Genomic DNA, 118,048 nt, shown 5'->3' on the forward strand with positions numbered 1-118,048 from the left:
CACATCAGTGTTGAGATAGTCAGGATTGGGCATGTGGTTAAAAAATAACTTGTTGGAGCAAAAATTCTGGTAGTGAGTTCTGACTACATAACATGGCTGCTAAAAAATGAGAAGAGGTTCACAGTTACACTTTTGGCTGCGTGAGATGGGTTTGATTTGCAGGCATGCATTCATCACAGCATCCAGCATCCACAGGGTAGTCAGGGATTGCTGGAAATCTCTGAAAGTGTTTGTGAATAGAGTCAGCTGAATATGTTTGTCCTTGAAATGCACTGTTTCTTATTTAGTATCCTGTGTTCATTTTTCCTCCCTTGCAAACATTTCAGTCATTCAGCCCAGGAACTGATTAAACCACCCAGTAAACACAGTACAGATGTCAAAGTGAAAAATTCACAAGCTATTCATAACAAGCCATCTGCTGAAAATAATTTGTCTAAACTATTTGGGGAAAATTTACAAAGTAATGAAAACGCTCAGAGATACTTGGGAAGATTTTAATTACCAAAAATCAAGAGAATGCCTAATGGTATGTTTTGGATACAACTGAAATCCTCGCAGCTTATTGCAGGATTTAGGATAATAAATGCTCTTTGGCCTGCTGTGCTAAGTGCTAGCTGCTCAGTTTTGCACCATGTAAACCTGTTTCGCCTTCATGATTACCCCACAAGAACAAGCGGTTTGGTGGTAGCCTGTGGTCTGATTTGCATTCCCAGGGTGATAAATGGCCTAACTCCCACTCAGGCTATGTTTGGACTATATCGGAAATCCAACCTTCAGAAACTCAAACCACCCAAACAACGGCATAGTTTTCCTCAAGAAAAGACATACCTAACCTTCAGTAATTTTTTATTTGGGTAAATGATTGTTTCTTTGGCCATTCAAACTGTTTTGCTGATGCTGTTTTCAGGGCTCCCGGAGACAAGCTTTTTCATCTGCCATGGCTCCAGAAACATGTTTCTCCATTCTCTGCCTCTCCTCTTTACCTTGGTTTACTCACTGGTGCTTTGACAAACACCTGAGCTGGCTAAAGTGTTTTTTTGTGCGTGAAATGCAGATTCAGGCCCCTGGGAGATGTATTTGCTGGTAGATCAGAGATCTCACCTTTAAATCACAAGCAATTTCCTGAGCAAGGCTTAAAGAGAAATAAGATAGAAGGCAGAGAGATTAGTATCTTCAGGGGACATTTTCCAGCACATCACTTAAATCCTCTTCCCCAGTATACAGGCTGAGTAAAGGTTAATCCTACAGCATATAAAATCCTTACCATCCACACTCCCTCAATATACACATTTCCAGGAGGAATTCCTCTCACTGAGCATAGTTGGCAGCCACACAGAAAGGTATCTCAGAGCTTAATAGCCACAAGTCAGTGGAGATCTAGGTCCATCAATCTCCAGTGGATATAAAAGTCACACAGGGACATTGCTGCTGTGTGCAGGTGGGATGGGGCCTTCCTTTGTGAGGGGTCCATGTGGACCAAGAAAAGGTCTTTTCGAAAGCCCACACCAAGAGGTAGTTGTCAAAGCTTTCACTCTGGGATGAATGGGCCTGGGGTCAAACAGATAGATAGATACTTAATTAATTTTTCAGTAGATGTTACATCTGAAGTCTGTACTTGCTGAGTCTCTCCCATGTCTTGTTACTTCTTTTCTTTGGAAACTGTCAGTGTAAATATTCTAACAGACTGAAATGTGCATGAGAACAGCTGAATTTCACCAGTGATGAACACAGGAAAATTTGTTTGATTTTGCAGTAAGAACTTGCTTCCCATTTTTAAGTGACTTCTGATACCCAAGTCTCATTTATGTACTTTTAAATAGAGATGAGCTAATGCACTGTCCAGCTGCTCTTGCCGCTATCCTGTGTTTGGTAGTTGCCCATCTGCTCTTTGCCAGCTTAAAAATAAACATCCCCAAGTAATATGAAAAGACGATAATTCAAATATTATCCTGATGCTACACAATTGTGTGTTTTCCCTCTAAAAGTTCACTCCATTCAATAAAAACATGAAAAAAACACAGTAGCTGTGGTTACCAGAGGGGCAATATGAACTCAGTAGAAGAAAATGTGCCTCAAAACATTGCTGCCAAATTAAGAGCTTAGAAACCTGTGTTAGCCTCCTTCTCTTGCTCTTTGGCCTTTTATTGATGTATTCTAACACTCGGATCCACAAAGACATTTGAGTGTCAAACTTTCACTGAATCCAACGGCAGTAAACCCCCTAAAAACTTTTATAAAAGCTTGGTCTGAGGGTCTCCAGCTTTGCATTGTGCATAACCCTGACGGGGCTTCAGCACTTGGTTTGGCTCTTAGGCCTGGTCCCCATTGCCTGGTGCCATCACCTGCATCTTCGATGGGGAAACGATGGGAAAACAGGGACCATCGCCGCAGGTCTTTGGGCAGAGCCGCCTGTATTCCCCTGTAGTGAGGCTGGGAGATCATGGTCAGTGCAGGTCAATGACTGCAAGTGTTCCGACTTGTTTGAGAGGAAGAAATCAAGAGAGGGAAACAGAAAGCACAGGGTGTGGACCCGGCGATGCTCTCGGGCAGCACGCCGATGCCCACAGCCTCGCCGGACGGCGGGCGGGAATACCGACCCGCGTGGCAAGCACCTCTCTGTCCACCTTCCCGAGGAGAGGGGCTGCTTTTGTCCCCATTTCGGCAGGTCTGAGCGGGAGGCAGCCGGGGAGCCGGAGGGCGGGCGGGCCCCGCTCCCGCGGCCCCGGCAGCGGCTGCCGGCGGCTCCTTCCCCCCCGCCTTCCTCGGCAGCAGGTTCGACGGGGTTTGGCAGGACAAGAGTGGCACCCAGCGGCTGGTGACTCCATCACAGGGATGTTTGCTCCCCTCGCCCCGTGCCCGGGCTGCCCGGAGGCGCCGGCGGCCGGCGCTGCCCGAGCTGGGCTCCGCGGGCAGCGGGACCCGCCGGGGACACGGCTGGGGGTGGCTGTGCAGCCGGGGGCTGCCGGCCTGGGGGAGGCATGGCGAACCGCTTGCTTTTTAGTAGAAACACACACACGCCACGGAGTGGCAGAGGAAGCCGGAGGAGAAGGACTGGGCTTGCTGCCGCTGTGCTGAGGTGGGAAGAAAGGGAGCTTTGGGGACCTTTCTCTTGTTAACTACAAAAAATCAGGGAAAGGGGTTTCTCCAGCTGCCAGTTTTGTGCTGAGGGAGTCCTCCCAGGATGGGGTCAGCAATGCTCCAGGGCTGGATTGCATGAGGCAACCTTCAGCTTTCTCTGCCAACACGAGAAACGGAAGAGGAGATGAAAATCTGTCAGACTTAACCCCGATCCCAACTGGTGGCATTTCTGTGGAGCTGCTGAGCCCACGCGAGTGCCTGGGTTGGACCACGCACTTAAGAACAGTTTTTTGGCAAAAATAATGTAATTCACTGCCTCAGAGTAACAAAGACCACAGTAATCGTGCCTAGGAAGTGATGTTCTGCTTGTTTGTGTGAACCAGACCCAGAGCCCACAGCAAGCACGGGTGGTGTCTGCTGCAGTGCAGCCGTGGGAGCCCACAGGCCACCAAACCCAGCCAGAAGTGAGTAAACTGGAGAGCAGGAGCCAGCCCAGTCACTCCCCTTCTTCCTCCAGGTCAGATCCAGGAGACAGCTCCAACAGAGATGGTGCCAGGTTCTGCTGGTTTTACTCTGGCTGAACTCCCAGGGTGAGCAGATCTTAACCCTACCCATTATTTAGGGCATTGAACATTACTGTCTTTGTAAGAAGAGACTATTGATAAGGACTATACAACTGTGGTTTTGGAAATGTAATAAATAAATGGTGCTCAAATGGCTGCGTTGCAATAGAAGTGGAGTTTGGTGGAAAAAATACTTCAAGGAAAAAAAAGGTATTTATTATTGCTTTTAATCTTTTTAGCATAATTACAGATGGGACAGATAATCTACTTTTCTTGTGGTGTAAAAGAATCCTCCTAAATGAATAAAATATGGGATATGTTAAAGCTCAGCTTAAAACCTAGAAAAAAGAGAAAAGAAAAAAGCAGAGAGAACACAGACAAGTCCCCATCTCAGCTCTCATAGCCATCCGAGAATTTGTGGTTGGGATCCTATGAAAGAACAGCCCCTGGTGGGATAAGAATTAAAATTAGAAGAAGAAAAAAAAAAAACAAAAAAACAAAGTGACCCATGAAACCTAGCCCAGAAAGAAGGAGGGCCACCAGAGGAAATGAAGTTAAGGATATGTTTGGAGGGAGTTTGTTTTCTCAAAGCCTTCCGTTTCACTGCAGCTGATTTGAAACGAGGGTTGTGTTTCAGCAGCAGCAGTTGTGGGAGTGCAGGAGGGGAGCCTGCTGCCTCAGGCTCTGCCAGCACGCTTTCCATGGAGTTGTTTCAGAAACGACACTCAGAAGCTACTCCTAGGACCAGATCTAGGAGGAAAATCTGCCCATTTGCTCCTATGGACCACATGATACTGAGTAGAGGAACAAAAGGTGTCCCTTAGCCTCTAGGCAAACATGTGAGTTTGTTGCCCAGCCATTTTCCCTGCTTGCAGAAGTGGTCAGCAGTGATGCAGGCCAGTGCCTACCAACAGTCATTTGAGCAGTGCAAGAACTGAACCAGGTTTCATGCGCTAAGGAGCCAGTGCCATGCCACTGAACCCTTTCACATGATAAATGCTTGCAGAATTGTTATTATCCCATCAGCTCAACTTCTTCTCACTTAGATGAATGGCCTCACAAATATGCCTATTTGCTTATTTTATTAACTTCTTGCCTTCTTTGTAAAGACAGCAAATCAAGAATGTGGGGTTTTTTTCAGAAGAATTTACATATTCTGCTCACTTACTGTCTTGAAAACATCTCTGGAGGACACCTGAGGAAACCATCACAGAGCAGAGCTGACCCTAAGGCCCTCTACCAAAAAATTAGCCCCAAGATGGTGTTTAATGCAGCAAATTCCCACAAGGAGATTGGGCATGGATGCAAGAGCAGGTAAAGGGTTTGATCTGGAGGACATGGGCTCCCAGGGCAAAAAGCCAAGCATGCTGCGTGGTGGTGACGGTGAGACAGCTCCACTCCTGGTAGTAACCTCAGTGTAGTTGAGATTTCCATGTCATGACTACAGTAGTTTTTTTCTTGTGGCCAGGTGTTTTTTAAGCAATGCCCTAGCTGCCTGTTGCCTGCCTCTCTGTCATGGTTTGGGCCCAACACGACAACAAAGAACAGCCACATGGCTGCTCACTCAACTCCCTCCCCTACACACACACTCTGGGATGAGGAGAACAAAGCTCATGGGTTGAGACAAAGGACAAGGAGGGTTCTTCACCGATTAAGGTCCTGGGCAAAACAGACTCAACTTGGGGAAAAAATAATAATTTAATTTCACACAAATCAAACACACCCAGGACACAGACACACACAGAGCAGGACGTGCATATGTTACCCCACCCCTCCCTTCTTCCCCGGCCCAAATCACTTTGTTCCCGGTTTCTCTCCCTCCTTCCCCCCAGTGGCACAGGGGGACAGGGGATGGGGTTTAGAGTCAGTTCACAGGCTGGTGGTTCCTGCTGCTCCTTCCTCCTCAGGAAGAAGGATTCCTTACAGTCCTTCCCTGCTTCCCCACGGGGTCCCTCCCATGGCAGAGAGTCCTCCACCAACCTCTCCTTCATGAGTCCTTCCCACGAGGTCCAGAGCTGCTCCAGCCTGGGCTTCCCACAGAGTCAGGGGCTGCTTCGGGAACAGCCACCTCCCCTGACGCCAGGGTCTTCCACAGCTGCATAATCAGAGTCCACTGGCATCAAATCCACTGGCCACAAAATCCAAGTCCACTGGCCAAGTTCACTCCTCCTGGCGCCTTCAGGGAATGTTCCACCACGTTCCCCCACGAGTGCAGGGGGACAGCTGCCATCCTGCCATGGGCTGCAGGGAGACTTCTGCTTGGTCACCTTCCTCCCCTTCTTCCTCACCAACCACCAGCACCGCTCTCCTACCCCAGCACAGCTCTTCTCCCTCAAGTGCCTCTCTGCTCAGGTGTTATGAGTCCGTTCGTATGTTAATCACTGAGGCGCATCTATTGTCCCTCTAATGGCTCCTTGGCTGGGTTTTGGAATCAGGGGGAGCTTCTCAGCTTCTTAAGAGCCACTCCCGGGGCCCTTCCCCTGCTACCAAAAAACCCACCAAACCACAACACTCTCCTAAACACACCAGGCAAAGAGAGGGGCAGGACATCAAGCCAGTCTAAAAAATCTTATTTTAGCAAATTTAGTGAAAATTTCACTCCTTCTGCAAGCATGCCTGGCCACGCAAATGCACTCCATTCCCCAGGCTGGCTGGCTTCCAGAGCCTGTGGAGTCACAAACTGCTAACAGCAGCACTTTTTATCTCAAAGTGCTTCTTCTCTAAGCTGGCCACATGTGGGCTGCCCTCCACCTCTAGGCACGGTATGGATGCCCATCACAGACCTGCTCTCCTCAGGGCAATCCCACTCCAGCCAGTGAAACCTTGCTCCCCCACACTCTCCCTTTTACCTTCTTAATCACAAAATATTTACCTTCCTACACTGAGAAACTCTATGGCGACCATGACAAAAAAATAAATAAAATAAAAATGACACCCAGGGATTTTGTAGCTCTTTGTTGGGTCAGGAGGCTTGGACTGAGAGATGGTACTGCAGCAGTGAGTGGATGAAGATGTGGTGGTGCCTGCTGCTCCATCTTTCCTGGGTGATGGCAGGAGCAGCCACCTTTGCTTCCTGGTGTCCCAGGCTCCAGCTCTCCTCAGGGGTGTGATGAGGGTCAACGATGTCCAGTGACGTCTGTTGCAGATTGCTGACACCATTAAGCAAATACATTTCAAGGGATGGTTTAAATAATAGATAAATTATGGGGAGGTTTCTGCTTAGCAAGGATCTTTACACTTGAAATACTAGTACTAACTGTGCCTGAAAAAGGGTGGTGTGGATGGGGAAAAATAAATTACACTGTCAGAAGCCGAGCAGAGTAAATGCTGCAACGGCGATGTTTCAAGTTCATTAGCTCTTTACAAAGCCATCCTTATACCAAATCAAACACAAAATATCTCCAGCGAAGGGGTGCAATCCTGCCATCATGGTCCAGGGACCGAAGAGCCTGGTTGTCCCTTGCTGCAGCACAGGTGCCTGGGTGCTGAGCCCCACTTCGGAGAACAACGTCTAACTGCACGTCATGGCTGAGGACATTTCATTGCTTTCTGTCAACACTCTGGCACCGAGCTAGAAAGTGATACGTGCTTCTAGTGATGCGATCCCTGAGATGGCATTTTAAATCAAGGTTCAGTCTGTGGGGAGGCATGAAAGATCCCATGACACCATTTTTATTTCAAGAAGAATAAAGGCATTCATCTCCGCAACATTGGCTAGATTCACTGCCTTATCCCAATAGGGCATCTTCACATAAACATCTGCATTAAACTGCAGTCTGGAATAGTCGTCAGGGGTAGGAAATTCGGGACAGCAACTCAGGAACTAATTTTACTTCTTCACTAAAACTATCCATGTTTTATCACGCTGGAGGAGGGTAGCTGGCAGTTTGTAGTACGGCTTCCAAATAACGGTACCATTTTTCCTCGGACTACAGAGTCATTTTTATCTGAATGCTGGTGGCTGGTATTAATGTTTTCAAGCCCAGTCATGGCCAGGAGTGTGAGAAGAAAAATCAAAAGCAAGCTCCAACCCCTCTTCTCAAGTAATATGGCCAAGCTGTGGAGGGCAAATTGCATTTCAAAGCTTCAAAATGCAGTTTTAGTTCTAAAAGGAGAAAGACTGCACCAAGAAAGCCAAAAGACGGACAGTCATAACAATCTTAATGCCAGTGGAGACAACTGATTTAAATTAAGCCTTTTCTCTCCAGTGAGAGACAGCAGCCTTTGTAAGGCCCACATCTCTGCCATAGTGGAGCTTCTCATGACCGCTAACAGTCATGACCCTCCTGAAACCCATGCAAGCTTTGAAAACATTATTCCCATTTTACAGATGTGGGATTGTGGCTCAGGACTCTGCCCAGGACCTCCCTGATGGCACTCAGCAATCCTGCAGCTGAGCAAGTACTGAAACTCGTGGGAGTCACTTCCATGCCCTACCCAAGTGTCCTCCAGGCTGGATCTCACCCCCTGCCCCTTTGACTGATGAGAGCCCCCAGGTGAATAGTCATGTCCTGGTGAAGACTGGCCCAGATGCCTTGTGTAAGGGCAGAGGAACCAAAAAGCTTCTCTGGCCAGGCTGATTTCATTCTCCAAGCAGCAGAAAATAAAGATAAGAAGAAAAAAATATCTGTAAGAAGGGTAGAAAGCAAAGTTAATGAAGTATATAGGTATGTATACTCACTGCAGTCTATGGTGTACTTAAATAATGTAGCAAGGATTTTAAAAATCCAGTCTTGATCCTTTTATTTTAAAAGTAAGCATCTCTTGTGCATATATATCTGGATGGGATGAGTTAATAATTTGGTGGTATTTTTAGTTCTTTGATTTGTTTATTCATTTTGAAAGTTGCTTCAGAATCAGTGGATCTCACAGCCCAAGAGGACAGGGAAATGCCAAACATTGTTATTGTATCTTTTCTCCTTTTTAGGTTTTGCATTAGTCTGTTTTTTTCCACTTTGGTTTGCATTACTGTTAGTTTGGATCTGGGTGTATGTATCATCACGTTATAAAGATCCCAAGTTGCAAAGCCACAATTCACAGGCCGTTGCTACTTTATAAGCTTACATTTTAAGAACTGCTTTTGAGCGTTTTCATCTCACCTGTTCGCAGACTCAACAATTTTCCTTGTTGTTGGCAGCAGCTGGGGATAAAATCTCCAGGTGAACTGCTTACAATATGACCTGCCCTTTCTCCCCATGGGTCTTCCCTGCTTTCTCTCTGCCTGCCCTTCTCCGAGTTTTCAGTAAAGCATCTCTGTTTCTCCTGGCTCCCTGCAGGTCAGACTGCTGGGGCAAGGGGAGAACTCTGCTCTGTGCAACCACTTCTCCCTCCTCCCAAGCAATGCTACTGGAGGGACACAGAGGTTCAGCATTTCCCACCTGGCACCACAGATGTTTATGTGACATATCCCCTCTCCTTTTGTCCAGAAAGCTGCATTCTTCTCTCTCCAGGCCTGGGGCAACTCCTGAGGAGTAGAAATCCAACCCTGGGGTGTCCATCCGGCAGAAATTGTGCCTTGCTGGAGACAACTACTGTGGATGGCTGCAGCTGCTCAAACCAACTGGGATGGCAGCCACTGGTCCCCATGCGCCAGCCCCACAGCTCAGGTGTCCTCAGGAAGGAGAGAATTAGTCAGGACTTTAATGCTGGATTAGACTGCCCAAAGTTTTCCCTTTTCCTCCTACCACCAGCTCAGCCTGTGGAAGCAGGCAGTCTCTGGCATGGGTTACAGCCTGGGACTGCCCTTTGGGGTGGCCACATCTTCTCCTTGATCTGCAGACTTGCTGCCTCTCTGAGCATCTCAGGGCAGTTGATGCCTGAGGGTGCACACTGGGATGCCCCGAGGGCATGGGAATGGGAGCTCCTTGAGGTTATGACTCACAACCCACCCTCTTCTCCACATTTCAGCCTGGGGCTGAAATGGAGCATTTTGCAAAGGGCTCTTTTCCGCTCTGTGTGTGGAGTGGGTGTTAACTGGCTCCCAAGAACCTGTCTTATTCAAAACCCACCCACCAGATCATGGGTAGAGCCCCCTGTGCACACAAAATGTTCTCCCCTGCATTTTTTTTAGGCATTTCGCTTCTCCACAAATCCTTCGGGATATTCCACCAGCAGACCTTCATGGCCCTTTAGCCCCAAAGAACTGAGCAACACAACACTGTGGCCTTGCTTTCATGCAGCAGAGGAATACACACCGTTCCCCCCTGTGGTCAGACTTGCAACCATTAATGTAACCACTAGGAAACTGGAGTTGACGTGGCTTGGTGAGTGGTATTTGGTAGACTTCCTGGCTGGATTTAGATAACCTGGCAGGCTGCCCTTCCACAGCAGTCATATGGAAAGCTGCGGAGAAGATCTGGCTATTGCGATAATGCCCTCTTTCTGAAAGCCTCTTCAGTGGCTGAATGAGCTCATGTGGGTTCAGGACAAAAATCCCATAGTTGTGCATTGCAGAAATAAGAATCAAAAAAGATCTCATGTATGATTTTTCCGTGGGAACTACAGAGTTGTCTAATCCATTGTGTGCCCAAAGCTGGGAGGTTGTATAAGGGGAAGATCACTTTCCATTTACCCTGTTTCTCATCTTTCCTTGAACATCTGCTGCTGATTGTTGCTAGAGGGAGGTTTGGGGTGAGGAGACACACCAGATCTGACCCGCTGTCTCCACTCTTTCACTTTCTGCTATGTAGTGTTCATTTTTTAACCCCAGTTCACTTTGAACAGCTCAGCAAGGCTCATCTGCCACCCTCCTTGGGAGCTGCTCTGCACCTTCTGAGAATGCCCAGCTGAGAAGTTTCCCTCCTGATAATTCATCAGCATGTCCTGAAGAGCAATTAAAAAGCTTTTATTAGAATATGTCAGGTCTGTCTTGCTGGATTGAACACACCTTGGAGGCATCTGTTTGCTGCATTGTGGGTTACAAACATTTCTGTGTTAAAATGTCAGAGCATGATAACCCTGCTTTGGCTCTCAATTTTATCAAAGGTGCCAGGTCCCGAGGAATAACACTTTGAAAGACCAGATTCCTCCACTGATAATGCACTCAGGGAACCCGTGATGTCCTCTGGGTGCCTGACATTAGCAGAAATAATCCCACTTCTGCAGACTGGAACAAAGTCCCCTCATTATAAGCCTAACAACGAAGCAGCAGAAAGAAACATGAGCTCCATGTTTCACAGGTATAACACTCCTCCTCCCATCAAGTGTTGTGAAGGGTTACCCATGCAAAATGGATATTTGTCCCTGGCTCCTCTCTTAAGCACAGTTCACTACCAGATATTTGCTATGGGTAAAACCAGGCATAGAGGGATTAGCAGCATGGTTGACAAGTCAGGAGGAATTCAACTGTCCAGTCTTTGTGTGGACACAGCCTCAGAAGACAAACCTCTGCCCCTGGAAACTTGCTTTTAATTTGCTGCTCTGCAAGTGCAAACCATTCCATAGGCAAACTACACACAGACTGATGCCTTCCTACTATTCTGCTCAAGGTGTGAGACAGCAGGAGACCAAAAATGATGGTTGTAACACACCAACTAATTGAACTCCATCTGCCTCATCAATGGCTGTGCTCTGTGCACCACCACTCAGCTGCTGGGATAGGAATTTTCTCAAGGGAAGCTGATGCAAAACTCATACTTTGGGAAGCTGGTGGAACTCAAGGAGATCCTGCCAAAATGGCAGGAGGAATCAGTGTTTTTCCCAATAAATATTTTGAAGTGAGCCAAATTCTCCTTTAGTCAGTGTGATTCATCCCCAGTATTTTCTGAGGCACAAATACAGGCTGGGGGAAGAATGGCTGGAGAACAGTCCTGAGGAGAAGGACTTGGGAGTGGTAGTAGATGAGAAGCTCGACGTGAGCCGCCAGTGTGTGCTGGAGCCCAGAGAGCCAAACACATCCTGGGCTGCATCAAAAGAAGTGTGGCCAGCAGGGCTAGGGATGGGATTCTGCCCCTCTGCTCTGCTCTGGTGAGACCCCACCTGGAATACTGTGTACAGTTCTGGGGCCCTCAGCACAAGAAAGACATGGAGCTGTTGGAGAGGGTCCAGAGAAGGGCCACCAAGATGATCAAAGGGCTGGAGCACCTCTGCTTTGAAGACAGGCTGAGAAAGTTGGGGCTGTTCAGCCTAGAAAAGAGAAGGCTCTGGGGAGACCTTATAGCATCTTCCAGTACCTGAAGGGGCTACAGGAAAGCTGGGGAGGGGCTTTTCATCAGAGAAGATAGTGATAGGACAAGGGGTAATGGTTTTAAACTGAGAGAGTGGAGATTTAGGTTAGATATTAGGAAGACATTCTTCACTGTAAGGGTGGTGAGGAACTGGAATGGGTTGCCCAGGGAGGCTGTTGATGCCCCATCCCTGGAGGTTTTTAAGGCCAGGTTGGATGAGGTTTTGTGCAACGTGGTCTAGTGGTACGGTTCCCTGCTCATGGCAGGGGGGTTGGAACTTGATGATCTTTAAGGTCCCTTCCAACCTTAATGATTCTATGATTCTAAGAGTAGATATTAACATTATTTTATTCTTAAAGGTAACACTTTCAAGGTTATTTAAGTACTTTCATCCCTTACACCAAAAACGGAGCTTCATAGGATTTTTATTTTTATATTTTTCCCTGTTACTTGGTGAACAAAAAAATGTCACGGTGCAGGTTTTCAGTGTTTCAGGTGCAGGCATGGTGGAGCATTAAACCTGCGTTCTCATAACACTGCCTTGCCTTTCCTCCACTAGCTCACAGAGCATGTTTCAGAGGTGATGGAACACACACACACATCCCTTTGGACCCAGAGAAGGGGTACCTGCTCCCTGAAGGCACCTTACAGGTCGAGGATGCCCATGGCCATGAACTTTCTTGTGCTTCACCGGGAGTTCACAGAGCTTGTGTAACACCCATGGTCTCCAGGTACCACTTGGCACCACCAGCCAGGCTGAGACAGTGTCCTTCATAAACTTTTTAATCAGTTTGCATGGTAAATCCCATCTGGGACAGGGAAACTGTCTGCTGTAAGGGCTTGGTCAGTTTTAGCACAATGGCAGGAGAGGATGGGGCCAGCTGTGTAGGATGGAAATGTGGAGCCAAGGCCTTAGCAGGGAGAAAGGGGTTTGAGCAGGGAGAGGAGCCTTGGCAGAAGGAAGCAGAGGGGAACTGTGTTGAGACCCCCATGCATCTGTCTGGGACACTAGCAGCTTGCAGACTGTGTGCACAGCTACTTGCTGATTCTGGAAAACACTTATTTACTGCACAACAGCCACCACCTCCCTGTGTGCCACGGTTATTTTTGGCAAGGTTGGGTGGACTGGTATGGAGACGACTGGCTTTGGAATCCTCTGCTGTGCTTTATCAGGCAGGATCCCAGGTATGCAGGATGCAGGAGGAGGGCTGAGGCACAGGCAAGCAAGAGGGAAGCACTGTGAACGTGGCAGCTGGAGCTTTTTAGGGTAAAAGTAGGGGACAAGGACAAAGTGAGAGGTCAGCAAAGCACTGAAGACAGAGTGCTACAGTGCTTGAATATTTCAAGTGGTTGGAATAGCTATTAGCACCTCAGAAATATCAAGGTTTAGTTAATATTATATTTTCCACCTCAACACGAGGAAGAACTTCACTGTGAGGGTTACAGAGCACTGGAACAGGCTCCCCAAAGAGGTTGTGGAGTCTCCTTCTCTGGAGACTTTCAAGACCCGTGCGGACACCTTTCTGAGTGATCTGCCCTAGTTGGTGTGGTTTTGGGGTTTTTATTGTTTGATTTGTTTTTTTGTGTTTTTTTTTTTTTTGTCCTGCCCTGGCAGGGGTGTTGGACTCAATGATCTTCGGAAGTCCCTTCCAACCCCTAATATTCTGTGATCCTGTGATTTTTCCTCTCTTGCTGCCACCTGTGGAGAGGAGGGAGCAGCAGCACTTTGCATGCCTGGCAGAGAGCAAGGGCCTCTTCTCCCACACCAATGCTGCGTGACATCCCCTGAAACCCAGAACCCCCATCTCCCCTCTGCAGAAGACAGGTTATTGGAGCTTTGTGTGCAGTGATCACTCTTCCCCAGCTCGTGCATCCACAGGCACCGGCCAGGACTGGGATGCACTGAGCTGAAAGCACCCAAGGATTCGGGTTGCTGCCCTATTACATTCTCCTGCCGCAAGAAAATTAAACCACTGAGTAAAATTATCCCAATAAGAAACATCGAGGTCTGGAAACGGAGAACACAGAGTGGATTTTTGTTACTATGCCAGTCTGGTACATGCTGATAAACAGTGCAATATGTGTCTTCTGCTGCAGCTTTCACAAATGCAGACTCCTGGGGCAGACTTTCTGCTGGCAGAGGATGTTTCTAAGGAGCTCTTTGGTTGGATCCAGAGAGCAAATGTGTACTCCTCACTGCACCAGAAGGGAAGACAAGGCAAAACATAAGTCCTGACTCATGCCTGCACAGAGCACATACACTTTAGAAACAATTATCCAACATTTTCAGAAGTTATTTGAGCAGGGGAAAAGCAAAGAAGGGCAGAGGGATTTCTCACCAGCTGGGAAAAACGAGACCATAATTGCAAAGACACCATATCCTCTGGCTTCCCCCACTCCAGGTCTTGAGCTCCCAGCATGGAACACACCACTTTGTTGTAGCATGATTTGAACAAAATCAGAGGGAACAGCACAGCCATGTGGAAATGGAAACCCAAGGCTTGTGGGCTCATGAAGGGAAGGTGCTGGCTGCCTCCCTGTGTGCTCACCTGGCATGGAGCAGGGCTCAAACACCCCAAAATTGATGTGACTCTGTCAGGAGCCTCATGCCCCATGAAGTGACCACAGCAAGGAACCAGGGATGGAGCCTCGGGCACCCGCTGGTGCTTTTCCCCAGGCAAGGAAGGAGCCGATTGCAGGCGGCAGGAAGGCTGACTGGGAGGAATAAAAAGGAAGAGCCCCCGACCAGAGGCCACAACTGATGGCCATGCCCAGGGCGTGCGCTCCAGCTGCTTCTAGTCCGGAAACGCCGATGGGAGGCCCAGCAAAGGCGAGCCATGAGGGGAGAAAAGCAGCCTCGGAGCAAGCCTGAGGTCACGACACTTGACCTTTTCATTTCTTTTCCTCTTTGAAACCCGATTACATCTATTTTTAGGCCCATGCTTGGGGAAGGAGGGGGCCAGGGGTGGCCTGACCTTGCTCGATAACAGGGCTTTGCTAGTTTCCCTTCCCTGCGCTTGCCTCTGTTTGCACGTCCCATCAACGGCCCCATGTGCCCAGGGACACTTTGAGTCACTGGGTTTGGTACCAGGGTGTTTTCACCACCCCAAATTCCCTGCAGACCCACACCCTCCTGTCCTCTCAGTGTGTGGAGGAGGTGAAGTACGTGAGGCAGCTGGTTGGTGTGGACAAGAAGCAGCTCTCGGCCGCCAGCAGCTTCCAAGTAGATTCACGCTGGGTGGTGAAGGGAAAGATGAGGTTTGGTGCAAAGGAGTGTGGCCACTGCCAGATGTCTGTTCCCTATTGAGATAACCCCCTGTGCACTGCTGGGGAGTGAGGGGCTGCCAGGAAGGTACCAGAGCAGAGGAGGGACTTGAGGGTGTAAGGGGCAGAACACAGAAATTGTCGATTTAGAAGGTGATTATTGCAAATCAGCTGGGGTTTTTTCATTGAAGATGGGCAAAACCACACTTGCGGAAACAAGGAAAAGGGAGTGAAATAATAATGGGTGGAGGCAGCAAAGCTGGCTCCCAAGCATAATTTTACCATTTAACTTAGCTGAAAGATAAGAAAATAAAAAAACCAAACTGCCCCATAACCTTCCGGCAGACTATTTTGCCAGGCAGACACTGGTTTTCTCCAACCCCAGCTACCTGATAGCCAGGAGCACAAAAGGGGAAAGCTGGGCAGGAGCTGCCAGCATAGGGGTGTCCTCAGGCAGGGCTGCTGGGACCCAAGCATGTCTTACTTCACCCAGTGAGTTTTGTATCCTGCCTTTCCTGCAGCTCTAGCCAAAAGCAAGCTGGGACCAGCACCAGTAGGAATTAGGGGTGGGGGCTCTCCAGTGCTTTGCCCTGGTTTTTACATAGGTGTTTTGAAAAAAAAACAACATGCTGAAGGCCACTTTAATTACTAGCTGGGCAAGGAGAAACTTGGATCCCTGGGAATTGTTTCCTGTGACTGTCAGCACACACCTTTTCAAGAGGATGCAAGATCATGCCCTAAAGAGACCCTTCAAAACCCAAGGAAGTGTTTGCTGACACGGCAGAATCACAGTATTTCTCACTCTCTTTCGTTTTATTTTAAAGCAAAGTTTATCCTGTCCACCCAAGGCCTGACTTGTTTCACATCACCCGTGCAGCAGCACCTCACAAACACATTCAGCAGAAAAAAACCTGAGGCTTTGTATGCTAATATGATATTTATACATTATTTCATATACCCCTAACACACATACACACAGAGCTTTCTGCTTTGGTTTGTTTTGTTTTGTTCCGGTTTTGTCTTTTTTTAAAAGGCCCAGGGTATGGTCAACCAATTCTCTCGGCTGCTTAGCAACAGACAATTGAGAATGCCTATCAATTCTCAGTTTATAATAACCTGAGGCAGAGCTAGATTTTTGTTTTCCCTTGAGCTTTTGTCTTCCCTTCCCTCTATAATAAGTACCAGAAATGTAGGGGCAGCATGTGTCAGAAATCCCCCAGCGGAATATCTTTCATCGCTCTGGCAGGGCTGCTCCTCCGGCAAGACAGAGCTCCAGGTCTCACATACCCTCCTTTCCTTTATCAAAACATTTTAAAGATTCATTCTGCATCAGACCATACCTTGCAGTAGATTTATCTTTAAGATAGGTAAGTTAAAAATAAGCATATTAAATTATGTCTTAAAAAGAAGACCTAGAGAGTTGACCTGGACAGACTGAATGCAACCCTTAGGGTATGAAAAAGCCCTGGATATTTCTGTCTTTGAATATGCTATTAAAAAAAGACAGAATATGATTCATCCTACTGGTAAATGGAGCTATAAGCAGCATGTCCTGAACTGTAACTTAGGGGGCTGGTGCCAAGGAGCCTGGCTGTGCTCCTGGTGGGATGCAGCAGTGGTGGATGAAGGCGCTGGAAGCACGGTGCTTTGTCTGGGGAGCTGCTGCCTTGCATCCAATGAAGGCAGGACGTGGGAATAACGGAGAGGTGGGTATCCAGCCTGTTCCAAGAGATGCCTGGTGGGCAGTGGAGGAGCGTGGCAGGGTCTCTGTGACTAGCTTTACTGCTACAGTGCCCTGTCTCTGAAACCCTTTTGCACTCCACTGGTAGTGGATGCTGCTTGCTGACTACCACTGCTCTTTTCATTTGTGACCCCTCTGTACCAGCATGACTGCACTTCTGGCTATCCCATAGCAAACCTAATAGCACTTCTGCTGTAAGAAGCATTTCCAGGAGATCCATCTGTGGTTTTTACAAGTGGTGAGGAGGAGCCCAGCCACCCTGCATGCCCTGGATCTCCCTAGTAGGGCACCAGCACCCCGGACACTGGTCCACAGCCCTCAGCTTCATCAGGGCTGCAGATTTCCTGCTCACAGGGCCCTCTGCAAAGCAGCTGCCTCCAGCCCTCCTGCTGGCAGCTGCCTGCAGCTGTGCTGTGCTCCCTGCCTGCAGCAGCCTTTGCCCCATCTCCAAGCAGACCTGGAGAGGCAGAGCCTCCAGCTCTCCTGGCTGTGCTCCCCACAGGGGACAAACATTTTGCCCCATGTGCAAGGCCTGGCTCCATGTGAGAGGTTTTGCACCAGGAAGCCCCCTTGCCCCACCGGCAGGTATCTGCTCTCTGCAGGTCCCCATGCTCACCAGGCATGGATGGCCTGTGACCCTCAGCAGCAGCAGGTATAACATCAGATGTAGCATCTGAACTGCAGATGACCAGTGTGACAAGCGCTGTCCCTCACAGCCAGGCTATCTGAAGGGGACCCACAAACAAACCTCTGCAGGGGTGACTGAAAACCCTCTCCTCTTGCTGAGGGCTCCACAAGTCCTGCAGACAGACTCTGATCCATACCTGGTCTCCACCGTATCTGTCAGAAGATGAAGCACTGTTCCTTGACAGAGTTCATGATTTGAATGATGGTCAGAAACTGCTGGCAATGCCTTTGCTTTCTTGATCTTTCTGTGAAGATCCATAGGTCCTTCAGATACTGGTTCCTACTGTTCCTGGAGAGAGATGATGGAGACTGGTAAAGCCAGTAACATGCATGAGCCTCCTCCCACAAGGAGCAAACTGAAGGATCATCAAAACTGTCCCCTTGCAGTAAGAAGGAAGGTGGTGCTACAGAAGGAGGAGTGAGGATCCCCACGGTCCCCAGTGCAGCCTGTGTACTCACAACCCTTCCCTCTGGCTCCAGGGCTGGAAGCTGCCAAATTCCTCTGAGCTGTCAGATCACATAACGCCATCACTCACCTTCAGCTTGCTGGAGGTTTAGCAGAGGATCCAGCTGTTTAACAACCAGGAGATCTGGAAATGAATCATAGGCAGGGTATGCACAGGGAACTGCTTAGATGCCCACTTAACCCAGCGGCTTTCCTCACCTGGAGTGCTAGAAGCATGTGGCTTTGGAAGCAAATAAACACACATATTCACACATGCCTGGAACATAAAGGCACATCTGGAAAATGTGTGTCTGGAAAAGCAATACTTTGGATTCTCCACTTGATCTAAAATTGACATTTTAATCTCAAAATTAATTAGTCACAAGTAAGGCAAGTATATGAAGTATCATTAGCAGGACATTACCATCCCAGGAGATGTTAAGTGCCCCTATACAAAGGGCAGGAGCATTTCTAAAGCTGGAAAGGACAGAGTCTGACCAAGGAGATTAAAAGCTCCTTCTCACTTTAAAAAGATGCACATGGGAGGTGGTGGTGGGGAGGTTGTCATCTTGTGTCATACCAATGTCAGATATGAATCTGGCTTATCAAAGATGGGTCCAGAAATTCCAGAGCTTCTCCCAGTGAATCCGCTTTAGCAAATTAACCAGGAACTACACCACTATTATACCTAGTGGCTCAAGGTTACCCTGGCTGCTGGGGGAGGCTGCACTCTGCCATCTACCTGGCCCTCCTGCCTTCATATCCATGAAGACAGAGGTTGATCAGCTCCCTTCAAGCCTGCAATAGTGTCACCAGTCACTCAGCCTCCAGATCACAAACATCCCACTGGGAAAGGAGCAGGTGCTGGTGTGTAATAGCAGGGCTACCAGGTATGGAGGTACCAGTGAGCAAAATGCCCAGAGCAACCACAAAGGGAAGAGGCTGATGACTAGGACCTTTCTTCAAGAATAATTCTGCAGGAAAGCCTCATCTCCCTATGATGAAAATGCAGAGCCAAGTGACTGCCAAGGTTTCCAACACCAGTGCCTGCCTTCAAAGAGGGAGTTTGTTAGTGTAAAGTTTGTGGTATGTTATTCTCTTCTGAGCCTTCTTACAGTGGGAGGGAAAAGTCACGTTGCTTTTGTGGAAAGTTCAGTAATGATTGTGCTGAAAATTGTACCAGTCTGTCTTCTCCCTATGTACCTCTCCCTGTGCTCTTCCCTCCTATGAGGACTGTAAAATCACAGGAGAAAGCAAGAAAGGAATTTTAATTTTTCCCCCCAAAATCTATGCATTTGACCTGTTCAATGCAGGAAATAAAAAATTAAAAAAATAAATCCAAGACACTTGATGCATTATTTTTTTAACAGATTTCTGGATGCAAAACATCCAAGAGGGAAGGTCCTTTCTAACCCAAATCCTTCTGTGGTTCTGTGTCTACAGAAACACTGAACTCCAGAGCAATCCTTCAGGAATAGGGAAATATTTTAGAACACATCAGCTATGGTGTAAATCAGAAATTGCTTCACTGAAGCCATGCACGTGCTTGTCATCACAAAAGCCACTGCATTATACGCATACACTTCACTTGCAGTAACTGGTGCAATTTTCCATTGGGAACTCACCTCTGGAACAGTTAATATACTTTTAGTTTAGTTACAGCTAGAGTGTGTGTTTAAGGAAATAAACAACAAAAAAGGAAATTAAATACTGGACATACTAAATCCACATAATAAGTTACACTGGTTTGACTACCCTGAATTCAACTCTGGCTCTCCAACTGGTGACAGTTCCCCAGAAACACTCTTCCCATAGGCCTGTAGGCATCTGTGCAACTGTACAGCCGGTGCACAAGGTGGAATAAGCATTTCCCAGAGTGAGGATGTAGCACTGGCAGATCCATAATAAAGCAATTTCTTTGAGGGAAACAGGTTTGCTTTAAAAAGAACCAGCAATAACTACAAAATTCAAATCAGAATAACATCAAACACAATGATGTTACAAAAATTACATAACATCCATGATTTGTGTACTAAACTATTCATTATGCTCACACACATGGTGATATATTAAAATCCTTGTTGACAAAAAGTCCATTCAAAATTAAATGCTGCTTTACTGTCACCACCAGGATATTTCTCATACCAAGTCATGTTTGTAATAAACTTTATTAAATGTGATAAAATATTGCACAGTTCAAACAGAGAAACCCTACGGGGAAATCACGTCCATTTCTGTTAAACTAAGTAGCAGAGCTTTGTCGCTGGCATTAGGAGAACAGCTTTGAGCTTTGCTAGAGATATATTCTAGAAAATCCCTATAGTTCTTAATGAATAATTGAAGACAATATATAACTGAGATGCTTGTTTGCTGCATCCAGAGTTGGATCCTGGAGGACCACTAAATTAATTTTTAATAACATATACTATGGTTAAAGTCAGAGGACACAAAATTTCACACTAAATATGCTCATCGTATAAAGAATAATCCCAAGGTTATAACCCGGGTGGCAGGAGGTTTACAACGATTTATAAAAGAGAAAGGGAAACATTAGGAGAGCTTACAGCTACTCCAATTTGTTTTTCACATATCCTTTGTCCATGCCTCTTCCCTAAAGACATATTTCATGACTTTAGCAGTGCACCGTGACGGTAACACTGAAATTCTCCAGTGCAATTCCTCTTGCTTTCATGGTCATTCCACCCACTCCCTACCCCCAGAAGGCAGAAATTGTGCAGCGTCTGTGCAAGATCCAAAGATCCCATCCATTTCAGTTATTTGTTGTATGTGGTCAGAGAGGAGGTAATTTCTGCTAGTGCCTCATCGTGATGCTGGAAATATTTCACAAATTTGTTATTCAAGAATAATTCAGTAAAATGAGTTGTCTGCAAAATAAATCTGTACAGAACAAAGTAATCATTAGGCAATCCAAGTAATTTTGAGTAATTGCTATCTGCATCTCAGCTTCCATTAATAAGTGTTGCATCAAATATTAACTCCATCCTCAAGAAAGGCAGATTTACCTTCAGAACAAACAAACATAATAAAACAGGGTGACTATGAAGAATGACAAAACAGCACAAACTTTAAACCAAAAAAAGAACAGAGCAGTTACCAAATATCCTGTGCCAGGGACAACTCAGTATTTCTACAGCAACCCTATGGACTACCACTGTGGTGAGCAGCACACTAGCACGTACTTAAATGCAAGTACAGCAGAGTACATTTTGTTACACTATGATGGCACGTGTGGGTTTAAGTCACAGAGTGACAGCCTGTACCCAGAGAAGCTTTTACGTCATCAGGTGTAGAAAGCAGTTTTGGAAACCCTGGTCTGTAATTTCTTAACAAACTCTTTGTCACCATCAGAGCCAATGGTCCACACTCACTTAAGATGGAGAAGCTTTTACCCAACGGCACTGGTGCTTGAGATGGCAAATGGAGAGGAGGGGAGGGAGTAAGACAGAGACATGCTCAGCACCCAATCCCTTCATACTCTCTGCTTCACCATTTTTTAACACAGACATTTAGAATAAGCTGGTCTATCATTTGTACCTACCAAGAATAACCTGATGAAGGAGGATTTTAGGACACACAAACCTAGGCACAAGAGCAGTCCTTTTCTCCAAAAGAAACTTCTAGTGCTGACCAGCTATGCAGATGTACTACACTCACTATACAGTCCTACACAGCTTTACTTGGATGAGAGAATGTATTTTCTCAAGTGATTTTTTTCAAATTGAGACATAAAGTTTCAAGACTTCTAAAAAAGAGCTGAGAAGGTCTGTTAAGACTTGTTGAAGACATCTAAAGATACCTACAAAGGTAGCAAGGTCTCCATGGCTTTCAAAGGGCTGTCACCCTGGTAGTGATATGCTATTACATTTTACCTAGAAATCCCAGCCAGAACCTGCTCTTAAGATCTGCCATTCAGTGTCGGCCATGACAAACTGCATTAGGAAGGAGCAGGGCAAAAAAACAGTGTGCCAAGCAGCAGTAGTGTTAAACTTGGCTATTCCTACTTTTCAGACCAGAGCATAAATTGTAGATGAAATGTGGCTCTTGCCAGAAGATTACAGTTATGGTTACCATACCCAGCAAAGATGGAAAGAATAAAACTGTAGTGAGAAATACATGTATACATACATGTTTTTTTTAAGTCCTGATCTTGCCCAGGGCCTCGGACCTCCATGGCCGTTTGTCCCACCTACTTTTTACCACCTCAAAATCAGGCTAGGGGATCTTAGGCTTCAGCACAGATTTCTGGCTAAAACGATAATGCATGTACATCCTCCAGTTTACAGCACAGCTTGTTTTTCCTCCCAAGTCTGCCATACCAGGACAGCAAAGATCTGAGCAGTGAAAACACATGTGCAGCTATACAGGCTTTTCAATTCTGATTCATTCATTTGATTTTTGGTGGTAATACAGAATGCAAGAGACCCAGCTATTCCAGGCATCATACAAATACTGAGCAAGACAAGATTCCTTATGGCTACAAGCTTTGTAACTGGTTATCACATTGAGATTAACGCTTTGTGACCTTTGGAGAAAGGTCTCACAGGCTCAAAGATTAAACAGACAGGAAAGTGCATCTGATCATGCAATACACCAATGGCCCTGTATTTAAGTATCACCTAGACAGAGGGATTGTCCATTCTGAAGACAGTACCATCATCGCTCAAGAATCTTCCCTTATTTGAAATGGGCAAAACTGCCCCAGAGAATAGGCTCCTAATACCATGATCTGTGACTCTTTCAACACTGCTGCAAAATGAGGCAGCAGTTACAGAAAGGCCATTTCTCACTTTTTGCTTTTGCAGAGGTCTTTTTTACTTCAGTTTGGGTGGGTTTTGGTTTTTTTTTTGTTTTTAAATGAGGAGGGCTCCTCAGGCCACCCCACCAGAGAGGCTGTGGTAATTGGATGTTCTCCCCTGGGGCTGGGTAGGCTGTCCTGATGAAGACAGCACTGACTCACCCTTGGTAACTCTGCTTCTCCAAGCCAACATCACCTTTGCAGATCCCTGCTAGCAGGTGAGCTCCAAATGACATGGATTCTGTAGCTCCGGCTAGAGATCGGTGAGAAAGAGCAAATTAAAGTTAGATGTGGTGCTCTTTGTAAAGTACCTTCTAGTAATTTGAACTAAGTGTGAAATAAGAGGGATTTGCCTTTCCTCTGAAATGTATTTCTTTTTTTGAGCATGGTGTGATTGTGTAGAAGTTACAGCTCTATCTTGATGGACTGTCTGAAATCAATGCAAGCTGAAAAACAGGAGTTCCCCATGCTCTCGGATTATAACACAAGCAGGATTACAAAACTCAGTCTACAACTATGATCCACTGACTCAATGAACTTGAAATATCCCATTAAAGAAAAAAACCAACCCAGAATGAAAGGTTCCCAGGAGCATGACAGACTGATGGGCAAAATAATGTGTGGGTGGGACAGAGCACTATCAAGGAAACACCTTGATCTTGAACTGTGGCCACCAGATCACAGAGCAGTCTTGAGGGAGGACATCAGGTTCTCATCCGATTGCTGCTTTTATAGCAAGTGGTCCCAGGATATCCATTACAGAGAGAGAATGAGAGGATGCACACAGCTACCGTAGGCATTAGCTGACTGCTCAGCTATGCTCCTGTAGCATATGAAAATCAAATAAAAAAGCAGATGATTGAAGAGAAACAAAAATAAAGTGGACTGGTTATCTTAGGCTACATCGAATTACCTTGGGTTCTGCTGGGCAGCTAAGAAGGGATGCCAAAAAGTAAACTAAGAATAAAATTATAACTCTGTTCTTTTTATCTAACCTTGATGTTAAACATGGTTTCATGTTGTCATTGCAGATGCTACATTTTGCACAAACTTTGGCCGCTCTAAATTTTCTGAAATCTTATTCCCTGTTAAAACCCCAGAGAAGATTAGAAGGAGGTTAAGCAGCTCCATTTCAGGCATGTTTGGGGGTTCTGTAGTTAACACAGCGCACAGCAGAGATGGGGCCCATTTAAACCTGTGTTCTTTTGCTAAACACGTTAGAAAAAGCAAAAGACTTAAAAAAAAAAAATTGCTAAAATATGGAGACACACAATAGCCAAAAGCTATGGAAATAGAACATAAGAGAAAAGACACTTTCAGAATGTAAAAGCTGGCAAGAAAATATTACATTCCAGCTCTACTAAATAAAATATCTTCAAAAGCTTTTTTTTGTTTTAAAAACATCACCAAGACCATTATCAATCAGTCTGGCTACTTAGACACAAAGTGCCCCTCTGGAGGATTTAGTAAAAATTAAGTACTAAATTATTCAGCATTTAAGCAATCGTGTAAGGAATACACAGCTGTAAAGGACAAACTGCAAAACCAGGATCATTTTTCTGTTACTTCAGCATATTGTAGTTTAAACAGGGCCTTCTGGTGAGAAACCTAAACATTTTTTCCATGCACAGAGTCAAGATCCCAGCTTTCAATTTCAAATTTTTAAGTAAATCTATTCTATTATTTATATGCACCAGAAAAGCACAATCTCCATCACTGAGATTTTTAAATTAACATTTTTACTGTTTACAGCTGTGTTTTCTCCTTCTCAGCTAGGCTGCTTTTTATTTACTTACCCTTTAAACTGCCCTGCTCTGTTACTAATCTGTATACTGTTAAAGCTTCTAAAGAAATATAAGTCTCATCATTGGACACATTCACTACACACATCCAGTACATGCACATACCCAAGGAATCACAGAGATAACCCTGTTCAAATACTATGTATTCTCAGAAAGCCAGCTTTAAATTAAGAAGTTCTAAAATTTCAGCTTCTTCATAGTTTTTTTCAGCTGTAATGTACACAAACTAGATGAGATTTGTGTATACTAACTTTTGAGTTAGCATCACAAAGATGATCCGAGGGCTGGAGCAGTTCTCTTACTAACACAGGCTGAGAGTTGGAGCTGTTCATCCTGGAGAAGAGAAGGCTCTGGTGAGACCTTATAGTGGCCTTCCAGTACCTGAAGGGGCTACAGGAAAGCTGGGGAGGGGCTTTTTACAAGGACATGTAGTGATAGGACAAGCGGTAATGGCTTCAAACTGGAAGAGGGGAGATTTAAGCCAGACGTTAGGAAGAAATTCCTCACTATGAGGGTGATGAGACACTGGAACAGGTTTCCCAGGGAAGCTGTGGATGCCCCACCCTGGAAGTGTTCAAGGCCAGGTGGGATGTGGCTTTGAGCAACGTGGTCTAGTTGGAGGTGTCCCTGTCCAAGGCAGGAGGATTGGAACTAGGTGATCTTTAAGGTCCCTTCCAAGCCAAACCATTCTATGAATCTATGATTCTGGTAAGTTTTGAATACATCAGCTTTGAAACACAAGCTTTAATCTCTAGATTTTCCCTTTTTTAAAGTATTTCTCAAGATTCATTATCAACATTTTGAATGTCTTATAAAACACGAATACAAGCCTATTAGTCTCTGAGACTGTATCGCAGCAGCTAATAGCCAGAAGAACAATGACAAAATTGGCATAGTTTCACACAATTTCATGCAATTTTCATATGCAGCTCTTATGAATAAATATCACAGATCAAGTTGTTAGAACACAGGCAGGAGCCTGTAACACTAGAATTCATACAGAACTGAAACTGTAAAACATTATGCCGACACCTGACAAAATGGAAATTGCTGTTTGACAATGCGCGCATCTCAAGGTCACAGTATTAAGCAGCATCAAAATAAGTTGCTAAGGTGGTAGATTTTATATTAAGACCCCATCTCTTTGATTCCAGCATAGAATCTAGCATTGAATTTCCTTCTGGCAGCTGCACTAAAATACTAAACCATTCTTAGAGGCTGAATGACACGATCTGGGCATCACGGTTTATTGACTCATGACAGATGACTAGTGCACATTTCAAGTCTTTGATCACTGGTGGAGGTTCTTATCTTTCAAATGTTTGCAGCAAATTTCTAAGCTGGAGGAGAAAGACTCAAACATAAACCAAAAATAATGATTAAAACAGCAAGACATCAACTCCACCTAGTTTAATATTAGGATTTGTTTTTAAAAAAAACACTTTTTGAAACCTTATAGCAAGCATGTTTTTGGTTGTTGGCCACAGAGCAAGCAGGAATTCTGTACCGAATAAAACTAAAGTAGATGTTAATATTACTAAAAACTATTTCCACAATGAGCTGACACCAGACTCTTTTCAACAGAATTTGAGGTGTCCTGAACAGCTTAAAAACAGACAAAAGTTTAAAGTCATTGTCTACTTCCACTCCATCATAAGGCTTTTCGAGTTCTATGCCTTTTTCTTGTCCCTACCTCATTAAAATGTCAGAAAGCAAAATATAATTGTGACAGATTTTAACCCCCACACACCTACCTGAATGGACAATTCTCTATTATTTTTGGGAGTCTTCCAAGATAAGTCAAACTTGTTAAAATAAATGCCTACAACACGTACATTAAATTGTACATGTAATACGGCCTTCCTGTTAAAAATTGTTGGGAGGCCTGTTATGTTTGTAAAGTTAACTTAACCATTCTGCAGTAAAACTGATCTACAGAAAGTGCACTACAACAGAACTCATCAAGACCCAGACCATACCATACTGAATTATGGACCTATATACAACCTTAATTTTTATATTGCTCAACTTCTCAGCAGTTTTAAACATTTTAACATGCATCATCTTCAAAACTCAGGAAAACAAACCCTAAAAAGGCAAGGGCCACCCCCATGGCACTTGGGCTGACCACCTCTGTGGTGGGATAGCAGCAGGACTGGAACTCTTCACCTTACCGCACAGACCCCAGGCTGGAGGTAGCTGTGCCACCCTTTGATGGCTGAAACATTTTACCAGAAGATTTTGGCTGCTTTCCCTTAGAAGGAACAGTGAGAATCTTCAGATCTATCCCAGACTAGAAATGCTCAACAGTTACTATTTTCACTGCTTCCACATTTAAGCTCACTCCCATTCCCTCTTGCCTGCCCTTGCCTACTCCAACCCCTGTTCCAAGTCATGTTCTCCACTGCCCTATTTTATTTGCAGAAGCATCCCATGGTCTTATTTCATAAAGGCTCTTTTCAGCTTGCATGTCCTCCTCCAGCCAGTTCTAGTCCTCTTCTCTACACTACAAAGAGAAGGTCCCTAAGCCTAGTCACTACTTTCTGTGACCCTAGCATCAGTCCTCACAGAAGTGCATCAGGCGCTTGACCAAGTCTACTCACCTTCCCTCAGACTTTGTTTTTCACCCTCCTCTACAGTCAAGCTGGACCGTTGCTTCTTGCCTGAAGACCTGTAAGGGCTCATTCAACGCAGGCAGGAGAACAATTACTACAGCCACCTTTTTTCCTGAAGACACTCTGCTTTCTAAGAGCTGTTACAGGGAACATTGCCGAGCTACAGGTGACAGGACCAGCTCATTCACCTATTACAAGTGGGACACAGACAGTATCATTGCTGCTAGATGGAGCGAGGGGAAGTAATGAGCAATGGAAATTAACTACTTAGAAGAAACTATTGACTTCTCTTCAGAACCTAGAGAGGAATTGCTAGCAAGCTGGCTGAATTAAAGGCCTGAGAAAGCTTCTGTCTCGATGTTTTAAAACAGACATATTTCAGATCACAGTAGGGGATTCGCTTGGCAACATAACAAACAATTTGATGCTGAGCCTTTTAACAAGACAAAACAGAGAACCACAACAATTTCTCTGCTCAATACAAATATAAATACAAGGCAAGTAAGCATATGACAATGCCTTATTTTTTTTTTACCAGTTTTCATAGGTGAATTAAAGTTCAGAAACATTAAACAAGTGGTTCTTTGCAAAAAAATATTTTGCAAAGTAGCAACCCAAATACAAAAGTGCTGACATACATTCACACTTTATTTCTTTTTTTTTTTTTCAAGGAATAAAGTACCACTAAGGATCCACACATTTGCCTTACTGCTCTCAGTGAGAAGTACTTTCTCTTGCAGATAATGCCACAGAGAGATCAATGCTTCCTTCACTTAGATGTCACATTAAACTACTCAGGTTGTAAGTGCTGTGAATGGGATTTGCAATCTGTTAGAGTGTATGTGAAGATGATTGTCTGCATTTATGGAGGGAGTGCCAGAAAACAAAGAGTAACATCTCCTTTAAAGTAATTGCAGACAGTACAACTAGCATATTTTGAAATTCTGAGGCAACAAACATTGGACCAGCATATGAAACTCTTCAGTAGAGACCAAGTTAATGTACTGCTTTCTTCTGGAAAGTAGAAATACTCTGATTTTTTTTCCCTTGTCTTTTTTTTTTTAAATTCAGCAATCGGTAGAAAAATGAAGTGCAATATTGCCACCAGATAACTTATGGACTCAATTTCTGCATTCAATGAATCCCTTAACATAACATGAAATGTCTAGTTTGAGTAGCACACTCTTTATTTAAGATGATTCATCTGGCAATATTCATGTATATTAAAAATACACACGTGCAGTTTCGCAGACTTGCAATTTAATGTATTTTTCATAATTCACTACAAAAATGCAGTTTCAAAACTGCTACCATACATTGGGACTCCTACAGTAGAGTATGGAGAATGTACGGGTGTCTTTCCCAGAACTGGCAATACTGTGCATTGTGCAAATTGTCTAGGATTTCAATCCTTTTTGAGCAGCAGTTAGAACAAAAATTTGTGGGTTGAATACTGATATCAAAATACAGATTTAAATAATTTACTCTTAAAAACATTCATATTCGTAGCCTCTTACAGAAAATAAGCAATTCATCTGATTATCAGATATGTCCTCAGTTTTTCCAGTTCCAAGGTATACACAGGTCTCCATCCTGCAGCACAGAGTAGAAATGGGAAATGCAAAGGTGCATGCCTTGTAGGTACGGCAACGATTCCTCCAGCAGTCGCTTACAACAATCTATCATCTGAGCACTGGAAACGCTGGGTTCCTTATAGAGCCGATCCAAAGAAAATTTCTCAGTGGAAGTATCAATTAGTTCTTTTTCTGTAACCATCATCCTAGCAAACGAAGACAACAAGCAGCAACAAAATAACAACTTAGCATCTCAAAGAAATGCTTGAAATAAGTCTATTTGTAGGTTATATTAAGGTAAACAAAGGTGTCACTTCATGTACAGCTGTGGTACAGCTGAGATTTTTGTGCAGGCTGATACCCATGTCTATCTCAGAGGCCAGACTGAACATGCTCCCATGACTGTGGGCAACAGCATGCATAGAGTCACATTTGAAAGCCTGCACCATGACTTTTTTTGTTTGCCAGATAACAGGGAAAAATACAAAAAATAAAAATCCTATGAGGCTCCATTTCTGGCATAAGGGATGAAAGTACTTAAATAACCTTGAAAGTGTTACCTTTAAGAATAAAATGTTAGTATCTACTCTTAACTAAGACCATTACTCTGCATGTTATCAAAAACAATTGATGACCGGTACAGTCACCTGATGCATGTTAACTATGTTAACAACTTACTAATTGCAAAAGTATATGGATTCAGTTGGACTCGATCTTAAAAGGTCTTTTCCAACCGAAATGATTCTATGAATATTGAATTCATAGCTCACAGATTATTTTTTAGTAGCTTGAGTTTGCCATGTGGTTTGGGCTGAACAGAAAAAAACAAAGTTTGTGCAGAATTAACAGTCCCTGGAACTGTGACTGATCATCTGATGCAGAGACAGGTCAGGTTCAGCAAGCCTTGCTAGCTCAGGCACTGTGCCATATTAACATAGCTGTATTTCTTCCAGAGCCAACTTAGCTACAGAAACAGCACCACTGCTGCCTGACAACGCAGAGCCTGTGCTAAACCGGGCAGGAGCTGCAGAGCAGCAGCACATTTGCAGAGCCACCGGGACATGAACCAGCCCAAGCTAAGCACAGACACAGCTATGAGACTATTTGACTTGTGCGAAAACATGCGTGTAGGGGCTCAACACCACTCTTTCCAGAGCTCAGTAAGGGATCTCTGCGTACTTGCGTGGCACTATATATGCTCTGCTGAGGCACTGCCCAGCTCTGGCAGCCAGGAATGACCTGGACCAGTGAGTTAACCAGGAGCAAGCCTGATCTCTCTAGTGACCATATCCATACCGCCTTTCTGAGCACATTCTCCAATACCTGAGCACCAAGCTCTCCTGCTCTGTGAAACCTCAGGCTCCCTTGAAGGATATAAAATTAGCTGCACAAAGGGAGAACTGCAGGTTCATTTTTAGTCACTTCTACAAGGAGGCTTGCACCTCTATCAATACAAAACTGATACTTTACAAAAGCAAGGGAAGAGGAAGAAGATTCATACTAAATCCTGCATTATTATAAGACTGACATTATCCACACAGATAAGACAATTTTCTAGAGCAGCAGGGTTTTAACTCCTCTGTGTATCAGGTCATACAGAATTCCAGCTATGCTACACTATTTACTGCATGTAAAACATTCATCTGCATGTGCAAAGTAAATCCAGTACATCCCAAAAAATCTTCCTTGATCTCAAGGCCCCTTTAACAACTACAGGAGGCTAAGGAAAATCAGAAGTACAGAATGGGTTCTGTTCAAGGAAGCATTAAAGTGGAAAAGGAATTTTCAGCTCCAATAACAAGTAACAGGAAATAGGACATATCCACAAAAAAAAGTAGAGGTGATAAATACAGAATGACTGTTTCTTATTTCCTACAGCACAAGAACAAGAGAATGACAAATTAAACCACCAACCCGTGGGTCTAAAAGACATGCTCTATACACATCCTATGTACAACTCAACTGTGCAATTTGCTGTTCTGGAATATTTTGAAGTGATAAAGAGTAAATCAGCTCAAAAAACATCTACACAATTAAGAGGGGAAAGAAAGATGATCTATTGAATGCTCTTAACATGAGATACTGTTTCCAGCTCCAAGTGCAGTCAGTCAGAAACTGGAAAGGAATACAGAGTTAAAAAAACCCACCATATTTTTGTCCTATTCATATGGCCTTCTTGTAAGCTAATGGATGATGGGCACAGATCTTCATTATAACCCAGTATAGTTGTTCTTTATTTCATATAAACCAGCAATCCTCCAACACACAACAGAAGAGCTATTAGCTTGGCTCTCACATTCTTACGACGCAGCTGCTTATACTCTTAAGGGGAGCCCCACATCTATCCTGGATTAGTGTCTTTATAATGTGGGGTAGTGTGAGAATTTTTTGGAGAGTGAGTTACCCAGATGCAAGAGTATTTGCTACAACATCCCTCCCAACCTCTACAGAGAGTACTTTCCCAGCTGTCACATATGGATAGCTACACAGAGATTATTTTTGCGATACAACTGTTGAATGGCTCTTAACTTCGAAGCTGTGCTAGGGTTATGGAGAAATTCCAACAAGCCTCCATGTTTTACTGAATTCCATCTCCAAAATACATCCTCTCAAGTAATCAGGTCTTAACACAGCCAAAACCATAAAGCCTTCGGTAAGACTCAGGCCTAAAATAACCTTCACTAAAAAAATCTGGATCTATACATCACATACATGCTCCTGATAGGGTGATATTTCAACAAGTCATTAGAAGCTTTCCAAAGCAGAAAAATAAACTTGCAGCAACAACCTTTAAAAGAGCAATAATGCCCAGTTACCTATCACACTACTTTATTCAAAACATAACCAGAATTTCTACTTCATACTCTTAATTCTCAAAGACACATAAAACAAGGTCAAGAACAAAAATTTACAGTTATGATTGATATTACAAGTAATGGACTTAATATCATGGTACTATATGACTCACTATTGTCACCTCTCTCATCTCACTCACATCTGTGAAAGAGTACCAATGTCGTATTTCTCTCAATTATATCCCAATTTTTTTTCTTCCCCTTGTGTCCTGGTTTGGGCAAAGATTAAGCTAACTTTCCTTTTACTGATTTTTTTAATTATTATTTTTTTTCTTCAGTGAACTCTCTAAACTAGCAGCAAGTTCCTACCTGGGTGGGAGAGGGAGGGAATTGAGAGCATTATTGTCGCTGATTTAATTGCCCATCCTGAGTCAAACCATGACAACAATTTATTGGCACCCAACGTGGGGCTGTATCTTAAGCCCAGGCTATAAATTCTGACTAACTGGTGAATGTTTAAAATTTCACTCCTGACGGGAGGACCCCCTCAGATAGCTATGGACAACACTTCTGCTGAACATGTTGACAGGTTGAAAACTGAACAGACACTTTCTGCAATGTTTTTGCTGGACCTTTTTCCCCAACATGCAATCATACGTGTACTATGCAGCCGGAATAACACCACTCTGTGTAGCTGCTCTTGTCATTCTTTTATGGTTTATCAACAAGACTATAGCCAAAGCCATAATCTATCATGTGATAAGCTATTTAGTGATAACAGGGGGTTTTATACTGATCTATAGGGTGGCACTGCATAGTAAAGATTTTTATGTAAACAGAAATGTCTGTGTTGGTAATGGCAGGTCCAGTTTTACTTCTCCATTTTCTCTTGGGCTGAATCTCCCAGGTTTTGATCTAAATAGCATTGCTTCAGTAGGGATGCTTCTGCTTAATGTTTATAACGTATTGCAGATGCGTACAGACAGCTGCTGTTCCACTCACTGCCACTCCCCCACAGGCAAGTCTGTCACCACCACTGCTGCTGCTGCGAAGACCGAGGCCACTTCCACTCAATCCAAACAAATAAAGGTTAATTGTGTGATCAAGGGTAAAGCAAAGACTAAAGGCCCCAGATCTTATCCCCATCCAAAAATCTCCACAGTTCCCACAAGACCAGGAAGAGAATGATAGTCTTCTCAAGCAGAAGAAGGAGCAGGCCCTTCTCAAGCAGATGACAACAACGATCTTGTCCAACCTCTCTATAGGAACAGTGCCTAATGAAAAGGACTTTACCCGCAATGAAGGTGAGCTGCTTCTTTGTTGGTTGCTCCAATGCTTTGATAGTGGGGCCTATGACGTAGATGAAAAAAAAACCAGGCAACTGGGATCCCTGGCCAGAGATGCAGATATTGATAGAGCAATTAGTATTAAGACAGTAACTATGACTCTATAGAGCTGACTTCTTTCAGATGGAAGGGAGATACCCCCATAAGAGTCACACTGACTGGTGCTGAAGTAGAATGCCTACTTGAGAGAGAGCCATCATGTATTTGAGAGAACTAGCTGTGTGAGGGGTGATCTATGATAATCAAGGGATTACAGATCCTGATAACATCCTGTGCGACACGCCCATGTTCTGGAGGTTTGCGCAGACTGTACCAGCAGCACATGCCCACATATTCTCCTTCATGCGATGTTTTGATGACTATGAAAGACCAACTGTGCACGAACAATTTGCTCTGTTCACTGATAGCTCCTGTCATCTTGCAAGAAACCACTGAAAATGGAAAGCTGCAGTGTGGAGTCCTACACAACTAGTTGCACAAGCAGCTGAAAGAGAAGGTGAATCAAGTAAATTTGCAGAGGTGAAACCCATCCAGCTGGCTTTGGACGTTGCCGAACGAGAAGGGTGGCCAAGACTCTCTCTCTACACTGACTCATGGATGGCAGCAAATGCCTTGTAGAGTTAGTTAAAGCAGTAGCAGCAGAACAACTAGCAGCAGAAAAGTAAACCTATTTGACTTGCCAAGCTCTAGAAAAACATCGCAGTTCAGATTGAAAAACTAGTTGTAAAAGTGTGTCATGTAGAGGCACACGTACCTCTGAGTTGAGCCACCATGTACAAGCCTCAGAAAATTGAAAAGTACATTAGTCAGTTGAAAGCTACCCTGAAGGCAATGAGCAGTAAAACTTTTAAAAATTAAAACAAACATTTAGCTCAAACCACCTGGTTAGTTAACATCAGGAGATCCATCAGTTGAGCTAGTCCGGCTACAGACAGACCTTCTACATGGAATAGATGGGGACAAAGTCCCTGTAGTATGTAAAAGAAACCCGTTAAAGAAAAGTGAGCTTTTTCTGCTTCGAGCAAAAGCAAACCTGTCCAGAGAGTTGCTTTTGCTCAGAGACCTAGACATACTTAGTATGTCATGATAGAAAACAGTGAAATGCAGTATGTACCTCAAGGCAATCTAACTCTGGGAGAGAATCCCTAACTTGACAATCTTGATAATGACATGGAGTGTATTATCAGTAAGTTTGCAGATGACACCAAGCTGGGCGGGAGTGTTGATCTGCATGAGGATAGGGAGGCTCTACAGAGAGGCTTGGATAGATTAGATCCTTGGGCTAATGTTCATGGTATGGGCTTCAACAAGGCCAACTGTCGAGCCCTGCACTTGGGCCACAACAACCCCATGCAACCCTACAGGCTTGGGAAGTGTGGCTGGAAAGCTGTCTGGCAGAAAAGGACCTAGGGATTCTAACTGGCAAGCAGCTGCATATGAGCCAGCAGTGTGCCCAGGAGGCCAAGAGAGCCAATGGCATCCTGGCTTGTATTAGAAATAGTGTGACCCACAGAAGTAGAGAGGTGATTGTCCCCCTGTACTCAGCACTGGTGAAGCCACACCTGGAGTACTGCATCCAGTTTTGGGCACCTCCATTCAAGAGAGATATTGAGGTGCTGGAGTGAGTACAGAGGAGGGCAACGAAGCTGGTGAAGGGCCTAGAGAATAAATCTTACAAGAACACTTGAAGGAGCTGGGAATGTTTAGTTTGAGGAAGAGAAGGCTGAGGGGAGACCTCATCAGTCTCTACAACTACCTGAAAGGCCATTGTAGAGAGGTTGGTGCTGGTCTCTTTTCACAGGTAATTAGCAACAGAACAAGAGGGAATGGCTTCAAGCTGCAACAGGGGAGGTTTAGACTGGACATTAGGAAATTTTTTTTCACAGAAAGAGTGGTTAGATACTGGAATAGGCTGCCCAGGGAGGCAGTTGAGTCATCATCCCTGGTTGTGTTTAAGGGTCGTTTGGATGTGGCATTGGTGGGTACGGTTTAGTGGAGAACTTTGTAGAGAAGGGATGATGGCTGGACTCAGTGATCCCAAGGGTCTTTTCCAGCCTGAATAGTTCTATGATTCTATAATTGTACATATTTTATTTTATCCTTAGTATTTAATTAAAACTGTTTAATTAAAACTGTTTAGTTTTTAATGCAGAAAGTCTCTCTCCTATTTTTCTCTCTCCTTAGGGAATCGATAGCTTTATTGTTGCTGGTTTAAATGTTAATCCAAAGTAAAATCGTGACACCCTTGTTGGGTGCTAACTAATCTTCACCTCAACTAACTGACACACAACTAAAAATAATAATTCTCTAGAAGGTCTCTGTTATTTTTCATTTAGATTTTACTCTTTCTTGTCACTATACAAGTTACATTAATAGTTTTTTGCTTTTTTTATTCAATAAAAAGGTGTCTGCCTTAAAAAAAAAATCTCTCCTTTGGGGAAGTAATTATAAAAAAATTACGTAACTTTTTCTTATAAGCTAAGACATTTTGTTTCTGAATAAAGTACAACTGTTTCTACAAGGTGAAGGATGGGTATTTTCTAACAACTGCATTCACTGCACAATGAAATTTTTGACTTAGTAAAGCCGACAGGCAAAGTCCTATTTTATAAACAGAAGGGTTTTTCCACTAAAAGAGCATGAATACATTATTCAAAATTGTCCCCTTCCAAATAAAACATATGACACACAAAGATTTTCATGAGCTAAATGTATCGAGACACGTGAACACTTACTCCTCCTTTCTTTTCAGATTCTCTCTTGCTTCCTGTGCTTTGGCAAAAATAAACCATTGAAGGGTTGCTGGATCACAGACCGTTGGGATCGTGAAGTGCCCATATTCATGTAATCTTGGTGCATATCTGTCACTAACGAAACATGATGGAAGTAAAAAACAAGGTATCTTTTTTATGCATTTAAATTAATTACTTTCAGAATGAATTCTGAAGATAAAAGAATATAATAATATAATCATAATCAGAATAATTGGTAAAAAAATAGTCAAGTTTGGTTCATGAGACTAGAGAAACATCATCCAAGCTTTTTAAAAACTACATTTAAAAAGCAACTGTCAACAATACTTGAAAAGTATAAATAGCAGCACCATCATACACAACTGAGTGTTGACCTGACAGCACAAAATCTTTGATTTAATCTTGCACCCTTTATAGACAGAACTTCCAACTTGAATGAAATTAAGCAGGATTTTCTTCAATCTGATTCCTTCTTAACCCATAAAGAGGCACTTAAAAACTTTAGAAACAAAGACTGATAATGAAAAAACCAAGACTGTAACAGTTTTCTTCTTAGTGAGAACGATAATCAGTGTAACAAAAAAAAAAAAAGTAAAAGCCTTAAAAGAAAGAAGCCTTCCCTGCAAATACCTACCTTTCCAGAATCATTTGCAAGCCTCGCAGACTGCGAGGATGAAAAGGTAGTCGACTGTCACGTAATCTGTTATAGAAAGAGTCCAGAGTCTCGTAGTACTCTTCTAGAGTCAACAGGGGTTGCAGTTCTTCAATATATATTACTTGTATGCCTCCCAGAAGCTGGCTTAGGCGATCTTCCAACAATAGCAGCCTTTTCTGAAGTTTATAATAATCAGGCAATCTCTCAAAAATCTGTGTACACACACAAACATTTCCTGTGTTACAAAGCATAAAACTTTATTTTAAGACATGAAAAAAATACCAAGAAACTACAAAAGAAGAGACATTTAACAATGCAAACATAGAACCCAGGGGGGAGTGGAATAAAACAATAAAAAAATAATCAGAAATGTCAAGCATATATGTTTTAGGGCAAGATATCAAGGAATAAGCTTATAAGTGTTTTCAGTATCTATACTATGAAGGCACCAAAATGTCATAGTAAGATTGATGGATGGCCTCTTTATACGTACAGAAATTAATAGTCTCAGATTAAAAAAAAAATAATTAAATTACAATGATGCCTATATGCAATGTTTATCACCACAGTTATAGTTGTGGAGTCAAAGTACTTTTGCCAGTCTAGTTTATACCCATTCTCAAAAAAGAAGTCCCTGTTGCTGAAACTAGTTCCTTCCAAAGGCTTGGATGATACCCTAACTTGTCTTGAGAGGAGAAAGAAGGAAGGTACCAGATCTCTTATCTACAAACCCTATACCAGAAGAAGGTTAAGAAGCGATCAGACCCGAGTCAAGACATAGAAAGTGTTATAGGGAGAAGGCTGAAAGAGGGCAACAAAAGTGAAAAGAGGAAGTCTGTAGTTGTAACCTTTACTTACCATCTACTCAGTTATACTGTAACATAGTTTTGCATTAAAAAAAAACCAAAACAAAATACTGCTGCTGGAACAAGTCAAGTGATTTCAGAATAATCCCTTTAGAAACCTGAGCCAATAGTAGGATCAGAACAGTTTTTGGCACAATACAATCCATTGGTTCAGCATTTGCATTTCTTATAGAGAAAAACTGCAGAAATCCCCTAAATATTGTACCTCTCACCAACCACTTTACAGACTGACTTGGATACTATTCTACTGCTTCATTTTTCTAATAATTAGCAACAAAAATAATAGCACTTAGGATTGCTTTTAAAAATGGGTTAGAACTGGATAAAAATTTCTGCTTTCTAAAAACCAAGCAGCTAACTAATCTCAAGAAGATTTTCACTGACTTTTTCTGTATATCAACATGATCATCAGTGCATTTTAAAATAAAAGCCTTTTTTGTCTTCCAAAGCAAATACCATCACCACAACTAACTACACATTGTCCCATCTGCACAACACCTTGTGCAGATATATGACCCCTTCAGAAAACCCCTCAGCAAAGAGAGAGGAAGCATTTCACTTTTCAAGGAAGAGTGTTTATTTTAGTATTAATCAGGACACTCTTAATCCAATGACAATTAACATGCTCGAACCTCAGTGTATTTATATCAAGTTTTGCATTAAAATCTAGTTGCTCAGTTTAAGTTCTGTGTAAATCATTCACACTAACAAACCATGGTTTGTTTTCTCCCTAGGTGAAATACACAGGAAAAAATTCAAACAGCCACCAGAAAAAGTGTTGGATTGACTGCTAGATGTTCACCTTACTCATTGACTGGAATACGAAATAGAATATTCTTATACCCTAGCAGGATGGAATTCTCACTTATGAAATTCTACCAATTATCTCATTCATAATTAAGTATTTTTTGATAGAACTATAAATAATATTTCAACAAAGAAGACTCAAGAAAACTGTCAGAAGTGACATGCGGATCCCACTATGTATTTTGTTTGCAGACCTTTGCATGTAATACTTTATAATTTAGGATGCCATAAAGCTTGTCAATTCTGAACTTTACACAAGCAGCAGCAGAATTCACAGTTACTAAAGATAGATTTGGGCAAAACGCACATTATCTGCCTAAAAGAACTAAGTGGAGTAAGAGGGTTGGTCAGGAGCCTCTGACTGAAACTGTCACTTCACAACTTCCTTAAGTCCCATTTAAAAAAACAAAATCTTAATAGAATTCCTAAATTCTTCATAGGGATGATCTTTGTGACTCATGATCAGTGCTCACTGCATAGCCTGGAACACTGTGTAGAAAATTAGTTTCCTTTATATCTCATCAGGGGTAGGGCTGCTTTGTTAGTGAAAGCAGAAGTAAAGAGGTGACAAAGATTTTTATTAGTAACAACATATCACAGGATTAAATTCAGAATACAACGTACACAGTCATGCTCAATAGAGTAGCTATGTGTTTGCTTTAAATTACTCATCGGTAATTAATCTGCACTAATTAATATTTAGGTTATTGTTTAAAAAACAGTCTCATTACAGGAGGCATCATGGTTTACTTTGACATCTTACTTTGGTCCAGTGATGGTGAACATCCATGGTCCCCAGCATTATGTGACCTGCCGCACTCATACCTGAACGATCTGTAAATACCACTGTGCGTCCTAAAGATTGAACAAAGTGCTTTACCAATGTGGGTTATAGCAATTATTCCTAAAATTATTTACATCTCAACTATGCTAGTAACATGTCACAAGCTACACATCTCTGCAGCACAAACACACATGTAGGTGCTTTTGTTATTCTCAAAATTTCAAAGAGTGGTTCTTGAAAACTCCAGTTCAATAATTCTTTTCATACAAAGCTTACCTAGTATTTGCCTTCTCCCTGTTTAAACTTGATAGATTTTCAGTTAATTGGACTTGTTTCTTACAAAGACTACTTTTAAAATACAAAAAAATCTCAGGAGACAGCATATTCAAATAACCTGTACAAATCACATATACAGTAGGAAATACACACTCTATACTTAAAGTATATCTAAATAAGGCAAAGGTTTGTCAAAGAACTATCAGCACAGCCATTCAACAGAACTTCCACAGAACTCTCTGCAACATGCAAGCTGTAAGAAATGCTTTAACATTCATTTTTTTTTCCTCTTTTTTAAAGAAAGAAGAGGGGCAACATAAAAGGATAATACTAGGTTTACTTTTGAGGGGACCAATCAGTTTTTAGCCCAAGTATATTTTTTTTAAGTCCAGCACAAAGACCCTCAAAAATTCTTTGGGGTAAAAAGCACAGGCAATTATTTATCAAAATAAGCTTCCACAGAAGTCCTCAGTGTCATGTGTTAATCTACAAAGCCTGGCTTAAATAGAAGCTCTTGCTCCCAGAAATAATTTTTCCAAAATCCTTAGGAAAGATGAACACTGACTTTAAGGAATCTCATCCATCCTTGTACCCCAAGGCAAGATCAACTGTATCTGTGTAATTACTGACAGGTATTTGGCCAGTATATTATTAAAAATCTTCAAAGATGGAGATTACAACAGGTTCACAAGACAGACTTCTCTAGCACTTTAAAACCTTAGCATGCTTAGGTAAAGAAACTAATTTGAAACCTGATACAATTTAAAACTACTACTACTTATCCTACCCACTCTGTCTTTTGACAAAGGATTAGGTGAACCCTCAAATGAAAGCCACTCAAAACTGAGTACCTGCAGACATGCATAAATGTGGTTACTATTAGAGGAAACATGTCCTGGCTGCCACAAACAGCTGTATGAGAGGAATGGCAAGTCAGGTTTACAGAATATTCTCATTTTGCCTGAGATAATACAGACTTTAATATCGGTATTCTATGGAACATGGGTGGTAAGAGAGGACAATACTATTTTAAAGGTATTCTAAGAAGTCTTCCTTTAGAGAGCTACTCACCTTTTTCTTTTGAATCTAACCACAGGTAACAAGCCATTGCAACCTTTCAGTGGTTCAGTCTGAATTTTTTACTTCCATTATTAGTATTAAGTCTAGTGCCTTCAACTCAGTTTGTATTTATTAAAGTAAAACAGAAGCTGAGTGTAGTGAATACACTATAAGGAAAGGCCACTTAAAAAAATACCTAATAGCTTAAAATATAAGTTCTTACCAGTTTTTCAGTAAGTCTGGCAGGTTTGCTTTTCCAGTTATCAAAAGCATTTGTGAAAAGAACTAGAACTCACTTGTCACACAAGATTCTTTCTCATCTTTGAACCAATACTATGCTAGGATATATGAAACAAGCAACAAGAAATACCTTTAACATTCTTTAATATTTCAGGTCTCTGTTGGACTAAGCGACCTAGACTGTGTAGTTGACTACAGCGGTGAGCAATACCCCAGCTTCTCTGCCACCTAAATACAAATAAAATTGAAAGCATTTCATTCTCAACATCATAAAAAAAGAGAAAATGACAGAATTTGAGATGCAGCTGAAAGCCTTTTAACACAAACAACTCCAACAAAATACCACTCCAACAGTAATAAAAGCAAAGGCCTACTAAAAAGCTGCCTGTGTCGTGTATCATTTGACTAGATAACAAGTCTAACTGAAATTTCAGTCTTTCTTACAGTGAGTGTCAAAAATAAAAAAGGAATAAACAGATACAGGAAAAACAGATACAAAACATGGGAGAGAAGACAGAACTTGCAGATCCCTCTGCCCAGTAAGAAGGGGGTTAGTATGTAAATAGTGACAGACAACCCAGTATTTGGTTCAGATGTGTAGCATCAGTTTCTGTTTGTACACTTTGCAATGTTTGCCTAGAGGAGCAGTCTTTTCCTTTGAATTCATAGCCCAAAATATTACTATGATTTCAGTGGCAAGTTGCTATATATATTAATATTTTATTTAGGAGTACTTTTTGTTAAACCATACAGGAACTAGGTGTTACATTGGTGACTTTACTATACAGTTTTGTTATCTCCTCCACCACAGACAGAATAAACTAAATTTCAAAAAGCACTTAAATTGTAAAGTTGTCCCAGTGTACTGAAAAATTATATCCTTTTGCAAACTTCTAGTTGATATAAAACTGTCTCAAAATGGGATGTTACCATTTGCTTATTATACTGGGTCTGTCTGGGATGAAGTTGTTTTTCTTCCCAGCCCCTCTGTGTTTTGTACAGAACAGTGTTGATAATCCACCACTGTTTTGGCTGTTGTGCAGTGCTGGCAGAGCATCCAGGTTTTTGCATTTTCTTCCCACTCTATCCCCCTCCACCAGCAAGTGAGCTGGGGTGAGCAAGAAGCTGGGAGGGGACACAGCCAGAACAGGTGACTCCAGCTGACCAAAGGGATATTCCATACCATACAATGCCATTCTCAGCAATCCGTGCTCAGGGAAAAAAGGAGGAAGGGGGACTCTTGTGGCTATGGCATTTGCCTTCCCGAGCAAGCACTACAAATGTTGAGGTCCTGCTTTTCCAGAAGGGGCTAAACATCTGCCTGCCAATGGGGAGGGGTGAATGAATTCCTCCTTTTTGCTTTATCTCAACACACAGTTTTGCTTCACTTCACTTTAATTAAACTTCTACCTTGATCCACAAGTTTTCTTGCTTTTGCTTTTCCTACTCTCGTCCTCCCACCCCACCAGGGATGTGTGAGTGAGCAGCTGTGTGGGTGCAGAGATGCTGCCTCAGGTCAACCCACACCACTTCATTTAGGGAAACCTGTCAAAAAACCACTCTGGGATGCAGAGGATGGCACTACACCACAGAGCTTATGAGGCAATCCAATCTATTACAATGCAAGTAATTTCAATTACCATTTACTGTTACCTAACAATATCACTTTGCTTTCAGTAGCACCAGACAGGAATGCAAAAAAGTGGCTTATAGATACTACTGTCTCTTCAGCTGTCCTAAACTTTTACATAGAATAGAGCAAATGACTCCCTTATTTTTTCATACCTCTGTAAACACACTAGCATTAGGCTGCAGGATCACAAGTAGTAATAGTAGCAGTCCTATTAAGATGCTTGTCAGATTTCTGACACTCACAGTCTTTTCTGAATTATGACAATACAACTCTTGGAAGGTTAGTAAGTCTTCATGGAACACAATAGCTCTAGTGTATTTTAAAAGCACAAACTATAAGAAAATTAAATACAAGCCATTAATAAAACCAAACCTGCGCATTTAATACTGAAGAGCATTTTAGAAACTTAAAAATCCCCACCACTGGCACAGCTGCAGAGGATTAGATATTGTGTTAAAAAAACCCCACTGGTCTCAACTTAAAGGAAGCCAGGGTCTTCTACAGAGTGAAAGGAACAAAAGTATAATTCAGAAGCTCCAGTTATATCTTTTCTGGTTAAAACAACTTCATAGACTAGCCCTTGAAATAATCCCCCAAAATTCATTTTTCCATTATTTAATACACTCTCTGCCATTTTCCCATCCCAAATATGCTGCTTTAGAACATCCTTGTTTGAAGGCACAAAATTTTAAAAAAAGAATAAGATATTGTTTCCTGGAAAACATTCTGAAGAATCAAGATCACCAACCATACTCAGCCCTTTCAAGCAAAAAAAAAATAATTAAAAAAAATCCTCCCCCTGCTCTAGAGTGTGGGAAGCAAGACACTAGAAAGAATAACATTTTTACTAAGCCTTCACAGAATGTCAGTGTGCACCATGTGCAAAGTTGCATTTCACCACCCACTCTAGTTACCTTTGTACACACCTGAATCCAGGAAAAACCCCTTTATCCAGCAAAACACCCAAACTAATGCATAAGCACAGGTCCTATTTCACATGCTTATGTGTTGCAACTGAAGCCTATGTTTTTAGTTAAAAATACTAGGTCTTTTTGAGCAGATTGTAATAGAAAACTTTTGCCCAACATAATTCTACAAAAAATATTATTCAGTGCAGTAACACTTTCACATATTTGAAATGTAGCTGTTCTGCTGGAATAAGCCTTTAAAGCTGATGGTGTAGCATTACACAACACCTTCTTGCTTTAACTGTCTTAATTTAAGCCCAACCAATCTAATTTATTACCTGATATCTGAGAGCTGAAGCTGATGAGAGAGTTCAAATTTTAAACGTTCTAGTTCTTTTCTAAGTGGCAAACTCTTTTTCAGCTTTTTTACTGCACTTGCTTCATTATCATCTAGCCAGGATCTGAAAGAAGAGGAGGAAAAAAAAAATCCAAGAGTAGAGGCATGCTGTGTTATCTTTCATGCAAGAAGTACAACTAACTGCATTTTTATTGTTACCATTAACATTTTATTCAAGCTACCAGGTGAAAGGATTTTTTAAAAGTAGAGGACAGAAACTGAAATTGCTAAATGCTTCACCACAGGATTTCTACAAAGAAAAACAAACAATTAGGGAATCAAACAGAGCCAAAAGAAGCTGACAGTGTTACACTCTAAGACTTAGAGGTGTGAAAGATGTAGAGCAGCAGATTAGTGTGATTTTGGGTGGCAGCTTCAGACCTTAGTGCATTAATAAAAGAAGTTCCCACGCATCTGCCTTTAGAAACAACAAACAAAAAAGCAACTACCAAAGTGATCACAGTAAATTATCACATAAGGGCCAAGTTAGGTAACTCTTAAGAGAGCTGGGATGAACACAGATTAAGCAGGTCAAAGTTTTACAGTTCTTTTGTCAATAATCACAACCAGGCAAACATGACTCATGGAGTACATCTAAAACCTTCAATAAATAGATCGCTCCATTCCTAGGAAAAAGCTACTCTTTAAGAGATTTAGCCTTTGTTCATAGCATAAACTTACTTTCATATGCTTATTTTTACAAATACTGCCATTCTCATAACGTACTCTAAGTAGAAAATTCAAACTCAGAAGCAAAAAGAGAGCCTGAATGCCAAATGGCTAGGTATTAAACCCAGACTGTTAATATGTAACTTGTTTGTGCCAAAAATAAGTAAAAATACTGTTAAACTTCAGCTAAGTTTTTTTACAGTAGCATATATTACAGTAGTTTTATTTGTGAGGTGCTAGGCAGGATGAGAGGTACCACCACAGTTTTACATTTATTTCAAATGGCACTTAAGTCTCATCATCACAAAAAAGTTTAAGGCAGTATTTTTTACCCTTCCCCAAAATGAGTACATATAGAATTTATAATAAACCAACTCCTAATATGTAACAAGATGCATTTAATGCAAGTTCAGTTCTAAATTTAAATATAAAGGTTGGTATGCTGAACATCAAAAGCACAACACTAAGATATCTGGAAAATGAAACCATTCTAACCTTAGTTTACATGTATGATCTCCCACTCCCAACAGAATATTGCTAGTATTTCATGATCACAAAGTTAATAGCCATATAGTTTGGTGTTATAAAAATCCTGTAAGAGGTAAGGAGCTATTTAGAGTCTGTCTCCTTCCGAATCACCACTGATTTTCCACAAAACTGAAAAATTAGAACAAAAACTAGATTGACCAAACATGAATGCTGGGTAAAGAGACAAGAACGCCTCAGCTTAGCTGGCACCATAGTTATCCCAGGAGCTCATCTGAACTCTCTTTAATTATAAAAAGTGTGACAGAATTACATGTTGGACAATAAAGTTTTGTACTGTTCAGAATGTTTATTGATTGCCTTTAAAAAACTCAGCATTCAGACTAAGATAAATTTAGGTTACAAAACATCAGTTAAATAAAAAACCTTACATACATTAGAGTTGTTTCCATTCTCTGGGCTTGTTCTAGCTCCTCCTCAGGATCCTTGAATCCAGTAAATGAATAGTAAGTCTTATCCCACTTGATAGGCCTGTTCACTGTGCTTTTTGCTTCCTTGTGGGACTGAGAGTTCACATTCAAACTCTGAACATGCTCCGTTGATAAACTGCATGAGTTGAGAATATCTAATACCGTGCTCAGGAGATCCCTAGTATGTAATGTAATACTGACTGCACGAAACCCTGCAAAACGCAAATCCCACAAAATTAGCATTATTTAATTAAAATTATTTAAAATGCATTCACGTTTCTCTCATCTTACAGGAACCCAAACAAGGAGTACACAGTTTTGATACGCACTGCAAAATTCACATGCAGTTTAGCCTTTAAAACCGTTACGAACCCAAAAATATAAACAGAGCTGTTTTAAATATCCAAATCCTGGTACAAGTCTGAAACCTAGCTACAGATGAAGTAGCCAGAAAAAGTTACCCCTTTAACCCAAAAAAACCCTTTCAGTTCAGCAGTGGCAGTTTTGTCCAACAGTTCTACACAATTCCTGTTATTACTTAGCATTGTTTTGGATATCACTTACTACAACTACAACAGCTCTTCGCAGGCTCTGGACAGAAGCTTCAGAACAAAGCATTACATTTGCACACTGCCTACAGTTAAGCCTCACCACTTAGCTATTTGGTCTAACCCTCCCATTAGAAAGCAAGAAAGCATTAGTGTCCAGAGCAGAACACAGCTGCCAGTTGAACTGTTATTTTTAGAAGACTGGATGTAGCACTGCTATTTTCTTGAAAAGCAGCATGATTTTGTTTTCTAGCACTAGGGTCCACCACAATTTGCTCAAGTGCTTTGACCACCAGGATACAGAACATAACTCATCTGTTAGATGAGGCCTATCTGCACATCAGAGACAAGTACATAGAATAAAAGTAATCAAAAGCAATATTCTAAACTAAGCAATATTTTCTGTAGTCCAAAAGCTAAGAGACAATGTGGTAATTTAAAACTTCAGATACTATACAACTTCTGCTTAGAGGATGAGTTCCTACTGATCCCACAAGCACCCTCACATTGCATATGACATTATCTGCAATGAAAACAAGCACACAACTGTTGTTCCAGTTAAAAGTGACAAAGGTATTAAAAGCAGAAAAATTATAATTTACATCAACCTATGTTTTTTACTTCCTCGTATTGTAGCTTGACCTCAACCTCATAATTCCTCATTCTTTCAATGCTTTTTAAAGCTAAAGATATTTAATTACTTGAGATGGTTCTAGCTGCCCGACCTAATACATACTTTCATGGTATGAGAGGATTTTATTCAGCTGAAAAGTGATTATGACTGCACAAGAATAATAGATTCTGCACAATATAAAAGCACCTGAAGCACTGAAGGATTCTTGAACATTAGAAGAGTTTGGCTCTCTTTCTCTCACATAAAAAGTAAGCTGAGTTGGCTTAAGGGAGCGAAATCCTGGTTTTTGTAGATTCTCCAAGTAGCCATTTAACCTCTTCAGAGAGTTTTCATTTACTTCCTTTTTTTAAAAAAAAAGTACATATTACTAATTTGTCCATTTTTCATCTAAACCTTTTTATCTTAAACCCACAATTAGTTTTTACAAATTGCCAGCTGCTCTCAACAAGTAGTGATATAGTTCATATTATCTGCATAAATGAATAATTATCTTGCATTAATAAATAGTATGATGTACATATTTGTACATTCTTGTACATGTCGAAACACCACTTTTAAGGCTTTCAAGCTTAGAGAAATCCACTGATTCAAATATAATGCACAACATTTCAAAGTGATAAAGCAAGCAATATGTATTATAAATTATGACTGGAAGGATTCAGTATTTTCTGTGTAACAATTAAACAGAAAACATGAATAATAACTGATGGATGCTTAAGGGATTCATTCTTGTTAAAAACAAAGAAAGCGCATCTTTTTGTTCTCTGGAAACAACAGTTTTCAATTCTAATACTACATTTGTTTCTCTGACAGCAGGAAACCAGTCAATTTTCATCCTTGATATATGACACATTTACAAAGAAAGCACACAAAAAGATTTTTACCCTTTCTTTGGGATGCTGGCCAAAGAAATCTGGATGCACAGCAAAATAGAAAGGCCTCAGAGCATTGATAGCATCAGCTCCTGACAAAGTTCTTGACTGAAGTACACACTGTAGCAGCATCTTCTCAAGACATAACCTAGTAAAGTAATAAAATGTTTATGTATGATGCAACCAATCAAGTGACAAACTGATATAAACTACATTAGAATGTGACAGAATGAAGTAAACATTCACGGTTGGAAGTATCATAATGTAAAACTGGTATAAGAAGTCTGAGTGCTCATTTTCCCCTTTGGGACTCACAGGGCTGTATTTACACAGAACAATCCAACAGGTTTGAGATGATGGATGCTAACGGTCGACTGAAGACATGAAAAAGAGTACAATAACTTTTCCCTCTATTTTGTCAACACAGGCTCAAATAAGAAAAAAACAATCAAGTAGCTGGAATGATAAAGACTAGCTTTAGTGGTATTTTTTGCAGCAATTGCTGAAGCTGCTCTTAAAAACCAACTCTTACATACTTTTGAACTTCCAGGTTAAAAGCAAAACCCATTTACTTTTCAAGCAGTGCCAAAAGTATACTAAATTTTACCCAGGAATAGTCATCACAATTCAACCAATGTAAGTTATGCATTAGATTGAAGTCCACACACTCGTGTCCATTAAAAAAATAAATGAATCTACTTTCCAAACATACTCTTCTGTAGGAGACATCAAGTAAAAAGACGGTGCTTTTCTTCCCTTTATTTAGTAAATTCAGGAGTCTTCTCCTTCAGCTGATTTCACAGGCTAACAAATTCAACAGGCCAACCATTTTCTCTGTTATCAATGTTCATTTAAGTTTGCACCTCAGGACAGATTCTCCTCTATTAAGCAGTATGATGCTGTTCAGCTCCTCACAGTATCATTCAAATTGCAAGCCCTAAATAGGAAAACTGGATGGCAAACTGGAGGCAAAGCTGCTTCCAGGCGACAAAAAACTAGTGAATTTTTATTAATAAGAGTAAGCAAGACTGTTTTACAAAGACTTATTTGTTCAGCATCCTAGAGCAACTAAATGTCCTGGACACAGAAACACGTGGGACTATTTCCTGACTGCTTCCATTAACAACAACAACAACAAAATTTAAAAATCCCCAAACTTGTACTCAGATAATAGGCAGTATTTTTCTTTTGGCAAACAGTATTTACTTGACAACAGTTGAGTTGTCAAGCAGAGGCAATGACCCCTGCTCTACCTTTTTTCTGTCAACCTTTCCAGCTCTTCAATTAGAAACATGAAAGCAGTTAAAGCTAATGTTTTCTGTCTAAGAGGTGGGCACATATTTAATGAGTAGGTCTTAAAAGTCAGCTTGCTGAAAACAGGAGAAGTTTTCATAGAGAATTTGGATGGAAAACCTGTAATGTAAGATGGCTGATGAAATTTCAAACCACTATGACTAGAAGCAATTTTCATGAGTGCAGATTAAATGGAAGATTAAAAAAAAGATAAAATGCATCACTGACAAACACTTCTACCTCATTCCTGGCTGCATGTGAGAAAGACTCTAAGACTAGTCATCAGTATAGCTCATTATACTATTCAAAATAGCAGATGTTGAAGTAACACAGCAATATCAGGTTTTTATGAAGAGCAGAAGCTCTCAATGACAAGAACATCCCAGAGTTGCTCAGTGATGCAGGAAAAAAATAATTCTATCTGACCCGGGAAGAATGGGAGCAAAAGACACTGAGTAAAAGTCCACTTGGTCATATGTTTTACCATTTTGGATCTGGAAACACCAGAATAGTTGTCTTGCTGAGGAAAAAAAAATAGAGACGACTTTTTTAGCAAGTGGACACAAAGCAAAAAAATAATTTCCAAGAAAGGGGGAAAAAAAAAAGTAAATTAATCAGCTACCTGTCTGATACCAGTTTTGATTAACAGCCATACAAGAAAACAACATCCTCCTACATCCAGCTTTGCTAGTAGGAAGGAAGGAGCTCAGTTCTCTCCTCACCTTATTGATACACAATTTCCCACATCCACTCTCAAGCTACACTGCATGCCGTTTCCAGAAATTAGGAAAAAAGTTCCAACACACCTGGAAACTATTAATCATACTTCAAAGTTTATTAATCATAAACTTCCATCTGGTATTCTACAAGAAAAATGGCCAAGTATGGTTAACTTCAGTTTCCTTGTTTTGTATCTAAACAACACTGTCACGCTAGCAGGAAGGCTCAGGATTCCAGCCAAACGTCTATTTTGAACTTGCTTAAAAGAGAAACGCTCAAAGGCCAAAGTTAGTCTGTGTGACAGAAGGAAGAATTCATTTACTGAAGGTGAAAGACAGAACTCTGTGGCATCCTTCAAGTGAAGTGACAAAATACATTAATTAAAATGAATTTAGAGAGGGAAAACGCAAGAAAGATTATGATGGCTTTGCTCACAAGGAGCAAGGATTGTTCCAAGAGCTTCACTCAGATCTGAAGAGCACAGAAGAGCTTCCTATTAAAAGCAAGGTCAAAATCACCTCGACGACAGCCATCTCTGCTTCATGAAAGACATGAAACACAATCTTCACTAGAACACATTATGCAATCGTACTCTAGGACAGATTTAATTTATTGATTAAATAATTCACTTCAGCTTTCTTTTTACTTTTTCTTCACATCTCTCTGAAGTTTAACTTTTTGGCTTATAGCTTTGGCATTGAAAAGCTTTGTTAAATTAAGCTCATTATTGCAGAGATATTAACTCTTTTTGAAACACTGAGCTTTAATAACTCAATAATGCAGTAATATACATCATGTAATATTCAGATTTAGATTTCTCATAAGTAAGCTATTTTAAACCCCTTGTTTTGTTGAGAGGCGTTTTAATATCTCACTCGAGGACAAGTGTATGGCTTTTGGAGATTTTCAACTGTGGATGAGCTGTTGAAAACATCAAGCTGTCAAGATGAGAGAGCCAAAGAAATAAGCATTAAAAAAAAAAAACCTAAACCAGTTTTACATATATGCAAGTCTTAGGCAAACATTTAAACATATGCTAAAGGTAAATTAGGTCAGCAACATGCAATACCTCCTCACGGTTCTCAAGCAGCAAAACATTTCTGCAACTCAATGGTCAAGCCAATTTTCAGCCATCCACTAATTCACTTAAAAAAAGAAAAAGAAAAATCCTGTTTAGTAACAGACATTAATCTTTTTCCCCTGTTACTCAGTGCATTCTCTAAACCCCAGCAGATAACTTTTCAAGTCACAATAGTAAGGCAAAATTGAGAAACCACACATAAAGCCTAAAGTTTTGCCTAAGATTGTTTTCAGTTTCATCTAAGAGTGAGTCTCACAAATTATTAAGAGTTGGTACCATCTCTTGATTTGAAGATGAATATCTAAAGATGTTCCAGTGAGGAAAAAAACCTAAAAAGTTATTTACTGAAAATGTTTCCCACTCTTCCTGATGTTCAGTTTTTGTCTCAAATATAGAAACAAACAAACAAAAAATAACAGAAGCTTTCTTTAAGCACTAACACTTACTAGTTATTGAATTCCACATACATTTTCAACCTAAGTCCAAAACTTTCAGACAAATTATAACACTTTAAATTTATATGCCAACTATTTTATGGGGGCAAATTATAAAAACAAAATGAAAGACGCTATCATAGAATGATGTCTGGAAATCTTTAGCAAAAGTTTGCTTGCATTTATTAAAATGAATCACCAAATTTTTACGAGTAACTTCTGGACTATGCTACTGTAATTGAGTGTTTTCCAACAGGAGATAAACCACTTGGCATGTCAGAGTACAAACGTACCCAATTATTGGGGTTTATAAGGGAAGATCCCTCTTGGCAATGTTTTATCATGTTTTCACGTGCTATTAAAAAAAACCCACCAACTTTTCTTTGCACTGTTCAAAATAACATTTCCATAAGTATGCCATTTTAAAGCACACGGGGTGAGCAGTTATCAGAAACACCATCCCTCTTCCAGCACAACAGGATAGTTTCTATGACTACTCTGCAGAACAGAACCCTTAAAGTTTTAGAAGCGCGTCTTACTAATATAAATATACTTCACTAAGAATATAAATTGTTTACCAGATATTTTACTAGAAGCAAATAGGGTGAGAAAACAAATGCTGAGCTAAAGTAGCCCCAAAATACCTTATAATTCCTGTATTCTGATTTTCAGCTAGGTGGGCAAGTTCCATCTTCAGTGTCCCTAACAACAATCCTAATCATAAAGTAACTTAAACACATTAAATAAGCTCCCTGGTAATGAAAGTTTTCCCTTGTTGTAATTTTAGCCTCAGGGATTTGGACAGAGCATGGAAAAACCTAAGAATCTCACTAATCGGTGGCGACACTTTATATAACTAGACAAAAGCATCACTGTTTCTTGTTTTAAACGCTCTATTCATCCCTCAGAAACTCTTACAACGCTTAATTGACAAATAAGAGCCCCCAGGTTTGGAGCCAGCTCCACCTGCACCCCACCTCACAGATACGCCTGCTGAGACGACACAAAACGCCAAGGATGTCGCAGTCACTCGGCAAGCAGAAAAGCCCCTGGGAACACGAGGGACGCTGCACGAGGCGCTACCTCGGCGCTGCCCCCGGGGTGACCCGCTCCGGACCCTCAGGCAGCCTGAGGACACCGGCGGGCACAGGAACCAGAGGAGAGCGCCCAGAAACGCAGCGCTCGGGAGAAAACAAAACTGCAGTGATGCAACTCCGGGCAGATTTAACCACCAAACACAGACCCCCTGATGGAACCGCGTTTAAAACCCGCTGAAGAGAAGGAGGTCGGTCCTGCCGACGGCGACCTACCGGCACGAACGGGCGCTACGGGCCTTGCCCCGCCGTTACAAAAGGCACCGGGACCAGCAGCGACCGCCCGCACCCGCCGGCCCGGAGCAGCTCGGGGCCCGGCCCGGCCGCTGCCCCCGAGCAGGTGCCCCGGGGCTCGGCTCCCGGGCACCGCCGGCCCCCAGCGACCCGGCCCTGCCGCCCCGCTCCCCGCGATGGGGGGGGTGGGGGGGACGGACGCCAACACCGGAGGAGCTGGCGCAGCGCCCGGCCCCGCCGCCCACCTGCCGGGCCCGCTCCTCCGCCACAGCGGCCGCCCCGCACGCCGGGGCCCGCCACGCCACACCGCACCGCACCGCACGGCCTGCTCGCTGCGCAGCCCACCCACCTCCCGCCCCGCCCCAGCTCGGCCTCGCACCGCCTCCCCCTCTCCTCTCCCGAGCGCCCGCCCTCACAGAGGAGCGCCCGGGCCCAGCCCAGCCCAGCCCAGCCCAGCCCAGCCCAGCCCTTACCGCCAGGGCCGGACAGCGCCGGCCCGGCCCCCATCGCCTGGCGCGGCCGCCGCCGCCGCCGTTCCCGGAGGGAATTCCCGCCGGGGGCGGCGCCAGGGCGGGGAGCGGCGCGCGCAGGCGCGGGGCCGCAGGGGGCGGGCGGGGCGATGGCGCCGGGGCCGGGGCCGGGGCCGGGGCCGGGGCCGGGGCCGGGGCCGGGGCCGGGGCCGGGGCCGGGGCCGGGGCCGGGGCCGGGGCCGGGGCCGGGGCCGGGGCCGGGGCCGGGGCCGGGGAGGAGTGGAAGCAAAGGACCTTGCTGTTACGGCCGCGGTGTTGCTGCCGCCCTCGGTTGCCAAGCGCGCCGCGAAGGACGGCGCTGCGGCTGCTCCTCAAAGGCCCTGCTAAGGCAGGGTGCAGGGAGAGCGGTCCCCTTCTTCCTTGCAGTGCCTCCTGCTTCCCACGCTGGGGTACTCCCAGAGCTGTGCCTCGGGGGCAGGGCAGGGGGGTCCCTGGCGCGGGGGGCTGCTGCTGCCGGGCCACGCGGAGGAAAGGCCTTCGCCCGGTCTTCACGCACCCTCCACGTTTCCTGCGTTCTGTGGAAAGAAAGGGCCAAGTGGGCCGAGAAGCAGCTGTGAGCTCTGCGGTGCCGAGGGGGAAAGCAAAAGCGGTGTTGCTGCAGTCACCCACACTCGATGTGCGCTCGCGGCTATGCATCTGTTTTGTCTTCCAAGGTAGCTGGGTGTCAAAAGGCAGCTGATGGGGAGACACGGAGCTTTAGAGCAAAGACGTCTACTGCTGCAGGGCAGAGAGTGGTTAACTGTTAGGGATTTGAGTGATTTGCATACAGTCTATTGAATTTTCAGGCAGAAGAGGTTAAGAAGAGGACTGACAAGGTTTAGGAACTAGCTGTAGCTCAATGAAGCTTTAAATCATCAAGTTAACACTCTCACAGCCCTTGGGGGATTTGCATAATTTCCGTAACGTGCAGCATGTTTTTTGCCTCCCGATAGGAGCCATCAGTTATGTAAGCAAATTGGTTGCATAATTATGCAGATGGGAAAATAAATTTGATTCAACAGAAAAGCGTGCTGTTCATTTCACCCGGGAGTTCTTTCAACTCGGTGAGGAATAAACTAAACTGGGAAGCAGCAGGTGATGATGCCAGGTACCAGCTCTGTGGAATAGGGTACCCATTTTCAAACAGCTAGAGCAAGCCATCCCCAAGCACAGGAATTAATTCCTACTTCTTAGCTAAAGGTCTCAACACTTACTGCTTGTGAAAGTCACCAGAACATTCCATGTGGCTTTATCTGGTCTTGTTATTCCCTATCAGTTCCCAGGACACATCCCACTGGCTCAGCAGGAGCAGCACAGACACTTCTGAACAGAAAGCTTGTTTTATACCAGATAAAATAAACAACTGAAGTTTGTATTTTGACTACATCTTGTCCCCTAACACGGAGAATTTTAAGCATCACAATGAAGTTGATACAAGCAGCAACGAGCCATTTTCTCTTCACTCTTGTTTCTGTTCTAGTCCTTAGTCTGCAGATGGCCAGAAAGTGGCACCAGTTTTTCCAGTCCCATCACACACAATAGCACAGGCTCTGAGGCCACTGACATCAACGTTTATTTTTTATACTACTCATCATACTAGTCATTTTAGAAAAGTTACACAGAAGGGGTTAAGACTGAAACATGTCAGACCTGGGATGTGCCAAAACACCCTTGCAAAGATGAAGGATGTGTCTGGAGAATGTGAAAGGGCAGACATGTGAACTAGTAGCTGCTCTTATGTGGCCATATTTTAGCAAAGCTGAGGAGCATGGCATTAAGGTTTTGGTAATTAAAGATTTGATTACTACACCAGGGACATTTCATTTTACTGCTCTCCTCACTAACATCCATCAGAATTCTTCAGCGAATTGAGCACAAACCAGAGGCCTCGTTGTAGCCTCCACTCGAGTCTGTAGTTAAAGCTGGAAGCTGGCCACGTCCACAGCTGGGAGTTTCAGCCCAATTTATTCATGAGCATTTGCTACACGATGTGCTACAGTGTGGTGAAAAACTGAATAGTCTGACTGATTTCACACATTCTTAACCTCCTCATGCAGCATATCATACTCTAGATTCTTGTAGTAGTTATGAGATATTAAACTCTCCACATCAGCTTTGCCATTCACCTATCCTCCTGTGTACCTAAATATATTAATTTCAGGGATCTGAATGGAATGAAATAATTTAATGACAATACTGACTCACAGATATTTTGAATACTTCGTATAAAGAATATAAAACGTTTATTAACATCTTAACAACTCATCTGAAATGATCCTCCCAGTCACTTTTTATAAAACATTGTAAAACTATCACTGTAAGACTTCTATTTTCAGCTTCTCACCCTCTGTTCCCAGTTTAAGAAATTCTCAGAACTATCAATGCTTTGAAATAACATTGTGGTAAGTCTTCCAAACAACATTATTCTGTTTTAGTTACAAGAAAGTGTCCACACCTAACAAAAGTCATCTTTCCAAGAGCATACCTTGTAATGAGTGAAAACTGAAGAAACATTTTTACAAAGGGCATTTCTCACACATCTAACAACACATGCTGAAGGAGCACAGCATTGCCTAGACCTGGATACTGAGTGCAGCACAGGAAAGGGGGTTTTTGTACCTTTTTCTGTCTCTGTCTGCAAAGAGGTAAGCATACATTTTATTTCCTGTATGAAAAACTAAATACATTTTTTAAATGGCTTAATCTCAAACACAAAAATTCTTTCAGCTTCTAAGAAGCAGCAATTTTTACCTGGGAAAAAGAAAAAATATGGATATAGTCTACCTGAGTGGATGGCTACGCAAAACTGCATTGTCTGTTACACTTAACTTTATACTTTGAAACATTTTTTCATCTTCCCAGGCTTGTTTCCATTACACACTGGAGTTTCGTCCTGTTTAGCACATGGAATTTGTGTCACCAAAATAGTACTGAGAATGTTGCTCAAGAAACTTTTCTGGCATTTTGATGCACATCAAAATGATCAGATTTCTATGGTATTTCACATGGACACAGACAGTATAAAAAAGTGACAGTAAAGCTGTTTAAATTGGCTACTGGTTTATCCTGGTGATTGGGAGAAACACTGTATTGACAGAAACACCAGATATACCAGTTGTAAAAAAAATCTGAGCAATGATTTGCATTTGGGGAGCTTGTTTTGCTTGTTAATACAAAACATGCCTGAGATTGCACCCTATGAGCTGAAGATGGTACTCAGGAGATGGAGCCAAAACATTGCATAAATTTTACAGAGTTCCAAGTTAAGCTGGAAGGTCAATTATTAACCTCTGTCTGAAAAATAAATGAACATTTGGAATTTTTTTGGGGGGGATGATCTAAGTGAAAAATTCAAGGTTGCTAATAATGGAAAAAATAATGCTGTCTCTAGAATATCCCAAGCTTTGAAGCCATACAGATTACTAGAATTTTGTCCTTCTGTGTCTCTCACAGTATTAGCCACATCTGCTGCTGCTTACAGAAATGTGGGATTTAGCTGAGGTTCAGATAGTCTCTGAACTTCCAAGGAAGCTTAAGCTACAAAGACTCTTACAAAAAGTAATTAGCACTAAATGACTTAGTTTCTTACTGTTGACTACACTGCCAATTGTACTTTGTTGAAGCCTTCCAAAACTGCTCTTGCCAATTATGCTGGAGTGGTTGGAAGGACATCAGTTTAGATTCCTCATCTGAAACCTGATCATTTCTTACCCAGTCTTTTGGCTACCAGGAAACAAAAGCAGCAGAATGCTACTGGATTTGTCCAGGTGGATAAACCTTACAAATTGCAGAGCCATCTTGGTGTATACGAAGTGGTGGAACCCAAAGTCCATTTGAACTAGTGACAACTATTCTTCCAGAGAAATTCTGACGTTAAGGGGCTTTTAAAGAAATGCCATTTAATTGTTAGTATTGAATCTATTGTTTTTTAGAAGGAAAGCAGATGAGAGCCCTGCAGAAGCACAATACCCTATAAAAACACAAGAGCCTTTATCCTTGCATTTTTATGTACAGGTGCAGGAGGAAGGCAGTGATCTTGGTGGTCACCAGATTCAATCCTCTCTCTTCCAGTAGCAACTCCCAGACAGACTGAATAAGCAGTGGTATCAAAAAGAGTCAGGACCTGACCCTGAAGTGGGTCAGGGCCCTTAACAACTGCTGATCAGATTCATGATGTCAGACTGATGGCATGAAATTTAAGACTAGAGTGGCAACCCTCCCAAAAAATATAAACCTGACAGCCCTCAAAACCATCCAGTCCTAAGATCATGATTGCTTTCATGATTCAGAGACATAAAGGACAGCTGCAATAATGCTGCCCCAAGAGAGAGGATTTTTCAAACACTGAGGGCTTATGCTAGCATCTTGGCCGTCACTTACGATGGAATAGCCTTAAAAAAACCTATGAACTTCTACACCCAAGAGAGCAGAAATTTTCAGCACAGAAAGCTCCAATGGGGGAGGAGAGCAGGACCAAAAGAGCGGTATTACTGGCATGTTTGTGAAGGCTGGCTCTGGAGACCTAAACTAACACTACAAAAGTGGGGAACTCAGACAACCATAATCTTTGACAGAGGTCCCACAGATTTGCCACAAGAGTTTTCTGATAGAAGATGCTTGGTCCTTACTCAGGCTGCAGATCAGTAGATGAAGTCTGACTGAAGTAATTCGTGCTCTGAATCTGATTCAGGATTTGCCAGTGAAAAAAATAAAAGTTCCTGATGAATGAGAAATGCTAGAACTATCTTGCTAGAAGCTTCCATTTCATCATGCAATTGGCAGAAACTAAAACTGGACGAAACCACTTCCCTCTAAGAGCACAATCAAGGAAGAAAGCAAGTTTTCCTTTTCAGTGAAAGTATGTGTATATACAAATGTGAAGCCATATACAAGTAATTAGTAAGAGACAACTAAAACTTCATCTGTGAGGAACTGGTGTAGAGTCTCTCAGTTCTGTGAAGGAAGGTACTCTTAAGTCAGGCATGTCTCATGTGGTGTTTTTTCAAGTTATTTTACTTTCAGTGCTTTTCACTGGGCTTTTGGAGTAAGTAAATTCAGATCCAAGGTGCACAGAGATGGGACAATATTCTCTCAAGATACTGTGAGGAAGACAAAAGGCAACATGTAGTACTTTGACAGACTATGAAGCAATGTGGAAAACATCTCATTCAACAACAGTAGATACACTCAATGTGTGCACTTGCACACTATCACCTGCTGGGAGAAGAAAAACCATTTGTGCTGGATTCTTTGTGAAAGAAGAATGTACTGAGGCTGCAGCTTCCTCTTTATCTAATGATGCCATTACAAAATATCTGTGTAAGCCAATGTGATAATCTATATAGTTTGGAAAAAATTTTCTCTTTCAGTGCTACTACCTGTATTATCACCCAGCTGAGTATTTAAAAACACAACTTGAGTTTGAAGCCTTGGTGTAAATCAGTAAGGTACAATCTGAACACAGTGGGAACTGCCTTTATTAATTTGTATTATATTCAACAATGATTGCTTTAACCATTAAAAACCAAAGTAATCTTTACTAGTTAATGCCTGTTGAAACAGCCAGACCTTCCCAGCCCACTTCATATTCTCCTGAAGCCATTTTAGAGCAGATGTAAGCTCCAAGCTGTAAACTTCTTCCATATTAACATTCATTGTCATGTGCTTAAGAAAAAGCTTTGGATCAGACAGACGAGCAGCCACGATTAGTCTCTCCACTGCCGCTTGATAGTCACTGTTATTCTGAAGTGCCTGATTGTCACATCTGTAAGTGAATGTCACAAATACAGTATTATGTACCATGCAGGCCCTGTGTCACTTGTCTGATGCTTTATACTGGCAACAAGATTACAAAAACATTATTTTAATGTTTTGTGTTCACTTCACTTGCAATATATTAGGTTGATTTCTAGACAAACTTTAGCTGATTCTTCTGAAAAATTGAAAAGGTAGAAAACTTTCTCTTTTTAACATATTCTACAGTAATGAAAAGTAATAGGATTTAGTGCTAAGCCTCTTCACAGTACATTTAATGAAGAAATGCTTCACTCTGGCTGGGAAGCTCAGTAAAGGAATGGAAACCGTTTTATGAACTGGATACAGCAAAAATTCATGTACATGCTTGAATCCAAAAGGATTACTCGTTTTTGGCACGGAATCACCTTTGGAATAAGGATATGCCTGAGTCGCATGGCTACATTTTTTGCAACAGCAGAACTTACTCTTTACATGAACAAGCAGAGGCACAATAGCATACACATGAAAACGAGATAAAAAACTTCTCATTTATCAAAAGAACAAAATTAGGTGATGTAGTCCTTAGGAAAAGCAGAGGGAAGGAAGACAGGGTACTCAAGTCTGAGATGCCCCTGTTCATCCTGTTTAACAAATGTCACTTTTCTATGCAGTTTCATATTTTGATGCTGAGCCAGTCAATCCCAGAGAAAATGGGGTTTGAAAAATATAGGTATAACCTAGCGACAGTGGCTAGTGGTTTATGGACAAAAGGAAAAAGCAATAATACACACATTTATCTGAAGGTAGTAATTCTCACAGAAAGGGGAAAAGAAAAAACCTAACCTATTTAATATTGAGATATCCCCTATAAGGAGAATTAAGTAAAATGGCTTAATCGACTTTCCAAAAAGCAGCCAAGAAATGTTAAAAGTTGCTTTTTGAAAGTAGTATCATTTTGACTGTGCCTTTCTACTCCACTGCTTAGTCACAACACAAGAATTTATAGATCAAGAGAACAAGCTATACTGTTTTCAAGATACAGTACACTCTTAGTGTGATAGACACATTCCATTGGGGAACACAGGCCAGTGTCACTCTGGAAGAATTACTTTTCTGCTACACACATGTAAAAAAATAATGATAAACCCCCAAACATTTACTGTTCTAAAACCAATTCAGAAACAGGGATTAAAAACAAGTTTAAAACCAAGCATTCTTCTTCCCAAGATCTATCATTAATGGAAAATAAGTTTTTTCATTAATTACATGATCACATGGATAAATACAATGAAAATGGCACGCATCTGACAACAAACCTTTTCAGTATTATTTGAAGAGTCTGACTAGTAGCCATTGGACTTTGAATATCACTGGCATTTGAAACAAGAAATATTTCAATTGCCAACAGCATCTCAACCTCTGATAGGTAAGATGGAATCTTCAAAAGTTTGTGATATAAATTTCCTTGCAGTGGTGGGTAGCAACCCAATGATAAAGCACCTGAGAGTAAATGCAGAAACATAATGATTAGGAATACCAATACTGAACAAAGATGTTTGCTCTAGTATGCAGCTAAGAATATGGGAATAAATCCTTAAGTAGCTTGCTAACTGCCAAAATTCTAAGCCAGAAGCAAACAATAAACAATGTGACAAGATGGAAAGATGGCTCTTGGTGGACCTTATCAGAGTGGCACACCGTGTATAATCTTAGCTCAGAAGTGAGGAGTTGAAAACAATCACAGAGTCCCAGCTTTTAGCTGAAAGGAGTTTTCTTTTAGTTAGGATAAACTTCTTAGGCAGACCTCTCAAATCTGAAATATTAATAATTTTACCACCACAGCTCTAAACAAAAGTATTAAGTCATCTAATTTGCCTAGATGAAAAAGTGCAGATGATGCACTTTTTAACCATTTTATGGTTCACATTTTTGAAATTCCAAAATGGAACACGGAAAATTAATTTTATCTGAATTACATTTATTTCATGCTGGGTAGTATGCCCTGATTAATGTTTTTAACTGTCAACGTTTTCCCAGTAAATATTGTGGTTACAAATAAATTCCTGATAGTGACACAGAAAGTACTGTTTTCTTCTTACAAAATATACTTCTACCAACTTCTCTCCTTTATTCTGAGCTGTTATATTATCCAAATAATGCTAGGGAAGGCTGTTGTTTAAGAAGCAACTTACTTTTGTAATATGTCCTAGCTTTGGACCACAAAGAACTTCTTCCCAAAGCCGTGATTAATCCTCTAAGTAAAAAAAAATCAATAGCTATGTTTTTTGAAAGCATGAAGTCTACTGCAGAAGATGAGACCCCAAGGTTCTTGCTCTCAAAACAGGCACTTATCAGCTTGTTAAAAAGGCAGCTGTACTGAGAAACACCTACAGTATCTGAAATGAAATGAAGAATATTAACTGCTGAATTAAGTCAAATGCAGGTCTTAATTGAAGAACTGCTTCTCAATCAGTACCTGAATCAGGATTCTTGCTTCTGTCAGCAAAATGGAACAAGGTTGAGATAACTTACGATAATACCTAATTTTTAGTTTTTTCCCATACAGTTAGTTCATTCACATGAAAAAGAAGTGCTGAGGTCCAAGTAATCATTTGATGCCAAAACCAATCAGATCAGATAAAAATACATTTAATTGCCAAAGTCTATAAAATACAACCTTCGCTTGATCTCTCAGACTTCAAATTGGCTCAAATAAAATCAACGTCCTTCTACTCTATTCTGTACTGTCCGTTTCGTCTCAACTGTCCCCTTCTTGGCAGGACTGAGCAGCCTTCTATCCACCTCATGCCTCAAATGACTAGGTCCTTTTAGGATTCTCTAGTATCTTCCAACTAAGCTCTCTTAACATACCTAAAAGCACACACTGGCAACAGGACTGAGACCTACACACGGGAATCAGTTGAGGTTTCCTCTGTGGAGCCTTTAGTAATTTACACATCTCAGATTTAAGTGCACATTCAAATTTTGTCAGATAAATTGAGCCCAAAAGAGCACTCAGTTCTTAACATGACACGTAAAAGAAGCCTAGTGTAGCTAGTTCAGTTATAGAAAAAACAATGCATTAAGCTGAATTTAGGATAAAATTAATTGACCCAATTATATCCCTGTTTTACCTTATTGTATAGACTATCTTTGATCCTTAAAAAATTCTTGGGTTTTTCCTGTTGCCCTGGCTATCTTAGCCAACTGACACTACTCTGGAAAAAATAAATGGGCTTGTCTAAAACCATCTTAATTCTTCAATAAATTTCAGCTGGAAAGCAAACAAAAAGAACAGTACAGAATCACCTGTTACATTTTTAGCTCTTAACACAGTACCTTCCTCTTTACTTACCAGAATGATTATGAAAACCCGGTAAGTTCTGCAGAACTTCAAATGCCTGCCTGTATAAATTCTTCCTCAAGTATTTGTGCACTAATGTACATAACAGATTATGTCGATTGAGGATGTCGAGTTTATCACAGGGCCACAATGATGAATTTGTGGTCCACTCTGATTCTGTGGCAAACAAAAGTGCAGTGTTATTCCTATGAAATAGTAAGTGTATTTTCTAAGACACTGCTGGATGCTGAGACTTTTGGCCATTAGGAATATACTGTAAAATGTAGCAGAAAACAAACTCAGAATTTCACAAATAATGCAGTTCTGGTTATTAATAATTCGTTCCTCATCATCAATACTTTTCAGATGGATTCCCTGAATCTTTTTATTGTAAATAACCCCTTTTATTAAATATCACTGTAGTAAAATGGACTGACAGTGGCATATAATGTTTATAGAAATATTTACATATCTATTGTATATTGTGTGTATATAAATATGTTTATATCTATGTACATATATAGAATGGAATAGCAAATTTTAGTTCCTCAACAAATTCTTGTTTATACTTCTGAGTTTCTTCTTTTCAGCAGATCAGAATTCCAAAAAGCCGGTAATTATGCATTATTTTCTTGCAGAAATATGGTACTATTCTAAAGCTATCTTACTACATGCGGATACCGAGGGGTAAAGAACCACCGCATTGAACGAAGCCTGAAATTCTTTTTATACGGCATGTCACCTGGCTCAAAGGAAACCTACATGGGGCAGGGTCACTTTCCAAGCTGCACCCCTCCCTCATTACGATAGGCTTTTGAGCAGAAGTTGATAGCAGACTACTGAAAAAAATTTAGCGTTAGTCATAATTTTTCTTATATATCTCAAGAAAACTACTAACCAGTAAGATGGGTCATGTTTTATTTTTCTTGTCACAGTATTATTAACTTTATTTAATAACACAGATCAGCTTGTAACTTTTAGCTGAAATCTGTCATAGAAGGGGACTGTTCAAATCTAAATTGAAACTCACTTTCTGTAAGACAAACTTACCTCTCAATACCCATGTTGCTCCATCCAAACTCCCAGTTTTCATAAAAATTTCTGCAGCTTTATTAACAATTTGACATCTTGATGCTAAACTCTCTGCACCTATAAGTCCTTTCAAGACTGTGAAATGTATCTGTAGCTCATGCAATTTATCCAAAACCTTCCTTCCCTAGCATAAGGAGGAGAGAAAGGGGGAAGGTCAGAGAAAGCAATTGTATCAGTCAACACAGAGTATATTTACACAAAGTACAGCAAATTTAATTTGGTGATACAGATTTATAGGCACCAGTTTAGTTATCAAAACAGAGTTGGGAAAAAAAAGCATAGTAAAATTTCTAATGAATAGTAAGGCTTTTTTTAACAGGTAGGCAAAAAAACCCCACCAACCCACTGCTTAGCAGTTCCCAGTATACTATTCCCCATAAGATTATTTCTACAATGTAGAGCTCCTATACAGTATTTCTCATATAGTCTTAAATTTTTATTTGCTTACTGTAATATATTAATATTTTTACTCTTTTAATTCCATTCATCATTACACAACCTAGAAAATTCTAAAAAGTTCATACAGAGATTTTTCAATTTGCAGAAAAATGATAATTGTTAAACTGAAATAATTAGTCCAGCATAAGCCAAACAAAACATGGTTGGTTGTACCCAGCAGGACAATAAGCTGGAAAAAGCTGGGTCTATCTGGGCAACACTATAAAAACCAAAAACTCTATCATCATATTCCAGGCTGATATTTAGACTGCTCTTCTACAGAAACTTCTTCTTAACAACTTTTTAGTTGGCCTTTTCAGTTAAAGGTGCAAGAAAGGTAACAATGTCAAAGACAGTTAAAATCTGACCAAGCTAAAAAAGATGATGGTTGAGTCAAGGTGGGATATCAAATAAATGTCCCCAGCAAGGCAAGGACAGGCAGGATTCAGTATTGTCCTGTCTGGCTGCAACTTGCTTAATGCTTGATGCCAAACTAGGCATGATCCAGCTCTTGCTTGGTGGGTACATCAATAAGGAGTGGTTTATTAAAATCATGGTCGTGTGTGTGTACACACATTGTGGTGTGGGAATGAGGTCATGGAGGTAGAACGAAAGGCAAGTTTATTTAGGAGAACAGAAAAGTTGATAGAAAATTAAACTTAACAATAAGCTAATTTTTTAAAAGTGCTTTATGTATATGCACATGTGGACTGGTATATACTCAAAATGCTTTTGAAGGCTTGAAGGTATCTGCAGTGGTTTATGTCAGCATAACCCATAAAAGAATACTAACAATATAATTTCAGTTAACATTTAAGGTGTAAAGAACCCATTCAACTGTAGATGTGGCTGAAGGGAAAAAATACATTCCAGAAAGACTCAGGTGAAACTTTGACCACAAAATATAAACTTGAAATCTAAGTGCAAACTAGAGACAAAATACATAGTTAAGGAGGATCTGCATCTATTACATCCTTGTAGCAAAATGATGGGCCACTAAGAAGTGGGTCTTTATAGAAAGATGGAAAGTATGCAGCTAGAAGCACAAATGAGCTATAAAGGAAGGGCACCCAATTAAAATGCAGTTGTGGAATGAGATCCTTAATTGGACAAGAACCTCTGACCACTCCTCTGAAATAATAAAAATTGGGTAAAAATAAACCACAGCAAGGCACTTCAAGAAAGGAAATAGTTGGAAAAGGTAGTGGATGAAATAGTTGCCAAAGGAGCATTGATGTACAAGTAATCCAGAAAGTAGTCTAGTATTGTCAGAAGAGCTGTCTCCATGGAAGACCTATTCATGTGTTTCAAATCTGCATGTTTTTTGAAGCCGTGTCTGTTTCATGAACTTTCCTTAGCTCTTAAAAAGAGCACTCTCTTCAGGACCAAGAAGCATAGGTATTTTACTCCTCAGAGCCAGCAGCACCAAAGCTATGCTTTGGAGAAAGACACGGGTGCAACAAGTGTGCTGAAACTTGATAGGGACCTGCTACAGACCATTCAACTCAACAAGCTGATGCTGAAAAATTAATGATTCATCAAAATGCATCTAGACTAAGCACCTCTTTTGAATGTCTCCTGGGACTTGGGTTTACCTTGGAAACAGACTGAGCAGTGCACAAGTTTTATGTAACAGAATTCCTGAACATTATCCCTTAAGAGACAATAGTACAAAAGACATATTAGTCCTCTGATGCAAACTAGAAAGGGTTCCCTGACAATAACTGACACAAAAAACTCAAAGGATAAAAGAGGAAAAGGAGAGTGTTTGCTTTATTCATAAAAATACATACTGGAAATCACTTTGCACTGGATGATCCCAGTACCATGTAAGTATTCATTGTAAGGATCAGGCCCATTAACACAAAGGTAAATTCAGAATGTGATCACTGACCAAAATACATTTGTGGTTTATATCACTTCTTGTATCTTCACTGCTCATGTTGCATTGTATAGAAGATCCAGGTTGGCATACACTGCTTCCTTCCAGGAAGAAAAAGATTAATTTAACATTGAAATGGATCTTGCTGCAGATTATCAATACTGCATGAGGCCTAAAGAGCATAAGACATCTAGTGAAAGATCTAGTCTCTTACTCTTGGCCGTTTGTAATATCTGAAAGCAAATAAAGGATTATAAAGGGTATTTCTTTGTGAGGTCTGAGTCTTTGCAAGATTCACAGAACTTAGAACCCTAGATTTTATGGAAGACAAGCACTTCTAGTGACACTCTGGGGAATGAGCGGTTCACTGAGCGCAGCAGCAGCCTTTCCATGCTTGTCTTCTGTCTTCCTGGCCTCATCTATTCCATTTGAGGTCAGTTTTAGAAGCATCAGTGCAGGAAACGATCACTCAAAACTCCTGTAAATATTCCTTCAGTTGGGAAGTCTCAGAATACAACATTGTTGCCAGATAGAGTAAAGTGACATTTATGGGAAACAATACCATCAGCACCTTGCCCCAGAATCTCAGAAGACCTCTCTCCTAATCCTGATTCATCCTTCATCATGTCAAAGCTTAACCTGAACAATCAAGTTTCTAGGTTGCAAGACAAAGATATGACAGGATCCATAGAAGAATACTGCTCAGAAAGGCAGAATAAATTAATTTGATCCATCTGGACAAAAGTGCTGAGACTGGGCAGGCAGGTGACACATCCAGCCATTCAATGAGAGAAACAGAGTTTAACACCTAGAAAAGAGATTACTTGATCTTTTTCTTCCTATAGTCTAGTATACCTTTATCCACTGCAGTACTTTGTGATAAGAACACATTACACTTATCCCAGTCCTTCCAATGAAAATTCGGTCTCCTTCGTTATGCTGTGAATTTTGTATTACTGAAAAGAAAAAAAACACAATGTTTTTTAAATTTTACATGTAAATGCAGTTTTAAAGAAATTACACACTTGAAAAACACACTCACTGTGAAAATACTAACTATAATTTATGAAATATTTGCCATTAAAAGCAGCAACGTCCTGCTTTTAATGGCAAGAAGTAGGTTAAATAACTATAGTTTATTCAGACACCATTTCTCAGCAATGTAATTCATCCATAAGATGCTCAGACCTGTAATGTCATAATTTAGTAACATCACTATTTTTACAGCAAGCTTTATATTTTCTGGTACCATGAAGAAATGCTGGCAATTACAGAACTGACTAATTACAATTTTTTCCAACCATATTATACAACTGCTTTGGGAACACTGTTGGTATTCTAGAGCAGTGGTCTCCAAAGTGGGGTTTGCACACTAAAATCCATTCAACTGGGGATGAGTGCTCAAACATTTTTTACTGATAGAGGTCACCTGTCAGTTTGGAGACCACTGGTCTAGGGAAGACATTCTAAGTTCCACACCCCACCACAATTTCTGTCTGTGTCACAACTGGAAGCTGTGATAGCTGTTTTATAATATGAAAGTTTACAGTCAGAAAGGTCTTGTCACACATCTGGAATAAATATTCACCATGTTTTAGCAGTTAATACAACTTGAAAAAGATCTGAGTCATCCATTATAAAATACATTAATATCCCACTGACATTTCATTGAGAGTCAGTTTTCTGCAAACTTATTAGGAAGAATGATACAGATATATAAACAAAGGGGCATAGGGAGGAAAGGGGTAAGGAAACTGCCAGAACTATTATAAAACTAGGAGATGTTTTATAGACTCAACCTTGCAGAAATTCTTGGTTCTTTAGAGAATGAAATAATTCTGAAAATCCAAATTACTAAAATAAGAGATTCACAAATGACATACATTATATGAACTTGTTCAATGTATTTTGAAAGACGCAAGTATATATAGCTGTATTTACAGCTCTAAAGTTTATTGATGCTGTTGAGAGTGTGACACTTCACATGACAATACCTGAATACTTTGTCTTGAGAAGAGGGCATTCTTACTAAAAGATCTGGTTTCTGCTCTTGATTTCACAAAGTTCAAACGTTCTTTCAGAACTTGTAAGCCTTTGACTGTAAGTGTAGGCCTTTAAGATTTTGCTTCTACTAGAAAATGGCTTCTATTGAGCATTTTATTTGACTGTATTCACACCTCAAGAAATTTTGAATATTGTAACATATAGAATTAACTAATATTCAGAAAACAGTATACACTTTTTTTTTCCTCCTTTAAAAAACTCTACAAAGAACGGAGATGAACAAAAAGCTTTTACTGTATCTTAATTTTACCTGCATCAGCAAAATCACAAAAAGGAACTCCTGGTTTCTCTGTCTCAGAATCTCTGGCTAGTGTTTCAGCAATACATAAAGACAACCTCTGAACATCATCAAGATGTTCACATCCAGTTCTCACACTAACATACAAAGCTCCCAGCTTGGTCCAATCACTTTTTTCCTTACAATGCTGCAAAGAAGGCAAAGGATAAATAAAAGCAAACCTGCTTCCAGACCACCAAACAGACAATATTTTAAATTTCAAGAGGTACACCCAGGATAGAATTAAAGCAGAAAAAAGATGCAGATGAAACACTACAGACAAGAACTCTCATGTTCAATATAGCACAGTTACATATTGCCTAACTTCCATGGACTGTTGATCACTTTTGTCCCTCAACCCTTTTTCCATTTGTCATGACCCCAACTGGGGAAGCTAGAACTGGCATTCATCCAGTATTTTAGGGGTTTTTTTTCACAATGCATGGCAAATTGATTATTATTTTCTATATTAATTCGTCTTTTGTTTGCAGATCACTTCACGACTCGTTTTAAGGAGTAAAAAAATCAGTCCTGGTTCTTCCCTTCTTAAATTTTGGTCTCAGCATCTGTGCAGTAAGTGTGAAAATATTAGAATTATGCATGTATATAATCTGCCCTTGAACATGAAAGATACAAGTGTCCAAATCAATATTTTTTAATAGTATTTTCTTATTATTTAAAATACCTGCTTAGTGTTGCCTTTTACATTCTTTTACAATTGTGCCTTTTTATGCGAGATATGAATTCTATTTGCTAAATTATGTATTAAATAATTTTTTGTGAGGAACAATGTACCACTACTAATTACAACCACAAAAAATGTAAGGTATAATCGCTTAAAATTATAAAATCTTGGAATTAGATAAAAAATCAAGATAAAAACTACAAGTACATAAATTAAAATACTGGTATCACAGAAAAGTCAAAGCCAGCTTTTCCCTGCACGGTCATCTTTCACAAACATGGTTTTGCATAAGAATGTGCAAATCATATTAACAATAATCTCAATATATTTAGTATTTTAATTCTAAATTATGTAGAAATTGCTATTTCTTGTAGATTTAAAAGAAGTCATGGTTTAAACATCCCAGAAGGCTTGGACAATGCATATACTGTACCTGTATTTCGGCCACTGCCAAGTTGAAGTCAAAAAGCCAGGTTTTTTCAATGCGGCTTTCCTGAAATCTTCCGTAAGAAAAAAATATTAATACTTAATGTGAACACATCTTATTGAAATAAACTTTGCACTAGCATTGACCGCATTTAAAAATACAATTAGGCATGATACGATACTATTTTAATAGAAACTACTAAATTTTCATTTTCTAATTGCCTTTTAAAGTTTTTACATATGTTTATAAAGATAGAACCTAAAGAAGGAACTAGACAGTTATAATTATAAAATAATTCCTTAAATACATACCTGGATTTTATGTTCAAAACAATATTTACTTCCTGACTGGAAACTTGCAATTGGTGAAGGAACTTAAGAACATGGTCAAAATGTTCAAACTCAAGGAACATGCCAGCATCAATGAGCTGTAATATCAAGCAGGAGGAGGAAAAGTAAACACACAAAAAATAGCGATCACTTATGTATTTCCAGAAGCAAGGGGCAAAAAACAGTGGGAAAAACATGTCACTGAATCTCAGACAAAAAATAAGGGATAAATGGAAACCTGTATGACAAGTTCAGTCAGTCACAATGTAACTTCAAAAAACAACACTGAAATAATATTAAAGTGATAAGTTTGAGTTTTAAAACAGGCAAGGTATTTTAGAAATTCCAACAAGTAGCAAGTAGTACAGTCAAACTCATACCTTACAAAAGGTACTGATTAACATAGGGACAGCACCTCTCAGATTCCAAGTTGTCACATGCTCAAAGACTTTCAGAAGAACATCTACAGCTGGCTAATTTAGACAAAGAAACACAATCAGTTTTGCAACTTTGTTCAATTAGAAAGCTTAACTGTTTGTAAAATAGGAACTTTTTAACTGCTCTTTTTTCCCCAAAGGCTTGCGTACCGAAGTAAAAAAACAAACCTATTATTCGTATTAAAAAATTTAAGAAACTAGGGATCAAATATTTGAAAAATGTTACAAGGTCACCTACCGGTGTTTTGATTTGTACAGTTACATTCAATATCTGAAATACTTCTTGCAACAAACAGTTCTTGAGCAAAGAAATGAGAAGATCATTCAGCACTTGAGCAGCAAAATCCACACCAGGAGTAACGTCTCGGTAGTATTTCACAAATATTTGGACTGAAAAAGCAATTAAATTAATATCACTTGGGGATCACTGATGCTACCTATTTAAACAAGTTATTTCCTTCAATTTTAAATGCAGTGTAACAATCCTTCATTATCCAGTTGATTATGGGATAGGGAAATGGAGAAAAATGGGTGAAAGTGTCCAGTCTGAATACAGTCTTAACCTTAATAGACCCAGACTGATTATTCTGAAATATCTCATGTCATTGAGCTGAACACAATATGCTCTGTGGGTTTCAAGGAAGTTTAACTGATTTGGTTCAGCACATGAAAAATGCACTAAACCAGGTTAGATGTGGCAAGTGCATCAAGGTAGTAAGGCATTTCCAGGCATGAATTTCTAGGAAGCAAAGTGCAGCATTATCATGGTGGATGGCCTTCATAGATACATAACTGTAAGCTGCTGGTACCCTGTGTGAACTGCACTGCAATGCTCGGTATTTCAGCATGGGAACATGACCACACGGGGTGCAACAGAATCCCACGTTCACACTGTACTATGCTTTACTATGCTTTAAAAACCTTAACACTCCTCAGGACAGATAAATAATGTAATGAATCTCCAGAGTAAAATTTAGCCCTTTCTGACAGAACTCAAAAGCTCAGAGGAATCTGAATCAACTATTGTCTCTAAAATGTGGTAATTGTCATTGTTTGCATACATGGTAATGTGAAAGGACTGAACTACAGCTGTCTGGGGGCTGTAACAGCACTTCATTTCAAGAGCTAAAGTCTGAAGTTTTGGATTTGTGATGCTTATCCAGACTGTTCAAAAGTGCTTCAAGAAAATTTTGGTTCTTTTAAACCTTTCCCCTGCTCCAGTTGCTCAAGCCTAGTTCCATCCAGGTTAAATTCATTTTCCATGCCAGTAAGATTTATAACAACCTCCTGAGATAACTGCATACCTAAAGACCTAGCTTCAGTAGGAAACTGGAACATGAAAACACATGGATTTGATGCATTCCTTCGAAATCAGAACTTCTTCTTCACTGTTGAAGTGGCCCCCATTTGTCTCTTGACAGCCTAGCTAATTTGCTTTAAATAAGGTAAGTATCAAAGATGCATCAAAAGCTACTACTATAGCATACCTGCACGTTTTAGAAGGCCTGATTCTTTGATATTAATGTATGTCCTAAGTATTGCCATGCAAATCTACAAAAAAAGGAAAAAAATACACAGTAAAACGTTACCTCTGCTCATGCCCAACAAAGTAACTACCTACGAACATGACTTTTGTAAGAAAACAAGCTTTACATTGCTTCTACTTAACCCATACATACTGACAAATGATATAAGAAGGTAATTGGGTCTGTAGGCAAAGTCACTGTCAAAAGGATAGTGAATTAAACAGAAAAATAATGTAGATTAAATGCTTGGGAAAAGAGCTGCTGAGACAACAACTGCATGCATGTGTGCATATACTCACAGCAAACAAACAACATTTGAAAATATAGTTACTTCTGAACTAGTGTAAGTGTGGCACCCTGTAAACAAACAGAGAAAGAGAAGCAAAAAGGTGAAAGTGAAAACATAGTGAACAAAAATTGCATGAATGTACCAAGTAAGATATAAAAAATAATCTAGAAATTAAGTTGATAACAATGATTGTCACAAACAACTCCTCATAAGAATACAGATGGAAAAATTCACAACTAATGTGATTTGATGAACCATTTGATCCCAGGTGCACTTGAATAAAAAAAAATTAATCCACACCTAGATATTTTAAAATGTTATTTGGTACTAGAATATTCTTAACATCTTAAGCTGTCAGCTCTTTGATACATGTATGTTTTGCTACATCTTTGCAGATGATGAAATACAGACTACTGAGATTAAATCCTAACATTCCAAGCTAGGGGAAAAACCACCCACCCTTTCAAATATCCTTTGTCACTTCTGAAACATTTACAGTTTTTCTGTATAACAATATAAATGGGTCATATTGAATACTATTTTGAGAAATCAATAGTCATGCTGTTACAGAATTGAGTCAGGCTAATTTTTACATGCAACTTCAAAACTAGGCAGGATCCACTCTTGCCTCTTTTTAGGAGTTGTTACATAGCAGATTAATTATCATGAAAGCAGAAGATACCAGCTTGTGGCCAAGACATCTTTGCTATCTTTAAACTATTAACCTGTTCAGATCATCAAGTCAAACACCACAAAAATTACACATGTAAGTATGTTGAGTAAAGCTTATTGTTTTTATTTTGAAACAGTGTTCATGTTGTTGTACTACAGTCTAAGATGTATTTTTCAGAAAATCATGTGGAATCTTTCATCATTAGTAGATATGCAGTGTCATTTGGCAATTGGTTAACTAATTTAATCCAAATCTACAGTCCCAGGTGGCTGAGGGCATTTCCAAAACAAACTTTAGCACATGCTTACAGTATGTAAATTAGTTTGCTTTCTTTTGGAATCTGTTTTCCTCCTGCTTTGAACTGACTCCCAAAAAAGAGCCAAGATCGCATCTGGAGCTCTGACTGTTCCAAGTATTAGTGAAATTGCTTGGAAAATCCAGTTGTAGTAATATTTAATCATGAGACATGTTGAATTACATTCATAAAACAGACTGTGTTCTTCATTTACAGCTTCCATGAGGCTTCAGTTGATTTGTTTCCCTTTATAAAAGGTGTAACTAAACCTGCAGGCTGTATAAAAATGTGACAATCTAAATTTTTAGGTAATCATGATAAGATTTAGAATTAAGGCACATGAAAGAGACAACTCCTATTTTCAAAAGGCAGCACAGACCACACTATTTTGTCACCTCGGTTGATTCTACAACTCATTTAACACGATAGTGTAATAAAAACCATAACAACATGGCCATGTATTTTGTACAAGCCACTACCTGCCCAGTAAAAGAGTTTTACTAACAGTAACACAGAGGTGCTTAAATCAGAAGAACAAGCATCAGATTTTATTAAATTCTGCAGCATCTCCCAGTGTGCACTCTGATATTTATTAAGTGGGAAAACCCCCATGCTGCAGCCCTTTGCACAGTGAGATCAAAACCAGTATCTTTTTTACAAGAGATTCTGTTTATGGACACAGTGGCATCTTTGAGACACACACTCCATACTAAATATTGCTGAAACTGACCAGCAGGTTAGAAAATTATTTAAAGGCAGCTAGAGACAGTTACAAAAGGATAGTGCAACTATAAGTCTCATTTCTTTAGTAAGGCAGATTAAAAAAACCCTAACACAACAGAAGCATACACCCAAGGCCCTGAAGTTGCAAGACAACATCAATAAAAAAAAACCACTTCCTATTTTATACCTTTTGTTTCTAGTTAAAGGCTCACAGGATTGAGGAAAAAGACAGCAGGAAGTCACAAAAAGTAAACACTTCTTTAGAGGATACAACGTGAATCCAAAAAAGTTAATGAATAAGGTGCACAAAACCAAGATAAAATCAGACAAATAAATACAGCTTGCATAAACACATTTTCAAACCACTTATTTGTTGTAACTGTGCAATTATTACCTATCTTCTAGTTTCAAGTGTCATTCAAGCAAGTACTACATATCAAAGTATTTTGGTAAATAAGCAGAATCACGTAACAGCAGAGGTTGGAAGGCATCTCTGTAAACCATCTAATCCAACTCTTCTGCTAAAAACAGGGTCAAATGGCTTAGGTTGCTCAGGACCACGCCCAGTCAGGTTCTGAATGTCTTTGAGGATGGGGATTCCAAAACCTCCCTGGCCAACCTGTTCTAGTGTTTGACTGCCCTCACAGTAAAAAAAAAGTTCTTCTTACACATAAACTGAATTTCCTGTAATTTTCCTTTATGCCCACTGTCTCTATGCCTTTCACTAGGCATCACTGAGAAGTCTGGATTCATCAGATACTTCTACTCATCTTTAAGATACACACTTTAAATACTTTGGGGAGCAAAATTTCACTGTGTGAAATTAAAGGCAACTTAAAAAAAATACATCTGGTAACTTGTACAACTTGCTGAGTGTGCTGATTTTCAAAATCCATGATGTTTTTATGAATTACATCACTTGTGTTGTGTGGTTAACCTCAACCGTGAAGAGTACTAAATCCTAGTAGGTTAAGACACATAAAGAATCCAAAAGTTACTTAATAAAAAAGGATGGAACTTCCATTACGGGGAAAGGTACCTGCTTCAGAAATTCTTGTAACAATCATCACTGAAAAGGCAATACGAAGCAAGTGGGCTAGCAGCCTGCATAACAGTTCCTAAAGAGATTTATTTCCCCTGTATTTGACTAGATTACTTTGTTGCTGCTTTACCTGTTTTCCATTTGTGTACTTTGGTGCCACCATGAGGTGCTTGGCCTATCATAATTTTTAAATAGACAATTCATAGAATCACAGAATCACAGAATTATTTAGGTCTGGAGACCTTAAAGATCATCTAGTTCCAACCCCCCTGCATGAGCAGGGACACCTCCCACTAGACCAGCTTGCTCAAAGCCCCATCCAGCCTGGCCTTGAACACTTCCAGGGATGGGGCATCCACAACCTCTTTGGTCAACCTGTTCCGATGTCTTATCATCCTCATAGTGAAGAATTACTTTGGAATGCCCAACCCTCCTTCACTTTGAAGTTACTTCTCTTCATCCTACTGCTACAAGCCCTTGTGAAAAAGTCCCTTCCCAGCTTTCCCATAGCCCCTTCAGGTATCGGAAGGCCACTGTAAGGTATCCTTTGAGCCTTCTCCAGGATGAACAGCCCCAACTCTCTTAGCCTGTCTTCACAGGAGAGGTGCTCCAGCCCTCTGATGATTTTTGTGGCCCTCCTCTGGACTCACTACAAGAGCTCTATCTTCCAGACTACCAAGAAAGTTAAGCTATGTTTGCTAGGCAGAAGAGTAAGTGTGCTGAGTACTACACCACTACTATAATAAAATGAAATGGACTTTTAATAGTTTTAGGCAAATAATTTAATTTTTTGTTTGCTTTGGTTTTGTTTTTGTTTTTGAGACATAAAAAAGGAAAGAGGAAACATTAAGGAAAATAAAACCAAATTACACTGATCTATTTTAAAAATTCTGACTCAGTAAGGTATGAAGGAGATGGAAAAGCTCCTTTAGAAGCTACCTTTCTTTTTTTTTTAGTATTTATATCTAACAGGTTCACCAGTAGTTATTTTTCACATTTTCATATTTGATTTCTTACTTACTTTTCAGATACAAATGAACAAAGGAGATGTCATTTTGCAATGAAAAAGTGTTCACACTTAAAATTTGTTCCTTTCTTCAACAAATACCTTTACCTTTTCATCTCCTTGTTCAGGAACGTGCCAAAACCAACATTTTGCTCTTTCACACCCACGCAAAGTCATGAAATAAAATCTGCAGTATTTACGGGGCAATTCAATCATCTCGAGCATCTGCTGGACTGAATGAGAAACCTAAAATAAAATAAAACAAGCAGAGAAAACCCAATAGATAATATTTTTTGAAAGCCAACATGCTCTTTTTTCCTGAGAATTTCAAAATACCTACAAATTATAAAGAAAAGCAAAACAAAAAGGTTATCTGCAATTAAACCTCTGAAACAACCTTTATCTCTCTACTGTATCTGCACTTCACAGCAGACCAGGATCAATCCCATGTCATGTTAATGTCTAACACAAAAAATGTACCTGTCTTGAAGACCACAAACAAACAGAATGCAAGAACTGCCAAATGAGATGGACAATGAGTAAAGAGAAGGAAGAAAGGTGACAAACTCTTGCCATGGCTGCAGATAACAGTCTGAGAATGCTGGGGCATCAATTCCCTGTACTCTTTTTCAGTGCCCAGCATAATGAATAATGCAGTCTGTCTTAAACATGTGAAAACCTGCCTGCTCTTCAGGTCTACAAAAACTATAAAGCAAAAACCATTATTTGATTTTACTTAACCTGGAAACAGAAATGAACAAAGCTCCACTGTGAATAGCAGTCTTCTCATCATTGATTTTGTTCTCAGAAATTGTATTTACTTAGTGATAACATCTTTAGAGGAGTCAAAACATAAGCATACATAGATTAATGATTTCTGACTAGATACATGGAGAATTGTCAGAATAATCATAACAAAGTTAGTGCCAAAGGATCAGAAATCATTAAAGATTTAAGAACTCACAATTGTATTTTTTTCCATTGTCCATGGCTCAAAATCTCCGTAACTTTTCAATGGCAGTACTGGACTTTTTTCTGAAAATCTGTAATCTAAAAATTAGGATGAGGGCAATAAGTGGATCACGTAATAAAATGAATCATACTAAAACCACTCACATTTATCTTATTCTCCTTTATATTTATAGTTCCTTCAAGTAACAGCATTGATTAATGAAAATGTTATTAATACAATCTAAAGCCAGTAATTTAAGCTACAGTTTGTTAACTATCCTAAAACTGAGACTTTACACAAACTTCTAGAATAAGCACATTTAAATTAAAAACTTAACTGCTTTATCCAAGGTTTCTAATCTAACTTAGATAAGAAAAGAATTAGAATAAAAATATCAAGAAGTTTTAATTTCAAAAGGAAAAAACCCCCACATCACCAGCCATACATTTAAACTATTTTTCCAGAACTGAAACAAAACCTTTCATATGTTTTAAGCAGTGCAATATCAAGCTTAAGCCCAGTGTTAAGTTACTGGCTTCTTAACCATGAACTGTCATTATTATAACAGATGTTTTTTCTCTGAAAAAAATGAATCATGTTAATGGAAGATGAAAGTTCAAATTTCAACTCTGTACCTAAAGAGAAATAAGAACTTCTGAATGCCTTGCTTTCTAGAGTTTCTGTCTGGCCCCTTGAAAGAAGCAGGCATCCAAAAGGCAGAGTGCTCAGCCCTTTCTGACAAACTCTACTTACTGAAGAGCATCCAATAATGATGCATGCTCTTCTAGAGGCTTGCACGAGGTACACAGTTCTTAATCTGCATGTCTTTCTGAACAGACAGGACTATCACAATAGGAAGGAGAAATACAAGGTGGAACAATTAAATATCTAAATGTTACATAGTGTGACAGGTGCATGATTTTGTGTAGTGATGGTAGGCAATTTGGTGAATTCAGGATTAGATAAATTTAGTGGCAGGAAAAAGACTGAAAAAATGGTCAAGCACTAGCTGCAGAAAAACGTCCCTGGGAACTTTAGCTCAGAAGTCTTTCCTCCAGATTCTTGCTGTCCCCACAGCACAGATTTGCTGACCAGGTCCTTTCAACAGTTTGTAGTCTCCCTGTCAATTGTATGTCAAACTAGTAGGGGAGTGGACCAAGCACTAAAGTTAAATGGCCAATCCTGCCTGCACAGCTCTGGGGAAAAAGAGACTGTTTTGCCCTCTCTTAACACAGAAACTCTTGCTTTGGCAACAGCTTCACATTATTTTATGAAGAAGATTGAGAAGAACTCAGAAGGTGTACACACTGTAAAAGCAAAAGACATAAGCAGTTTCAAACTACTGTAGTCTAGAGACATATTTCACAGTTGCTTTTAATAGCACCTATGTTTCTTGCACTTCCTGAAAATACTGTTAAATGACAATGATAAAATCATTCTACAAGCTCAGACTGACTGTGTAACTTGATTAAGCACGAACTACTGTCACTAATCTCAACAGAGGAAATCCATGTTTATGAACTTCTGTATTAACCACTAATTCTAAAAACACTGATTTCCAAAACAGCTGTTGAAAAGAAACAGAATGCAGTATCTATCCATAAGCAGTAAATTCCCCTTTCTCTCTATCTTGTCCATCAAGTAAAACTATGTAAGCCTAAATGTCAGAGTTACCTGCAGAGAAAAAGAGAAGGAGACTGACTAGTTCCATTACATGATTTCTCTGGTGGCAGAGACACTTAGGAGGTACCTGTCCCAGTAGTGAAATATACCAGGTCAAAAAGAATTTTGATTTTTAAATCTAGACCATTTCCTTGATCTAGTCTAGTGACTGCCTCACAAACATTTGAATTGGTATAAACAAGAGAGTTCTGACCTCTGGCAAGGTGGACAAATTCCTTGGTCATGTTTTGCCAGAGATTACAACCAACCAAGAAAACCTGCAGTCACGTTCTCTGACCACAAATTAAGAAAAACAAGTTACCAATAACATGGCTCAAACATTATGTGTCAAAATACTAAGAACACAGGCACTTCTGTACCACTGAAGTATCCAATAACCATAAATATCAAGATAGAATTATTGCTGTTTGATCCTACCAAATAGGATTCTACTAAAAAAACCTACTAATCTAGTGTATGAGCAATTGCATTTTTGGTTCTGTGTATGCAAACTAAAAGCAATTCCCAGCAAATTCTTCAGGAATTTAAGAAATTCTTAAGAAATTCCTTATGATTTTATAGGTAAATAAAACACAGTTAAAAAAAATAATGAATTCTACAGGGTTCACCAGTACAGCACACAATACCATTTGTCTGGGTTTTCATCTGTGTAGCTTCACTGAGGACATCTACTTTTGGGGGATGCAATGGCAATCCTGACAGCAATTCACATTTCACAAGATCTCTGTATTTACAGTCGCTGTTGAATATTTAAAAAAAAAAAACAAAAAAATCTGTTTAGCCATATTAAACAGGTGCTTCTCCCATATACGTAACATCTAAAAAGGGGGGTTAAGCGTATAAAAGATTTTAATTTCTTCAACAATTAACACAACACTTATAAACTTGCAAATTTAAATAGCTACAAGTCACAACAACTTTTACTTTCATTACTCCCATTGCATGATCTAATCCGATAATGATCTCAGCTGAAATTATTCTGTACTAAAGTGTAACTATATGAAATTCAATAAATAAGTAGAAAAGGCACCTGTGAACCACTATTTATTTTCGTCATGCTGACAGCAAGACAGATTATTTCTGTCACCTCTGAAGAAACATCTACTTTTCAGTAGTCTGTTATGTAGTATCTGCCAAAGAAGTAATCCACAAAGCCTTTGAAATGACATCTGAAGACCCAGCTCTTTTCTTTCTTAATAAGTGACTACTCAGCAGAAGATTCAGGTGATTTCAAAGAGAACTCCAATTAAAGAGTGTTCTGCCCTTAACCACTCCCAAATATGTACGCTCCAGATGATTAAACTCCTAAAATGTGATGTTTTCCAAAATAACCTTCAAATACTGCTAGCAAAATACTTAGTGATTTCTTTCTTATTTGTAAATAAAGTTACAGAAAAAAACACTCTTTCATGAGATGTTCCTCGCTTCCTCCCTTCAACTGAGAATCTAGGTTCACTACAAAGGACATTTTAAACTGCTTCCAGTTTGGAGACAGAAAGAGACTTGCTATCCCCTATGAGAGGGACATTCTAGCTACTTAATACTTCTTATAGTTAGGGTAATTAAAATATTTCCTAAATTGCACAGTTTTTAATACAGTTTGAAATAAAAAATGCTATGGCAGGGAAGAATAAATTCTAACATACTCAAATTCTTCAATATCAATTTTTCTTTTATTCTAGTTAATGTACTGTATGGTATCCAGAGGAAAAAATTCTGCAGATCCAGTTACTTAAGATTTTCAAGTATTCATGTAATTTTTTTTAATGCTTGTGATGCCAGCCTCAGATCTGACAACAGGATTTCCATAGCAACTTACCTTCAGGATAACATTCTCAGCACTCTTTTTAATCTAGACAAGAAACTACACGTAACTTTGCCAGGAATTGTAAACTATATAGCTGTAACAAATTTCTTTTTTTCAGAACAAGCATCTCTAGAAGTAGAGTTTGCTAAATAAGTACAGTAACTATGTTTTCTTCTAGATGAAGCTTTGCAATGGTAACATTTTTGAGTAAAACTAGAGAAAACAGTTTGACTTCAAGTGAAGGAGTAAATGCCTCTTCTCTAACTGCAGAGTACTGCATTTCAACTAAGGAATGAAGTAATGCAGTTATCACTTGCACAAACATTTTATTCAGCATAATCAACTTATTCTATAGCATAAAGAACTATTTGTGCTACTAAGGTAAATTTAAATGGGTATTTTACCAGAAGGAGGAGCTTGGAGCTCTCTAGTGGATTAATGAAAAGATGCAATATTCTCATTTAATGAATTTCTGGTACACTTCAAGCCTGTCACAGAAATGTGTCTAGTGCTAGAAAAAAGCAATACCCTCTTCTATGCTAGCTAAAGTTTCTTGATTGTTGTGAAAATAACTCTGAAATATCTGTTATTTCTCTTCTAATTACTGAAGTATTCCATCAGTTAAGTATAGTTTTTCTACAAAGTCTTATTCTGCTTAATTTTGGGGAAGATACTGAAAGGAAGTTTCTTAGTCTGACACTGTAAGTCAGATGTACAATAAACACTGCAAGCACAGCTTGAAACTAGCAGAACAGTAAAGCACGTGCTTAACTTCACATGCCATGTTTTTTAAGCTCCTTTATCTACTGTTATTCAAATATATGTCAGCCTGAATTTGAATGAGATCTTTCAGTTCTTTCATCAGTTTAGAAAGTTCCAAAAGGCAGAAAAGAAAGCTGAAAGTCTACTTGAGTTTTATTATTTTTTTTAATAATTTAAGCTCTGTAAGTGCTGTTGTGGCTATACTCACATTGAGATGCCAAGCTGAGACACTGGTATGAAGCAGATACATTTCATCACTAGCCAGATGACCAACTAACTTCTATTGTCCTGTCAGTCTGTGACTATACTTGTCTTACACTTTGCACAGTGAAATTATATTATTTCACACATTGATTTTCTTCATTGTATAGTCACAATAACATTGAAAATTGAATGAAAATGCTGATAGTGTTCAAGTAAAAACGTCACATTTCATTTGTACAGTAACTGGGGAAAATCACAGGTTACACAAAGGACACAGTATATATACCTGTTTTCAGCTTCATCCTTTTTTTCTTGTTCAACATCAGGCACTCCATCTGCAAAGGTGAACTGTAAGATATTTAAAATGTACTTTCAGACAGAGCAAAGCACTATTAAGTCTGTTACGCTTTACACTACATACTTAGAACTGTTAGCAATCATTGGAAGGTGTGATAATACAGTCTTGACTGTAAAAACTGTAATGTGGACTGTAGGGTTACTCTTACACCATTTTTATTATGCACGCACTGCCATTAGGCTCTGTGATCTTCAAAATAGTTATCATTAATTGGAAAAAAGGTGACATGATAGTCTGCACTTCTCTTCACTCACACTTACAATACCAGCAATTTTTAGGCCCACTGTCCAATTTCAACTGCACCTGACAGATGTGTAGAAACCACAGAAGACATTCCATCAAGTGCAATGAAAACTTAAAGCTGTATTGAGGAGAAAGCTAAGGCTTTTGCTCAGCTGTGCACCATCGTGCACAAGTAGGAAATCCCCAAAGAAGGAGAAAAGAGACAGCATCTAAAATATTTAGGGGTGGGAATCTGAAATAACTTACATAGAACAAAGTCACGTAACCCTGGATTTGTTTTGTCCATTACTCCTGAAGCAACTTGAACTTCATGTTATATCACAAATTTATGATTGCCAAAGAATTGGAGATGGATATGCTCTCATCAAATTTCCAAACTTCATTTTACCAGTTCCCCAGATATTTTTAGGGTTTTCTCCACGGTAAGTTTTTGTACTTCACACAGCATTATTAGTTGGAAAAGTCTTCAAAAAAATCAACCCCCCCAAATCACCTCAAACAGTAGAACACTTGCAACAAGTGTTCTACCATTCCACTCCCCACAGCTACTACTCTGACCACATGCAGGAACAGGTTTTGGACTGTAGCACATATTTTGCAGCTTAAGTTTGGTTAAGTTTGAGGTTTGGGTGATATTAGTTGTACATATTTACTGTTACATATAACAGAAAAGGAAAAACACTAGGACACTGATTTTATAAAGCCACAATAGTATGAAGTAGCCCAACTGGGACTGACCTGGCAATACTGCAAAAAGTATCTCACCTCCAGTAACCTGTACTACTTGACAGACCCTTTTATCCTCTATAAGAAGTCAGGGAACAAACTGCTGCTGATCACTTTAAGAATCAGATGTTACCAGCCCAAATTCCATTTGCTGAAGGAAATGTTTCTAATCTGCTTTTCAATAATTATTTCACCAGGGAAACTGACTGCCTGCTATTTGATTACCTTATATATTACTCATCCATTTTTAGCCATGTGATTTTTACAGTTTAATTTATCTAGATAACACAACTATCCACTCTTGAAGTAGTGGAAAACAGTAAATGGTACAAGCAGCTACGTCTAAGCACCAGTGAGATCTAAATTCCAATACATTATCAAAGTAAACAGTATAAAACTTCAGCAAGTCTTAAAAGACCTAGACTTATTATCTAGAGGAAGGAGGACAGAGAGAGTAGAAAGGTCAGAGAAAGTCAGTGAGCAAGAAAATGGTTTCAGAGGCATGTTCCCTCTGAACTGCCAGAAAGTCAGTATGTTAATCTAATAGCCTTTCTGCTCAAGTAATGAGCTCAAGAATGATCCTCCTTGGATTCACGATGGCTGTGCAGTGTCCCCCAGCTTTCTGACACCACTCCCTCCTTCAGGGTCTGTGTGGTGAGAAGCATTCACTACAAGCTTTTAAAACTAGGTATGTTATGTAAAAATGTCATGTATGCACAACAGTACTCTTAGGTGTTCACTGGGGCACTAATTTTCATGCAACTGATAACACAGAATTATTGTTATCAACTGATTTAACAGTATTTTGGTTAATTTCAAAATTGAGGATGAATTATTAGTGCCAAGTTAAAAAAATACATTCTGTTAAGAAAAACTTACGTTGTCAATAGCACAGTAATCTATTCTTTTTACTACAGGAAATTAAAAATGTTGTTGATAAAACAAATTTAATAATTAGAATTATCCAATATTTCTCTGTACCTTATCATCCACATCGTAACTCTTCAGAAGTTCATCTAGTTCTCCCAGTTGCCCATCTTCAAGAAAATCCCCAGTAACATCTCCCAAAGGACTGCTTCCACTGGAGGAGTTGTGGGTTTTAATATCTGTAGCTGAAAATGTATGAACACATTACTTCACATGCTTCCCATGCTAGAAGACAACAAAGCTTCCATTTCCTAAATATTACAAAGCCTTAACACGAATGACATTTAAGAACTCTTAGGGCTTCCTAAATGTGAAATGTACATGTAAAATTATTTCACCTTTAAAGCATGAGGCATTTTAAGTAAGTATTAAACTGAAATGGCAATTAGAATTCTATCCAAGCTGTATGGTCTGTAATAGCCCCTGTAGAACAGTACAACAGGTTTATTTATATAATACTGAATTCAGCATTTTAGAAATAAATTAAAGCACAGCCAAAGATATGTATAGTGATGTGCTAAGTAAATAAAGACAGTCTTTGCTGAAGAAGGGGATAAAGCTAATCATAATGACATGATGCGACCCTGAACTAAACAGAGATAGTTCTGAGAAACCCTGAATTCCTGTAATACAGTAAAATCAATGAGAACTCAGTGTCAGGAAATGTCAGCACCTTTTGCAGATGCCACAGGAAATGAACAGAACACCTGACTGCAGTTTTCTGAAGCAGCTGGTTGTGTACAACAGAAGAGGTCTGCCTAGAAAAGAAATTCACTGTTTCACTGGATCACATGAATTAATTTCAGCTGCACTATGTTGTCCAGATACAGGAAGAAACAATCAGATTATTATTGGAAAGGCTTTCATCTTATAGTCACTGCTCTCTGTATGATCATCAGTACAAGACACACCTGCATGAAGACAACATACCTAAGGTTTTCACTTGAAAGATGAAGAGGATCAATGTTATCCAGAATACCTTAACTGTAGTATTTGTTGTCCTCCTGAGACTGTGAAGCCACTGAGACAAGCATCAATGGCTTCACTAGATAACCCAAGACACCAAAGCAGCAATGGAGTCATACTCCAAAGCATTATCACAATACTCAGTGTCTTGCTATCATCTCATCAACCAACACAATTCCTTGCCTGAAGTATGACAGAGATGTCAAAGAAAACCCAAACCAAAATCCCCAGTACTACCAACAGACAAATATTACAGAAAAATAGATATTCCCTATAAGGCTCAGGTTTGTACCATTTCAAAATACATCAATTTTACATGCAGTCTGAAACAAACCACTGTTACAATACTTTCTTTGCTTGATTACACGTTGAAGTCTCCAAAGACTCTTACCTTTTAGCATGGAATCACAGGAATTTTCAGTATCATTTGACATTCCAGGTTCCTGTATGGTAATGTGTCTGTTTTGAACAAAAAGTGTATTTAAAATTTCTGCCTTGCACAAAAGCAGGATTAATCTAACCAGGCACATAAAATTAATGTTCTCAGTAATACTTATATACTTAAAATAGCTGTGGACAGTATCCTTACTTGGAACACACTGTTGTAAGACTGTTCTTAACTCTCTCTTTTGGATTTCTTACGTCCATCCATGTACACCCAAATATGTTAAGTAAAATCTAAACATTCCAAATCCCAAAATTTGACAGTAAAAGCTCATTATCTGATTTTACCTTTGCCTGAAATGCTGAGAAGGGAAATCTCTGTATAGGAAATTATGAAAATACTGTGCTAATGAGCCAATTCATCAGCTTCTAGAAAATGTGATTTATAGTGATTTTATATTCAAGACAATCTTCATAACAATGAATCTTGAAGAGAGTAACAAAAACATTTGTTCATAGAAAGAGACTTCCTTCACCTGTTTTAAAGATAAGCTGAGAGAAAAAAAATATTTCTCCTTAGAAAATCTCAGGAGGCAAGAAGACACATTAAAATATTATGTCTAGAAGATATGAAACAACAAGGTCATCATCACAGATAGTGGAAGCTCCTAGCTGGTGAATGACAATAATGACAGCAAACTGTCTAGTAAAATGGAACAATGAAAATTTGCAATAACCTAGTGGAAATGAAAAAGTTCCCCAGTATGCATAACTTGGAACTATACAAACATTCAGGCACAAATACCTATGTATATACATAAGATACAGTAAGAAGCAGAGCACAGTAAGTTACAGCAAGTTTGCAGAGACAAAAGAGGCAGTCTCTGTAGGATGATTTTCTCCCTGCCCCACTTTTTATGTGAATGCAAAGTTGAGCGATTTTGCCCACCACAACAATTGAGTTTGTTTTTTTTTTAAGATTGCAGTGCAGACAGTTCCAGAAAGCTGTCAGCTTCATAAACATTGCTTAAAATTGAAAATATTTAACAGTGTCTAGGTCAAAAGCCACTTCCAACTCTTTACCAGATTCTGCTAATTGTGTAGTGTGAAATAGTTTCAAGAAGCACTTTGTAAGTTCTTGTAAAAAAGGTGCCTAACACACATACAGAGAACTAGATTTGCTGCAGAACTTGGCATTTGCTCACCAGCCTGACAAATCTAAGAGTGCTGACAGAACCAGAAGAAGTCAACACATTGTAGAGATCTAGAATGGGAGACAGACTAGACCATGTCAGAATATTCTTGGCATGCTGACGATGTTTAAGTTTTAACAAATCTCTCTTTACAGCACAAGTTACACAAACCACAATGTTTAGTTTGTTATTTTGCATATGAAAAATGCATTCAGGTTTAGTCTTTTTATTCAAAATGGAAAACAGTAAAGTGCAGAAGTCTCCTAAGGGCAAGAATTGCTTTGGATGTGCTTTCAAAGGTATCGACTGAACCTACCAGTTCTGTTGGGATGAAAAGACATACTGGATGTCAATTGAGAGTTAATGTCTAGATTCCTTACAGGAGAAGAAAGAAATACCTCAGATGATTGATTCAAAACCCTGCACTGTTGGGAGCCACTCAGGGGTAAACAACAGAAAATGGCAAAGGGAAATACGTATGAAAATGGAGTCTCACTGACCCATTCAGGCTGCAGGTCCAGAATCCTTTCCTGATGAGGGGAAACTAATGCCTGAAAGTGACCAGGCACTCACTTTTCTCTTCTTAAAATGCAGTCACCAGAGGAACAAGCAGTCCAACTTACCCTCAAGATCAGAGCATGCTAACTGAATCACACCATTCAAGACATATACACACAAAACTTTTCCTGAATCTTCCTGGATTAAGAGACAGGATTTGCTTGTACTACTTAAATCTACTTGTATAGAGATATCAGCTCTGGGCACATGCACAAGTGCAATTACAGTAGTTAGGAAACTTTAAGTCAAAGACATGTATAGGAAAGTTGAGTGCCTCTTTATTTGTTTGCTGGGTGCTTTGTTAGTTTGCCTAAAAAAAAAAAGACACACACAAAAAAAAGACTTCTTTGAATTTTGGACCTCAATCACTGTTGCAACACGTATGTTCTAAAAGGACACGTGCTCTCATTATCTGAAATCCTGATGCCAAAAATTAATATCCTTGAATTTTCAGAACTAAAAAAGTCCCCTCCAGCTTTTAAGGTCACAAAGAGTCAAAGATTAAGTGTCATTGGCTAAACATGTCTTGGTGTCTAAATAAAAAGGTGAAACAAAATGGATTCACAGTAATACTTACACATCTGCAGTGGCTAACAACTGCCACTGAACACTTGTCAGTTACTGAATCAACTGGGTACATCCTTCAGAAAGTTTCAATGCTTTGGTTTCACAATAAAACTTGAATAATTATTACTTCATTATAGCATCTGTCATTTTGACAAGCTGCTAAAGATCTCAGATTTTTTTGGTTGGAAGAACACTACAAATTAAGGCACCAATTGTTTCCTTTACAATTAAAATGTAAATGCTATTAAACTCATAAGTAACATTCAACACACTTTATAAAGCTTTTTAACAACCGAGCTATACTTCCAGAATAACTTGCTGCTAGCAAAAATAAAGCTCTTACTGCTCTGTACAAATGCCAGACTAAAATACCTGTACACAAAAAATACTGTACTGACATCTATCCCGATGCTTACATGCACTTAAAACAGTTTTAGCAAAGATCCAGATTCTCCCTGTCATCATCTGCCTACTCTTATTAATCTGAAGGGAAATAATAACAAAACCTATGTATAGATACAGTTAAAGAAAACATTCAGCAACAACCACCCTTTGCAGCCATTAAGTGCTTGCACTGCTCTTCTACATACAATCATCTACATTACATTCATCTAGAGTGTAATGGCTAACATTAACCAAATGTTAATCAAAAGATGCATATAAACTAATATTTATATAAGTTAGAGATGGTTTATATTACTGCAGTCCTGACTCACTGTTCTAAGTGGACAGATTGAAGTGGCATTATAAACTCATACTGCAACAAAGCAAAATTGAGTACGCATAAAATAAGAAGCTAAAGAAGAAAACATATACAATACTCTAGAATATCTCTAAATGAAAAAAAAAAAAAGGACATTGACATAATTAATATTTTATTTTAAAATATGTAGTCTACCAGCCTAATCACTTTTTTTGGTTGGCCAAAGTTAAATCCCAGTTTTATCTGGTAAATACTAATAAACTAAAAACCAACAGTATGACCTGGCCATTCTTACTATTATCTACCAATATCATAAGGTACTTGATAAAACTGTGGTTAGGTCTGTTGCCTTATTTTAATATTCTCATATTCAGTTATTTAATATGTTCCTGCCTGCTACAAACTACATTTAATCACCATGTAATTATCTTTGCATCACACTATGGAAAGTAAAAAGCCAAAATAATTTGGTTATTTAGCAAATTAAGGGGAAATGCTAAGAAATTAGAACTATGCATTTTTATTTTCTCTGGCTGATGGGAAGCACATTCAGCTGATACCAGGAACAAATCTGAAATATGACTGAGCAAATTCAGTTTTCATCTATCTAATGGTTGTGATAATGTTACTCTAACTCAATGTCCTTAAAAATGAAAGGGAATATTTGTCCTCCCTACGAAGTACTTACAAGATCAAATAAAATTTTCAGTTAGTATTTATATAAATAGCAAACTTATTGGTAATGGTAGCAAAGGGCTCAGAAGTTCTGGTCATCCATTCTGTGAAACAGCCCTCTGGACAGTCAGTTGGAAACCATCCATCACTACCCTGAGGTAATATACAGCAAATACTCTGTTGTCTATACAAAATACAATATACACTGCACACAAAATCAATACTCATTATCAAATTTACTATGATACAGCCTAGCTACTTCTTAAGAGGTTGGGTGCTCCTACTAAAGACTTGTCCTGTTCTTCAGAGGCTTGTTTTGGCAGAAGTTTTATTCTATTAACATCTGAAAGTTTGATATTCTTGTATCTAAAAAACTGTTCAGCACCTCAAAAAACATTCCTTTCCTCTTCTGTACATGGGTTTAATGAAGGGGAAAGGATAATGACAGCAAAACAAAATAATGCAGTTATAAGATGGCACAATGCTGAAAGTAATTAAAACATTATTTAAAATAAGGATAACAAAACCACCCAGAAAGAGCAGAGCGAGAAAAACACCCCTCCCCCACTAAATTCCTAATCTTCAGAGGAAAATCTTTTACTATTTCTATCTAAGCTTTATGTTTTACTTTGTAAGACGAAAAACATAACCTCAAAACTAATTTGTCAAACACAAGTATGAAAGCTGAGAGAGAAAAGAGACTGGATAGTTGACGAGTTCACCCATCACACGAAGGACTACTACCTCTTTTACAAAAGTCTGTTTCTACTTTAAACTTATCTTCCCCCTTCAGTGACTTTTATAATTTCAAAACCCAAAAGAACATTAATGCCTAATAATTTACAACTTGCTGAATGAAGATGCAGGATCATAAGCAACTATAACATGTTAGCCAAATTACAGATTTGAAAACTATTCACATGTCTGGGGATAGGAGAAAAGCAGGGAAGGAGAATGCTGGAATGGAGCACTACTGCAGAGACAACCACTTACTCATACAGATCCAGCAAAAGAATAAGCTACACTTAGAAAGTAAGAAATATTTCCAAGTATTATACCACAATCAATACTACAATTAAAAAACTACTGTCAAAGGGATAACTGCTATCTCAAATCAAGTCAGGTATTTAAAAATATTAAGAACATTACTCCTAATCAGCTTTGTTTATACTTTCGTATTTCACTCCACTTGGTCTAAATTAATTCTTTAGGACTCCATTTTGCTTTGGTTCAGAATTTATCCTAGTTCTTACGTAGAACAAATTAATTTATTTGCATTCAGAATACTGTCACACCTCAGTTCAATCTTTAAAATCACCCCAGAAGTCAGTGAGAATCTGTAAGGAAGCCTGAACACTACAACCAAATTATACTAATAGAAAGTAATTAGGATTCTTACAATAAAAGCAATTAAATGCATACCTAAAATTATCATCTACCGAATCTCCACTTTCTGAGATAACAGGACACTCAGGCGTAAGATCCTGCTTTTCGTCTTTAATGCAGATGCTAGTATAGGATGTGTTCACAGGACAATTTTCACAATCTGCAGGTGTAAGCTTCTCTTCATTATTGGTTCCAAAAAGGTCAGGGTCATCCTGAATCACATCAATGACAAGAGCATCTTCTTTGTAAGCTTCAAGAATATCTGGAAAACTTTGACTTTTGTGTTGTGAAAAACTCACTCCTGATTTGCTAGCATCACTTACTTCTAATGCAACAGGGCAGTCAACTGCATTCCAAGAATGATCAGGAGAATAAGATTTTAGTACACATTCAGTACCATGGATATCAGGCACAGATGACTCTAGTTGTCCATCAAGAAAAGCATGTGGATATAAAGGAGAATGTTCAGGTACCACAGACATCTCATTTGAAAGGTTTTCAGAGCCATCATGCCTGAAGTCCTTACTCTTGGTAACATCCGCTTTTATCTTCATGGAAGCTGTAGATGTAACATCACTCACGACAGCAAGAGGCTGCTGCTTGGAACTTACTAAAGTCCCTTCACCCACTTTCTGCCTCCTTGAAATGCTAGTGCTGTCAAGAAGCTCTAGTGGACTATAGGTTTCTCTTTCAAATGAGTGGGCAGATTCTAGCTTCCTGGGCTGAGATTTGTTTCTGCATAAAGGAATTTTGTATTTTATCAGGTTTCCAGCGTTTACGGCTTTCTTTAGCTTTAAATCAGAAAATGTCTGGGTCACTACTGATGTTTTATGGCTTAAGTTTAGTCTGTTTTTTTTACCTGTAGAGGTACCTCTCTGGACTGTCACAGACAGGTTTCTTTTTCTTACAGCTCCTTTATTTTTTTTTGTTGTTGCAAAATTCAAGGTTGGTTTAACTTCTTGAGCATTCTCACGGTTAAATGCCACTGCATCCCTATCCATATTAACTAGTGATTCCACGTTCTCATTACTCCAAGTCTCACAAATATCTATGGAAGAGGATTCTGGTGTTTCAAGTGAAGTCAGACATTCAGTATTCGGACCCATTATTTTCTGTGTAGATTCTTTGTTAATTTCTGCTAACGATGCATGCAAATCCAACTGCGGCCAATTCCCAGTTACAGAACTGTTTCCTACAGCATTAGCACTGCTTTTATTGGAGGATTCCTCAAAGGCAACCCTTAGAAGTCTTTTTCCTTCTGAGATGGACACACAATTTTTAGGAACCCATTCAGAAGTCCTGGCACAAGATTCAAAAGGCCAAACATTTTTGCCAGTCATAGGCATTGTTCTTTGACAAGTAAACTGCTGCAATTTCTTATTCACTTTCTCCAATTTTCCATCTGTCTTGCTCTTGTGACAATTAGAAACATCATGGATCTGAGCCAGTACTCCCACGCTACCTGAGGCAGCAGAATGATGTGCCACACTGTTTGAATTTTCTCTTTTTGCTATTACAGGGAGCTCGGATGTCTTCTTAAAGCCCTGTTCAAACGCAAGTAATTTGGTACTATTCTTTCTCCAGACTGATGTATTTTGTGCTTCAGGAGTATTTTCTCCTATATGAAGACTTGATGTACGATCACATGAAGCTGCCAGAGTAATTTCTTTATGATTTAGTCCTAAGACTGTAAAGGAGTTTGACATGGCAACTGCTGCTTCTGTTTCTAACTCACACTCACTGCATTCATTAGCCATGTCTGTGAAAATATTCTGAACTGCTGATTTCTCAGTGATTTTCATCTTTTTTCTAGGCTTTCTACCTTTTTTTCCCCTTAAACACTTAGTGTTCTCACTTTGACAGCATGAAAAACACCCTTCTTCATGTTTGTTTTTTTCTTTATTAAACAGTAAACCACCTTTTATGGGTGATCTCTCATTTTGCATTCTGCCAGTGCTGCAATTTCTATCACTCTGTTCTACAGTATCACCAGGAAAAACATGCTTTCTTTTATCCTGGGCTATATGGAAGAATTCACTTAATTTATAACTGCTGGCAGTTCCACTAGCTGAAGACTTCACAAACGTATTGATGTAACTACAGGCGTCTAATCTCACAAATGGATTCTTTTCTGCTGCACAGAGCAAACCGTTACAGTGGTCTAGGGTGTTTCTGCCATGTTCAGCATCACATTGTGCAGGTACATTTACCACTTTTTCAGCTGTAGTCACATTAAAACTTTGCAAGCACTCGACTGGGTCAATTCTGGATTTCCTTTTTTTATAACACACACCAGACTTTTTTGTTACAGGATGGCACAGAAAGGTCTTTATTTTAGTCCCATCTAATGCAGAAACCACAGGAGATTTAGAATGGTGAGGTTCCTTTTCCTTGGAATCTTCCAATCTGTTTTGATTTGTCTTAAGCTTCTTCACAGCCCGTGTACCATAGTCTTGCTCAATTGCTTTCCACTTTTCCTTTGCTGATTAAAAACAAAAAAGTGTGATTTAAGAATATGCTAAGGCAAAAAAAGAGACTATCCTATTGCAGTATTTTCTAAAGAGAACAAAAAAAACGCAAGGCTACTAAAGAACATGACACTCTGTAAGACTAAAACATTTCTGTAAAGTTTTACTTTTTTTTTTTTTTTTTTTTTAAATGAGCACTATTAACAGACCTACAGCAACAAATGATGTTTTGTGTTCAGAAAATGCAAAGATGAACAGAACCTTAAAGTGTCAAAAGGATGTTGGAAGTTGTATACGTAAAACATAAGTGGAAACTAAATTAGATCAAGTCCACCAAGAAAATGCAGATGCTGCTTGCACACTCAGCCTTCAAATATTTTGTTTACACAATAGATTCTCTGTAATAGAAAAGCTCGTTTATAAGAATATATTGATTTATTTCAGATATATAGTCCAACCAACTGCATGGGACTATTCACGAAGACCCAGGAAAATGCCAGGACCTGCATTTTTATTAATGACTACTTTTTATTTAAGAGCAAATACAGATTGCATAAACAACCTGTATATTTGAAGATTTAGCCTGGAGAATGGACTCAAGCAACTGCTTGAGTGTGAAACACACACAAAAAAAACCCATAAAATATTCTTTTTTTTTTATATCTTAGTTTTCAAAATAAGATACAATTTTAATACCTCAGTTTTTCAGAATATGGTTTCTAGACAGAATATTTGTTAATAATAACCTACAGCAAGTATTTCTCATTTTAATGTACCCTCTTTGAAAGTAAAAAGAATGTATTTCAGACAATTGTCCTGGAAAAAAAATAAAATAACTTTCAAAAATCCTCTTTCAAAATTGTTCCAGTTTGATATAACACTCTATTAAATAAACACCAAAATACAATCTTTGTTTCTACATCTTCTAGGATTTTGCAGAGAACAACAACTAAAAAGCAAAAAAGTTCTGAAAATAAAAACCAGCATCCTGTAAAAGGAAGCACTAAAACAAGAGAACATGATATATGCTCAAAACCAATCAAATAACATACAGATAAATGAAGAATAGACTATCTTTTATTTTGGCTTTGGTGAAACTAGTGCCTCCTTTTCTGCTTGTGACTGACCTTCTCATAAAGGAACAGACCTTTTTTGAGGGGGAAAAAAATAAAAGTTCTTAATCAGGGCCTGTTGCTGCTGATACCTGCTCCTCTCTCCACTCCCCAAGAGGGTAGCTAGTCTCCTGTCCTTTGTGCTGAAGAACTGCTTTTCTGCTTCAAGAAAAGCCTTCTTCTAAGACTGGCATTCACAGTCATGCAAAGCAGACCCTAACTCTTAGCTCTACTCTTCTTGAGCTAAGATAGCAGCCACACACTTAAGAGTCACTTTGAGATAGCGTACAAGCCACTACTCTTTGCTGCCCCCATGACTTTATCCCACATATACATACCTGCAAAAGAAAAACTACCTCCTGTTTTTAAACTTTTTTATGTGGTTTCACTGTAACACCAGTTCCTTACCCTGGCAGCCCAAATTTGGCACCTGTTCTTCAACAAATAGGCACAAGTGCTTACCGCTTTCCCCCAGGCGGTCTGCTCCTTTCTGAGGGTTTGCACTCGGCTGCTCTTCTTCCATGCAACTCCTGTTCATCTGTCCTCTAGCTGTTGGTTGTTCTTGGCCATTCAGACCCTGTAGCTGTTGTGACACCAGTCCATTTCTGTTCCTCTTCCTCAGACTCACAGCTCCCTCCTTGGACTCTGGACGCTGTGTATGCCGTTCTAGCAAGGCAGACCTACTCCTCTCTCTGCGACCTTGTCGTTTTGGTTTCATCAAAGATGTCCCACCTTTCTTGCTCAAGAATCTCTCTCCTTTCTCCTGTGTCCCTGACTTTCTCAATTCAATTAGAGAGTACCTATCCAGTTTCTCTAGGGTATCTACCTCTTCCTGAGGTTTTGGGTCCAACAAGGATTCTTGAGGATTCCCCAAATTCTTCTTAAAATCTGGGATTTGCATCTCCAGTAACATTAAGGAGTGAACACTTTCCATTTCAGTAATACACGTGCCCTTTCTGGGTTGCATCACGTCTGGTTCCAGCAAACAGGAAAAGTCATGTCTCTCTGTGCTCTCAATTTCCTCTTCTGAGGATGCGACTTGTAGCTCTAATTCCACAGAAGAAAGTTCTACTTCCACAGAGCTTTCCCCTGAGCTCTCTGAACTCTCCTGAAAACCTGAGAGGTTCAGCCTTTCCAAGCATTCCATCTCTGCTGAGAAATTATTTTGCGAAGTAGTTCCTGAGAAAAACAGCTGTTGATCTTGTCCTGTCCCAGTCTCTTCCCAGCATGCTGCTGCAGCCACGGCTGCTGCCTGCCAATCTTCACACACAGCAGCATCTGAAATAGGAAGTGCTGCACCCCTCTTGCTTCTGGCAGCCCTCCCAAACCTTTTTTTTTGACCTGGGAGCCTCTGGCTACTCTCGCCTTTGTCCTTCTGCATGGGCACAAGAGGAGCACACTGCTCACAGGAAGTACTGGAAAGCATGGCAGGTGGCAGACAGGAAGATAAGGGCTGCTTAGGTTTTCCCTTCGGTGTCAGGCGAGGCCTTTGCTGGACTACCAACTTCTTCCCCGTCTCACGCCCCACCCCCACGCCCAGAAAGCCTGGGCTGGTGACTGTCTGGTCGGCCCACTCCCCCTTGCTGGCTGCCACTACTTTCCCTGACCTTAACCGTGGCATCACAGGAGCCTAGAAACACACACAAAAAAACCCCTCATAAAACCCACTCCCCGGTGAATCTTTAACAGCACCGCAGCTAGCCCAGCACCCAGGAGGGATACAGGCCGGACCAGCAGAGGAGCACAACCCCTCCCAGGCTACGACCTTCGGGGTCGCACCCGGCTGGCACAGCCTGACGGAAAGCCCAGGCCTCCCGGGGGAAAGCCCGAACCACCGCTCCCCCTCGCAGCCCGGAGCAGCCCCTCACCCTCACCGCGGAGCAAGAGGCTCCGGGGCACCGGGGCACCGCACCGCGCCGCGGCCGCCCCTGCCACGCAGCCCCCCGCGCCCGCCGCGCTCCCGTTCCGCCGCCCAGGCCGCTCCCCGCTCCGGCCCCGCCGCCCACCTGCCCGTCCCTCGACGCGCCGCCCGCCCGGCCTGCCCTGCCCGCGGCGGGTAATGGCGGCGCAGAGCCCCGCGCTGAGGCGGGGCTGCGCACGGGGCCGGCCGCGGCTGCCCTCGGAGCGGGCGTGGTGGCTCGGTTGAAGGCTGGGAGGGCTGCGTCTTGCTGCTTCCTTGCCCGAAGCCGCGCTCGGGCGGAGGGGCCGGCAGGGCCGGGCAAGGCCGCAGCTGCGGGCTCAGCGGCGACCTGAGGCGCCGGGGACCTGCGTGGAGCTGCCGGACCCTGTGAGGCACCGAGTGGTGGGGAAATGTTCGGCTCGCCCCGAGCTGAGTGTTGGGTAGAAAAAACCCCGGGCTGCTCAGCTTGCCGGTTTCTTCAGGTGTTCCGTCCACCTCAGTGAAGCGGGGTTGCCCCGTTTGTCCTTCAGGAGCTCTCCAAAATGGAGGGGCAACACGCTGGTTTCCATCACCTTAAACAAACTTTTAAATAGTGCGGTTTCTAAGGACCGGGGTGAGGAAAAAAGTAGCTCAAGTAGTTAAACTACCTAGTCAGAAAACAGCCAAAGCTGGTGTTTGGGCTTCAAATGCTGGTGATGGTTTCAACACGAATGGAGGACACCAAAGCTTCGGGACCATTCCCTGTGGGATAACGTAGAAAGTGGCTCACAAAGTCAGTGTTGTAAAAAGATTGAACCTAAATGAAGAAGGCTTTGAAAATCACAGATTAATAAACTCAGTAAGGTGATACTTTACTGCCAAGAACGTGATCAGCCAAACTGCACACGGCTGATCTGTGTTCTACAAGCCGTGCCTTTCTGTTTGCAGGTGGCCTCTGAGGGATGAAGTACCTGATTCACTCTGACTTCGTGCTTGGGAGTGTTCACATTTCATTCATCCTCGTTTGAGACCTGTGCACAGAAAGAAAGCTTTTTGTGGCACTACTTTCCAGAAGTGCAGTACCGTGGATGTAGAAGAGCTGTTGCAGAGTAAAGGCTTGTTTTACCAAATGATGTTTGTTCACTATGTGACTTTAGCTCATGTTACTCACTTTATCTCTCTTTCTCCATCTCTAGGTAGAGATAATACATCACTGTCCAAATACAGTCAGAGAACACTGGATTTGCAGCAAAGGCTCTCTGTACATGAGGAAAGAACAGGCAGGACGGGAAGTTGTTCACTTTCTTTAGCTTATCATCTTGTAGGTTGCACGTGTATGCCTAAGTACAACAAAATAGTAATTGGGTGGCTAATTAAAGTTAATCAAAGTAGAAAATACAGATTTCTTAGGTAGTTTCTCCCCCAGCTCAGTATTGGTCCTTGGGATCATAGAATCATAGAACCATAGAACCATTCGGGTTGGAAAAGACCCTTGGGATCACTGAGTCCAGCCATCATCCCTACTCTACAAAGTTCTCCCCTAAACCATATCCACCAATGCCACATCCAAACAACCCTTGGACACATCCAGGGATGGTGACTCAACCACCTCCCTGGGCAGCCTATTCCAGTGTCTGACCATCTTTATGTAAAAAATTTTTCCTAATGTCCAGTCTAATCCTCCCCTGTTGCAGCTTGAAGCCATTCCCTCTTGTTCTGTCGCTAATTACCTGTGAGAAGATAGAAAGGACTCAATACAAGAGAGCTAACTGCACAGTATTTATCATCATCATCAGTGTTCTGCAAGGCTAGCATTACATAAAACATTCAACTCTGGCTAAATTTGTCCTTCACCAGTTCAAATATAACCTTCTCCAGTGAGAAATATAATCTTTTAAATTCAATAGCAAGACAAGAAAGACAAAGATAGGCCAAAAAGCAGTAAAGAAAATGAGAAAGAACAACGTATGAATTATCTAACTGCTCTCCAATATAATTTTTAAGATTGAGTATTTAGTCAGTTGTTTACAATGATGAGAACCCTACTCAGACCAGATTTTTATGAAATGAATTAAAAATGTACTTTAAATGAATACTAATTAAAGACATTCTTCAAGGAAGTTCTTTGAAAAAGGGCTAGACCCCCAGAAAGGACATTTTGAAGCAGCTGTTGATTATGTTAAAAAACAGACTGCCTTCAGTTTACAACAGTGCTAGATAGAGGTAGTATAAACAATGTCTTGCAAAGCGGATCAATGTAACCATCTTTTACAAATACTTGAAAGAACAGAAAATTGCAATACATACACATATTATTTAAAGAAATCCTGTCAAGTGTTTATTAAAACTGGAGGTTGTTAAAGTGGAAATAACCTTTAAATTATATAAACAGCTTAAGAGGGAAAAATGTGTTAATTTCACATTCCAACAACATTTGAATTAGTAATGCTACTATGCTATAGGAAATGTTTAAACTTCATTTTAAAATTATGTCTTGTTTGGTAATAAAGATAAATGCTGTTTTCTTTTGAATTTTGTCAGTCTTGTATCTCAATGCCATGTATAAATTTTAGAACTAATTCAACTTTTGCTGATCAGTTGCTTTGTTTCACTGGTTTCTTGTTCATGCTAACCACTTAAACAGAGTAATAGAAGTATGAGGTACTGAGTGTCTGAAAGTAAAAAGGGAATCCTGGTGCTTTTTTTTTTTGCTTTTTTGTTTATTTGTTTGTTGTTTGTTTTTTTTTCCCTCCCCCCCCTCCCCCTGAATAACCTGGACACTCAGAGATGCCTGGCAATTTCCGAGAGTGAAAAAAGAACTTGTGTGACTACATTTATGTAAAGTCCATGAATTTATTATGTTATTATTTTATCCTCTCAGGGGAGCAAGTGTGTGCCTTCAACTAATGTAGTTTACACTAGTAGTGTGGAGAAATTGTGGCTGCAGATCTAACAATGATACATTTGAGCAGTCTTCCAGAAGTTTTTTAAGGATTGAAATTTATAAACACATAAACCAGCTACATAGGTGAGCAAATAATATTATTTTTTTTACTGGGCTGTATTTTAGACTTCGCTAATACACTCACCTAGCAACAGGGATTGTCTTTTTTATCTGGAGAACTGAAAAGAATTAACTGGAAAATGAATTGTGTTTTTTGTGAGGCAATGTGAAAAGTGTCTCCCTGGACCACTTCTTTTTGCACTGCTTACATCTTCATACTTGGCTGAGGGATAGATTTGTTACCTTAGTGGAAAGAGTTCGGGGGTGCTGTAATAACTGAGACTAAGCTCTGAAGAATACATATAGTCTGTTACGTGCTTTAAAGGCACCAAGTTAATCCCTTAAGTAATACAACCAAAATTCCACAGGACAGAATTTTAGTCCAAGAACGTATGCTTTTATAACCCCAAGGATTTATTTATTAGCAGTTCTGAGCTATTCGTTTTGCAAAGGTAGCACCCAAGCATAAATAAATGTGGATACAATTTTTAACTTCTTTATCCCCTGCCTTCTGTTCAATTACATGGGTGTTTTGGAAATAGGTATTGCTGAACTGTTGAACTAAGGAGTTTTGTCTCAAGCCATCCATGTATATCCCTCTAAAACTGCCTTTGCTTTCCATTCCCAGGCACTTAATGCAGGAGCCACCTTTGACGTGACACCAAACGAGAACTGTGCTAACTGCTCTCGTTAGGCTAGAAGTACAAAGTACATGTCAGAGTCGTGTCCTTGTAAGCTCAACTGTGTAGATGTTGATCCAGTTCACACTAACAGCTGTTTGCTTGTCTCCTTTGACACAATGAACTCTGTTAGACAAGGGCCAGTATGGTGTTGAGAGCAGAGGTACCTCAGTGGAAATACGTGATCTGTTTTGTGAAGTAGCAGAGTGATTACACCACACAGCATCGTGATGGTAGACTAGGTGAATCCAGTGAGTAGCTGGATATTTCAGCCTTTATTTTGGTGTCTGTTTTATTATAGAGCTACAGGGTAGATTAAAGTAACTTTATTTTACACCAGTTTAAAATGAGACATTGGAGGAAAAAGGACAGCTGGTGTATTTCATAATGAACCATCTGGCATTTCTTGGTAGATCCTCTGATTCCTAATTTACTACTGAATTGTGACAGCATGAAAATCAAAATTATTGATTGTGTGGAATCAGTGTTTCCCTCTGGCACATTTTGTTTTCCTTCAGTTTCTGTCAAAAGATAGTCATAGAAGGGATAAGGACCTCTCAATCTGAGTTTAGTAAAGTTTGAGAGTAATCTATACCATGTGTCTTTTTTTTTTTTTCTCCTTTTTTTTTTTTTTTTTTCTTTTTAATAATGCTGCTTGACATTTATTCTGGAAGACTGATTTCCCAGATGATCACATCAGATCTGAACCTTGCAGAAAGTGTCAGTAATCAGTTTTAAGGTTTCACAAGGGAACTCCTGTGTTGGGTTTGTATTCTGTTTTATTCCCTTTCATTTATGGCTCTTTATACAACTTCCATTGCTAAGAGTTTAAGAAATAAACTAACTGGGTAGCAGGAATTTGAGATTCAAACAATACAGAGTCAATAGAGGACTAACTAGTCAAATAGGAGACTACACATTTAGTCTTTATTTTTAAATTCTGAAAATAAAGCATATATTTGCTTTAACTAGATAGCACATGTGTCTACTACTAAATCTGCCTTTAGAGTCAACTTCCAGTGGTTGGTTGAAAAAGATGTTGGACTTAGGAGTAAAGCATCTACACACCAGTAAGTACATGACACCTCCACCTCGCTGCCAAAAAGGACTATGAAGTGTGATTTCTAAATGAGGAAATTAAAAAAGAAAGGAAAAGAGAAAACAAAAGTTGAGTAAATCACAGCTAGAAAAGGCATAGGCGTAAGGTATAGACAGAATGTAAGAAAACAGTGGATAAACAGGGAAAAACAGTGCTAGACAGAAATCAGACCAAAAAATGGCTAGTTGATTCAGAAGATCAACCTTAGGAAAGGGGAAGTGAAGGCTAAACACAGGGATAGGAAACTTCTCCATGGTTCAGACTGAATGAAGAAATGGGGGAGGATCATTTTCAGCAGTGCTCCTAGGAAAAGTAAAAGAGAGCCTTGAACATTGAACGGTGGCAGTGGTAATTGTGAGCTAGAATCCAAATCTGGATCCTCATTAACCTTGCTGTTGGATGTTGAACAGCAACTGGCTGCTAGGTTCAGTTCCTTGTGCTGTGGACATCCATGAAGGGCTTACATCTCCATCTGCTTAACAGGGTCAAGGTGGCTGACGAAGTGTGAAGCCTCAGAATAACTTGCTGTATCTTTCCTTCCTTGGGTGATTCATCCAAAAGAATCAGATCACTCCATGCCCCCCAATATTGATATGGTTTGTATATATACTTTTGAACTTGAGGAATGTATTTGTAGCTACTGTATGTTTTCAGAACCTCAATGTGAGGTTTTTTAGAGCTGCAGATCTAGGAAATGGCTGCTGCTTACCTTGTTGGGTTTTTTTGCTCTCTAGCAATTAAAGTACCTTTTACAGTTGTTGAAAGGTAACTGTTTCAGCCGTGCTGACTGTATTGAGCAATGGTCTGACTATAAAGCTTTCCCTAAACATAGCAGCAGACAACCATTTAAAAACATACAGTGACTTTGCTACTGAACGTTTTCCCTCTGGCATATCTAGATAATCTGTGGAAAAGGTTGCATGAAAGCTGACATTATTGGTTCATGTGTGCAACAAACTGCTGTCTAGGGAAGGTGAGAGAAGACCAGAGATTTACTGACTTTTGCATTCATCTGCATACTTCCTAACAGGTAATTAATTACACTAATTGAAAACAACAGAAAATGTTCTTCAGATAAACCAGGCACTTACTAGGTGCCGTGGTGAGAATTTGAGGTAAAATTCATTGATGCTGAGTCAAAGCAAGGAACCCATTCAGCAGAGAGGTGCATCCAGCATAAATACTTTAGTTAATGTCATCAGTTAACATCACTTGCGGATCTTCATACTTCGTTGAGCTGAGAGGCTGTGGATCATGTTTCTATACATACTGCATCTAAATGATTTTTCAGGATTGTTACAATAATTTAACCTCTTCCTTGATCCATGCAAATGTACAGAAAAATCAGGTTTATGTAGTTTGTGTTGTGCAATAGAACTATAAATAAATGTAAATAAATGATACTTCTATTTATATTAAAAGTATATAACTTGCTCTTTTAAATATGCAAGCATTTATCTTTGCAGCCTGTGTTTGAGTTTCCTATTCTGTTTTGAACCTTGAAAAGAGCCGGGTAATAATTTGTATTCATTTTGCATGCTCAACAATCTGAAAAGAGACAAGTGAAATCAGTCAGTTGTCTTATGTGGGCTAAGAAAGATGCCTTCAGGGATTCACGTGATCAGGGCTTGGCGAGTGCTGTGCTGAAACCAATACTTGTGGTGCAGGGTACACTCGGTTCCTGTCCTTTACCTACCATCCCATGACAGTTACATTTTATCTTCGGGTAATGGTTCGTCCCATAAATCTATATTGAGGTCTTCCTGGGGGGGTGTTATCTGTTGCTCCTGGCCATTGTGGAAATTAAAAGGTATAACCAAAGACAAATAATTGTTCCTAATCAGGAACCTGTTGGGCTATTTTTAACTAGCATATTTACTTCGGTGTAGTTGCAGACTTCTGTGACTATAATAAGTTCCTTTACATTATAGGCTGTATTTATTAAAACAGAAATGAATTAACAAATTGCTACCTCATTTAAGAAGTCAGGCACTATATACAGCATTTATTTTTGATGTTGCTTTTTCAGAGCCCTGTTTTCTGATACCCTCATCCCTCTCTTCTCTGTCTAAACACGTTTTTCATGGAGTGAGGTGGGAAGGATGTTAGTGTAAATAGTTCAGGGTCTGAGCTGGGTCCTTAAATTTGCTTTGGAAGTGGTTGGTGCTGCTGGACATAGCACACTGCCAAGAGACTATGTATGGGGTTATGCAGAGCTCTGTGACGGGGTTTTTTGGTATTGCTTAGCTCCAGAGAAGCTGACCCCACATTTTGAATGACTGCCCAGGTTCCTGGCATTTGACCATGTTTTTCTCTCAATAAAGTGATGTAAGGATTTAAAGACGGCCTGAATGCTGTTTGAAATCAATGGCTGCCCAACAGTTTCCCTGACACCTCTGCCTCTGTCTTTTATGTGTGAGTAGATGATGAGGGCATACCCCAGTATGAATGAAAACTGGCATTCATAAACCAAACCCCTCTATGCCAAAACTGGTACACTTGAACCCACACATCGAGTTTTGTATCTGTTGCTCTCTTTCAGAGTGACAGCTAACCTGGACACCAGTGCGTGCTGGCCCTGTGAACTAGAGTTTTTGCTCTGCCACCACAGCCAGCATGCAATGCAAGTACAAACCTCTGGAAGAAGGAGAAAAAGCAGGAGACTTTGGAGAGTGAAGTACCAATATGCTCAGTGAAGAGACTGCCATTTCTTTTCCCTCCTCCGCTTGCTGCTCCACCGTGCGTGAAGGCTTCAAGCTATGCAATATGAATTAGTACATATGGCCTATGTGAAACAAAAGCAAACTGAACCAGCAATGCCTCGTTGGTCAGGCAGACCTTCAGAGATAACTGTTCTGAAAAGGAATTCTATGCACTGCAATAGTATTCACTAGAATGCACAACCTACACGGTTTTACTGTCCCCTCTCATATATCCCCTCATTTATGTCACCCTTTTGGAGAGAGTTGGCTTTGAAACTGGAGGCTTCTGGGTCAGGGACCGGTATTCTGGGTGTCTGTGACTTGCAGAATGAGGCACTGGCTGGAGGAGCCTGCAAGTTGATGCTGTGCCCTGTAAACGTGAAATAGCAGCAGTAACATTTGTGGGGCAACTGAATGAAGAATTTATCATGTATAGCCTTTTAATGTTGACTAATTGATCTAGCACTTGAAAAATATTTGGGGCTTGTGCATTTGTCTACTAAAACTGTAAATAGCTACTGCTGGCAGTCTCCAGCTGGATTCAGAGAACACTGCTGGTCACAGTGACCTTCCCTCCTGTTCATTTTCTGATACTAAAAGTAGTTGGAAAAAATAATTAATGAGCAATGTCATTCAGATTATTCAAACTATAGTAATCTTTATCTTAAAATATACCTTTTGTGAAATGAAGCCATTTTTATGAGGAAGAAACTAACCTGTGTTGAATTAAAGTGCCAGAGGTTGTTGCAGTTAGGTATTTATAGAGACTTATATGCTCAATTTCCCCTGCTATTTTATGAAATTCTTATGACAGAAATTGTTTTCCAGAATCATAAAATGTTTTAGGAGAAATATATGTTGTGGGTAGTAGATTGGATCTTTCAGGAATGAATAGCTGCTCTGCTTGCAAATACCATCGTGGTGCAAATGACACAGCAGCATAGTGAATTTGCAAAGCTGTAGACAGATAGTGATGAAAGCCTAGTAATATTTTGATATGTTAGTGACTGTAAATAGACAGCATTTATTTGAAAAAAAAAAAAAAAAGCATGGCCCTGTCTTCATTGTTAATCTATGATTATTGATATTCTCAGTGAATAAAAAGTTTGTTCTCACTGAAGGTCTGAACACCCAAGCAGATTTGCCTGTGCTAACTCAATCCACTGGGATTACCAATGAGAGTGAAAAAGAGTTTATTTAACAAACCAGAGAAATTGGCTCTCCTAAGTGCATCTGTTCTCTAAGACTCTGGTGTGTTTCGTTGTCTTGAACCACTTTATGGCCTGCACAGCTGGTTAGCTCATACTGAATAAAGCCTACAACTCTCTCAGGGGTTCCCGGGTGTCTTTCCCAGGTCTTGTACTCGATGTAAGGTCTATGCCTTGAGATAACATAATTTAGTTCAACTCACTCTTACCTACCTCTTACTAAGAGATCCTGAGCTCTAGGTGGTTTTGTTTCGCTTTTAAAGGAGATCCATGAATTAAGGTTTTCTCCCAAAAAACCCAAACCACTTCAAAACCTCAAAACTCTTGGGAGTATCACTGAATAGAGCATTTCTTTCAAGTGAAAAGTTTGGCAGTTTTCAGTAATGTCTTTCTAGCCCTGCTTGTGCCACACAACGGGATGGAGTGAGGAGATCTGTGAGGAAGAACAAATGGAGATATTTCTCACAGCAGCAGCAGCAGCAGCAGCGTGGTTATCTCAGCATGTTTGCCCATACTCATAACCAGCCCTTTTGAGGGTGCAGAAACTCTGCCCTGGAGTACCCTTTAAGGGTGAAAGCTTTCTGATTTCCATGAAAGGTTCAGACTCCCCCAGTGTATGTTATTCTAAACAACGAAAAATTCTGATTGAAAAAAAAACAAAAGAGAGCCTGCCAGAATTTTCCAGCTGGCTCTTGCTGTTAATGTGGGGAGGTTGTATAGTGTTTTTCACAGCTAATAAAGATGTTGATGTCCTACTTTATAATGAAGCTTAGTTTTGACTCTGGAAATGTGAGTAATTCTTTCCCTAGATTTAATGCTGGCAAAATAACACAGTCAGTGGTATGTGCACTAGTTTAGATCTTTCCCCTAGCACCACCTTCTGCTGAATTAACCTTTGCCTTTTCTGTCTCACTTTTGAATGTCTGAAACCAGTCTTCTCAGAAGGGTTGAACACCCAAACCTATTGTTTAATCCAAGGGGCACCTACCTCAGGTTCCCAGGTTCATTTTGGCATCACCAGCCTGTACCAGTCTTTTGAAAATACCTGCCTGTGAAGTAAGTCTGCAGAGATTAGAGGCCACTGTATGGAAATTACTTCCTGATAGGACCTTAAAATGCAAATTTTCTGCAGGCCATACTGTGCTTTTTGCCAAGTTCTTCTAGCTGCCAATCGCTCAAGTAACAATCTGATGAACTTGGAGCGATTCATCACTTCATCTTTGCTGAAAAGAAGGGCAAAGAACCAGAGAGGTGAACATTTTCAGGCCATCTGATGTTTATGAAGACGGGTGGTGGTGGAAAGACTTGTCCGAGGTGCGTGTGTTCCCAGCAGATGGTGCTGCGCTGGTGCAGTGAGCGAGTGATGAGCTCAGGACTTCCCCACATCCCGCTACCAGCTCTTAGCTAGCAGTCTGTGATGCGCAACTTGGGCTGCAACATTTATCGAGGGAACGGGATCCGAGGACAGTGGAAATTGCCATCGTGCAATGTGGACGTGGTCTCTACACACACGTGTAGGTGCTGTGCAATCTGAATTTCCCCTTGCACTGTTTAATTAGATTTGTGTTAATCTTTAGCTCATTTGCACTGTTTGCTTCGTATTATATTGCATAATTTGTATAAATAGACAGCATAATTCTGGGGCTAGAAATAATATGTACCCTCATTTTGTTAGTCCTCTTAAATGGGCTAGGGCAGTGCTCCTCTTCCATTCTTAATTAAAGAATTATTGAGCCTTTTGGTAAAAAAAATAAAACAAACAACCAAAAGAACAAAAATAATCCTTGGGTCACCTCATACTCTACTGTTTGGGGGTAACTTGTAAGTGTGAAAAGCATTTGGCAGTTAGGTAGACAAAATGCATTTTTTGTATTTCTTTTATAAATTCACTTTTTTGCTCTTGTATTCGCAGGCACTGTACTCAGGAACAGAGGGTAAAACGTGAGTGTTCGCTGAGCTCTTGTGAGCCTGTGTTTGTCAAGCAGGAAGACACTGGCACAGTAAGAAAGGGTTTTGCTCATGTCCTCTCACCTTATGGAGGATCAGTTGCCTGTGGACCCTGGAGAGACTAATAGGGAATCAGAGTTCCTCAGAAATAGGGATGGGACACTGTAAGTGGCTGATAAGACCAGCCCTAGCAATAGTAACTTTTTAATATTAAATTATTCCCACAGAACTTGCCTTATCAGCTGAGCCAAGAGACTTTTTAGGGCAGCCTTCATATCATCAGCATATTTTGTGCCTCATCTAAACACATTTTGTAGTGCTTAAATACCGTACTCTAAATATGTGGAAGGAACACAATATTTATGCAAAATGCTATGGATTAATTACCCAGTGCTTTGAAACACCACCTCATTTTTAAATACCATATAGCAAAGGTCATAGAAACAATATGTTAGCACCTTTAACATTATTTAGTAGGACATTTTTAATGCTGGAGCCAGAAGACCTGATTATCAATGTTGAGTGTAATCAAATAGTATAAGCATATAAGAAATCTTCACAAGAAACACAACAAAGCAGCTAATGTTGTTTCCCTTGCAAGGCCATGGCCTTTTCATCACATTGACTGTGCAGATATAGCAGGGCTTGCAGTATTTTCTTCCCTGCCTTTGTGATTATCACCAAGCAACTGGCCCCTCACTGTTTCTCTGCTCAGAACTGTTGGAGAGAGATTTGCATCATTTCGAACTTTTTCTTTTGTAGAAGCTGTATCACAAATTAATGGACTGAAAGGAAGGTGCCTTAGATGGGTGACGTTTCTTTGTTGAAGAATTATGGATTACATTTTCTTTTCCAGCCCTCTGTGGAGAGAACATGAAAAGCATCTCCACACCCCCCACAGCATCCTACTGCTGTTGAAATCTTGTGGGTTTGGAGAAGGTGAATTTTGAAGGTGCTTACAAACAATATATCGAATGTATCTGCTTGCGCATAAAGGTCCCAGTTCAGCAGTTGAGCAAATCATATGCTGTCAGTGCAATTCAGATGGTTTGCTACATTGCAGCACAACCCACAAGATATTTCTATGCAGAGACCACATTTATGTAACTTGTTTCCTATTTGAAGATGAAATCTACTGCAAAAAAAAATAATTAAAAAATCTTTACCTGTGCTTCTTGTAGGTAATTTTCTGGGAGAGAGGAGCTTTCTATAATCACAGAGGTTGAACTGGGCTGGTAAATAACACATATACCTTTCTAACCCACTCCCGACATGTGTTACAGACATTGGAACATCGCACGTTAGCTATGGGAGAAACAATTTTTAGAGGTACATCTAGATTTTCATTCTAAACACTAGGCATAAAAATGAGTGCAACAAGAAGTGTGTGTCCTACAGTAGCTCTATCCCAAGCTCACTGAATCAGCTTTAAAAGAGTGGTAGCTTTTTCCAGAGATAGTAAGCTCCTAAATGCATCACAGATTATTTGGATATCATCTGAGTAAAGCCTTTTGTTAGCCTCAATTTAGTATCAACAAAGAGAGACAAGAGGAAAGGATGTCCTGGAGATTTTCCATTGCAGACTTTGCCCCTTTTTATTCCACTGTGAAATTAAGAGACACCCTGAAGGTACTACACACATCTCTGGCACAGGAAGCATTGAGATGCTTTTTTAGTACAGTAACAAGGTGCAAAAACTGATGTGCAACCCTATAATTTCCTAATGTTATTTGTATAATGGCTGTTGCTGACATCAGTTACTTGGTTAGTTCCTGGGTGAAGCTGACCACCTTCCCTGTCAAATGTCTTCCGGAAATGAAGGAAAATCAATCGACTTCCAGCTCTCCCTTTTCTTTATGCTTTAATCCACTTCTGAATGTCATGGTACTATGGATTACTGTGCAGCAAAACTCTATTTTTAGTTCAGGTTTTAATTCCATAACTGACCAGGATTTTTGGTTCATCCGTATGGCAGACTTACTTTAACAAGGAGTTGCAAATTGTCTGAGAAACTCCATTGCTTGATAGAGGTGATCATGACGAGTTAATTGCTCCTTCAAAATTCTCCTTTTATGATTAAAGTTTCAGAGAGGTTGATGACACAGTTATAGGAGGACACTTCTTTTCCTTGAGTTGTCTTTCATTAAAAACTAGCTTTACAGTTTCTGGTATTGGATGTTTCATTTTAAGAAACTTCATTTTTCCATGCAGATAAGAGCCGTTCTGTTCTCCCTATGGAAAAGAGGGCGTGTACAGTCTTGTTGAAGAGACTACAAAAAATCCCATTTTTGGACTACAGGCATAATAGGAAATGCTATTCCCTCGCTCTGTAAAACACCAGGGAAAGCGTGCTACTGCCCCACACAATCAAACCTCTAATTGTAAGGCTAACGATGATTTATTGCAGCCCACAATATGATTTTTTTTTTTCCCCCTGGCACCTCCTCAGAATAGCCGGGTCTCTCCCCTCTCCCTCTTGCCGTTCCCCCTGCATGGCATAGGCAGTGGGCTAAGGTAGCTGCGCTCATGCCCGGAGTCGCAAAACTTCCCCTTACAGCAGCGCAGCAAGCTCCCATTTATTTTTAATTGCTCCCCACAGTGTAGGCCAATTAAGGATGAAGCCAGCAGGGCAAGGATCACTGGCAAAGCCTTTGAAAGGGAGCAGACCCAGCATTTGCTTCGCCGGAAGGCTGCCATTCACACATTTGTGCAAGAATGCAAACAATTGGGCTCACTCGGTGGGATCAAGTGCTATCTAGTTCAGTCGGAACCACTTTCTAGTGCAGATGGCAGTGAGAGTGGCAGCACCACTGAATATTATCCCTGGGGTTAGCAACTTTCCAAATGAGATTTACATTTGTGACCCTCCCCGCTTCAGCAGGAAACACCTGCTAAAGCAGCTTTAGGAAATGCCTCTCATTAGCAGCTTCTGTTTGAGCTCAGGTTTCTGTAGCCATTGGAGGCTTAAGAACTTGATCTTTTGATGATATGAAAGGGAAAATATTAGAGAATAGTAGGTACAGGCTCCATTTTTGGCTCGTGTGTCCTGTTACCTTAATTACTCCTTTAAAATCCTCTTGACACGTGTATTTTCCTAGCTTTTGAACCTCTCAGCAAAGAGAATTGCAGGGTATCCTAAATATCTGGATCATTTCCAGGAAATCCTGGATGGAGAGCTCGCTGGGTAGATTGGAATTATATTATTTTAGGTCCTCAGGGAAAGGAGAGAACCTGCAAATTTAGTCAGGAGTGTTGTGAACAGTCTGTGCTTTCCTGCCTCTGTGGAAGAGAGCTGGCATCTATGTCCAGTTTCACTCAGAACTGGGAACCGTCAATGTACATAAAACCAAAAAGTGATGGTGAAAAGTAGGAAACCAAAATGGAGTCAACCTAGTTTTATCCAGGGAAAAGTTTTGTACTGATTCATTCCAGGATGGTTCAGTGTCAGGGACACAGAGACGCTGGGTTCAGGAGAGGTTTGGTGTCTCCTGATGTCTGAAAGCACATAATACAGGTAAATTTCAGTCAAAATAAGCCTAAGTTCTGCTGATGTTTCCAGGAGCTAGACACCCAGGGAAGCCTCCCAGTTCCACACTGGTCAGAAGGCAGCTGGTGCAGCCAGTCTTTCTGGTTAGGAACACTGTCCATACCTGCTGTTTGTCTGTGCATGTCAGTGATGCTAATTCCACAGTTTCCAGCCTCTCTCTCTCTATATTTAATTGGTAAATCCCTCAGTTTTTTCCAGTGTACAGGAATACCTTAGATGAGAAATCTTTTTTTCTATTAAGTAACCTTTTGTGAATCACTTAAAAATTGTGTCCACAGAGGTCTTCTCTAGACACAGACTTCTCAAAAAAATGCTCATTATACCTCTTGTCTGGGCATTTGTTTATTCATCTGTCTGGGGAAGCCTTGTATGTTTAAAAGGGTTGATGTTAGGTTTTAAATGCTATTCTTTACACAGCAGCAATGGGAAGTGATGCCTCTGAATCGAGGCTGCATTTCCACCACATGTAGATAGGCTTAATTTCACATGTATCCGTGCAGCCTCATTCTCTCACATTATAACAAACGGGTACTCACTGGCTTGTCTGGAAATCAGATTTTTCCCGCAGAAACTCCACCAGAAACCTGTGAGGCAGAAGACCAGTATGGCTTGGGTTATTCCCAGGTGCTCCCCAGCCAAGGAGCTCCCCGCAGTGCATCTCCCAGCTCTGTTCCACAGGCTGTGCCGGCAGCGCAGTGACTGCTGCCCAGCCAGCGGAAAAGAGGAGGAATTTCCTGACACACGGCGAGCCTCGGGAATGCCGGCTCCCCGAGCTGCTGAGCCCGCCGCGGCACGGCTCCGCCAGGGAATGTCGATGCTGTGGATGAGGGAAGGACTGGCATACTTCCATGACTGGAAAAAAAACAACCCCGGAACTTCGGGGGTTACTTTTGTTCTAATCCTTCTTTGTCTCTTACTGTGTCACTGCTTTTTAAAATTTCCCTGCATACTGAGCTCTCTGTGCTACACGAAGTCATTGTGAGGCTCAGTTACTGGTGACTGTTAAAAGCAAGCTGGCTATTAATGTTACTAAGGGCATTTTGTTGTTGTTGTTGTTACATTAAATGTTTTTCAGCAGTAATATCGAATTTGAATTAAATTTCATCCATTGTGACACCAAGAAAAGCACTGTTATTTTACAAAATGTTCACATCTCTGCAGGTGTAACTTTGTCCTCATTTTTGAGAAGCTAATAATTCTATACAAAATATGTATAAAACAAATTGCTGCATTTGGGTTTGTTGTTGGTTTTTTTTTTTCTTTTTTTTCCCCTTTAGATACCTGTAACGTTGCTATCAGAAAGAGAGAAAATCTTAAACAGTCTTTTCTGGAAAGAACTGCAGCTTCTTAAAACAGCATAAATAATACCTGAAAGGAGATGTATTTGTGCTCTCTGGATAATGGGTGTCTCTGTATATTTTAACCTGGCATTCAGTGATTGTACAGCACAGCGGTGTGAGAGTCTTCAGATTTCAGAGCCTGGATTCAGCAATAGATGCAAAATAGTTTTTAGCACAGTTGAGAATTGTAACAAGGGATGAGACAAAGCTGTGCAGTGTTAGACAAGGGTTTATCTCTCTGATTGCGAGTAGTGTATGTTTTGTAAGTTAGGATATGACTGAATATCTATTTATATGGCTGTTCTAGAAAAATATGTGTGTGTGTGTGTGTTTGGAATGTGATTTTTCAAAAGCAAGCTGGATGTGCACTCCTTGTGTGTAGTTAATCATTTTACAATGATGCTTACATCATGAAAGCCAACAACTGTATTACAAAGCCCCCAAAATTATGATAGTTTGTCTAGTTTATCCCATGACTGATAAATTCTTCGGAATCAACATATCAAAATCAAGTTTATATACTGAAGCCTGTCACATCAGAGGAAAACAAAAATATTAGATGAAAGGAAACTACCAACTTTTATTCAAGAGACCCTGTCAGTATTTAGTAAGACAGCATCCAATTCAGACCAAAAGCCACGTCCTCACTTGTATCAACTGTGTTATCTCAGGCTGGGGATTTGCCTTGTTATATTTGCTTCCCATGTCTTTTGCAGTCAGAAAGTCTTTGAAAAAAACACTTTTGTTCTTGTTTCTTACTGAGATGAGAATCACATTTCAGTCGCCAGAGTGTGGCTGGATCTGCAGCTGCTGCCATAGTTTGGATATTTTTAGTAGGAGAAAAAAAGCTTGTGCCTGTGATCTAGAAAGTGCTCTGTTGCTTCTCCCTAGCCTGAATATGTGTTAGAGCAGCTGAAAAAAGAAGACAGAGAGTCAGCCTACCATGACTGTCCATGCTGCTAAAACAGTGTGTAGAAAACACAGCAGGAGTTGGAGGCATTAGGGCATTGCACCCATAGACACTGATTGACTGCTTGCTGGGGAGGGAGGAGGATACTCACAGTTCAGGCAGGGGCTGGCAGGGAGAGAGGTTGACCAGGCTGCAGGAAAGCAGGTACAGGTGGAAAGAACAATCAGACTTTGGAAATGAGTGGTGGGAAGAAAAGATGGCTTTAATCTGAAATAATGAGCTGAGACCTTGAGGACCTGAGCTAGTACTCACTCTGCCATAGTGGGTAAAACAAGTTCAGTATTTCTGCCTCTCGGTCACCCATGGGCACCTGAGAGGTAGCAGTGTATCTGCACACAATACCAATGAATGAGGAGTTACAATCAGATACAATCAAGGTAGATACAATCAAGGTGCCCCTTAAGACCATTTCTCCTTAAGATGTTTGTATTGTAGAAAGACTTTTGGCCTACATGTGCCAAAAAACTTATTGCAGTTCTTTCTTTAAAGGTATTTCCCTGGGAATTTCCCCTGCGGGGTCCTGGCCAGTTCAAGCCTCTATCACCTTTCCCAGAAGCTGTCTGTTGCTTTCAAAAGAGAGGTTTGTCCTCCCCTGTGCACAAATATTTGCCTTTCAGTTTTCATTTGATTTCAGTAAATGGGCAACACCCACTATTCAAGAAATGAATGTTTTCTGTTGCTAGAAGAATTGCTTTTCTTTCCCCTATTGACATCAATCACAGGAGCAAACATCTTCCTGACCCCATGCTTGGGTTATGAAGCTACAAAACCTGCACTGCAAAGAAGCTAGCACCAGCCTAAGCCTGTGTTGATTCAAACAACCAGAGAGGCAGGCTTCCACCTCTTTTGGGTGCATACTGAGGGTAGAGAGCACGAAACTGGAAATACAGCATCTCAGCAGGTACCTGGAATAGCACGAATGAGGACATGGGTTTCAGAGGGGATCTAGACAACTAAAGCTCCTGTTTGTTCAACAGGTATAGATCTTTTGTAGTCATACTGAGAAGCAGTCGTACAAGGGTTGGGCTCATGTCAGCAGTGTACTATAGGACCAGTCCTATAAAACTTTTTGTCCATATATTTCAAATCCCCACTTCCATAATGTAAACACAAAAACTATGAATGTCCTATCAGAAATCATCACGCCCAAAACATTAGCAAAAATTACTTTTTAACCAAAATGATGATGCATTTTATTCCCCTAGTGTAGCCTAGCGTCTGTTTTGTTAGCCCGAATTTGCATTTGATGAAACGGCATGCCATGGATTTTATCACCAATTATCATTCTTTTCAAGGGAGGATGTTTGTGATTTGGGCTGAAATACACTAATTACTGAAAACCATATACACGTGAAGAGCTCAGTATTTCAGCATACTCCCGATACCACCTAGAGCAGTGAATATGAAATACCACCTGTCAAGCACTTGCAGCAGGTATGGTGTATGTTCTGCCATGTCCTGTGGAGTAAGAGAGAAGGGGGAAATAAAAGTGCTGGAGGATGGGCTGTTATTGCTGCCTCTGCAATTTGTAGACAGAGCAGCCGGGTGTGGCAGGAATTCCTCAGCTGAGGTAGAAAAGGCAGCATCAGAGCGAGCTGCTGAGCTTGGTAATGCTTCCCATACCAAAGGGGAAAAAGTTTGCATGGAGAATTTGTTTGTTTCTTTAAAAATCCATACTTGCAAACCAGCAACTTCCAAGAATAATGCCAAGGATTATTTTGAAAGTGCTTTTAAAAGATTGTGAGAGAAGGAGACTGCTGATTGTTCAGAGCGACGCAAAGCTGTTGCTGCCTATTCATTTCATTCATCCTAAACACCCAGTCACACTTTAATTCCTAGATATACTGTATGCCCTTTCCTATATAATCAGCCCAATTTGTCTTCAGCTGCAAGCAAGTGAACCAAGATTCATTTAGTTAAGCAAGCTAAGCAAAAACATTCTTTGCTCACAGATGGGTAAGCCAGCCGATATCTTGAGATAAATGAAGGGCATTTTGTTTTCTTTTCTTAGCTACTGTAAGGACTCCTACAGACAGAAGAATGAGAAAACAAGTCCTGTCCCTCCGTGTTTTTAATTAGTTAAACAGGGAAAGCCTAATAGATCTCATCCTGGAATCTGGAATCCTAATTTGCAATATTGGACATTGTTTTGACTTCAGCTGGCACTTTTAACAAATAGACTTTTCACTAGAGGTTTTCAGAAAGACCGTGTGTAATATTAGATGAGAGGTACTTAATTAATGTAGGAAAGTGCCAACAAACTATCAGCCAGCACTGACTTGTCTTGGATTTGAAATAAAAGGTATTTGCTCTGTGCTGCCTTCCTAGCAATTACCATTAAATGTGTGTGGATTTGGGCCAACGCTTAATGAAAAAGGGGCCAGCTCACAACAAATGTCACCCATGTTGTCTTGGGTTTCTCTGGTAGTGTGGCAAATGAATCAAACAAACTGCAAACATTAAATCTGGCTGACCCCCAAACAACCAGGGGAAGGCAGAGATCAGCTAGGATCCTCCTTGTCTGAGGGCACAAGGCAATCACATCTGCCCATCACATCTCTCTTCCAGATAGCTAAAAGATTTGCAGAATAGCTGCAATAGGACATTGCCTTGTCAAAAGAGAGTACACACAGGGGAAAGTGCTGAAAATTGAAACCCTTTTAATCCCAGCAATCAAGCTGAATAGTAGCAGGACTTGCTACTAAGAGAACTGTACAGCCATTTTTCAGATACATCCTTCCTCCTGATTGCATACAGTTGCAAGATGTTGGGTAAGGAGAAACACATACCTTCCCAGGCTCTGGGATTTTCTTGGTAGATGTCCCAAGTTCAGGAGAAGTTGCAAGGGCCTTGTGTTTCAGGTTACACTGTCACAGGATCAGACAAAAAGTGAGCATGAACAACCCTTGCTGCTCATCTCTGCCTTCCCAGGAGAAATTCAAGGAGTGCAGGAGCAAGAGAGGACCTGTCCCATTCTGCCCTCTGGCATCAAGGGGGCAGTGACCCCATCTAACTTGGGCTACAGAGGAAAGAGGCACAGTTTGCACTAAAGCCAGTGGAGAAGGAGATTTTGCAGAGTAGAGGTTAGTTTAGGAACAGGGAAACTAGATCTCCCCAAGACTATATAGGGAACTCAAACAGCGTAAAAAACACAGAAATCCTGGCAGCCCTTGGTGAAAGAATTTTGCTCCTGAGAGGGCTGGGTGATTGCCTCGAGACCGGTAAGAAATCTGGGAGCTGGATCACCCTTTTCTGTCTTCTAGGCCTTACTGTCATGAGCCACCACCATGAAGGTCCACTCCCTGATTTCTCACCCATGTGTACCCAAAGGGCAGCAGGGTGCAGGCTGGCAGCTCACATGAGCTTCAACATACACCAGAGATAAAAAATCTTCCAACTCCCCAGCCTAAGGTGTCATTTCATCCTCATTACCTTCCTTTTCTTGTCTTCTTTTTGAAAAGTTCCTGCATGGCAGCTTAAAGTAAGGATTTTTTCCACCACTGTCCTACCATCTTTCCCCTGTCCTCTCCCAGTTTCCAGCTGCTCTTGGCCTGTCTCTACAAAAGACACTTTGTGCACATGCATCTGTATTTTTCTAATTCCAGTACTATGCAAAATGGATTTTAACCCTGGCTGGGTCTGGGTCTCCATGTGCCCTGCCAGTGAACAGGCCCTCATCTCCATTTCTAGGTCCTTCAGGTCTTTGAGCTCTTCTTGGAGCACCCAAAAATCAAAGTATGCCCTGTGTATTTCTCCCCCCTAAAATACTAGCACTAACCAAGCCCATTTGGAGGCAGTGCAAACCCCAAGAGCCAGCATGGGGAAGCTTGGCCCCAGCTCCCTGAGCAGCAAATTGTGAGATACTTGTATCATTTTGGTCTGTCTGGTCTGCAGGACAGCTGCCTCTTTTCTTGTCTGTCTTTGGTCTGAGTCAGTTTCTGTGATAACCACTGAAGTTTTCTGTCAATTCACATCACTGGCCCCAAATGAGAGCAAAGCCAACTGTGAGTTTCTGCTTTGGGAAGCAAAAGGGAGCTTCTGGCTCCTTGAAAGTAATTCTCACTACACTTCTGTAAGTACCCTCTTGAAATCGAGAGGTCTCATCAATAGAAAGTTAGTGTCCCAGACAGAAGAGTGGGAGCTCCCTTTCTCCCATCTCTTTCTTTTGACAATATCAGGTTGCTCTGAGGTGGGCTCTTGGAGGAGATGGTGAGTCCACGCTGTGTGCAACCTGTGGAAATTATCTGGATTCATCCTGAAGCAGTTCAAGGTGTCTGCTTGGAAAATAAATTCTGGTTGGAAAACTTGTTATTTCTTTAGGTTAGGAAGGCACAGCAACTAAATGAAGATTTTCCTCATCATCTTCAGATTTGTGAAATAAGCCATAGTTATCTAGGAAGGGCCGATCATAGTTTGCACTGGCTACTCATCAGTGTAATCCCACCTTCAGCCTCACAGCCCTCTGCTTTTCCTTCTTAGTGGTGCTCACCAAGCCTTTCTTTTCCCAACCAACTTCAGACTCTTCGAGGGAGCAACCGCTGGTATCCACCTGCAGCACTGGTTGCCTCCCATTAATCCCCTTTGGCCCCCACGATTTGGATGGGCTAACTGCTGTTCTTTCTGTTATTACCTTTCCCCCCAAACAAAAAACCAACCAACCAACAAACAAACAAACAAAAAAAACCACACACACACAAAACCACAAAACAAAAACAACAACAACAAAAACAAACAAACAAACAAACAAAAACAAAACAAAACCAAAAAAACCCAACCAAACAAACAAAAAACCCAATCAAACTCCTAATACATTGAATGACTTTTTCAGCTACCTGGGTGTGTGTGTAATTGAAGGAAGTGGTTAATTTTTGAGCACAGTGGTTTATTCACAGCACTAAAACTAGTTTTGCTTTTGTTAGACCACAGATCCATTTGCTGCTAATACAGTTAAGGCACAGACCAATATTTATATGAGAGATTAAAAATGCATTGATTGACCAAAACCTTCTGTGCCACTGAACACTGTGCAGTGATCTAACTAGCAGTGAAACAAATAACTTATCACAGCATTGGAATTACATGCACGTAGCGGGAAATTCTCCTTTTTTTGGTTCACAAAAGGACTTGATCACATGCCATTTATTCAGAGAGTAGCTGAAATCTCTGCAGGCCTTTGCTCTGTAATCTAAAAAGGCCTTTGCTTTTTACTATTGTAGGCTTTGGCAGCTACAAGAAAATGCAAAATGATGGCTGTGCTTGTATCGATTATCATCCTAATTCTGCTTCCAGCGAAGTCCATCACAAACCTGCCAGAGCCTCCCATGGGAGTGAGTGCAGGCTGTGTATAATTGCAGTTACTTTAATACAAATTTACTTACTTGACACCTGAAATTCTGCGTTCTTGCTGCAGTTATGCTGTGTGAAGCATTAAATTAACTGACTCCCAAAAAAAAGGCTCAGACCATTTGTGCTCACCTGTACTCCTGTTTTCAGCTGGAGGGGTGAGAAGAAGGTCCTGGAGCAGTGCAGGGCTTTCCTACGCTTCTCTTGGTCACCTGTGAGATTCCTCTGACATACTATGTCTTTGTGATGGATGCGCTGCCCACTGGCAATTGCTCATTTTGATGCTCCACATGACTTCTCCGCTTCACCTCTGGCTCCTTATCTTGTTATTTATTTTATGACCTCTCTACCCATTCTGATCCTCAGTCGCTCCAAATCCTTTTTGCTGCCTACCTCTCCTGCTCAGTTTGCTCAGTTAGCAGCCCTGCGTCTGGTTTTTGGGTCACAAGGAATGAACAGGCTCAGCCTGAATGCCTCCTTCTTCAGGTGGAGAACAAAGTGACATCTTCTAATAGTTCTAAAGCTGTTCAGTGCCTTTTAGCAGTTCTTTGCATTGTCTGTATACAGTATGTGCAGCCACTTAGCTTTGCCAACAGGGCACCCTCAGTGATAGCATTGATTCAGTCTGCACAACAGAGGGTCATGAGGCCATGGCCTTATCCAGTCTATTTTAGTTTTGTGAGTTGGGTGGAGAAACAGAAATTGAGCAGTTTGTACCATGTCTTTAAGAAGTGCAGTGTAAACCTCGACAGCCCGTTGCTGTATTATGCAGAGGAGCCAACACCAGGGAAGATTCACCCCATCCCAGTTGCTCTGTGTGTGCCTGGAACAAAGCCTCTTGTCAATAACCCTTGAATTACCTCCTTCTGCTGTGAGCCTGGGCAAAGTTATGACCTCAATTTAAACTTATATTAGATCCCAGGTGTCTTCATGCACCGACTTTCAACGTACAAGAATCAACAACCTCTGCCTCTTAAAAACTGGCTGTTATTTCTTCCTGCAGTGCACCAGCTGCCTGTCAGTGCAACATCCATTGCTGCTAAGGGAAGAGGCAGAGCAATGTACCACAGCTGACTTGATTTTCCTATCACAGAAATCTCTCTGCCCTGAAAGAACTGGAATGTTTCAAAGCATCATTTGAAAATGCTAATATGGGGAATGCTGGGTAGTGGGTGCAGGCAACCAGATGATGTCTTTAGAAAATGTCTGTCCTAAAAGTGAAGAAGTTTCAGATTTGTATTATACTATTTATCTACCATATTAAACTTCTGAGCTGTTGCAAATAAATAATTATGTCAAAGATCTCCAGCTAATATCAGCAAGTTACATCTAGGCCTGCAAAATCTTAAGGACTCCACCACTGGTCTGGGGGAGGACTGTGCAAGCCCAGTTGGTTAAACTGATCAAAACCTTGTGATGGGTCTCTGGTTCCCCAGGTCAAGTCTGTATCACACAGGCTGGGTAGATGAAACCAAAGACGAGGACTGTTCATAGAGCTGATCTTTTCATGGCCCACCATGACCTGATCCCACAGATCAAAGCTCCAATGGTCTTCTGCACAGAAATTCCCTGTACTCTGACATTGATGGGATGTGGTTATACTCTGTATAATTATTTTGCCTTTTGCTGAAGAAGTTGTGAATTGGTGCTGAGGTGATTTTGTTACCTCCTGGGAGCTTCCTAGGTGACTTGGAAGGGTTTAGAAATTATGCTTGCACAGACTTTGCCACATCTCCTCCAGCCTGGGAGCAAAGACGACTGGCTAGTTAGGCTGGAGGCAGCTCCTTAGTAGGAGCTCTGCTAAAAACCAGTTTAAAGAGGGAGAACACAGGGCTTAATTTGCAGCAAACCATGTTTATCTCCTATGATGGTAGGTTCAATCATCCTGCAAAACAGAGCTTCCAACTTTGCAGGTTCAGAAGCAGAGCCCCATGAAGACCCAGCATACAGCTGGTTTGCACCCTGGACTGATCCTGCTGTGTGTTACACCAGTGCACACTGACATGCACTTCAGGGTAGTCTATGAAAAATAACCTAATGCTGTCTTTTCCTTCTTAAAACCTTATTCTCCCCTTGCA

At 40.5% G+C, this 118,048-nt stretch overlaps 2 protein-coding genes across 8 annotated transcripts; both read right to left on the bottom strand.

Moving 5' to 3' along the window:
• Positions 1-6,962: 6,962 nt before the first annotated feature.
• On the bottom strand, positions 6,963-52,356 carry TCAIM (T cell activation inhibitor, mitochondrial). 7 transcript variants are annotated; one of them, XM_051612890.1, is made up of 12 exons: positions 51,787-52,127; positions 50,031-50,106; positions 46,961-47,096; positions 46,263-46,416; positions 44,860-45,106; positions 43,211-43,333; positions 40,462-40,559; positions 38,736-38,827; positions 36,279-36,511; positions 35,627-35,758; positions 18,035-18,088; positions 6,963-17,787 (listed from the first exon to the last, which is right to left on the bottom strand). In XM_051612890.1, exons 2-11 carry the CDS (start codon positions 50,057-50,059, stop codon positions 18,073-18,075), a joined length of 1,260 nt encoding a protein of 419 aa, XP_051468850.1. In that variant the 5' UTR covers positions 50,060-50,106; positions 51,787-52,127; the 3' UTR covers positions 6,963-17,787; positions 18,035-18,072. The 7 variants fall into 7 exon arrangements, with proteins under 7 accessions (XP_051468850.1, XP_051468845.1, XP_051468846.1 ...); XM_051612885.1 differs by lacking the exons at positions 6,963-17,787; positions 18,035-18,088; positions 51,787-52,127 and adding exons at positions 25,795-28,956; positions 52,278-52,356; XM_051612886.1 differs by lacking the exons at positions 6,963-17,787; positions 18,035-18,088 and adding an exon at positions 25,795-28,956 and having other exon boundaries at positions 52,050-52,129.
• A 5,474-nt stretch (positions 52,357-57,830) lies between these two features.
• Positions 57,831-93,872, bottom strand: TOPAZ1 (testis and ovary specific TOPAZ 1). Its single transcript, XM_051610230.1, has 20 exons — positions 92,714-93,872; positions 88,708-91,153; positions 83,597-83,664; positions 82,294-82,424; positions 80,272-80,333; positions 77,839-77,951; positions 75,542-75,627; positions 74,686-74,823; positions 70,511-70,574; positions 69,262-69,413; positions 68,967-69,059; positions 68,569-68,684; positions 68,264-68,330; positions 67,119-67,293; positions 65,660-65,760; positions 62,443-62,608; positions 61,405-61,569; positions 60,242-60,445; positions 59,362-59,549; positions 57,831-58,064 (listed from the first exon to the last, which is right to left on the bottom strand). Exons 1-20 carry the CDS (start codon positions 93,870-93,872, stop codon positions 57,831-57,833), a joined length of 5,928 nt encoding a protein of 1,975 aa, XP_051466190.1.
• Positions 93,873-118,048: the final 24,176 nt, after the last annotated feature.

This window comes from Apus apus, chromosome 2 (assembly GCF_020740795.1).
Source record: "Apus apus isolate bApuApu2 chromosome 2, bApuApu2.pri.cur, whole genome shotgun sequence".
NCBI lineage: Eukaryota > Metazoa > Chordata > Aves > Apodiformes > Apodidae > Apus > Apus apus.

Excerpts from the sequence above, each read along its gene's own strand:
- TCAIM (XM_051612885.1), bottom strand. The coding sequence starts at position 50,059 with ATGTTTTGCTGCTTGAGAACCGTGAGGAG. Across the intron at positions 45,107-46,262 it reads AGAATCCTTCAGTGCTTCAG|GGTTTCGTGCAGTCAGTATT; the intron begins GTGCTTTTATAT and ends TGCGTTTTGCAG. Across the intron at positions 40,560-43,210 it reads CTTCAGCTCTCAGATATCAG|GTGGCAGAGAAGCTGGGGTA; the intron begins GTAATAAATTAG and ends ATTTGTATTTAG.
- TOPAZ1 (XM_051610230.1), bottom strand. The coding sequence starts at position 93,872 with ATGCCACGGTTAAGGTCAGGGAAAGTAGTGGCAGCCAGCAAGGGGGAG. Across the intron at positions 70,575-74,685 it reads CTGAACAAGGAGATGAAAAG|ATTTGCATGGCAATACTTAG; the intron begins GTAAAGGTATTT and ends CTTTTTTTGTAG. Across the intron at positions 67,294-68,263 it reads TGGCAGTGGCCGAAATACAG|CATTGTAAGGAAAAAAGTGA; the intron begins GTACAGTATATG and ends CCTTCTTTGCAG.